The following is a 144,179-nucleotide window of genomic DNA, read 5'->3' as shown; positions in this document are numbered from 1 at the left end:
CTGTGTTTAAGCTACTGACATCCATTTTCGAGACTCTCTTCCTCTTTTTATCTCTGCGTCTTTCCTTTTGCTTCTTTCTTTGTCTCTTCCTCGGCATGCAAGGCAATCTTCTCCATCTGCATCTGTCTCCTCCTTCTGTTTTTTTTTCTCAGTGTCTCTCCCTGTCCCGATCTTTCTGCTCCATAACCTTCATTTCTTTTCTCCCCCTATCTCTGCTTCTATTTACATTCTAATTGTTGTCCCTCATTCTCTTTCTTTCCCTGAGCTTTGCCCGCACCTCGATCAGTTTTATACTAGATAATACTAAAAATACTCAGCTATATTTCTGCTCATCATTTAAATCAACAGCAATCACATTTCAATGGCATCTTTTTTTAAATTAGGATATGGAAATGTGTCAGGGAAACCTAGTTTCTTAACCTGTAGTATTTTAGTTGTATAATAAAATAAATGCAAAATACTGTGGATACTGGAAATCTCAAATAAAAACAGAAAGTTCGCGAAATACTCAGCAGGTCTTTATTGTTTGTGCAGTCAAACAAACAAACAAACAATGAAGCTGCTGCGTCTCATTCCAGTACTTTTCACAATAAAAACAATTTTTGCCCTAACAGGAATGAAAATATTTTAAAAGGGATGACGGGCTACAAGTGAATTTTCGGACAGGAAACAGGAAACGTTTTGTTAGCAATAGCTATCCAAGGAGTTTTTACAAGTGTCTTTAGCTCTTCCCTGAATTTAGTTTGTGTAGCAGCATAAATACACGTGTTTGTGCAGGAACTCAAATACATCAGCATGTATCCGGTTTCAACGGCGATGTATGCGGGAGCTGCAAGATTGCCTCGGTAATGCACGGTGCTTGTCAGTCTGGTAGTTATAAAGCTAACGACAGTTGTCAGCCACAGCAGTATAAAACTTCCCGATACACTGAATAATAAAATGATCGATTTCCTCCTGTTCTTCATCTCTGGATCACTTTGGTTCTTATGGCTGTGACCTCCGAGTCTCCGGCGTGTGATACTGGCCAGTATAATCCGTCTAACTGTCAAACAATTAAACAGCAATATCAAAGCAAAAGGAACCCATGTAATGAAAAGATACTGTAACCAGGACCACAATACACCTGCAGGCGATGAAAGGAATTCCGCTCTGGAGCGACAACCCCAGTGAACATTGTTCACCATTCGTTCAGGTTCATATGCAAACCAAAAAATGAGGCTGTGTGAACAGGTTAGGACAGAGACCATTGTTATAACCGCAGCCGCAGTTCTCACTGTGCAATATTTCTTTTTAAACTTCTCACAACAGATAGCCACAAATCGGTCAAATGTGAACAAGACTGTAAACCACATCGACACATACAGGGCGACACATTGTATGGACAGCACGAACTTACACACAATAGTATAGGACATGAATGGAGGTGGAAGGTGATAGCGTAAAATACGGTTCATTACTATATTGAAGATCATGACCATTAGATCTGCTGTTCCCATCGCCACCATGTAGATTGAGATACATTTGGAAAGGCCACAGTTTCCTCGAGAGAGAATCACGATTGTTAGAAGGTTTGCTGTATGAAAGAGAGAGATGGGATCAGTAACGGGGACACTTGGGTAAATCTCATTGCACAATGTTGAAAAATATTCAGATGTATTTCTATTTAGCGTTATACACACGGTTTCTTTATCATTAATAGAGGCGAGGGTTGACCACATTTTGTTTCAAAGAAATAAACCATTGAACAGGAAATAAAGGAATCAAAATCCGTATTTTTTCCAAAGTGCTTCAGACAGACATGGTCCAGTATTAAACATACTTTCCCAGCAGTTAATAGAAATGTTTAATTCCAAATAAACATTGAGTAGAGACAGAAAAGTTGAATTTTCGTCGAAACGCAGCCCAAACTGAAGGGAACAGCGTCTGGAAATATTTTTAAATATCCCCTGGATGGTGGAGCATCCCTGGATTGTCTGTAGCTCCAGAAACTATTAACTGAAAGTAGACAAGGAACAAGGTTGCAAATGAGTTCATTGCCATGGACACTGAACACCACATTCTTCAGTGATCTGTGTTCGGTTAGAAGGCAATAGGAAAGCAGATTCGCCCTCCTGCTCTTTCGGAATGAACACCGAGCACCCGATACAAATGATATCAGAACAGCTCCGAAACCAGCAAACAGCATTGTCGGATTCCCGCTGATATTCAGCAACTTATCCCGGGGCTGAATGGCTCTGAAATGATGACAATCTCAGAATCTGTCACATAATTATTGACTGAATGCATCGACTTACCGGGAATGCCAAAGACTGGAAGAACATGGTAATAAATGTAGCTTATCTGCTGAATTGTTGGCCCTACCATTTTGTGAAGAATTTCTTATTTCTATGTGTCTTCATGGATCCGACCACAGTTTATCTGAGAGCCGCAAATGTTTCCACTTTATAGAACAATTGGTTCCCCTGTGAACAAATCAGGTTACTCAATAATCGGCGTCAGTCACAGTAACTTTGCAAACAAGTTAAGATTTTTCCCTTCAGTGCTCCTGGAAAACAATGGGGAAATTGTAAAGCTCTGGCCATCAATCTCCCGCCATTAAAATCAATGAATTGAAAGTTAACACTGAGGAAATGCCCTGTGCGTATGCTCTGTGAATCAGAGAAGGAACATCCCTCCTAGACACTACTTTGGTTCTTGGTGATTCATTTTAATTCGATGAAATATACACTCATCCATTACATATCAGTTCGCATATTACCAGTAATGACCCGTTACCAAATTTACTAGTTGTGTCCTTTCTCCAACACTGCTGGTGGTAACCCCACTCTAACATTGTTTGGGATGATTCTGCTCAACGTTATCGACTGTGACGCGAACTTAACATTATTGGTGGTCAATCTGTTCCAATATTGCGAATGGACACCTTCCTGTAACATTACTGCTTGTGACTCTAGGATAACATTGCTCGTTATGGTTCAGTTTTAATATAACTGTACGGGGCCATATCTCACACTACTTGTGCTGATCAGTTCCAATATTTCTGGTAGTGACCTATTCTGACATTAATGATCGTGATTCTATTCTAGCACTACTTGTAGGGAAAACACTATAACATGATTTGTGGTGACCTTACTGACACTACTCTACAATTATACTCTTGTGCCATTACTTTAAAATCATTCTAACATTCCTGATGATTTACCTCACAAAACAGAGCCGACATGTTGATTACAAATCAGAGCCCTCATCCTGATCAGAACTCAATGTCCACAACTTCAGCATAAAGCAAAATCCACATCCCGATCACAAATCAGAACCCACACCCCGATCACAAATCAAAGCCCTCATTCTGATTGGAAATCAGTGTCCACAACTTGATCACAAATCAAAATCCACATCCCCATCACAAATCAAAGCCCTCATTCTGATTGGAAATCAGTCTCCACAACTTGATCACAAATCAAAGCCCTCATTCTGATTGGAAATCAGTCTCCACAACTTGATCACAAATCAAAGCCCTCATTCTGATTGGAAATCAGTCTCCACAACTTGATCACAAATCAAAGCCCTCATTCTGATTGGAAATCAGTCTCCACAACTTGATCACAAATCAAAGCCCTCATTCTGATTGGAAATCAGTCTCCACATCTTGATCACAAATCAAATCCCACATCCCAATCACAAATCAAAGCCCACATTCTGATTGGAACTCTGTGTCCACAACTTGATCACAAATCAAAGCCCACATTCTGATTGGAACTCTGTGTTCACAACTTGATCACAAATCAAAATCCACAAACCGATCACAAATCAAAGCCCTCATTCTGATTGGAAATCAGTGTCCACAACTTGATCACAAATCAAGATCCACATCCCGATCACAAATCAAAGCCCTCAATCTGATTGGAAAACTGTGTCCACAACTTGATCACAAATCAAAGCTCCCATTCTGATTGGAACTCTGTGTCCACAACTTGATCACAAATCAAAGCCCACATTCTGATTGGAACTCTGTGTTCACAACTTGATCACAAATCAAAATCCACATCCCGATCACAAATCAAAGCCCTCATTCTGATTGGAAATCAGTGTCCACAACTTGATCACAAATCAAGATCCACATCCCGATCACAAATCAAAGCCCTCAATCTGATTGGAAAACTGTGTCCACAACTTGATCACAAATCAAAGCTCCCATTCTGATTGGAACTCTGTGTCCACAACTTGATCACAAATCAAAATCCACATCCCAATCACAAATCAAAGCACTCATTCTGATTGGAAATCAGTGTCCACATCTTGATCACAAATCAAATCCCACATCCCAGTCACAAATCAAAGCCCTCATTCTGATTGGAAACATCGTCCACAACTTGATCACAAATCAAATCCCACATCCCAATCACAAATCAAAGCCCACATTCTGATTGGAACTCTGTGTCCACAACTTGATCACAAATCAAAATCCACATCCCAATCACAAATTAAAGCCTACATTCTGATTGGAAACATCGTCCACAACTTGATCACAAATCAAAATCCACATCCCAGTCACAAATCAAAGCCCTCATTCTGATTGGAAATCAGTGTCCACATCTTGATCACAAATCAAATCCCACATCCCAATCACAAATCAAAGCCCACATTCTGATTGGAACTCTGTGTCCACAACTTGATCACAAATCAAAATCCACATCCCGATCACAAATCAAAGCCCTCATTCTGATTGGAACTCCTTGTCCACAACTTGATCACAAATCAAAGCTCCCATTCTGATTGGAACTCTGTGTCCACAACTTGATCACAAATCAAAATCCACATCCCAATCACAAATCAAAGCCCTCATTCTGATTGGAAATCAGTGTCCACATCTTGATCACAAATCAAAATCCACATCCCGATCACAAATCAAAGCCCTCATTCTGATTGGAAATCAGTGTCCACATCTTGATCACAAATCAAAATCCACATCCCGATCACAAATCAAAGCTCTCATTCTGATTGGAACTCTGTGTCCACAACTTGATCACAAATCAAAATCCACATCCCAATCACAAATCAAAGCCCTCATTCTGATTGGAACTCCGTGTCCACAACTTGATCACAAATCAAAGCTCCCATTCTGATTGGAACTCTGTGTCCACAACTTGATCACAAATCAAAATCCACATCCCAATCACAAATCAAAGCCCTCATTCTGATTGGAAATCAGTGTCCACATCTTGATCACAAATCAAAATCCACATCCCGATCACAAATCAAAGCTCTCATTCTGATTGGAACTCTGTGTCCACAACTTGATCACAAATCAAAATCCACATCCCGATCACAAATCAAAGCCCTCATTCTGATTGGAAATCAGTGTCCACATCTTGATCACAAATCAAAATCCACATCCCGATCATAAATCAAAGCCCTCATTCTGATTGGATATCAGTGTCCACAACCTGATTTCAAATCAAAATCCACATCCCGATCACATATCAAAGCCCTCATTCTGATTGGAACTCCGTGTCCACAACTTGATCACAAATCAAAGCTCCCATTCTGATTGGAACTCTGTGTCCACAACTTGATCACAAATCAAAGCATCCATTCTGATTGGAACTCTGTGTCCACAACTTGATCACAAATCAAAGCCCACATTCTGATTGGAACTCTGTGTCCACAACTTGATCACAAACCAAATCCCACATTCTGATCACAAATCAAAGCTCACATTCTGATTGGAACTCTGTGTCCACAACTTGATCACAAATCAAAGCCCACATTCTGATTGGAACTCTGTGTCCACAACTTGATCACAAACCAAATCCCACATTCTGATCACAAATCAAAGCTCACATTCTGATTGGAAATCAGTGTCCACATCTTGATCACAAATCAAATCCCACATTCTGATCACAAATCAAAGCCCTCATTCTGATTGGAACTCTGTGTCCACAACTTGATCACAAATCAAAGCCCACATTCTGATTGGAACTCTGTGTCCACAACTTGATCACAAATCAAAGCTTCCATTCTGATTGGAACTCTGTGTCCACAACTTGATCACAAATCAAAGCATCCATTCTGATTGGAACTCTGTGTCCACAACTTGATCACAAATCAAATCCCACATTCTGATCACAAATCAAAGCTCCCATTCTGATTGGAACTCTGTGTCCACAACTTGATCACAAATCAAAAAACACATTCTGATCACAAATCAAAGCTCACATTCTGATTGGAACTCTGTGTCCACAACTTGATCACAAATCAAAGCTTCCATTCTGATTGGAACTCTGTGTCCACAACTTGATCACAAATCAAAGCTTCTATTCTGATTGGAACTCTGTGTCCACAACTTGATCACAAATCAAATCCCACATTCTGATTGGAACTCTGTGTCCACAACTTGATCACAAATCAAAGCCCACATTCTGATTGGAACTCTGTGTCCACAACTTGATCACAAATCAAAGCCCACATTCTGATTGGAACTCTGTGTCCACAACTTGATCACAAATCAAAATCCACATCCCAATCACAAATTAAAGCCTACATTCTGATTGGAAACATCGTCCACAACTTGATCACAAATCAAAATCCACATCCCAGTCACAAATCAAAGCCCTCATTCTGATTGGAAATCAGTGTCCACATCTTGATCACAAATCAAATCCCACATCCCAATCACAAATCAAAGCCCACATTCTGATTGGAACTCTGTGTCCACAACTTGATCACAAATCAAAATCCACATCCCGATCACAAATCAAAGCCCTCATTCTGATTGGAACTCCTTGTCCACAACTTGATCACAAATCAAAGCTCCCATTCTGATTGGAACTCTGTGTCCACAACTTGATCACAAATCAAAATCCACATCCCAATCACAAATCAAAGCCCTCATTCTGATTGGAAATCAGTGTCCACATCTTGATCACAAATCAAAATCCACATCCCGATCACAAATCAAAGCCCTCATTCTGATTGGAAATCAGTGTCCACATCTTGATCACAAATCAAAATCCACATCCCGATCACAAATCAAAGCTCTCATTCTGATTGGAACTCTGTGTCCACAACTTGATCACAAATCAAAATCCACATCCCAATCACAAATCAAAGCCCTCATTCTGATTGGAACTCCGTGTCCACAACTTGATCACAAATCAAAGCTCCCATTCTGATTGGAACTCTGTGTCCACAACTTGATCACAAATCAAAATCCACATCCCAATCACAAATCAAAGCCCTCATTCTGATTGGAAATCAGTGTCCACATCTTGATCACAAATCAAAATCCACATCCCGATCACAAATCAAAGCTCTCATTCTGATTGGAACTCTGTGTCCACAACTTGATCACAAATCAAAATCCACATCCCGATCACAAATCAAAGCCCTCATTCTGATTGGAAATCAGTGTCCACATCTTGATCACAAATCAAAATCCACATCCCGATCATAAATCAAAGCCCTCATTCTGATTGGATATCAGTGTCCACAACCTGATTTCAAATCAAAATCCACATCCCGATCACATATCAAAGCCCTCATTCTGATTGGAACTCCGTGTCCACAACTTGATCACAAATCAAAGCTCCCATTCTGATTGGAACTCTGTGTCCACAACTTGATCACAAATCAAAGCATCCATTCTGATTGGAACTCTGTGTCCACAACTTGATCACAAATCAAAGCCCACATTCTGATTGGAACTCTGTGTCCACAACTTGATCACAAACCAAATCCCACATTCTGATCACAAATCAAAGCTCACATTCTGATTGGAACTCTGTGTCCACAACTTGATCACAAATCAAAGCCCACATTCTGATTGGAACTCTGTGTCCACAACTTGATCACAAACCAAATCCCACATTCTGATCACAAATCAAAGCTCACATTCTGATTGGAAATCAGTGTCCACATCTTGATCACAAATCAAATCCCACATTCTGATCACAAATCAAAGCCCTCATTCTGATTGGAACTCTGTGTCCACAACTTGATCACAAATCAAAGCCCACATTCTGATTGGAACTCTGTGTCCACAACTTGATCACAAATCAAAGCTTCCATTCTGATTGGAACTCTGTGTCCACAACTTGATCACAAATCAAAGCATCCATTCTGATTGGAACTCTGTGTCCACAACTTGATCACAAATCAAATCCCACATTCTGATCACAAATCAAAGCTCCCATTCTGATTGGAACTCTGTGTCCACAACTTGATCACAAATCAAAAAACACATTCTGATCACAAATCAAAGCTCACATTCTGATTGGAACTCTGTGTCCACAACTTGATCACAAATCAAAGCTTCCATTCTGATTGGAACTCTGTGTCCACAACTTGATCACAAATCAAAGCTTCTATTCTGATTGGAACTCTGTGTCCACAACTTGATCACAAATCAAATCCCACATTCTGATTGGAACTCTGTGTCCACAACTTGATCACAAATCAAAGCCCACATTCTGATTGGAACTCTGTGTCCACAACTTGATCACAAATCAAAGCTTCCATTCTGATTGGAACTCTGTGTCCACAACTTGATCACAAATCAAAGCATCCATTCTGATTGGAACTCTGTGTCCACAACTTGATCACAAATCAAATCCCACATTCTGATCACAAATCAATGCTCCCATTCTGATTGGAACTCTGTGTCCACAACTTGATCACAAATCAAATCCCACATTCTGATCACAAATCAAAGCTCACATTCTGATTGGAACTCTGTGTCCACAACTTGATCACAAATCAAAGCTTCCATTCTGATTGGAACTCTGTGTCCACAACTTGATCACAAATCAAATCCCACATTCTGATCACAAATCAAAGCTCACATTCTGATTGGAACTCTGTGTCCACAACTTGATCACAAATCAAAGCTTCCATTCTGATTGGAACTCTGTGTCCACAACTTGATCACAAATCAAATCCCACATTCTGATCACAAATCAAAGCTCACATTCTGATTGGAACTCTGTGTCCACAACTTGATCACAAATCAAAGCTTCCATTCTGATTGGAACTCTGTGTCCACAACTTGATCACAAATCAAAGCTTCCATTCTGATTGGAACTCTGTGTCCACAACTTGATCACAAATCAAATCCCACATTCTGATCACAAATCAAAGCCCTCATTCTGATCACAAATCAAAGCTTCCATTCTGATTGGAACTCTGTGTCCACAACTTGATCACAAATCAAAGCTTCCATTCTGATTGGAACTCTGTGTCCACAACTTGATCACAAATCAAATCCCACATTCTGATCACAAATCAAAGCCCTCATTCTGATCACAAATCAAAGCTTCCATTCTGATTGGAACTCTGTGTCCACAACTTGATCACAAATCAAAGCCCACATTCTGATCACAAATCAAAGCTTCCATTCTGATTGGAACTCTGTGTCCACAACTTGATCACAAATCAAAGCCCACATTCTGATCACAAATCAAAGCTTCCATTCTGATTGGAACTCTGTGTCCACAACTTGATCACAAATCAAATCCCACATTCTGATCACAAATCAAAGCCCTCATTCTGATCACAAATCAAAGCTTCCATTCTGATTGGAACTCTGTGTCCACAACTTGATCACAAATCAAAGCTTCCATTCTGATTGGAACTCTGTGTCCACAACTTGATCACAAATCAAATCCCTCATTCTGATCACAAATCAAAGCTCACATTCTGATTGGAAATCAATGTCCACAACTTGATCACAAATCAAATTCCACATTCTAATCACAAATCAAAGCCCTCATTCTGATCACAAATCAAAGCTTCCATTCTGATTGGAACTCTGTGTCCACAACTTGATCACAAATCAAATCCCACATTCTGATCACAAATCAAAGCTCACATTCTGATTGGAAATCAGTGTCCACAACTTGATCACAAATCAAATTCCACATTCTAATCACAAATCAAAGCCCTCATTCTGATCACAAATCAAAGCTTCCATTCTGATTGGAACTCTGTGTCCACAACTTGATCACAAATCAAATTCCACATTCTAATCACAAATCAAATCCCACATTCTGATCACAAATCAAAGCTCACATTCTGATTGGAAATCAGTGTCCACAACTTGATCACAAATCAAACCCACATCCCAATCACAAATCAAAGCCCACACTCTGATTATAAATCAGAGTCCACATCCCGATCACAATTCAGAGCCCACACTTCCATCACAAATCAGAGCCCATATTCTGACCACAAATGACAGAGGACAAATTCTCATTCCAGATCAAATCTACATTCTGATCAAAAATCAGAACCACATTCTAATAACAAATCAGAGCCCACATTCTAATAATATATTGGAAAACTCAGTTCCATTTGGAAATCGCAGCTTAATTTCCCATCACAACTAAGAGCCCACATCCTAAAAAACATTAGAGCTCAAATCGGATCACAGATTATAAACAACATTCATATCATAATTCAGAACACACATTCTGATAGTAAATTATATTTCGCGTTTACATCACAATTCAGTGCCCACATTGTGATTGCTAATCAGAGCACACCTTCCGATCATAAATCAAAGCCACATTCTAACCACAAATCAGAGCCCACAGTCTTGACCACAAATCAGAGCCCACAGTTTTGATCACAAATCAGAGCCCACAGTTTTGACCACAAATCAGAGCCCACAGTTTTGATCACAAATCAGAGCCCACAGTTTTGATCACAAATCAGAGCCCACAGTTTTGATCACAAATTAGAGCCCACAGTTTTGATCATAAATCAGAGGCCACAGTTTTGATCACAAATCAGAGCCCACAGTTTTGATCACAAATCAGAGCCCACAGTTTTGATCACAAATCAGAGGCCACAGTTTTGATCACAAATTAGAGCCCACAGTTTTGATCATAAATCAGAGGCCACAGTTTTGATCACAAATCAGAGTCCACAGTTTCTGATCACAAATCACAGCCCAGTTTCTGATCACAAATCAGAACAAAGAATCTGATCACAGATCAAAGCCCACATTCGGACCAAAACTCAGAGACATCATTGTGATCACACACGATGACACGTCTTCTGATGAGACAGGAGTTCACATTCTAACACATACCCGAACTCATCACTACATCATTGATCACAGCCTAGTTACTGATCACACAGATCGCTGCATACATCTACATTTAAAACAATAGAGCCACATTCTGAACATGACTCAGAGATCACATATTGATCAGATAACGCCGTCCAAATTCTGATCACATGATCTCATATTAACACCCAAAATTCACGTCAATAATCACAGCCCACATTCACATTACCGATCAGAATCCACATTCATACCACAAATCAAAGCTCTCATTCTCATCGAAAATCAAAGCCCACATTCTGTTCATGAATCAGAGTCCCAATTCAAATCACTGATCAGAGGCAACATGCTGATCACAAATCACAAACCATATTGAAATAACAAATCAGTGGCAACATTCTGATCACAAAATAAAGTCCATATTCTGACCACTCCTCAGAGGCAGAATTCTGATTACAAATTATTTCCATATTCCCATCAAAAATCAGAGCCTGCATTCTAATCACAATTCAAGCCCACATTCACATCACAAATCAGAGCTCACACTCTGATTATAAATCAGAGTTCACATTCTGAAAACAAGTTTGAGTCCATATCTTATCTCACATTCTGACAAAAAGTAAGAGGACACATTCTGATAGCAAATCAAATTCCACATCTGGATCACAAATCACAGCCCACATTCTGATTACAAATCAAATCACTTTCTGATCGAAAACCAAACTCGCAATCTGATCAAACATCAAAACCCACATTCTGATGACAAATCTAATCCCACATTCTGATCATAGTATAACATACACATTCTGATCACAAATCAGAGGCAGGATTGGCATCACAATTCAGGCTCATATTCTGAACATAAATAAGAACCCACGCTCTGACAATATATCACAGCCAATATTCAGATCACAAATCACAGCCCCCATTCTGATAATATAACAAAGCTCACATCCATATCAGATCTCAGAGGCCAATTCACATCTCACATAAGAGCTCACTTTCTGATTACAAAAAAACATTTCTCATTCTGGAAGAACATGTAAACCAGGAACAGGGGAAAGTCATTCTGTCTATTAAGCCTGTTCTGCTTTAAAATTAGACCATGGCTGATCTGCAACCTAATGCCAAGTACGCACTTTTGCAATGAAACGTTTAATACCTTTGAGTAACTCGACCATTCGAACTTCTCGTTCTTGTTTTAACAGATTCATCAATAGGGTGACTTTTGTACTGCAAATAGGGGTACATTTCCTGTAGACCCCACTGTAATACTCCTTTCTTTTTATTGGGTAGAAGACAATCTATTATCGCCTGAACCTGGACCTGTCGTGGTAATGCTTGACCTTGACCCAAAATAAATTAGTGACTTTGGCTTGGCAGCTCGCTCTCTGCCAGGTTTATGATAGGGTTATCTTTACCAGCCTGTCAAATAGAGCTCTCAAATCTCTGACTTGATCAAACCAAGTGTCGTTGTACACCAAAAGAACATCGATGTACACAACACTATTACTCAATCTGGCAATGACTTGAAATGTAGCGGTGCATTTTTCATAACAAATGGCATGACTTTACATTGAAACAGAGCATGTGGTGTCACCAAAGCAGACATTTCTTCAGCTTGGTCGGTCAACGGGACTTGACCATATCTCTTCATCAAGTCAATCTTGCTAACAAAGGCCAAGTTCCCAACCCTATTAATGCAATTCTCAAGCCTCAGGTTCAGGTTGGAATTCATCTTAGTTATCACGTGAGAGGGGGGCAGTAACTGCAGTGATACAAGGGACACCAACAGATGGAGATGGTGAGAGGGAGCAGTAACTGCAGTGAGACAGGGACACCAGCAGATGGAGATCTGAGCCATTGCTGATGGGAGACTCTGGGTTGCTGAAAGCTTGAAATGTTCCAAAATTTTGAGGAATCTACTTTATGAAAACTTGAGATGCTTCATAAAAGAATTTCAATACAACTTGTGTCAAGTTGCTAATTGATAAAACTTGTAACATTAAACTAGTTCCTCTTCGGAAAATTATTTTCAGTGATTAACAGTAATGCATAAATAAAGCAACAGCATCAAATAATGTTCAAATAATCATTTACAAATTAAAACTCTCTGAATAGGTTGTGTTGAGTTCTTCATCACAAGAATGATGGTATCTCTCTCTCTCACTTCTCTTTCTGTGCTGGTATCTTCCGTACTATAAATAAGAAGAATTGAAGTTTTGATCCAGTTGTCTTTTAAAAGTTAATATTGAATCTGTTTTCACCAAGCTGCCAGACAGTAATTTCCAGACGATAATAACACCCTGTCTATTTGTTTCTCTACTCGTGTTGCCTGCAGTCCAGATATTGCCAATCACCTTCAATCTGTGCTTTCTGCTTCCTGATTCCCCCTCTGCTCCTGGAAATAGTCTCTCCTCATCTCTCCAAACTGAGGGAAAAATTTAATTGAAATTAATTTCTCTAGGACAGCAGCTGCAAAGTCGCTGGTAGTTCCTGAATTTAAACAAAAATCCCTTTGAATCCCCCAGGAGAGTAGCGGAATGAAACAGTCAAGAAGCAAAGGGAAACAAGTGACACTTTATTGCAGCAGCAAAAACTCTTTGCCAGAATTTCAAGGTACCTGCAGTGAGACATTTTCAGTCATTTCCTTAACTTTCTGTTAACTGGAGGTGAATAGAGAAAGACATTTAATACAATTTGGCTGGGGAGTCAAGAAACAGGGGTCACAGTCTCAGGATATGGAGTATGCCATTTAGAACCGAGATGAGGAGAAATTTCTGCACTCAGAGGGTGGTGAACCTGTGGAATTCTCCACCGCAGAAGGCAGTGGAGGCCAAATCATTAAATATATTCAAGAAGGAGATAAATATATTTCTTAATGCCAAAGGGATCAGGGGATATGGGGATAAAGCAGTAACAGGGTACTGAATTAGACGACTACTCATGATCTTTCTTGAATGGCGGAGAAGGTCTGAAGGGCCGAAGAGCCTACTCCTGCTCCTACTTTCTATGTTTCTGTGCAATTTATGCTAAATGGCCATTATCCAATCCGGCTAATTTCCATTCGTGTAAACACGTGTAACATTAAACTGGTTCCTGTTTGGAAAATAATTTTGTGTGATTAAAGGTAATGCATAAATTTAAAAAAAGCATCAAATAAAACTCAAACTATCAATTACAAATGAAAACTCTGACCTGTTGTTGTAATTGCTAGGCATATTACAACTATTATCTACTAATTATTAAGATCATGATTTACGCTAAAGTAATAGTTGTGATTTTGTACACGATAAACAATTTTTAGTGCATGATATGCTTTCTGACTTCTTTGATGATCGAGCAAGAAAATGGCAATTCAATCATTCAGTAGCTTGCAGGTATTCTGATTCAGGATCGTTGAGGCAACATACCATCCTGGAATCACATCTGCGACCACAGAAACACATATCTGTTCCACTAACTATAGAATCCTGTACCACTATTGCTCTCTTGTCTGTTCTCCTCCCTCCCTGCACAGCTGAGCCACCCATGGTGCTCTGATCATGACTTTCACTGCACTCTCCAGAAGAGATCAGCTCAAAGACGCCTCTCAACAGCTCAAGGTGGAATAAGCTCCACAGACATTTCTTACTGTCAATACAAAGATTCGAATCGAAATTCATTCTGGGCAATGGTACAAAATGGGCAACTGCGGATCGGCTCCCCACCGAACACACCGCCCGATTTCTACTTCCTTTGCACTCTCAGAAACGGACCTCTACTGCAATTTGATAATCATCTATCAAAACTAATACTGAAGTGCGATGAAACATTTTGGAAGGTCGAATTTGAATGCGGAATACAGGCTTAAAGACAGGATTCTTGGTAGTGTGGAGGAACAGAGTGATCTTGGGGTCCATGTCCATGGATCGCTCAAAGTTGCCACCCAAGTTGATAGGGTTGTTAAGAAGGCGTATGGTGTGTTGGCTTTCATTAACAGGGGGATTGAGTTTAAGAGCTGCGAGGTTATGCTGCAGCTCTATAAGGCCCTGGTTCGACCACACTTGGAATATTGTGTTCAGTTCTGGTCGCCTCATTATAGGAAGGATCTGAAAGCTTTAGAGAGGATGCAGAGGAGATTTACTAAGATGCTGCCTGGACTGGAGGGCATGTCCTACGAAGAAAGATTGAGGGAGCTAGGGCTTTTCTCATTGTAGCGAAGAAGGATGAGTGGTGACTTGATAGAGGGGTACAAGATGATGAGAGACATAGATAGAGTGGATAGTCAGAGACCTTTTCCCATGGTGGAAAGGGCTATCACCAGGGGACATAATTTTAAGGTGATTGGAGGAAGGTTTCGGGGAGATGTCAGAGGTCGGTTCTTTACACAGAGAGTGGTGAGTGCATGGAATGCGCTGCCAGCGGTGGTAGCAGAAGCAGATACATTAGGGGCATTTAAGCGACTCTTGGATAGGTATTTGGATGATAGTAGAATGAAGGGTAGGTAGTTAGTTTGATCTTAGAGTAGATTAAAGGTTCGGCACAACATCGTGGGCCGAAGGGCCTGTACTGTGCTGTACTGTTCTATGTTCTATGAACCCTCTCTTCAATCGGTACTTAGAAGTGAATACCGGTTAGAAAGTGGGATATTCCCTGGGGTCTCCTGCCTTGAAATTTCTGTTTGTCGGGCAGCACCAAGTCCCTCTCTCAGTGCAATCTCTTATGCTCTGGGGTGAATACCTGCTGAAATGCATTATCCACATTGTTCTCTGCCTCGCGGATGCAGCACAGTGACTCCAGCCACCGCTAGAGTTCTGAAACCCGGAGTTCAAGCTCTGCAGCCGGTGACACCTCCTGCAGATGTGTTTGTCAAGCACACTAGTAACGGAGGAGCTTGCATGTGTAGGGAACCATTAGTTACTTAGGAGCTTGCTCACAACCCATGTACGTGTAGGGACATCGCTCATACCAGAAGAGCACGATCACACCTGGTGTATGTGTATGGGCATTGCTCGCACCAGAAGAGCACTGTCAGATCTAGCATAGTTGATGTTGCAGCACTAGTAACAGAGGAGCATGAACATTTCTGGTGTAACTATGCATTACCAGTGGTACCGGTTGGACTCGATCATCTCTTGTATATGTGCAGTTTACCACTCGTACCAGAGGACGATTGTCATCGTTAGTGTAATTGTAGGGTACCACAGGTACTGAAGCATCATATATGTCTCCACTGTATGCCAGAGGAAAACTGTATTATCGAACCCAAGGATAGGGCACCACCAGTACCAGAGGAACATTTTTACTTCGAGTGTAAATATTGGGTTATCACTGGAACTGGAGGAAGAATGGTACCGTGAAAGTAAGTTTAGTATTGCACTCACATCGGGGTTGTAAGTCCATTTCCAATGTGAGTTGAGGTCACCACTTGTACTGGAGGAGTATGGTCTCCTCTAATTCATGTGTGGGTCAACCACTCATACTGGAGGAAGGTTTTTTAGTGTAAGTGCAGAGTGCCACTAGGACAGGAGAGGCACGATCACCTCCAGTGTAATTGTGTTTGCTGCACTTGTACTGGAGTAGCACATACAACTTTCGTTTGTGAGGAGGACACAAAAAGACTGCAAGAGATAGAGACAGGTTAAGTGAGTGGGCAAAGTGGTGGTAGATGGAGTATAATATAGGGAAGTGATAAGGTATTTACTTTGGCAGTAAGAAAAAAAAGCTGATCTTTTAAAGGTTGAGAAACTTCTAAATGTTGATGTTCAGACTGAGTTGGTTATGATCGTACAAGGAACGCCAACAAAATAGCATGCAGGAAGAGCAAGCAATTAGGAAGGCAAATGGGATGTTGGCCTTTACTGCAAGCAGATCGGAGTACTGTAATAAGGATGCCTTGCTACAATTGTACAGGGCTCTGGTGAGACCACTCCTAGCGTACTTTGCGTAGTTTCAGTCTCTATATCTAAAGGAAAATAGAATGGCTTTGGAAGCAGTTCACCAGATTGGTTTCTGGGATGAATGAGTTGTCCTATAATGAGAGGCTGAGTAAATTGGGCCTATACTCTCTGGAGTTTAGAAGAATGAGAGGCGATCTCATTGAAACAAATAAGAATCTGAAGGGGTTTGTTAGACTAAACGCTGTGAATTGTAATCCTGGGGAATCCAGAACATGTGGGGGCCACAGACTCAGGATAAGGGTTTAGAGCTAGGGTTAAGATTAGGACAGTGCTGAAGAGAGATTTCTTCACTCAAATGGTTGTGAATCATTGGAATTGTGTACTCCAGAGGAATGTGGATGCTCCATCCTTGAAAAAAATATATTTAATGCTGAGATAGACACATTCATAGCCTTTCATGGAATCGAACTATAGAGAGTGGACATAAAAGTGGCGTTGAGGAAAAGGGATCGCATTGAGTAGCAGAGCAGATTTGAGAGACATATGGCCTACTCCTTCTCACATTTCTTATGTTCTTTAGTTCTTATGTAAGTGTAGGGAACCATGAGTAACGGAGGAGCACTGTAACCTCCATTGCAATTATAGATAATCACATATCTTACGTAAGTGTAAGGTTACTACCATTGTACACCTCTACAGTAAATAAAGGGAATTACGAGTATCATACAATGGTTTTTACCTCCATAGTAAGTGTAGGGAACCACTAGTTTGGAGCAGGATGGTGACATTGCCTGCCAGTGTAGATGCTACTAGTTCAGAGGAAGATGGACAGGTTTACTGTAATCATAGGTGCCATTAGTATGAAAGGAACATGGTCACCTCTCGAGTAAGTGATGTCACACCACTATTACAGAGACATCCTGCTCATCTCAAGCATAATCGAAGGGTACCACTAGTTCTGGAGGTCTATGGCCACCTCTAGTGTGAATGTGGTGTAACTCTAACAAGGATAAGCATGTAGACCTCTGTTTACATGTACTGGTCCCACTAGTCTCAGAAAACTATACTCCCCTGTATTGCTTCAGGACCATTTTTATCACAAATATTACAGTAGTTCTTCTGCTGCCTGATCTACAGGTGTTGAATCAATAGGTTAGAGTGAAGGTCAGCGTCAGAACAATTCATGCAAAGCGAGCGACATTGGCTGGTCCTGTGGGAATAGGATCCACAGTCGTTCAATTTGTAAATAATGTTTTAATTCTGTGTTTTTAAAATTGCCTTAGTGTTAATCTTTTCCCTAATTCTGAAATGTCAGAAAACAACTTCCCGAGTTTATTTATGAAATGTTTGCCAACAATGTTAATTATGATTGAAGCTGATTAATTCCATGGAGGATTAAGGTGAATATAAATATAGGTTTCCTTGCACAACCTCAGAAGTGCACCAGTCTTTCAGCTCCTACAGATTCCATCCATTCTCACATAAAATGGGGAAACCAGTTATTCTGCTGATGAAAGACATTTACTACCCCATTCTCGCAGGCTTGGTTGTCCTTGGTGAGCCATTATAAACTATTAGATGAGATTAGATTAGAGATACAGCACTGAAACAGGCCCTTCGGCCCACCGAGTCTGTGCCGAACATCAACCACCCATTTATACTAATCCTACACTAATCCCATATTCCCCACCACATCCCCACCTGTCCCTATATTTCCCTACCACCTACCGATACTAGTGACAATTTATAATGGCCAATTTACCTATCAACCTGCAAGTCTTTTGGCTTGTGGGAGGAAACCCACGCAGACACAGGCAGTGTGCAAACTCCACACAGGCAGTACCCAGAATCGAACCCGGGTCGCTGGAGCTGTGAGGCTGCGGTGCTAACCACTGCGCCACTGTGCCGCCCTCATTGTTCGTAATCTGTGTCAACTATCACTTTGTTTATACTGCATGTTGAATAACATGGATGATCGTAGAATGAAGGGTAGGTAGTTAGTTTGATCTTCGAGTAGGTTAAAGGGTCGGCACAACATCGTGGACCGAAGGGCCTGTACTGCGCTGTACTTTTCTATGTTCTATTTTCTATGACCACTTAATTTGTTTAGTGCATGACGAAGTGTTTGGATTCTTCCTTCTCATTTGCGAGAAAGTCTCTCACTCAGAAGCTTGGGGATAAGTTAATCAATGGTTAATACATTGCATTCTTTTGATCCGAATTGAGTAAAATGCAACAGATATCATGAACTTAGTCAAACATTATTCATCCCTCCACCTACACTGGGAGGTAACCACACAACCCAACCGCCTCCCACCAATCGCAGACAATTCCTTACTCAGGAATTAAAGGAGGGAATGTAGGATGTGTCGGATTTTTCAGCTGTTATCTTTCAGGATACCAAAACTCAGCTTTCTTACAACAGGATCTCCACAACTGAGGATAATACTTGGATTCACAGTATAGGATATTCCATGCACCTGTTGCAATGTATGGGTTCGGTAAAAATAATACGTCAGAATTCTACTATTTGAACTTCATTAAAGTGCAACTAACTGAGTTGTCAGGGTTTTCTTTTTTGATATATTGAAGTAGGGACAGGTGCCACAGACTATCCCATTACAAACTGTCAGGATAATTTTTGCGAATTTCTGTAATACCGTTAAGCATTAGTATTCTCATTCTGTTCTTCTACACTGAGGTATATGTCCTGACAGGAGTATTCCTTTTCTAATTTCACATGTTGTCTCTCGTGGTGATTGAACTCTGTGTCACAGTGACGAATTCAATTCATTATCTGGGGCAAAACAGCTGAAATGTCACATTGATCAGTGTCGAGTTCTGACAGTTTCCTCCATTCGAAAACCTATCACGTTACAAGATCCTGGTTATATTTGTCAATGAGGAATGGTGCCTGACAGTGAGACCCACACTGGCAATATTCACACCAAGAGTCCGGAATGTTACCAATATCAACCATCGCAGAACCTGTTTCTGCACCAAGTGAAGCCCATCATTGTTATCTTTGAAACGTGAACTTGAAATATGCGGATTTGACAGGAATAAGTTATGTTTACTCAATGAATGAAGGGCGAAGAAGGAATGTAATGCTGACATCAAACGTGTGCGACAAAATGGAAGAACAGTGCGCAAAAGAGCTCATCATACCTTCGCATTTCCGAAAGGAAGGACCTTGTATGGTAGGAAATGAGTTGAAATTGAGCTTCAGATGTGAACAAGCTTTCTGTAATTTTATCCGCATTTTCTAACTAATCTCAAAAGTACTGGCCAGGGAGATTTCAACCCATTCTTCAGCTCTTCTCTGTACTTTCTCTGGGTCACGACATAAATACATGGGTTTTGAATGCAACTCAAAAATTTAAGGAAAGTTCCGGTTTCATTGGCGATATATCCAGGGGCTGTGCGGTCACCACGGTAATTATTGGTGTTTGGCAGTCTGGTCGCCACGAAACTCACAGCAACGGTCAACCACAACAGTACAAAACAGCCCGAGACAGTGAACAATAAAATAATGGATTTCCTGCGGTTCTCCATTTCTGAATCACTGTGATTCTCACTCCTGTTACCCCGGAGTTTCCTGCGGGTTCTATTGGCCATTAAAATACGTCCAATGGTTGAACAATTAAATGAGACAATTAAAGTAAAAGGAAGCCAAACGACCCAGGCGCTGTGAAACCAGACCCACGCTAGACCCAGTGTTGAGGAAAAAAAATCCACTCTTGCCCGACAGCCCCGCTGCGCCTTGTTAATTATTTGCTGAGGTTCCGCCTTGTTAATTATTTGCTGAGGTTCGAATGCAAATAAAAAGGGAATGTTCTTGAACAAACACAATAAACAGAACACTGTTATAACCACACCTGCAGTTCTTGCTGTGCAATATCTTGCTTTAAACTTCTGGAAGCAGACAGCTACAAAACGGTCAAATGTGAAGGAGACTGTGAACCAAACAGACAAATCAAAGGTGATAGTTGTCATGTATATAATAATCCTACACACAGGAGTGTAAGACAGGAATGAAAGTGGAAAGTGATAACTGAAAATACGATACACCATTACATTGATGATCATAACCAGGAGATCTGCTGTTGCCATGGCCACCATATAAACAGAAATACATTTGGAAAGGCCGCAGTTTTGTCGGGAGAGAATCACAATCGCCACCAAGTTCACTGTAAGAAAGGGAAACGAGATAAATAACGTTTTAGTGGCTGTTTGAAATATAAATGGTGATATCTCTTGACAGCATTTTACTCCATACAGTATGATTATATAAGATTAGTAGTGGAGTAAGTTCCTGGGAAACCTATATTTTAATGAGCTGCTGTCGCGCTCCCTCTGCACGGGTGACACTTGATTCTTTCTATGGGACCTTGTCGGAACATTATAACATCAGTAAGGCTGTCAGATTGAAGGAAACAGAGAAAGTGTGGGTACCCTGTTCACGAATTTCCTCCAGTAACCACCGGTTGTGTAATGCTGACATCGGAGAAACATGTTATCTTCTTCAACATGCAGTATAAACAAAGTGATAGTTAACACAGATTACGAACAAATAGTTAATAATGGCTCACCGAGGACACCCAGGGGTGCGAGAATTGGGTAGTAAAAGTCTTTCGTCAGCAGAATAGCTGGTTTCCCCATTTTATGTGAGAATGGATGGAATCTGTAGAAGTAGAAAGACTGGTGCACTTCTGAGCTTGTGCAAGGAAACCTATATTTATACACGCCTTAAACCTCCAAGGAGTTCATCAGCTTTAATCATAATTAACATTGGTGGCAGTCATTTCATAAATAAACTCGGTAAGTTGTTTTCTGACATTTCAGAATTAGGGAAAGGGTTAACACTAAGGCAATTTTAAAAACACAGAATTAAAACATTATTTACAAGTTGAATAACTGTGGATCCCATTCCCACAGGACCAGCCAATGTCGCTCGCTTTGCACGAATTGTCCTGACGCTGACCTTCACTCTAATCTATTGATTGAACACCTGCAGATCAGGCAGCAGAAGGACAACTGCAATATTTGTGATAAAAATGGTCCTGAAGCAATACAGGTGAGTATAGTTTTCTGAGACTAGTGGGACCACTACATGTAAACAGAGGTCTACATGCTTATCCTTGTTAGAGTTACACCACATTCACACTAGAGGTGGCCATAGACCTCCAGAACTAGTGGTACCCTTCGATTATGCTTGAGGTGAGCAGGATGTCCCTGTAATAGTGGTGTGACATCACTTACTCGAGAGGTGACCATGTTTCTTTCATACTAATGGCATCTATGATTACAGTAAACGTGTCCATCTTCCTCTATACTGGTAGCACCGACACTGACAGGAAATGTGACCATCCTGTTCCAATACTAGTGGTTCCCTACATTTACAATGGAGATAAAAACCATTGTATGATGCTCTTGATTCCCTTTATTTACTGTGGAGGTGGCCAATGGTGGTAACCCTACACTTATGTAAGGTATGTGATTGTCTAAAATTGCAATGGAGGTAACAGTGCTCCTCCATTACTAATGGTTCCCTGCACTTACACAAGAACTAAAGAACATAAGAGATATGATCAGGAGTAGGCCATATGTCTCTCAAATCTGCTCTGCTACTCAATGCGATCACTGCTGATCCTTTTCCTCAACTCCACTTTTATGTCCACTCCCTATAGTTCTATTCCATGAAAGGCTATGAATGTGTCTATCTCAGCATTAAATATATTTTTTTCAAGGATGGCGCATCCACATTCCTCTGGAGTACACGATTCCAACGATTCACAACCTTTTGAGTGAAGAAATGTCCCTTCAGCACAGTCCTAATCTTAACCCTAACCCTAAACATTTATACTGAGACTGTGGACCCACATGTTCTGGATTCCCCAGGATTACAATTCACAGTGTTTAGTCTAATAAACCCCTTCAGATTCTTATTTGTTTCAATGAGATCTCCTCTCATTCTTCTAAACACCAGAGAGTATAGGCCCAATTTACTCAGCCTCTCATCATAGGACAACTCATTCATCCCAGAAACCAATCTGGTGAACTGCTTCCATAGCAATTATATTTTCTCTTCGATATAGAGACTGAAACTGTGCAAAGTACGCTCGGTGTGGTCTCACCAGAGCCCTGTACAATTGTAGCAAGACATCCTTATTACAGTACCCCGATCTCCTTGCAGCCAAGGCCAACATCCCACTTGCCTCTCAATTGCTTGATCTTCCTGCATGCTATTTTGTCAGCGTTCCTTGTCCGAGCATACCCAACCCCGTCTGAACATCAACATTTAGAAGTTTCTCAACTTTTAAAAAATTACCTTTTTTTTCTTACTAACAAAGTGAATAACCTTACACTTCCCCACATTATACTCCATCTACCACCACTTTGCCCACTCACTTAACCTGTCTATATCTCCAGTAGTCTTTTTGTGTCCTCCTCACAAATGAAAGGTGTATTTGCTACTCCAGTACAAGTGCAGCAACCACAATTGCACTGGAGGTGATCTTGCCTCCCCTGTCTGTACACTTACACTAAAAAGTGTTCTTCCAGTATGAGTGGTTGACCTGCACATGAATTGAAGGAGACCATGTTCCTCCAGTACAAGTGTTGTCCTAACTCACACTGGAGACGGATTTCCATCCCCGATGTAAGTGCAAACCTAAACTTACCTTCGAGGTACCATTCTTCCTCCAGTGCCAGTGGTAATCCAACATTTACACGAGAGGTAAAAATGTTCCTCTGGTACTGATGGTGCCCTATCCTTGGGCGAGATAATACAGTTCTCCTATGGAATACAGTGGAGACATATATGCTGCTTCAGTACCTGTGGTACCCTACAATTACACTAACGATGACAATCGTCCTCTGGTACGAGTGGTAAACTGCACATATACAAGAGATGATCGAGTCCAACCGGTACCACTAGTAATGCATAGTCACACCAGAAATGTTCATGCTCCTCTGTTACTAGTGCTGCAACATCAACTACACTAGATCTGACCGTGCTCTTCTGGTCCTAGCAATGACCATACACATACACCAGGTGTGATCGTGCTCTTCTGGCACGAGTGCTGTTCCTGCACATGCACTGGTTGTGAGCAAGCTCCTTAGTAACTAGTGGTTCCCTGCACATGCATTATCAGTGACTGTGCTCCTCTGTTAATAGTGTGCTTGACAAACACATCTGCAGGAAGTGTCACTGGCTGCAGAAGCTTGAACTCCGGGTTTCAGAACTCTAGCGGTTGCTGGAGTCACTGTGGTGCATCCACGAGGCACAGAACGAGGTCTACCTAATCCCATTTGCCAGCACTTGGCCCATGGCCTTGAATGTTATGATGTGCCAAGTGCGCATCCAGGTACTTTTCAACGATGTGAGGCAACCTGCTTCTACAACCCTCCCAGGCAGTGCATTCCAGACCGTCGCCACCCTCTGGGTAAAAAAGCTATTCCTCAAATCCCCCTTAAACCTCCTGCCCCTCACCTTAAACATGTGTCCCCTCGTAACTGACCCTTCAACTGAAGGGACCAGCTGCTCCCTATCCACCCTGTCCTTGCCCCTCATAATCGTGTACACCTCGATCAGGTCACCCCTCAGTCTTCTCCGCTACATAACATTTAGATGCTTAATGAAAGAATTTAAATGCATCTTGTGTTAAATGGTAATTTTCCAACTATGTAAACGCTTGTGACATTAACCTGGTTTCTGTTTGAAAAATTATTTTGAGTGAGTAAGCGCTAATGCAGAAATAAAACAAGATCAAATAAAGTCCGAACATTCATTTACAATTGAAAATTTCCTGAATAAGTTGCATTGAATTCTTCATCACTGAAGTTATGACATCTCTGACTGTCCATTTTGTGCTGTTATCTTCTCTACCATTAGTGAGAGGAATTGAAGTATTGATGCAATTGTCTTTTGAAAATGGAGATTAAATCTGCTTTCACCAACCTGTCAGACAGTGCATTCCAAACCAGAATAACGTGTGGTTGATTATTTCCCCTGATTATCTCCTCGCATCGCTCTCCCATTTTTATTCACCTTCATTCTGTGCTCTCTGGTTCCTGACCCGTCTCTGCTACTGGAAACAAACTGTCCTCATTTATCCAAACTAAGTGAAACAATTTGAATGCTGTTTGCTTCTCCAGGGCAGCTGCAGATTAACTAGTAGCTCCTGAATTTGGACAGTGATGAACAAGTGACAAAAATCCCTCTGAATCCCCCAGGGAAGCAGTGGATAGAAACAGTCAAGATGGAAAGTGAAACAAGTGACACTTTAATGCAGCAGCAAAAACTCATTGCCACATTTTCGAGGTAGCTATTGCTGAACTTTAGGTAAACTGGAGGTGAAAAGTGAAAGACCTTTCATAAAATTTGTGCAAAACGTCTGTTTCTCAACTTTGTAAATCCTTGTGATTTTACAGTGGTAAATGTGGAGAAAATTATTTTGAATGCTTACTGGCTAATGCATAAATGCAACAACACCAAGAAACGAATCGTTTACAGATACAGGTGTAAATATGGGTCAGAATTGTTCTGTGAAATGTCACCAGTTGTAAATGTTTTCTTGGCTGCATCATTTACCTGGCTGTAATTTCAGGAATTGTCATCTAGAGGAACTGAGAAACCTAGGAAAAATTGGCTGTTCCTCAAACTGCAGCAAAAAAGCCTCGTCAGCAAAAACTCTTTGCCAGAATTTCAAGTTATTGCTGCACTTTCTGTAAAATGGAGGTGAATAGTGAAAGGCATTTCATAGAATTTGTCTAAAATGGCCATTTTCCAAACAGGCCACTCCAGGTTTTACATTGCAGCAGTTTTTCTACATTCAGTTGTTAATGAGGGCTTAGGTATGGTGGGTGTGGGGAGAGTGTGCAGGAGGAGAGGGAGAGAGAGATAGGGTCCTGAAATGATCAATTTTCAACATTCGCTGGAATATCCCTACCCCATTCCCACACCATTCCCATTGGAGCGCCCAAAATATCTCTTCGTTGAAGGTTTTTGTGTGCATATGTGTGTGAATGCCATTGCATCCTTCTGGTCTCTGTACAATGAGCTATGTCAACACAGATCCTGGAATTGGAACCTGGACGATTTCCCATCTCAGAGTAACCACGAATCAAGCTCCGTTAAATTCTTGACAATCCATCTATGATAACATTGTGCTTTTCCCGAAATGTTTACAATCTTCAAGCGGCAAGGCTGTGACAACAAACTCCACTGGAACACTCTTACATCATGGGTTTCAAACCCCTTGACGAAGGTTAATGGATTATGGTCAGTGTATATCAATGTTTTTTTGTAATCATGGTGGACATAAAGTTCAAGATGTTTAACAGCTAGCCATAAGCCTAACATTCTTTTATCACAGTGGAATACTTGTTTGGTGGTGCTTCAATTCTTTTGAAAAATTACCCTGCTGACTGTTCTGTGCCTGATTCGTCATCTTGTAATCGGACTGCACCGACCCCCAGGTCATTAGCATCAATCAATACTTTGAAGGGCTTTGTAAAATTTGAAGCAGCCAACACTGGTTCACTAGTCAAAACTACCTTTAGCTTTTCAAAAGATGCCTGGCATTCCCCTGACCACGCAACCTTGGTTTTCTTTTCCTGCAGCAAATCAATTAGTCGAGTGGCTGGCTACAGCACTGAAATTTGGTGCAAACTTTCTGCAGAAAACACATATCCCCAAAAACCTCATGATTTCACTCTTAGTATTAGGGATAGGAATCTCCACTAAGCCTTGTGCTTTTTCCATTTTTGGCAACACTTGCGCCACTGTATGCCCGAGTTAGGTCATGCCTGCTTTTGCGAATTCACTTTTTGCCAGATTTGCCAATGAATTAGCTTCCTTTTTATATACATAGCTTCTAGCTGTTTTAAATGTTCTTTCTGAGTGTTACTGCAGAACCATAACACCATCGGAAAGTTGCAGCACAGAAGGAGACCATTCAGCCCATCGTGTCTGTGCCAACAGAAAAAGAAAAAGACACTAGGATCTCTACTTAATTCTACCTTCCAGCACCCGGTCGATAACCTTGCAGGTTACAGCACTTCAGGTCCATGTCCAGCTAACTTTAAAATGAATTGAGGGTTTCTGATTCCACCACCGGTCGGGCAGTGCATTCCAGGCACCCTCTCGGTGAAAAAGATTTTCCTGATGTCCCCTCCAATCCTTCTACAAATCACCTTAAATCTATGCCCCCCTGGTAGTTGACCTCTACGCTGGGTGAAACGGATCCTTCCTGTCTGCTCTATCTGGGCCCCTGATAATTTGGTACACCTGAATTAAGTCGCCACCCAGCCTCCTCTGTTCAAGAAAACAACCCAAGCTGATCCAAAATTTCCTCATAGCTGCAACTTTCAAACGCTGGCAACATTCTTGTAAATCCCCTCTGTGGTGTCTCCACAGGAATTATGTCCTTCCTGTAATGTGATGACCAGAACTGTATGCAAAACTGCAGCTATCGCATAATCAGAGTTTTATACAGTTCCAGCATTACATCCCTGTGTTTGTATTCTATACCTCGGCCAATAAAGGAGAACATCCCATATGCCTCCTTCACCAATCTATCTACCTGTCCTGCCACCTTCAGGGACCTGTGGACATGCACTCCAAGGTCTCTCACTTCTTTTACCCCTCTCAATTTCCTGCCGTGTTTGTGTGTTCCCTTGCTTTGTTTGCTCTCCCTAAATGAATTAACTCACAATTTACCAGATTGAATTCCATTTGCCACTTTTCCACTCACTCAAACAAGCCATTGATATCATTCTGGAGTCTACAGCTATCAACTTCACTATCGACGACATGACCAATTTTTGTGACATGTGCAAATTTTCCAATAATGCCTCCGACATTGAAGTCCAAATCATTAATATATACCACAGACAGCAAGGGAGTCAACACTGAGCGCCGTTGAACGCTACTGGAAACCACTTTCCATTCGCAAACATATCCATCGGCCACTACACTTTGTTTCCTGTCACTGAGCTAATTTTGGATCCAGCTTGCCACATTCCACTGTATCCCATGGGCTTTCATTTTTCTGACCAGTCTGCCATGTGGGAGCTTGTCAAATGCCTGATTAAAATCCATGTAGACCACATCCACTGCACTACTCTCATCAATCTTTCCTGTTACTTCCTCAAAAAATTCAGTCGAGTTAGTAAGACATGACCTTTCCTTAACAAATTCATGCTGACTATACCTGATTAATCTGTGCCTTTCTCACTGGCAGTTTATCCTGTGTCTCAAAATTGAATCTAATAATTTATCCACCATCTAGGTCAGGCTGACCGACCTATAATTATTAGGCCTTTCCCTCACACCCTTTTTAACCAATGGTACAACTCTTGCAGACCTCCAATCCTGTAGTTTCTCATCTGTATCCAGTGAGGATTTGAAGATGATCCTCAGAGCATCTGTTATTTCCTCGCTGGCTTCCTTTGACAACCTCGGATACAATCCATTCGGCCCTGGTGATTTATCCACTTTCAAGGATGTTGGACCCTCTCGTACTTCCTCCCTCATTATGCTTATCATATCTAATATTTCACACTCCTCCTGGTTAACTACAATGTTTGTGTCATCCAACTCCTTTGTGAAGACAAAGACAAAATAACTCATTAAGAACACTGCCCACATCATCTGTGTCCATGCATAAGTTCCCTTGTACATCTCTGATAGGCCCTATCCTTTCCTGAGTTATCCTCTTGCACATAATGCACTGAAAGAACCTCTTTAGGTTTTCCTTGATTTTACCTGCCAATAATTGTTCATGTCCTTCCTTTGCTTTCCTAATTTCTTCTTTTACTTCACCCCTGCACTTTCATCACCCCTGTAGCTTTTCTACGATATTAAGTTTTTTTGCGACCTCCATAAGCTTTCTTTTGCTGCTTAATCTTATCCTATATTCTATATAGGGCTATATCCTATATAGGGCTACAGAGTTGACCGTACCAATCTTTATCTTGTTTGGGCCATGCCTATAGAATCTCGCTTTTGAATATCTCCCACTGATTTTCCTTCAAGTAGCTGTATCCAGTCCACTTTCGCCAGATCACCTCTCAGCTTTGTAAAAGGTCACCAGCTCCAAAACCATAACCCATTGCGATTTCATCCATTTGTCCAGCTTCATTATTGAAGACTAAATCTAGAATTGTGCCCCCTCTCGTTGGTCTTGTTACGTGCCAGTTAAAAGATTTCTCTTGAATGCACTTCAAGAATTTTGTGCCCTCTGTGCCCTTCACACTGTTTGCATTCTAGTCGACATTAGAGTAGTTGAAATCCCCAACTATTATTGCCCTCTTGTTTTTGCTCTCAAACCTGTGCCTACATATTTGTTCTTCTATCTCCCTCTCTCTATTTGGGGGGTCTATAGTACACTCCTAATAGTGTGGCTGCCACTTCAGTATTTCTGAGCTCAACCCATATGGCCTCATTGGACGTTTCATTTAGCATATCATCCGTCCTCACAGCTGTTATTGATTCCTTTAGCCATTAATGCTGCACCAATTCCAAGTTTCCTTCCAAAATCATTCACTGTTGCTGGGATAAAATACAAGAGCTCCCTTCCTAACAGCAGTGAACAGACCTTCGCAAATGGTCAGCAGCTGTTCAAAACGGGGCTCACTACCTGCTCTTCACCGACAATTAAACTGGACAACAAAAGCTGGGGTTTCCAGCCACACGCATATCTCGTGAATCAATATATAACGTCTCGCCAATTTATAACAGTAGTGTCTGGTTACTGTTCTGCTGAAAGCTTAGCATCCTTTGATGCTGATTTATAATAAGTTAATGGTCCGAACAACCTTCGCTACTGAAGTTTGTGAAGTAACTCTACCCATTAGTGTTTTGGTTCGGAATTGCTAGAAAAATCTTTTTATATGTGTTAATGCTTATTAAGCCCCTGTGTGCTAAACTTTAACTTGCAGCTCTGATTTGTGACCGCTTAATTTGTTTCGTGCATGACGTAGTGTTTGGATTCTTCCGTCTCATTTGCGAGAAATTCTCTCACTCAGGAGCTTGGGGATAACTTAATCGATGGTTAGTAAATTGCATTTTTTTAATCCCAATTGGTTAAAATGCAACAGAGATCATGAACTTAGTCAAACATCATTCATCCCTCCACCTACACTGGAACGAAACCACCCAACCGCCTCCCACCAATCCCAGACAATTCCTTACTCATGAGTTAAAGGAGGGAATGTAGGATGTTTCTGATGTTTCAGCTGTTATCTTTCAGGTTATCAAAATTCAGCTTTCTTCCAACAGGATCTCCACAACTGAGGATAATACTTGGATTCACAGTACAGGATATTCCATGCACCTGTTGCACTGTATGGGCTCGGTAAAAATAATACGTCAGAATTCAACTATTTCAACTTCATTAAAGTGTCGTTAACTGAATTGTCAGGGTTTCCTTTTTTGATATATTGAAGTAGTGACAGGTGCCACAGACTATCCCATTACAAACTGTCAGGATAATGTTTGCTAATTTCTGTAATACCGTTAAGCATTAGTATTCTCATTCTGTTCTTCTACACCGATGTATATATCCTGACAGGAGTATCCCTTTTCCAATTTCACATGTTGTCTCTCGTGGTGATTGAACTCCGTGTCACAGTGAAGAATTCAATTCAGTATCTGGGGCAAAAGAGCTGATTTGTCACATTGATCAGTGTCGAGTTCTGACAGTTTCCTCCATTCGAAAACTTATCATGTTACAAGATCCCGGTTACATTTGTCAATGAGGAATGACATCTGACAGTCAGACCCACACTGGCAATATTCACACCAAGCGTCCCGGAATGTTACCAAAATCAACCATCGTAGGACCTCTGTTTCTGCACCAAGTGAAATCCATCATTGTTATCTTTGAAACGTGAACTTGAAATGTGCTGATTTTGCAGGAATAAGTTATGTTAACTCAATGAATGAAGGGTGAAGAAAGAATGTAATTCTGACATCAAACGTGTGCTACAAAATGGAAGAACAGTTTGCAAAAGAGCTCATCTAATTTTCACATTTCCGAAAAGAAGGACCTTTACAGTAGGAAATGAGTTGAAGCTGAGCTTCAGATGTGAAAAAGCTTTCTGTAATTTTATCCGCATTTTCTAACTAATCTCAAATGTACTGGCCAGAGAGATTTCAACCCATTCTTCAGCTCTTCTCTGAAGTTTCTCTGCATCGCTACATAAATGCATGGGTTTTGAATACAACTCACAAACTTATGGAAAGTTCCGGTTTCATAGGCGATATATCCAGGGGCTGTGCGGTCACCTCGGTAATAATTGGTGTTTGTCAGTCTGGTCGCCACTAAACTCACGGCAACTGTCAACCACAACTGTATAAAACAGCCCGATACAGTGAACAATAAAATAATGGATTTCCTGCGGTTCTCCATTTCTGAATCACTGCGATTCTCACTCCTGTTACCCCGGAGTTTCCTGCGGGTTCTATTGGCCACTAAAATACGTCCGATGGTTGAACAATTAAATGAGACAATTAAAGTAAAAGGAAGCCAAACGACCCAGGCGCTGTGAAACCAGACACACGCTGCACCGAGTGGTGAGGAAACAAATTCCACTCTTGCCCGACAGCCCCACTGCACATTGTTAATTATTTGCTGAGGTTCATATGCAAATAAAAAGAGAATGTTCTTGAACAAACACAAAGACACGACGGGTGTTACACGGGGGTGTCTGTTCACGGAGGAGATGATACAGGGTGGGAATTAGTGGTGGGGAGGCTTTTACAGCACAGGGAGGGTATTTAGAAAGGGGGGAGTGTTTACAGTGGGGGCAGGGGGAGAATTAGAGGGTGATATTCACAGAGGGAATTAGATATGTTATAAATTGGAGGGGTGGGGCAGGATTCTCCAGGTTTAAAATGGGAGCGGGGAGGATTCTCCAGTCTGTTCCAGGGGGTTTAGATGTGAGACTGTTTACTGGGAGGGTGGAGGGCTAATTACATGGGGGCCTGTTGACAGGAAGGGTATTCGATTGGGGTCTGTTCCCGGGGATGGTATTTAGATGGGAGTCTGTTCCTGGGGGGTATTTAGATGTAGGCCCGTTCCCGGTGGGGGGGGGGGTGGTATTTTGATGGGGTGGCTTTGAACGGGGGTAGGGGATAATTAAATGGGGTCTGTTCAGAGTGAGGGTATTAGATTTTGGGGGGGTGGTTTGCTCATAGGGGGATATTTTCCGGGGGGGGGGGAAATAATTTCCATGGGTGGGAACCATTTCTGGGGGAAATAATTTGAGGGGGGAATTTTGCAGGGGGAGGAATATCTTGTGGGAGGGGGGTAACTTTTGCGCGTGGGGGTAATTTTTGCGGGGGGACAATCCAGAAAGAGAGAAAATGCCACAAAGTGAGAGAAATCCAGAGAGAGCCAGAGAAAGTAGAGAAAAGAGAAAAAAAGTCAGAAATCGTGAAAGGACAGAAAGAGACCGACAAAAAGAGAAGGGAAAAAAGTGGAGGGAAAGAACATAGACAGAAAGAAATTGCAGGGAGCAAAGAGGCAGACAGAAAGCCAGTGAGAGAAAGGCACACAGAATCGCAGAGAGAGAGAGAGAGATTGAGAGACAGAAGAACAGAGAAAGCCATTGAGACAGGAAGACACAATCACTCAGAGAAACAGAGAGAGAAACACAGTGAGGGAGAGAGAGAGAGATGAGGAAACAGAGAGAGAGAGAGAAACACACACAGAAACAGAGAGAGAGAGAGAAATAAGACACACACACACACAGAAACAGAGAGAGAGAGAGAGAAATACACGCACACACACACACACACAGAAACACACACACACACAGAGAAACAGAGAGAGGGAGAAACACACGGAGAGAGAGAGAGAAACATGAGAGAGCCAGAGAAACACAGAAAGAGAGAGAGAGATTCTCTCTTTTTCTCTCCCTCACTGTTTCTCTCTCTCTTTCTCTGTCATACACACACACACACTGTAATCAGCTTGCAATTCACCTGGGCACAGAGACACAGAAACTCACCTTCACAAACCAGCCACATGGAAAGAAAGAATGGAGCCTGATGTTGTCCTAATATATCCCAGAACCTGTCACTGAAAACAGCCAGTCCATCCAAAATACAGCTCATCCAACCAACTCTCAGCTTCCTCCATCTGGACACTCCCTCCCAGGTATGGGACAGTCCAAGCTGAGTTTCTGTGTAAACAGGGAATGGGGGAGAGAGGGATATTCCAGCCATATCCCAAATGGACCATTCCAGACAGAAACCTGTCTGTCTCTTCCCCCACCACCCCCCAAAAAAAAACCTCATTAACAGAGCAGAAAAGCTGCTGTAATTTAAAGCCTGGAGGGGCCACTTTGGATAATGACCATTTAACACTAATTGTATTAAATGTCTTTCACTATTCACCTCCAGTTAACAGGAAGTTCAGAAAATGACTGAGAATGTCTCACTGCAGTTCCCTTGAAATTCTGACTAAGAGTTTTTGCTGGAGAGACCGGTTTGACTGCAGTATAAACAGGCAGTTTTTATTCGGATTTTCAATTCCACTGTGTGACAAAGACTGAAACTGGAGACAGGTTAATGGTGCAGCCAAGAGAACTTTTACAACCAGTGACATTTCACACAACAATTCTCACCCATATTTACAGTTATATTTGTCAATGATTTCTTTGTACTGTATTTGCTGCTGTTTTTATGCATTAGCCTGTAATCAATCAAAAAAAACCTTCTTAACAATTACCAGTTTAATGTTACAAGGGTTTACAAAGCTGCAAAATTGCCATTTAACACAAATGGTATCAAAGATCTTCCACTTTTCACCTCCAGTTTATATAAAGTTCACTGATAAAGACCTCCACATTCTGACAAAGAGTTTTTGCTGCTGCAATAAAGTGCCCCTTGTTTCCAGGGTCCACACTAACCTATTACATTGGAACAAAGCCAACTGTAGCACAATATGTTTCCTTCTTCATCTTGTAAACGTGCATCAGCTCACCCTGAAATCTATCTTTCTCTGAAGTATAGAGTCCTGTCTCTTTCAGCATATCTTAAAACAAAGATGCATCAAAGTGGAAATCTGTTTCTTTTGCCTAGTTATTACACTACCCACTAAAGTTGCATTTTAATCACTCCTAGTTAATTTTAATCACTCTAAAATTGTTGGCCATTCCTTGAAACCTCTCCCCCTTTCTCTCTCACATACAAACACAGTCTTCCTTCGAGACTGGTAAACCTCCTCTGCACTCTCCCCTAGGCCTTGACATCCTTCCTAAAGTGTGGTGCCCAGGATCGAACACAATTATGCAGTTGAGGCCTAACCAGCAGTTTGAATGAGGCGATTGATTTTAATTCCTAGTCTTATTCATGTTAAAAAAAATCATCATCTGAAGTAACAGGCTTGCTGATGCTCTTTACTCTAATGCCAATGTACTTGCGCTGCTGCAAGTATGTCCTTCAGTCTGGAGAAGCTCACAGTTGTCTGGTGAGAACACTATGTGTCAATGGAAAGGAATGAGATATAATAAAATAAGGGAGCTCGGTTAGTGGTTACTCTGAGATGGGAAAGGGTCCAGGTTCCAATTCCAGGATCTGTGCTGACAGAGCTGATTGCACAGAGACCAGAAGGATGCAATGGCATTCACACACATATGCACACAAACACACAAAAACCTTCAAAGAAGAGATATTTCAGGCCCTCCAACGGGAATGGTGTGGGAATGGGGTAGGGATATTCCTGTGAACGTTGCAAATGGTTCATTTCAGGACCCTATCACTCTCTCCCTCTCCTCCAGCACAGCACCCACCACCCCCCACCCCCACCCCCAAGACCTCATTAACAACTGAATGTAGAAAAACTGCTGCAATGTAAAACCTGGAGTGGCCTGTTTGGAAAATGGCCATTTGATACAAATTGTATTAAATGCCTTTCACTATTCACCTCCATTTTACAGAAAGGGCAGCAATAACTTGAAATTCTGGCAAAGAGTTTTTGCTGGTGAGGCCTGTTTGCTGCAGTTTGAGAATAGCCAATTTTTCTTAGGCTTCTCAGTTACTCAGGGTGACAATTCCTGAAATTACAGCCAGGTAAATGATGCAGCCAAGAAATCGTTTACAACTGGTTACATTTCACAGAACAATTTTGACCCATATTTAAACTTGTATCTGTAAGTGATGTTGTTGCATTTTTGCATTAGCCGGTAAGCATTCAAAATAATTTTCTCAACATTTACCATTGTAAAATCACAAGGGTTTACAAAGTTGAAAAACAGCCATTTCGCACAAATGTTGTGAAAGGTCTTTCAGTTTTCACCTCCAGTTCACATAAAGTTCAGCAATAACTACCTCGAGAATCTGGCAATGAGTTTTTGCTGCTGCAATAAAGTGTCACTTGTTTCACTTTCCATCTTGACTGTTTCTATCCTCTGCTTTCCTGGGGGATTCAGAGGGATTTTTGTCACTTGTTCATCACTGTCCAAATTCAGGAGCTCCCAGTTAATCTGCAGCTGCGCTGGGGAAGCAAATAACATTCAAATTCTTTCATTCAGTTTGGATAAATGAGAACAGTTTGGTTCCAGTAGCAGAGAGGGATCAGGAGCCAGAGAGCACAGAATGAAGGTGAATAAAAATGGGAGAGCGATGGGAGGAGATAATCAGGGGAAATGGTCCACCACAAGTTGTTCTGGTCTGGAATGCACTGTCTGACAGGTTGGTGAAAGCAGATTTAATATCCATTTTCAAAAGACAATTGCATCAATACTTCAATTCCTCTCACTAATGTTAGAGAAGATAACGGCACAAAAAGGAAAGTGAGAGATGTGATAACTTTAGTGATGAGGAATTCAACGCAACTTATTCGAGAATTTTCAATTATAAATGAATGTTTGGACTTTATTTAATGTTCTTGTTTTATTTTTGCATTCGCGCTTACTCACTCAAAATAATTTTTCAAACAGAAATCAGGATAACGTTACAAGCATTTACGCAGTTGGAAAATTACCATTTAACACAAGATGCATTTAAATTCTTTCATTAAGCATCTAAATGTTGCATAAAGTTTCAGATTGACACAAACATACATTCCTCTAACTTGCAGCAAACGTTCAAACACTCATGAACAGAGAATCTCCCCATCAACAATGGCTCAGTACCTCCATCTGCTGGTGTCCCTCTCTCACTGCAGTTACTGCCCCTCTGACCATCTCCATCTGCTGGAGACCCTGTCTCACTGCAGTTACTGCCCCTCTCACCATCTCCATCTGCTGGTGTCCCTGTCTCACTGCCGTTACTGCCCCTCTCACCATCTCCATCTGCTGGTGTCCCTGTCTCACTGCAGTTACTGCTCCTCTCACCGTCTCCATCTGCTGGTGTCCCTGCCTCACTGCAGTTACTGCTCCTCTCACCATCTCCATCTGCTGGTGTCCCTGTCTCACTGCAGTTACTGTCCCCCTCTCACCATCTCCATCTGCTGGTGTCCCTGCCTCACTGCAGTTACTGCTCCTCTCACCATCTCCATCTGCTGGTGTCCCTGTCTCACTGCAGTTACTGTCCCCCTCTCACCATCTCCATCTGCTGGTGTCCCTGCCTCACTGCAGTTACTGCTCCTCTCACCATCTCCATCTGTTGGTGTCCCTGTCTCACTGCAGTTACTGTCCCCCTCTCACCATCTCCATCTGCTGGTGTCCCTGCCTCACTGCAGTTACTGCTCCTCTCACCATCTCCATCTGTTGGTGTCCCTGTCTCACTGCAGTTACTTGAAGCTGTCCAATGGACAAAACAGGCTCTTCAGCAGTTGGACAGTCAATAGTCTCGTCCAGTTGAAGTGATGCTCTTCTTCTCCCAGCGGTGATTTCAGCAATTACAGTTCAATAGTTAAAGTAATTGATTATTTTCTTTTCAGAAATTAACGTGGCTTGACTTATCAGAATTCAGAGAGTATAATAAATAGGGTTTAAATAAACCGGGGGAGAACTCTCTTTCCTTCAGTACATGCTGGCAGAACAGATGTCTGTGTGTCTGTTAACTGTGTCTGACAAAAGCCAGTTTTTTAAGCTAATTTTTCAAAAGGCAATCAGCAATCATTGTTTCTTTGTCCTTGTTCTCCAAATGGCTGTTTCTGGGGAACCAGGATGCTTTCTTTGAATCTGGTTGGTTCCCTTTCCGTATGGTTGTATCCAACGGCAACTAAAATGCATCTTCTTAGCAATTCCTGAAGCTTGTTTGTTCTTAAAGCAGGAATGATCCTTTTGCAGCCTTAAAGGCACATCGAATACTTCCCAGAAAAGACAAAATAAAACTGCAGGATCATAACAATGTAAACAGGTGGAGATGAGAAAAAAGGTAAAAATAAAAATTAAATATGGCTTAATTCGCTTCTTTATAATTAATTAAACAAACCCCAGTCAAAGGAAAGTAATGAGTGGTAGAATTTTTTGTTTATCTATAAGGCATAACGTTTTTCAGTATTAGAAGGATGTAAGTTAGTCACGTAAGTGGATGGTGAGTAGAGGTATTAATTAAAATAATTAAGAATATAATAAATTCATTAATTAATTAAGTAAAACACAATCGGGATGGCAGGGCTAGGGATATGTTGCAGCTCTAGTATGTGGGAGCTGCTGGACACGAGTGTCTGCTGCTCGAGGAACTTCACTCAGATTTGACGAGCTGGAGGCCAAGTGACAACACTGTGAAGCATCAGGAAGGGGAAAAATTCCTTGGACACTTTGTTCAAGAAGGCAGTCACACCACTTAGGCTAGGGTTTGGTGATTTGGTCAGTGGTCAGGAACAGGAGGGTGTGACTGCGAGTGGGGCAGGTAAGGGGATTGAGAAGTTTAATGTGGAGGAGCCTCAGCACATGCAATTGTTCAACAAGTTAGAGGTTCTTGCAGCTTGTATGGAAGAGAGTGGGGACAGTAGGGTGGATGAACAAACTGACATCAGCACCGTGGTGCAGGAGGCCACTCGAGTGCAAGGAGTACATAGGAATGCATTGGTCGTAGGGGACAGGACAGTCAGTGGGATCGACACTGTTCTCTGCACTCAAGTGTGTGACTCCAGATGGCTGTGTTGCTGGAGTTCGGAACATTTACTCAGGGCTGAAGAGGAACATGTAGCGGAAGGGGGAGGGTCCAGTTGTTGTGGTCCACCAGGGTACCAACGACGTAGATAGACTAAGATAGTGGTTCTGCTTATAGATTATGAGCAGCAAGGGGCTAAATTAAAAAGCAGAACCACAAAGGTTATCATCTCTAGATTACTATCAAAGGCACCTAAAAATTGGAATTGGATAAATAAGATGAGAGAGTTGAATGCGTGGCTCAAAACTTAGTGCTGGGGAAATGGGTATCGATTCATGGGACACTGGCAGAAGTACTGGGGAGAGACGGAGCTGTGTCTTTGGAATGAGCTTCCCTTGTGCCATGCTGGGATCGGTGTCCTGGCGAGTATTATAAATAGGGCATGAGAGGGCTTTATATAGGGGTGGGGCGGAGCGGGGTGGGGAGAAGAGAGATGTGGTACTGTAATATTCATGGGTGATTTTAATGTACATATAGATTGGACGAATCATATTTGCAAATGTAGTCTGGAAGTTAAGTTCATAGAGTATATTTAGTGCAATTTCTGAGAGCAGTAGGTTCTGGTGCCAATCAAGGAACTGGCCATTTTAGACCTGGTAATATGAAATGAGACGGGAGTATTGTCCTATCAGAAGCTGTCCCTCAGGTTCCGATCCACCTGCCAAAGTAGTTTAAACCATCCCCAACAGCACGATCAAACCTTCCTGCATGGATATTTGTCCCAACCCAATTCAGGTGTAGACCATCTTGTTTGCACAGGTTCCACTTTCCCCAGAACCAGCTCCAATATCTCAGAAATCTGAAGCCTCCCTCCTGCACCATCTCTCCAACCACACATTCATCTGGTGTATTCTCCTATTTCTATACTCACTAGTACGTGGCCTTGTGAACAATCCAGAGATGACGACCCTTGAAGTCCTGCTTGCTAATCTCTTTCCTAACTCTCTGTATTCAACCTGCAGGACCCCATCCCTCTTCCTATATCGTTGGTACCAAAGTGGAACACGACCTCTGTCTGTGCACCCTCGCCCTCCAGAATGCCCTGTAGCCGCTCAGTGATATCCATGACCCTTGCAGCAGGGAGGCAACATACCAGCCTGGAATCACGTCTGCGACCACAGAGACACCTATCTGTTCCACTAACTATAGAATCATCTACCACTATTGCTCTCTTGCCTGTTCTAATCGTTCTCTGCACAGCTGAGCCACCCATAATGCTCTGGTCATGACTCTTGCTGCACTCTCCAGTGGAACCCTCTCTTCAATCGGTACTCAGAACTGGTTAGAAAGTGGGATGTTCCCTGGGGTCTCCTGCCTTGACCTTCCTGTCTGCCTGGCAGCACCCAATCTCTCTCTCCCTGCAATCTCTTATGCTCTGGGCTGAATACTTCCTGAAATGCACTATCAACATCGTTCTCTGCCTCGTGGATGCACCACAGTGACTCCAGCCACCGCTCGAGTTCTGAAACCTGGCGTTCAAGCTTCTGCAGCCGGTGACACTTCCTGCAGATGTGTTTGTCAAGCACACTGTTAACGGAGGAGCACAGTCACTGATAATGCATGTGTAGGGAACCACTGGTTACTTAAGAGCTTGCTCACAACCAGTGCATGTGTAGGAACATCACTCGTACCAGAAGAGCACGATCACACCTGGTGTATGTGTATGGACATTGCTAGCACCAGAAGAGCACGGTCAGATCTAGCTTGGTTGATGTTGCAGCACTAGTAACAGAGGAGCATGAACATTTCATGTGTAACTGTGCGTTACTGGTGGTACCGGATGGACACTATCATCTCTTATGTAAGTGCAGTTTACCACTCGTACCAGAGGACAATTGTCATTGTTAGTGTAATTGTAGGGTACCACTGGTACTGAAGCAGCATATATGTCTCCACTGTATTCCAGAGGAAAACTGTATTATCTAGCCCAAGGATAGGGCACCACCAGTTCCAGAGGAACATTTCTACCTCTAGTGTAAATGTTGGATTACCACTGGCACTGGAGGAAGAATGGTACCTCGAAAGTAAGTTTAGGATTGCACTCACATCGGGGTTGGAAGTCCAACTCCAGTGTGAGTTTAGGTTAACACTTGTACTGGAGGAACATGGTCTCCTCTAATTCATGTGCGGGTCAACCACTCATACTGGAGGAAACTTTTGAGTGTAAGTGTAGAGTGTCACTAGGACAGGAGAGGCACGATCACCTCCAGTGCAATTGTGGTTGCTGCACTTGCACTGGAGTAGCAAATACACCTTTCATTTGTGATGAGGACACAAAAAGACTGCAAGAGATACAGACAGGTTAAGTGAGTGGGCAAAGAGGTGGTAGATGGAGTATAATGCAGGGAATGGTAAGGTTATTTACTTTGGTAGTAAGAAAAAAAAGCTTTTTTTTAAAGTTGAGAAACTTCTAAATGTTGATGTTCAGACTGAGTTGGGTATGCTCATACAAGGAATGCCAACAAAATAGCATGCAGGAAGATCAAGCAATTCGGAAGGCAAATGGGATGTTGGCCTTTACTGCAAGGAGATCGGAGTACTGTAATAAGGATGTCTTGCTACAATTGTACAGGGCTCTGGTGAGACCACTCCTAGCGTACTTTGAGCAGTTTCAGTCTCTATATCTGAGGGAAAATATAATTGCTATGGAAGCAGTTCACCAGATTGGTTTCTGGGATGAGTGAGTTGTCCTATGATGAGAGGCTGAGTAAATTGGGTTTGTACTTTCTGGAGTTTAGAAGAATGAGAGGAGATCTCATTGAAACAAATAAGAATCTGAAGGGGTTTATTAGACTAAACGCTGTGACTTGTAATCCTGGGCAATCCAGAACATGTGGGGCCACAGTCTCAGGATAAGGGTTTAGGGTTAGGGTTAAGATTAGGACTGCGCTGAAGGGACATTTCTTCACTCAAATGTTGTGAATCGTTGGAATTGTGAATCCCAGAGGAATGCGGATGCGCCATCCTTGAAAAAAATATTTTAATGCTGAGATAGACACATTCATAGCCTTTCATGGAATAGAATTGTAGGGAGTGGACATAAAAGTGGAGTTGAGGAAAAGGATCAGCAGTGATCACATTGAGTAGCAGAGCAGACTTGAGAGACATATGGCCTACTCCTGCTCATATTTCTACTGTTCGTTAGTTCTTATGTAAGTGCAGGGAACCATTGGTAACAGAGGAGCACTGTTACCTCCATTGCAATTATAGATAATCACATACCTTACATAAGTGTAGGGTTACCACCATTCACCACCTCTACAGTAAATAAAGGGAATCAAGAGTATCAGACAATGGTTTTTATCTCCATTGTAAATGTAGGGAACCACTAGTATTGGAGCAGGATGGTCACATTTCCTGTCAGTGTTGGTGCTACTAGTTCAGAGGAAGATGGACACGTTTACTTTAATCATAGGTGCCATTAGCCCGAAAGGAACTTGGTCACCTCTCGAGTAAGTGATGTCACACCACTATTACAGAGACATCCTGCTCACCTCAAGCATAATCGAAGGGTACCACTAGTTCTGGAGGTCTATGGCCACCTCCAGTGTGAATGTTGTGTAACTCTAACAAGGATAAGCATGTAGACCTCTGTTTACATGTACTGGTCCTACTAGTCTCAGAAAACTATACTCCCCTGTATTGCTGCAGGACCATTTTTATCACAAATATTTCAGTTGTCCTTCTGCTGCCTGATCTGCAGGTGTTGAATCAATAGGTTAGAGTGAAGGTCAGCGTCAGGACAATTCGTGCAAAGCGAGCGACATTGGCTGGTCCTGTGGGAATGGGATCCACAGTCATTCAATTTGTAAATAATGTTTTAATTCTGTGTTTTTAACATTACCTTAGTGTTAATCTTTCCCTAATTCTGAAATGTCAGAAAGCAACTTACCCAGTTTATTTATGAAATGACTGCCACCAATGTCTCCCCTCAAATCTTTCTACCAATCACTTTAAATCTATGCACCCTCATCACTGACCTCTTTGCTAAAGTAAATAGGCGCTTTACCTTCACTCTCTCCAAGCCCGTCACAACTTTGTACATTTCCATCGGATCTCCCTTCAGCTTTCTCTGTTCCAAGGAGACAATCCCAGCCTATCTAGTTCTTTCCTCATAGCTGCAATTTTCCAGTCCCGGCAACATCCTGATAAATCTCTAAACCCTCTCCAATGCAATTACATCCTTTCTATTGTGAGTGACCATAACTGCACACAGTACTCAAGTTGTGGCACAACCAATGATTTATGCAGTTCCAGCATAACTTCCATGCTCTTATATTCTATATCTCGGCTAATAAAGGAAAGGATTCCATATGCATTCTTAGCGATCTTATTGACCTGTCCTGCTACCTTCAGGGATCTGTGGACATTCACTTCAAGGTCCCTCACTTCCTCTACACTTTTCCCATTAATTATCTATTCCATTGCCTTGTTTGATATCCCCTTCTCCAGGTTGAATTTCATTTGCCGCTTTTCTGCCTATTTGACCAGAACATCAATATCTTCCTGCAGCCTACAGCTATCATCCTCACTATCTACCACACGGCCAACCTTTGTGTCATCTGAAAACTTCTTGATCGTGCCCCAACATTTTTGTCCAAATCATTAATATATACCACAAAAAGCAGGTGAACCATTACTGAGCCGTGTAGAACACGACTGGAAACAGCCCTCCAGTCGCTAGAACACCCGTCAACAATTACCCTTTGTTTCCTGCCACTGAGCCAATTTTACTGCTGAATTTCCCAGGATCCAATGGGATTTTATTTTTTTAACCAGTCTGCCATGTGGGACCTTGTCAAAAATCTTGCTAATATCCATGTAGACCACATGAACCACACTACCCTCATCTATCTTCCTTGTTACTTCTTCAAAAAAGTTGATCAAGTTACTCAGACAAGATCTTCCCTTAACAAATCCATGCTGACTGTCCTTGATTAATCTGTGCCTTTTTAATTGACAGTTCATCCCTGTCTTTCAGAACATATTCCAATAATTTGCCCACTACTGGCCTGTCACTGTTCAGTCTATCCCTCACTCCATTTTTAAACAGAGGCACAATGTTAGCAATCCTCCAATCCTCTGGCAGCACAACTGTATCCAGTGAGGCCTGGAAAATGATGGTCAGACCCTCCGCTATTTCCTCCCTTGCTTCTTTTAATAGCCTGGGGTACTACTCATCTGGCCCTGGTGATTTATCAACTTTCAAGGATGCTAATCCCATTAATACTTCCTCTTTCCCGATGTTTGTCACATCCAATACTTCACACCCCGCTTCCTTAACTACAATACCTGCATCATCCTCCTCTTTTGTGTAGACGCATAGTTTTCGTAAAGAACCATGCCAACATCTTCCGTCTCCATGCATAAGTTACATTTTTGGTCTTATATGGGCCCTACCCTTTCCTTAGTTATCCTCTTACTGTTAACGTGTTGAACATTTTTGGGTTCACATTGATTTTATTGCCAATATTCTTTCATGTTCTCTCTTTGCTTTCATAATTTGCTTTTTGATTTCACCCCTCCACTTTCTATAATCCTCTTGGCTTTCTGTAGTAACATTTAGACAACATTATAAGCCTCTTCCTTTTATCTAATAGTATATTTAACTCCTCTTCTTAGCCACAGTTTTTATGCCTTAGGAATGTATATTTCTAGCAAATTATCCATTAATTTTATTACATGCTACCCATTGCTTGCCCATCATCATATCTTTTAATGTAGTTTTCAATCTACCTTTACCAACTCGCCCTTCATACCTGTGTCATTTGCTTTGTTTAGATTTAAGATGCCAGTTTTGGACTTAACTAAATCACTTTCAAACCCAATATAAAATCCTTCTCAAGAAGCCTCTTTACTACAAGTTATCAATTAATTCTTCCTCATTGCACATTTATCGATCCAAAAAGCATGTTCCCTAATCAGTTCATCAACAGACTGATCAAGAAAACTACCTTGTATACATACCATGTACTCATGCTCCACATTATTACTGAATATGGTTTGCCCATTCTGTATGGAGTTTAGAATTCTCCATGATTATTGTATTAGCCCATTTATTATCCCATTCTCTCAGTCGTAGGAATTCCTGGTAATTTATTAAAACAATTATATGTTGAATCAGAACTTGCTGAAACTAAAACCTGCTGCTTGTGTCATTTTGAAGCATTTTTATCTGAATGTCTCCATTACGTAAGGTTAGTGTTTGATGTGGTTCAGTCAGATCTACTGATGGATGGTTGAACCAGTTGTGAACCAGATACATTTGAATCCCTAAGATGGAGGCCAGATCAGAAGGAATTTACTGGGATCCAGGTCATCACTGGGAGAGGGGTAGATCAACAGCAATAGAAATATCATGACAAATGCTGAGCCAATAGTTGGTAATTTAAAATTATGGTAGTAAATGACTCAGGGGTGAGTTTGGTGCAGTGACAGACACAAGAAGTGGTGTTGGAAGTGGGTTGTGAGGGATATGTGGAAGTGATTTTATTGTTTATTGTTGAGACAATAGTAGACAGGCCAGTGAGATGACCAGGTATAGAGGGAAGAAAAGTAACAGCAGGAGGTCATTTAGCCCCTTGAGCCTGTTCTGGAATTCAATGAGGTTGTAGAGGCATTTATGACACAGAAGGAGGCCATTCATCCAGCGAGTCCATGCCAGCTCTCCGCAGAGGGATCCAGTCAGTCTCACTTCCTGGCTCGATCCCTGTAGCCCTGGAAGTCTATCTAATTTAATTTTGAAATTATCTGCTTCCACCATCTTTGTGGGCAGCAGGTTCCAGGTCATTGTGTGAAAATGTTCTTCCTCACATTCCCTCAACATCTCTTGCCCCAAACCTTCAATCTGTATCCCCTAGTCATTGTACCATCAGTTAGTTGGAACAGCTTTTCCTTGTCTAACCTATCTAAGCCTGTCATAAGTACACCTCTATCAAATCTCCCCTCAAACTCCAAGGAGAACAGCCCCAGCTTTCCCAACCTAACCTTGTAACTCAAATCCCTGGAAACTTCTGGTAAATGGCTGATTTACAACCTAGCTCCATATGCCCGCCTTTGCTCATATCCCTTAATACCTTTGGATAACAAAAACATCTCAGTCTCAGTTTTTAAATGGACAACTGATTTGTCCATTTATCATCAATTGCTGTTTGTGGAATGAAGTTCCAAACTTCTGCCACCCTTTGTGTGTAGAAGTGTTCCTTAATTGTAGTCTTGAAAGGTCTGTCTCTAACTTTTAGACCAAGCTCCCTAATCCGAGACTCCCAAACAGCAGAAAAAGTTTTTATCAATCCTATGAGTTCCCCTTTATCTCTTGAAATCTTTGATCAAATCACCCCTTAATCTGCAAAATTCCAGGAAATGCAACCAGTTTGTGTAATCTCTCCTTGCAATTTAAACTTGGACCCAAGGTATAATTCTGGTAAATCTACCCTCCGCTCCCTTCAAGACAAATTTTTCTTTCCTAAGGTGTGGTGCCAGGAACTGCTCACAGTTCTCCAGGTGTCGTCTAATCAGGGCTTTGTATAGCTGAAGCATGATTTCAATCTCACTGTATTCTAGTCCTCATAATATAAAAGGTTAGCATTTGATTAGCTCTTTTCATTCTTTTCTGTACCTGTTTATGATATTTTAACGATCTTTGTCCATAGATCCCAAGTCTCTTTTGGCTTCAACCGTTTCTAGCTATTCTCAATTTATAAAGTATATGTTCTATCCTCTTTAGTCTAAAGTTGGTGACATTGAACACTCCCCTATATTGAAATCCACTTTCCAGAGTTTGTCCATATACTTAATCTATTAATAACTGTTGGTATTTTATAATACTAACAATGCTGATTACAATGCCACCTATCTTTGTGCCATCAACAACATTGGCTGTCGTCGGAATTTGGGGTAACAGTCAATTCACCCTTTAATCCCTCCCTAAATGACACAAACCTTATTGGTGACAGTGGTTATATTTTATTCAGGATAAGTAAGACTTGCTACATGCTAAAGTCTGAGCAGCAGTATCAAACCACAACAGCATTACCATTATGCCCTGTGTAGAAGCACAATGAGGCAGTGTTAATTAGTAATCTCATAGTAAAAGAACTGCTGGGGAAAAAGTGCTCACAATACAGTTGAATTCCATATTAAATTCCATATTCCCCCTGAAGTGAGTGGCTGAGGGAAGGCAGCGGTGAGGCGGGGGGAGCAGACGGGCGTAGCAGGGACCGGCGAAGAGAAGTGTGATGGCAGGAGGGAGTGGGGTAATGTTGGGAGTAAGATGGAAGCGGTAGTTGCAGTCATTGAGGGGGTTTGTGTTTAATTTATTTTTGTGACAAATTGAGCAGCGCCATCTTTTGTACTGGCAGCTGCCTGAGATGGCAGTGACGAGGCTGCATTTGCGCATGTGTCAGTACTGCACCACCTAGTGGTTGCGTTGTCGGCAAACGCAGCCTAAAAAAAATAGGCTGATCCCTTAGAGGCAGAAACAGGAGAAATTACCCTGGGGAATGAAGAAATGGCAGAGACATTGAACAAATATTTTGTGTCTGTCTTCAGAGTAGAAGACACAAGTTACATACCAGACATAGAGGATAACCAAGGGGCTAATAATAATGAGAATTTAAGGTAATATCAGCACAGAAGTAGTACTGGAGAAATAGAAGGGACTAAAATGTGACAAATCCCCCGGACCTGATGGTTTACATCCCAGGGTTCTAAAACAGGCAGCTCCAGAGATAGTGGATACAGTGGCTATGATCTTCCAAAATTCCTTCGAATTGCCGATGACACCAAGCTTGCAGGTTTAGCAAACAGTGAGGATGATATGGACTGCCTGCAATAGGACATAGATAGGCTGGCAGAATGGACAGAGAGGTGGCAGCTGGAATTTAATATTGGCAAGTGTGAGCTGATGCATTTTGGCAGAATGAATAAGGAGAGGTAATATATACTTAATGACACAGTTCTAAAGCGTGTGCAGGAACAGTGGGACGTGAGAGTGCATGTGCATAGATTTTTAAAGGTGGCAGGGCATATTGACAGCGTGGTTATTAAAGCATGTGGGATCTTGGGATTCATAAATGGATGCATTGAGTACAAAAGCAGAGAAGTTATGGTGAACCTTTATAAAGCTGGTTCGGCCCCAACTAGAGAACTGTGTCCAGTTCTAGTCACCACACTTTAGGCAGGATGCGAGGGTCCGTGAGAGGGTGCAGAGGAGATTTACTGGAATGGTTCCAGTGATGGAGAATTTTGTTACAAGGTTAAATGGGAAACGCTTGATTAGTTCCCCTTAGAACAAAGGAGATAGAAGGGAGATTTAATAGAAGCGTATAAGATTATCACAGTCTTAGATAAGTTAAATATGGAAAAGGTGTTCCCATCAACAAATGTTACAAGGACTTGGAGACACAGGTGTGGATCCAGATTTCCACTTTTCTTATTGGGGGAAGAGCTTCCTGACATCACCCTGATCAGCCTAGATCTGATTGTAACTTTATAACGTTGGTCAAAAGTAAACTTCAACAGAGATGCAGTAGAGTGTGAAAACAGGTGACCTTCTGTGTGAGAAGTAAAAGATAAACACCTTAGCAGAATCTCAGAGGCTCAGATATAGGTAGTGCCGAGGCAAATTAGCTGGATGTTAAGGCCACATCATTTCTACTTGCTTTTACCAGGCGTTCACATTCGAGCTGATAGGAGTCCGAGTGTGGGAAGTCAGAGATTTTGAGATTCTGACCTGGTTCGGGTGACAGATCGTTTCCTAATTGGACAATTCAAACAATAGTGAGGTCACGATTGAATGAACTCAGTCTCCAGAGGCTTTTCTATGACCAGAAAATATAAGAAGGGATTCCATGGTCAAAACTCTCTGAAAGTATTCTCAAATTTGAAGTTGGTAAGAAGTCCTGAGATGTACTTGTTAAGATAATGTATCATTTAATTCAACATCACACAATAACAATTCTCATCAGTACTGTTACATCATCCAGGAGGCAGTGATACAGAGGTGAAGTTTAATAAAACATTTCCAAGTGGAAGTCATTATACAAATCCAGGTGAGTACAGGTAACAAGTCCGTTCATCGACCCCTCAGTTTCCTCAGGATGTTTCACAGGGTCATTGCACCTTTTCACAATCTCATGGTTTACAGTCTCAGGTGATTCCGTTTGAAAATTCAGTCCACAGTAAGTACACAATGTTTAATTTCCATGGTAACACCAGTACCTGCTCCCATGCTGGTGCCAGAAACACTTTAAATTCAGGATCTTTAAACACTACAAATGCTCACGATCACCCAGACAGAACAGTGGGATTCCCGACTGACACTTTCCCCATTTCTCCTCTCGCAGTGCTGACCCATCCTGGGTACACCAGTTTCAGGAACCTCCCCAATAGGATACTCCCTCTGGGTGACCCCAGACACTGGGTATTGGTATCTATTGGACGGTGGGATCAATCCAAGCTGAACAGAGCCTGTCTCCATCCTGAACACACACAGGTTCACTTCCCAGCAGGGTCACTGGGTCCTGATACTGAGTGTGAACCCTGGATAACGTAATTCCCAAACCCAGGGATATTGTGTGTCCCACTGCAGCCCAGACTGAGCCCCACCCTGGACCCTTCCTGTCTGTACATTTCCCCAGTGCCCCATTGGGGAACATTCAGTCCCGGATATCCTGCAGAAACAGCGCTGTGGGGCCGGGCGGCTGAGTCACGTGACCCTGTTGCTGGGCCTCTGATGTCACAATGGGAGATGACACTCGCTCAGCTCGAGCTGGAAACAGTGAAACAGCCAATAGGATTTAAACCTGGAGCGCGGCCAATTAAAGGGGAAGGACAGAAAATTGGCCAAAAATGTTCAGAGAGAGAGAACAGTGATGATTACAAACTGAAATGTTCACACAACCACAAACAGTTTGGGTCTTCTACCCTGCAGTGACTTCAGCTGATTCTTTCCGGTTGAACTGAATTGGTTCCCCCACAACCTGAAACAGATTAAAGATTAAACATGAAATAAACAGATTGAACAATAGTGTAAATAACAGGGAGACTGGGATTAATATTTCAATAATAATTACCGAGATATTACTGATAAGAGTGACTGAATCCCATTTCTATTTTATTTATTACATTAAACATTAACACAAACACTCACTCGATCTGCTCCAGACGTTGACAATTCAGTATGAGGCGGCGGAGAGTGGGGACTGATCGGTCTGTGAAGGAATTTAATCCCAGGTGCAGTAACGTCAGTGACAGGTTTGTACTGAGAGCAGAGGCGAGATACTTGGCACACAAATCTGTGAGACCGACATCCCATAGACTGCAGATCAGTGAAAGAAATAACAGGTATCAGTATAAATCGCCTGGGTTCATTAATAACACTATTACTGATACTAATAATAATGTACAGTGTTCATTAATAACACTATTACTGATACTAATAATAATGTACAGTGTTCATTAATAACACTATTACTGATACTAATAATAATGTACAGTGTTCATTAATAACACTATTACTGATATTAATAATAATGTACAGTGTTCATTAATAACACTATTACTGATACTAATAATAATGTACAGTGTTCATTAATAACACTATTACTGATATTAATAATAATGTACAGTGTTCATTAATAACACTATTACTGATATTAATAATAATGTACAGTGTTCATTAATAACACTATTACTGATACTAATAATAATGTACAGTGTTCATTAATAACACTATTACTGATATTAATAATAATGTACAGTGTTCATTAATAACACTATTACTGATACTAATAATAATGTACAATGTTCATTAATAACACTATTACTGATACTAATAATAATGTACAGTGTTCATTAATAACACTATTACTGATATTAATAATAATGTACAGTGTTCATTAATAACACTATTACTGATACTAATAATAATGTACAATGTTCATTAATAACACTATTACTGATATTAATAATAATGTACAGTGTTCATTAATAACACTATTACTGATACTAATAATAATGTACAGTGTTCATTAATAACACTATTACTGATATTAATAATAATGTACAGTGTTCATTAATAACACTATTACTGATACTAATAATAATGTACAATGTTCATTAATAACACTATTACTGATATTAATAATAATGTACAGTGTTCATTAATAACACTATTACTGATACTAATAATAATGTACAGTGTTCATTAATAACACTATTACTGATATTAATAATAATGTACAGTGTTCATTAATAACACTATTACTGATACTAATAATAATGTACAATGTTCATTAATAACACTATTACTGATACTAATAATAATGTACAGTGTTCATTAATAACACTATTACTGATACCAATAATAATGTACAGTGTTCATTAATAACACTATTACTGATATTAATAATAATGTACAGTGTTCATTAATAACACTATTACTGATACTAATAATAATGTACAGTGTTCATTAATAACACTATTACTGATACCAATAATAATGTACAGTGTTCATTAATAACACTATTACTGATACTAATAATAATGTACAGTGTTCATTAATAACACTATTACTGATACTAATAATAATGTACAGTGTTCATTAATAACACTATTACTGATACTAATAATAATGTACAGTGTTCATTAATAACACTATTACTGATACCAATAATAATGTACAGTGTTCATTAATAACACTATTACTGATACTAATAATAATGTACAGTGTTCATTAATAACACTATTACTGATACCAATAATAATGTACAGTGTTCATTAATAACACTATTACTGATAATAATAATAATGTACAGTGTTCATTAATAACACTATTACTGATACCAATAATAATGTACAGTGTTCATTAATAACACTATTACTGATAATAATAATAATGTACAGTGTTCATTAATAACACTATTACTGATACCAATAATAATGTACAGTGTTCATTAATAACACTATTACTGATACTAATAATAATGTACAGTGTTCATTAATAACACTATTACTGATACCAATAATAATGCACAGTGTTCATTAATAACACTATTACTGATACTAATAATAATGTACAGTGTTCATTAATAACACTATTACTGATACCAATAATAATGTACAGTGTTCATTAATAACACTATTACTGATACTAATAATAATGTACAGTGTTCATTAATAACACTATTACTGATACCGATAATAATGTACAGTGTTCATTAATAACACTATTACTGATACTGATAATAATGTACAGTGTTCATTAATAACACTATTACTGATACCGATAATAATGTACACTGTTCATTAATAACACTATTACTGATACCGATAATAATGTACAGTGTTCATTAATAACACTATTACTGATACTGATAATAATGTACAGTGTTCATTAATAACACTATTACTGATACCGATAATAATGTACAGTGTTCATTAATAACACTATTACTGATACTAATAATAATGTACAATGTTCATTAATAACACTATTACTGATACTAATAATAATGTACAGTGTTCATTAATAACACTATTACTGATACTAATAATCATGTACAGTGTTCATTAATAACACTATTACTGATACTAATAATAATGTACAGTGTTCATTAATAACACTATTACTGATACCAATAATAATGTACAGTGTTCATTAATAACACTATTACTGATACTAATAATCATGTACAGTGTTCATTAATAACACTATTACTGATACCAATAATAATGTACAGTGTTCATTAATAACACTATTACTGATACCAATAATAATGTACAGTGTTCATTAATAACACTATTACTGATACTAATAATAATGTACAGTGTTCATTAATAACACTATTACTGATAATAATAATAATGTACAGTGTTCATTAATAACACTATTACTGATAATAATAATAATGTACAGTGTTCATTAATAACACTATTACTGATACTAATAATAATGTACAGTGTTCATTAATAACACTATTACTGATACTAATAATAATGTACAGTGTTCATTAATAACACTATTACTGATACTAATAATAATGTACAGTGTTCATTAATAACACTATTACTGATACTAATAATAATGTACAGTGTTCATTAATAACACTATTACTGATACCAATAATAATGTACAGTGTTCATTAATAACACTATTACTGATACTAAAAATAATGTACAGTGTTCATTAATAACACTATTACTGATACTAATAATAATGTACAGTGTTCATTAATAACACTATTACTGATACTAAAAATAATGTACAGTGTTCATTAATAACACTATTACTGATACTAATAATAATGTACAGTGTTCATTAATAACACTATTACTGATACCAATAATAATGTACAGTGTTCATTAATAACACTATTACTGATACTAATAATAATGTACAGTGTTCATTAATAACACTATTACTGATACTAATAATAATGTACAGTGTTCATTAATAACACTATTACTGATACTAATAATAATGTACAGTGTTCATTAATAACACTATTACTGATACTAATAATAATGTACAGCGTTCATTAATAACACTATTACTGATAATAATAATAATGTACAGTGTTCATTAATAACACTATTACTGATACTAATAATAATGTACAGCGTTCATTAATAACACTATTACTGATACTAATAATAATGTACAGCGTTCATTAATAACACTATTACTGATAATAATAATAATGTACAGTGTTCATTAATAACACTATTACTGATACTAATAATAATGTACAGTGTTCATTAATAACACTATTACTGATAATAATAATAATGTACAGCGTTCATTAATAACACTATTACTGATACTAATAATAATGTACAGTGTTCATTAATAACACTATTACTGATACTAATAATAATGTACAGCGTTCATTAATAACACTATTACTGATAATAATAATAATGTACAGTGTTCATTAATAACACTATTACTGATACTAATAATAATGTACAGTGTTCATTAATAACACTATTACTGATACTAATAATAATGTACAGCGTTCATTAATAACACTATTACTGATAATAATAATAATGTACAGTGTTCATTAATAACACTATTACTGATACTAATAATAATGTACAGTGTTCATTAATAACACTATTACTGATACTAATAATAATGTACAGTGTTCATTAATAACACTATTACTGATACTAATAATAATGTACAGCGTTCATTAATAACACTATTACTGATAATAATAGTATTGTTCATTGTCCTGTTATTATAAACGTGATCTCACACAGTCTGGTACTTACTGTTCTACTCTGTAAATACTAAGTCCCTGCATTACAAGTACTGTACAGGAGAACAATTATCAGCCCACTGGAGGCCAGTGTGCTGTGGACTTTGCCTACTTAATACCATAAATTTGTAACTGATAATGAAAACATATATAAACTGTGCTCATTTGGTGGAGAAGCACCTGGAATGTCCAGCGTTGGCTCCGCGCATGCATAATAAAGACACCTCTTGACTATTACAACTGGACTCCAGGTGTTGAAATTTTAAAGCAGAGTATTTCTCAGACCTTTCAATACCACACGCTGGAAACATCATTCAGGCCATACGTGCATTTGTTTAGTTTCCATAGTTTCCCTTCTGCATCCGCTGTCTCTTTGGGAAGTTTCAGAAACACACCTCTCTGAAATGTATCGCCCTGCAGAAATACAGCTTTCAGGTCAATTGATCCCCACTCCCATGAATATGTTACCAAAAAAGCGAAAATGATTTTCGGAATTATTGTCCCAGGAGTGTGGGAGCCCACTGCAACTTCTGTATTTCCCAGCCCTTCTACAAAAACCCAAGAAACCTGCCTTGCTTTAGCCTTGTAAGTCCCATCTGCAAGAACCTTTTTAGTACAATTCAACCTATGTGACAAGGCTGCTTGCCCCTTATCTGGTATCACAGAGTAAACTTCAACGGTCTCAAACTATCTAATTCTCTTTGTTCTGCTTCTTTTTTTTTTAGATTAGAGATACAGCACTGAAACAGGCCCTTCGGCCCACCGAGTCTGTGCCGACCATCAACCCCCCATTTATACTAATCCTACACTAATCCCATATTCCTGCCAAACATCCCCACCTGTCCCTATACTTCCCTACCACCTACCTATACTAGTGACAATTTATAATGGTCAATTTACCTATCAACCTGCAAGTCTTTTGGCTTGTGGGAGGAAACCGGAGCACCCAGAGAAAACCCACGCAGACACAGGGAGAACTTGCAAACTCCACACAGGCAGTACCCAGAATCAAACCCGGGTCCCTGGAGCTGTGAGGCTGCAGTGCTAACCACTGCAGGGTTTTTTAACCTCTGACAAGCAGGGTGAGCAAATTGTCTACATTACTTCAAGCCAATATGCTCCTCTACTCTAAAATTCTTATCAACTGATGCTATTGATACTTGTCTAACACTCTGATAAGAAAGAAACAGTTTTTTTTTGAGGGGGCACAATAGTGTTCTGACAGGGTAAACTGCAGATCCACTGACTGTCTGAAAGTAATTGACTTATCACACTCCATGTCAAGTTTCATTTGTGCTTCGCTAGAGACATCAGTACTGATAACATGGCTTGCTCCAGCTATTTTATATGAATTATGACTCTTTTTAGTGACCTCAATGCTCGTCAGCACTAAACCTGAAGCAAGTAGTACTTTTATACTCTTTAACATTGCATCATTTCTCACGAATTAGTGAGTCTGGATAACATTTTAACCAATCTGTTGTACATACTGTTGAAATGCAAGCACTACTAGCATGACACAGTTAAACAAGTCTACGAATAACATATACAGTATAAGACTAAAACTTCTTGTGACCTATACAATTTGCTCGGCTTCATCAAAGTCTTCATCGTCTGCCTCAGAATTCTCTGTCCCATGTGTCATTTTGAGGACTCTGTCTCTACACGTTGTGCAGTTCATGGCATAATGTTACTTGGAGCCACACCTGATGAACCTATTAACTGTTCCTTAACCTTTGCTGGGATTCAGTCTCCTATTATTGCTGTTCCAACTTTGTCTTCGCTATAATAGCCAGATCTACTAAAGGTGCTTTCATCCTCATTCTGATTGTCCATAACAATTCCATTGTACTGACACCTGCATCCAGTATCTGGTCCATTTCGAAATCTGGCAATTATTGTGTCTTCTATTCTTTCTGTAACTGCGAAATGTTCCATTTGCTCCACCAAGGCCCCAGGAATCTTTTCAAGACAGCAGACATCTGATCCAACAGGGAATCTCTCTCTCAGTCCGAGAACTGGAAACCAGTTAGAACCAGGAGCATGCCCCTAGGCTACACCTTGGCACAATCCAGAAATATAAGTGTTAGCACTGAACCAGGGATCTCTAAAGTGAATTTTGTCAATCTTTTAGACAATCTGTTAATGGATATGATATATTCTTCCTTTGAATAACCATCTGTTTTCCAAAATGTATCAAACTCTGACCATGCCTCAAAGGCATTTAATAGATCACCTTACTTGCACATTTCATCCAAGAACTCCAATAGAAGATTCAAACCATCATCAGTTTTTAACTGATGGGGATTCATCTCACAAAGCATTTTACTTCTTACTTTACTTCTGGTCCGAAGCAACGCCAAGGCCATACCTTGTTTCCTTTCTCATCGGGACACAACCCATGTCCACATCTCCACTTCATTCTTCCACTGGTCATTTTTTATACTTATTTGTTTCGTGGGATGGGGCGTCGCTGGCAAAGCCAATATTTGTTGGCCATCCCTAATTGCCCTTGGGAAGGTAGTGGTTAGCTGCCTTCCTGAACCTCTTCAGTCCATCTGGTGTAGGTACATCCACAGTGCCGTTGAAAGGGAATTCCAGTATTTTCACCAAGCAGCAGTGAAGGAACAGCGATATATTCCCAAGTGAGGATGGTGTGTGGCTTGGAGGGGAACTTGCAGATGGTGGCATTCCTACACGTCTGCTGCCCTTGTTCTTCTAGGTGGAAGAGGTCACAGATTTCAAAGGTGCTGTTGAAGGAGACATGGTGAGTTGCTGCAGTGCATCTTGCATCTGATACACTGCTGCCACTGTTCATCCCTGGCGGACGGAGTGAATGTTTAAAGTGGTAAATGGGGTGCTGATCAAGTGGGCTCCTTTATCCTGGATGGTGTCGAGCTCCCTGGCTGTTGTTGGCGCTGCACCCATCCAGGAAAGTAGAGAATATTCCATCACACTCTTGACTTGTGCCTTGTAGATGGTGGACAGGCTTTGCGGAGTCAGAAGGTGGACTACTTGCTGAAGAATTTCAAGCCTCTGACCTGCTCTTGTGGACACAGTATTTAAACTGCTCCTCCAGTTCAGTTGCTGGTTAATGGTAACCTTTAGGATGTTGATAGTGGGGGACCCAGAGATAGTAATGCAGTTGAATGTCAAGGGGTTATGGTTAAATTCTCTCTTGTTAAAGATGGTCACCGATTGGCAAATGTATTGCATGAATGTTTATTGGCATTTATCAGCCCAAGCTTGGATGTTATCCAGGTTTTGCCGCATGGGGACATGGACTACTTTCAGTTCCTGAGGAATTGAGAATGGCAGATAAACTATAATGTAGGGAAATGTGAAGTTGCTCTCTTTGGTAGTAAGAATAGAAAACAGAATAGTTTTTAAAAGGTATGAAACTTGCAAGCTGGCGGGCAGCCATAAAGACGGGGCTAAAGTGTGGTGAGTCGAAGAGACTTAGTAGTTGGCAGGAAAAAAGACAGAGGCGCAAGGGGAGAGCCAACTGTGTAACAGCCCTGAAAAACAAATTTCTCTGCAGCACCTGTGGAAGAGCCTGTCACTCTAGAATTGGCCTTTATAGCCACTCCAGGCGCTGCTTCACAAACCACTGACCACCTCCAGGCGCTTATCCATTGTCTCTCGAGATAAGGAGACCAAAGAAGAAGAAGAAGAATTTGCAAGTGTTGATGTTCAAAGAGACTTGGGTGTGCTTGAATGCAAAAAGTTAGCACGCAGGTACAGCAAGCAATTGGGAAAGCAATTGGCATGTTGGCATTTATTGCAAGGGGACTGGAGTACAGGAATAAAGAAGTCTTGTTACAATTGTACAAGGTTTTGGTGAGACCACATCTGGAGTACTGTGCACAATTTTTGTCTCCACATTTAAGAAAGGATATACTTGCACTGGAGGCAGTACAGCGAAGGTTCAATAGATTGTTTGCCTGGGATGATGGAGTTGTCCTATGATGAGAGGTTGAGTAAATTGGGCCCATACTTTCTGGCGTTTAGAAGAATGAGAGGCATCTCATGGAAAATTACGATTCTGAAGGGATTGGATAGAGTAGACACAGAGATTGTCTCCACTAGTTGGGGAATCGAAAACATGGGGGCACAGTGTCAGGATTAGCGGCCGATCATTTAGGACCGTGAAGAAAAAAAATAGTCGACTCAAATGGTTGAGAGTCTTTGGAATTCTGTACCCCAGAGGGTTGTGGATGCTCCATCGTTGAATACATTTAAGGCTGGGATAGACAGATTTTTGGTCTCTCAGGGAATCAAGGGAAATGGCGAGTGGGCAGGAAAGTGAAGTTGAAGTCTAAGATTAGCCATGATTGTACTGAATGGTAGAGCAGGCTCGATGGGTCATGTGGTCTACTCCTGCTCCAATTTCTTGTGTTCATGTGACACTGTACATTGTACAATCATCACCGAACATCCTCACTTCTGACTTTATGATGGAAGGAAGGTGACTGATGAAGCAGCTCAAGATGGTACAGCCTAAGACATTACTCTGAGGAGCTCCTGCAGTGATGTCCTGGAACTGAGATTATTGACCTCCAACAACCACAACCACCTTCCTTTGTGCTAAGTTTGACTTCAATGTTATGAAGGTGCTTCCAATTTTAAATATTTTTTGAGGGATGGTGTTCAAAGGACTGTGGAAATACCTGAGGAGATGCTGGACTTGTAATTTGTTTTTTGAAAGTAGGTCACTGGAACGACACTTGTGACTTTGTTTAATAACATTTACTGGAACTCACATGTCTCAAGCTAAGTAAACAACAGAGGCCTTGCTGACTATTGGAGTTGTTTACAGAGAAGTCACATGTCTAGATTTATGGTGGTCAGGAGTTGGTTTCATTTTGAACTGTTTGAATGGACAGTTGGGGTGTCAGCCTTCTAAGAGAGAGAGGTCACCAGTTCACCCTGTTCCACCTCTTTGAGAAATCTGAGAATCCAGTGTGAGAACTGGAGAAACTGATGCAGCATTTCTCCTGAGAAGTTTCTGCAAGACTTTTTCTTCACATCTCCTGAACGAACTGCTTCTGAAAAGATCCCAGTCAAAACTGCATGTGACGAGTGACTCCCGTCTACATGTATCCAGACACCAGTCTAACTGGAACATTCCATATCTTATACTTTTTCTCCAAGAATTAACAAACACTTGTCCAAAGTATTTTTTTTTGTTTTTCTTTTTGAAAAGTTGATCTCTGCAGAGAAAGCATCTTTATTTTTCCTTTAACTGGTGTGTGTGTGTGTCCATGTGTGTTGGGTTATTTCGATGGGAATATATTTGTACGTTCATATTTCAATGTGTGTGTGAAAAAGCTTTGCATCTTTATGAAATGAATCTTGTTTTATAATAAATTAATAATTTTCTTGATTATTAATGAAACTTTATTCAGAAACTAAAACAGATGAAGTTTCTAATTGGCTGTATCGGTAACTGGGTAAAACATTTAAATATATGTTGTGACCTGTGGAGAAGTGGAACTAGAGAAAGACCGTGCACTCCTCCATCCTCGCTCATAACACCAACCAGTGGAGAGTTTTCCCCTGATTTCCACTAACTTCAATTTGCCTGGGGCTCCTTGATGTCACACTCGGTCAAATGCTGTCTGGATATCAAGAACAATCACTTTCACCTCACCTGGTCATATGGTTCAGATTCCGAGAACATCGGAGGGTAACCAAAGTCCAACAATTACACTTGCTTTCGGCCATTTCTGATCATTGCTGCTAGGATTGTACTTTTTTTAATATCTTTTTTTCTGGAATATCTCCTGACAATGCAGAGCATGTGCAGAGCGATCGCCGACGTCATCACTGTGTCCCAACATTCTCCAGCTTGCCAGTATGGGTGTGTGCACGTGTGCGTGAACGTCACCATGTAACGGTGTCAGACGAAATAACGTCAGAGTGTTGCTTCACCCCTCAATGGCCGCAATTGCAATCTCTATCCCTCCAACAGTACCCCGCTCCCTCCCGCCATAGGCGCCTCAGTCACCTCTTTTCTTCCCAGCTCTCTCCCACTGTTCTCTCCTGCGCTCGCCTGCTCGGCGCTCCCGACTCTTTGCCACTCCATCCCGCCTTGCCACTAGCACCTCGCTGGCCCCCCTCCCCACCCCAACCCCCGCCAATTCTCTAGATGGCGAGGTGGGGATTGGGCAGGAGGGAATAGCGAGCAGACGCGTGCGGGAGAGAATAGTGAAATGGAGTGGTGAGCAGTCGGAAGCGGCAGGAAGGTGGGTGTGGGAGGGAGCGGGTAAGAGAAGCGGTGATTGCAGCGGGAGTGGGGTATGGGGGTGTGTGGAGGCGGTGATCACAGTCATTGAGGGGGGCGGAGGGTTTGGGTTAAATTTTTTTGTGTTAGATTGAATAGCCCCATTTTAATACTGATAGCTGCTTGAGAGTCATGGAGTTATACAGCACAGAAACAGACCTTTTGGCCCATCGTGTCTGTGCCAGCCATCAAGCACCTAATTATTCTAATCCCATTTTCCAGCACTTGGCTAGTAGCCTTGTATGCTATGGCGTTTCAAGTGCTCATCTAAATACTTCTTAAATGTTGTGAGGGTTCCTGCCTATAACACCTCGTCAGGCAGTGTGTTCCAGATTCCAACCACCCTCTGGGTGATTTATTTTTCATCATATCCCCGCTAAACATCCTACCCCTGACCTTAAATCTATGCCCCCTACAAAATGACCCCTCCGCTGAGAAAAAGTTTCTTCCTATCTAACCTATCAACGCCCCTCATAATTTTGTAACCTCAATCAGGTCCCCCCTCAGCCTTCTCTGCTCTAAGGAAAACAACCCTAGCCTTTTCAGTCTCTCTGAAATGCTCCAGCCCAGGCAACACCTGGTGAATCTCCTTTGCACCCTCTACAGTGCAATCACATCCTTCCTAGAGTGTGGTGCCACAGTACTCCAGCTGTGGCCTAACTAGTGTTTTATACAACTCCATCATAACCTCCCTGCTCTTATATTCTATGCCTCGGCTGGTAAAGGCAAGTATCCCATATGCCTTCCTAACCACCTTATCTACCTGTGCTGTTGCCTTCAGTGATCTATGGACAAGTACACCAAGGTCCCTCTTACCTTCTGTACTTCCTAGGGACTTACCGTCCATTGCATATTCCCTTGCCTTGTTAGTCCTCCCAAAATGCATCACCTCACATTTATCAGGAATAAATTCCATTTGCCATTGTTCTGCCCATCTTACCAGCCCATCTATATCGTCCTGTAATCTAAGACTTTCCTCCTCACTATTTACAATGCCACAAATTTTCCTGTCCTCTGCCAACTTGCTTATCATGCCTCCTATATTCATGTCTAAATCATTAATGTACACTACAAACAGGAAGGGTCCCAGCACCGATCCCTGTGGTACACCACTGTTCACAGATTCCACTCGCAAAAACAGCCCTTGACCATCACCCTCTGCTTCCTGCCACTAAGCCAATTTTGGATCCACTTTGCCAAATTGCCCTCAATCCCATGGGCTGTTAACATCTTAACCAATCTCCCATTTGGTACCTTATGAAAAGCCTTACTGAAGTCCATGTAGATTACATCAACTGCTTTACCCTCATCGACACATCTAGTGACCGCCTTGGAAAATTCAATAACGTTAGTTCGACATGATCGCCCCTGACAATGCCATGCTGACTATCCCTGATCAATCCCTGCCTCTCCAAGTGGAGATTAATCCTGTCCCTCAGAGGTTTTACCAATAGTTTCCCAACCACTGATGTTAGAATCCCTGACCTGTAATTACCTGGTTTATCCCTTCTACCCATCTTGAATAATGGCACCACATTCGCAGTCCTCCAGTCCTCTGGTACCTCTCCTGTGGCCAGAGAGGATTGTAAAATCTGTGAAAGAGCCCCTGCTATCTTCTCCGTTACGTCACATAACAGCCTGGGATATATCTCATCTGGGCCTGGAGATTTATCCACTTTTATGCCCACTAAAACAGATAACACTTCCTCCCTTTCAATGCTAATATGTTCAAGTATATGACAATCCCCCTCCCTGATCTCTACACCTAAATTGTCCTTCTCTATAGTGAACACAGATGCAAAGTAATCATTTGAAACCCCACTCATGTCCACCGGTTGCACACATACATTGCCACTTTGGTCCCTAATGGGACCTACTCTTTCCCTGGTTATCCTTTTGCCCTTAATATACTTATAAAATGCCTTAGGATTTTCCTTTATCATGTCCACCAGTGTTTTTTCATGTCCACTCTTCGCACTCCTAATTGCTTTTTTTTAGTACCCCCCCCCCCCCCCCTACACTTTCTATACTCCTCTAGTGCCTCCGCTATTATCAGCGCTCCGAACTGCCATAAGCCTTCTTTTATTCCCTGATCCAATCCTCTATATCCCTTGGCATCCAGGGTTCCCTGAACTTGTTGGTCCTACCCTTCATCTTAATGGGTACATGTTGGCTCTGAGCCCTCACTATTTCCTCTTTGCATGACTCCCACTGGTCTGATGTAGACTTTCCGACAAGTAGCTGCTCCCAGTCTCCCTTGGCCAGATCCTGTTTTATCATATTGAAATCGACCTTCCCCCAATTCAATACCTTTATTTCGGGCCTGTCTTTGTTCTTCTTCCTAACTACCTTAAATCTTACTGAGTTGTGGTCACTATCCCCGAAATGCACCCCCACTGACACTTCTAGCACATGGCCAGCTTCATTCCCGAGGGTTAGGTCCAGTACTGCCCCTTCACTTGTAGGACCTTCTAAGTACTGGCTCAAAAAGCTCTGCTCTATGCATTTTAAGAATTCTGTCCCCTTTAAGCCTTTTACACTAAGAATATCTCAGTTATTACCCTATTATTTTTACACCGCTCTGATATTTGCCTACATATCTGCTCCTCTATCGCTCCCTGACTGTTTGGAGGCCTTTAGGACACATCCAGCCAAGTGATTGCCCCCTTCTTGTTTTTCAATGTACCTATATGGCCTCATTTGAGGAACCTTCTAAAATATCATCCCTTCTTACTGCAGTAATTGACTCCTTGATCAACAGTGTAATGCCACCTCCTCTTTTATCCCCTCCCCTGTCACGCCTGAAGATTCTTTACCCTGGAATATTGAGCTGCCAGTCCAGCCCCTCCCTCAACATTGTCTCTGTGATAGCAACAATATCATAAACCCATGTGCTATTCAGCGCTCTCAATTCATCTGCCTTACTAGTAAGAATCCTTGCATTAAAATAGATGCAATCCAGCCTTGCAATTTTCACTTGTGCCTTAACAGGTCTATACTTGCTCTGCCTTCCAGACTGACACAGTTTCTCTGCACCTCCACTCTGTATCCCATTCTGCTGCCAAATTAGTTTCAACTCCCCCCCCGCTCCCCCCCCCCCCCCCCACCCCCGCCACAATAGCACTAGCAAACCTCCCAGCAAGGATGTTGGTTCCGTTCCGATTCAGGTGCAACCCGTCCAACTTGTACAGATCACACCTTTGCCAGAAACAGACCCAGTGATCCAGGAAACTAAAGCCCTCCCTCCTGCACCATCTCTTCAACCACGCATTCATCTCCTATTCCTATACTAACTAGCATGTGGCACCGGGAGTAATCCAGAGATTACAACCTTTGAAGTCCTGCTTTTTAATCTGCTACCTAGCTCCCTAAATTCTTATTTCAGGACCTCATCCCTCTTTCTACCTGTGTCGTCGGTACCAATGCGTACCACGAACTCTGACTGTTCACCCTCCCACTTCAGAATGCCCTGCAGCCACTCAATGATACCCTTGACCCTCGCACCAGGGAGGCAACATACCATCCTAGAGTCATGTTTGTGGCCACAGAGACGCCTATCTGTACCCCTTACGACAGAATACCCTATCACTATAATTCTTCCACTCCTTTTCCTATCTGCTGTGCGGACAGTGACGTTTCAGTCGCTGAGGCTACATTTGCAAATCTGCCCATACTGCGCCACCTAGTGGTTGCATTGACAGCAAACGCAGCCTTATTTTCATAGTCTTGGACCTTCACCTTGAGGCAACCATTTTCTGTTACCATATTCTACTCTGGAAAGGCAGTTGGTGAAGAATATTATTGGAGATAATCTTTACTCAGTCTTCTATTAATTTATAGAGTTAAGCATTACAAGCATACACCTTCCCACTCAATCACAGCACAATTTCAATAAGTGCCTCTTTATATGTGCTCATGTGAAACCCCAGTTAATGCGCTCTACCTGCTCACAATTAAACAAATCAATATACAATTAGCACTTACCGCAATTTCTGAATTTTACAGTCTGGGTTCTTCAGAGCTGCAGACATTAGTCTCAGTCCTGAGTCTCCCAGTGTATTATAACCCAGATCCATAAACGTGAGTGATTGGTTTGTGCTGAGAGCAGAGGCGAGATCATTCATACAAGAAGCTGTGAGGTCGTTATCTTCCAGTCTGGCATCAAAGATGGAGAAATATCAGGAGTCAGAGTAAATTTGCTGTGCTTATTAATAACACTATTACTGATAGTAATAATAATAATGGGCATTGTCAGACATTCAATTTTTATAAATACAATCTTACACAATCTGGTACTTACAGCAGTTCTTGTATTCTGCAGTGCGGGTTCCTCAAAGCTGCAGACAGTAGTTTCACTCCTGAATCTCCCAGTTTATTATCACTCAGGTTCAGAACCATCAGTGACCGGTTTATACTGAGAACAGAGGCAAGAACCTCAGCAGAAGAATCTGTGAGATTGTTTTCTTTCAGCCTGGTATAAAAGATGGAAAAATAACAGGAATCAGAGTAAATCCCGTGTGTTTATTTATAACACCATTACTGATACGAATAACGTGCAGTGCTTAGCAATAGCACTATTTCTGAAACTAATAATAATGCAGTGTTTATAAAAACATAGAAAAATACGGCATGTTTCTGTGCTGTATGAATCTATGACTCTATTAATAATCGTCTAACACTCTGATAAGAAAAAATGTGTTTTGCTAAGGGGATGCAATAATGTCCTGATTGGGCAAACTGTAGATCCACATATTTTCTAAGAGTAATTGCCTTATCACACTGTATGTCAAGTTCCATTTGTTCCTCTTTGATAGAAGGTTTATTCATCCGCACAGATATCTCACGAGAGACATCAGAACTGATAACATGGCTTGCTCCAGCTATTTCACATGGTATTCTGATTCTCCGTACTGTCCACAATGTGTTGTCATCACTAAACCTGAAGCAATTAGTCCTTTTATACACTTAAGCATTGCGTCAATTCTCACAACTTAGTAAACATGGATAACATTTTAACCGATCTGTTCTACACACTGTTGAAGTGCAAGCACTACTAGCACGACACAGTGAAACAGGCCTGTGAGCAACATTCAGTAAAGGACTAAAACTCCTTGTGACATGTACAATTTGTTCGGCTTCATCAAAGTCTTCATCTCAGAATCCTCTGTCCCATGTGTTATTGAGGACTTTGCCTCTACGCTTTGTGCAGATCATGGCATAATGGTATTTGGAGCCACACCAGATGCATCTATTAACTGCTCCTTTGCCATTGCTGGGATTCAGTCACATTTTATTGCTCTTCCAATTTTGTCTTTGCTATAATAGCCGGATCTGACTGTCCATAACCATTCCATTGTACTGACCCCTGTATCCAGTATCTGGTCCATTTCCAAATCTGCCAATCATTCATTCTTCTATTCTTTGTGTTACTGCGAATATCCCATTTGCTCCACCAAGGCCCCAGGAATCTTTTCAAGAGCAGACATCTGATCAAACAGGGAGTCTCTCTCTCTCCAAGAACTGAAGACCAGTTAGAACCAGGAACATGTCCCTATGCTACACCTTGGCACAAGCCAGCAATTTAAGTGCTAGCACTGAACCAGGGATCTCTAAAGTGAATTTTGCCAATCTTTTATACAATCTGTTAAAGTACATGATATATTCTTCCTTTGAATAAACATCTATTTTCCAAAACGTATCAAACTATGACAATGACATTTCATCCAAGAACTCTAATAGAAGATCCAAACCATCATCAGTTTTTAACTGACAGGGAGGCAGCTCACAAAGCATTTTACTTCTTATTTTACTTCTGGTCCGAAGCAACGCCAAGGCCATACCTTGTTTCCTTTCTCGTCGGAACACAACCCATGTCCACATCTCCACTTCATTCTTCCACTGGTCATTTTTTTATACTTATTTGTTTCGTAGATGTGGGCTTCGCTGCAAAGGCCAGCATTTGTTGGCCATCCCTAATTGCCCTTGGGAAGGTGCTGGTGAGCTACCTTCTTGAACCTCTGCAGTCTCTCTGGTGTAGGTACATCCACAATGCTGTTAGAGAGGAAATTCCAGTATTTTGACCCAGGAACAGTGAAGGAACGGCAATATATTCCCAAGTGAGGATGGTGTGTGGCCTGGAGGGGAATTTGCAGATGGCGGTGTTCCCACGCATCTGTTGCCATTGTCCTTCTAGGTGGGAGAGGTCGTGGGTTTGGAAGATGCTGTTGAAGGAGGCATAGTGACTTGCTTCAGTGCATCTCTACTCCAGAGGGTTGTGGATACTCCATCGTTGAATACATTTAAGGCTGGGATAGACAGATTTTTGGTCTCTCTGAGAATAAAGGGATATGACGGGTCCGTGGGAAAATGAAGTTGAAAATAGGTCACTGTATCAGTAACTGGGTAAAACATTTAAATACATGTTGTGACCTGTGGAGAAGTGGAACTAGAGAAAGACAGTGCACTCCTCCATCCTCGGTCATGACCCGAACCACTGGAGAGTTTTCCACTGATTCCAATAACTTCAATTTGCTTCGGGCTCCTTGATGCCACACCCGGTCAAATGCTGCCTCGATATCAAGGGCAATCACTTTCACCTCACCTGGTCATATGGTTCAGATTCTGAGAACATCAGAGGGTAATCAACGCCCAACAATTTACTCTTGCTTTCTAACATTTCTGATCATTGCTGCTGGGATTGTAGTTTTTTATGGGGGTTTTCCCGGAAAGGCTCCTGACAACGCAGAGCATGTGCAGATCAATCACCGACGTCATCACCAGCTTGCCAGGATGGGCCCCTGCAAGCGCTCGTCAACGTCAGCACGTAATGACGTCAGACGTAAAATTTCAGAGTGTTGCTTCAGCCCTCAATGATCGCGCGATTGCAATCTCCATCCCTCCAACTATACCCCGCTCCCTCCCGCGATCGGCGCCTCAGTCGCCGCTTCTCTTCCCTGTTCACTCCTGTTTTCGTTCCCGCGCCTGTGCACTCGCTGCTCCAAGCTCTTCACCGCAGCATCCCGCCTCGCCGCTGAAACCCCGCTCGCACACATCACGCGCACCGGCTCATCTGCTGCTCCATCCCGCCACACACTTCCTGCATCGTCGCTGGCACCTCGCTCGCATACCACACACCCCCTCCAGGCCGCTTCTCCTGGCAGCGACGCGGGGAGAGAGCAGCGGGAGGGAACAGCGAGCATACAGGTGTGGAAGCGGATGGTGAACTGGAGTGGCGAGAGGGGACTTACTCCAGTGTCTGTATTTTACAGTCTGGGCTCATGCCCACAATCTGCATACAATTAAAGATAATTAATATACATTTGGCACTTATCACAGTGCCTGTATTTTACAGTCTGAGTTCTTCAAAGCTGCAGACTGTAGTTTCACACCTGAATCTCCCAGTTTATTATCACTCAGGTACAGAGCTGTCAGTGACTGGTTTATACTGAGAGTGGAGGTGAGATGCTCAAGACAAGAATCTGAGACAGTGTTTACTTGCAGGCTGGGATCAAAGATGGAGAAATAACAGGAATCAGAGTAAATCCCCAGTATTTATTTATAACACCATTATTGGTATGAATAATGTTCAATGCTTAGCATTCACACTAATGATGATACTAATAATAATGTAAAGTGTTTATTAATAATACTGTTATTGATAATAATAATATACAGTGTCAGCTACCCAGTTATTATAAACACAATCTCACACAGTCTGGTACTTACCCCAGTTCTTGTATTTTACAGTCCGGGTTCCTCAAAGCCGCAGACAGTAGTTTCACTCCTGAATCTCCCAGATTATTGAAACCCAGTCTAAACGCAAACAGACAGAGAGTGAGAAACAAACTGAATCAAACCCTGGACCTGATATAATTCACTTTCTGTTGAATGTTACAGGAAGCACTGAAAAAGACTTGAGAAAATTAACAACCAGATTTTCCCATCACTGGCAATGAATCTCACACTGTAGAACTCCTCATATATTCAGGAGCTGTCAATAAACATCAAAGAGGGAAGTAACAGGACAGAAGGTAGGTGATTGGTTGTTGAGTATTACAGTGTGTTTTTGTCTCTCTAAGTGACAGCATCTGAATTAAACATTGCTTGGGGAAATAAATATACTACTTTATTAGATAAATGTAATACATAAAAGTAGCATTTTTTATTAATTGTTTTAAAAGACCTAATTACATTTATTCAGATTATCAATAAACAAATTAATTATAAAAGACTAGCGATGACAGGGCAGGCTACGTGTTGGGACTGTAGGATGTGGGAGTTTGAGGATAGTGAGACTGTCCCACATTCCCACACCAGCAGGAAATGTCTCCATCTTCAGTCATTCCAGCTCAGAGTCAATGGGCTGGAATGTGAGTTAGAGACATTCCCAAACATAAGGGAGGGGGTGGAATGTCTTCACAGTTTTATCCAGAACACAGTCACAGTTCAGAGAAAATCACAGGTTCAAGAAGAAGATGTAACCATTAGGGAGCAGCGTGGTGAGGACTGAGGAGAGATTGAGAAGGAGGTTCCTCAAACACAGGTCCTGTCCAAAAGGTACAATGTACTTGTTACCTGTGAGGACAAGAAGAAAGACTGTGGGGAGGACAGTCACAATGTAGACCAAGGTACTGTGGCTCAGAAGACTGTCCAAGGGGGAAAGAGCAGAATAGAATGTGGTAGTGATAAGGGTTTCTATAATTAGAGGGATGGATAGTGTCCTCTGCAGACATGAATGAGAATCCTGTCGGACGCGTTGTCTACAAGGTGCCAGGGTAAGGGATATCTTATGGTGGCAGGAGAGCAATTTGGAAGGGGAAGGAATAATCCAGTTGTCCTGGTCGATGTTGGAACAAACAACATATGTAGGAACCGGGAGGAGATCCTGCTGAGAGAATATCAGGTGTTAGGAGCTAAACTAAAAAAGCAGGACCTCAAGGGCAATAATCACTGGATTATTTCCCAATCCACATGCAAATTGGCAAAGAAACAGTCAGATCAGGAGATCAGTCAGATTCTGCCAGTTAATTTACATTTTTAAAGAACTCCCCCGCCCCAACACAATGCACCTAATCAAATTCTAATGTCCCTTTCCCACCCCCGAATAATAATTAAATATTTGCCCTTCCCCTCCCCACATAAGACTTACCTTGGGAATATGACCTTCCCCCTCCCGCAAACTGTACAAAATTTAAAGTTCACCCCTTCCCATCATCCTCTGCACCCATTATGTTTATTTGACCCCGACCCCCGCCCCACCCCCCTCACTAAAAATTTTAACTCCTCCCCTCCTCACCAGTGTCAGGCCTTCTTTCCCCAGATGGGGAAGTGACGACACGGTAATGCCAGCTGCTGCATTGAAGATCACGGTGGGCCGAAAAATCCCAGGTAAGTTTATTTAAATGTATTCATGATGTTCATTGCCAAGCCGTGCCCCGTTGCCCGGGGGAGGGGGGGGGCGCCATGGAGCCTCGCTGCCGCCAGGAAAATCAGGCCCAACCCTCCCGATGTGGTGGCCTCTGCCGGAACGATCTTCTGATTCTCCCCCACCAAGGAGCCTGACATCAGAAGCCCGGTAAAATCCAGTCCATGCATTCTGAACATGTCTTTGTATTATTCTCGATAGTTCTTCTTCATCAATTTCTGTAATCTCCTCCAGCCCCACACCTCTGCAAGTTACCTACACTCCTCTAATTCTGGCCTCTGGCACATCCACAGTTTTAATCGCTCCACCATTGATGGCTGTGCCTTCAGTTGTGTAGGCCCCGAGCTCTGGAAGACCCTCCCTGCACTGCTTTCCTCCTTTAAGACTTTTTTAAAAACCTACCTCTTTGACCAAGCTTTTGGTCACCTGATATAATATCCTTATGTAAATAAAAAGAAACACTTGCATTTCTAACGTGCTTTTCACGACCACCGGACGTCTCAAAACACTTTACAGCCAATAAAGTATTTTTGAAGTGTAGTCACTGTTGTAATGTAGGAAGTGTGACAGCTAATTTACACACAGTAAACTCCCACAAACAGCAATGTGATAATGAGCAGACAATCTGTTTCTGTGACATTGATTGAGGGTCAGGATTGGCCAGGACACCAGGGAAAATCCCCCTGCTCTTCTACAAAATAGTGCCATAGAATCTTTTACATCCACCCAAGCTGGTAGATGGGACCTCAGTTTAACATCTCATGTGAAAGACAGTACCTCTGACAATGCAGCGTTCCCTCAGTACTGCATTGCAATGTCAGTCTTGATTTTTGTGTTCAAGCCCTGGAGTAGAACTTGAATTCAGAACATTGTGAGTCAGAGGCGAGATTGCGACCAACTGAGCCAGAGCTGACACATGCACGTGGTTCACTGTCGTACTTTGTTTTATAATACTCCTGTGAAGTGCGTTGGGTCATTTTATTACATCAAAGGTGCTATATAAATATCAGCTGTTGTTGTTGTCTGCTCCTATCTAATATGGTACTAATTCCTTCTCTAGTACTATCCAATACACTCACTACTTTAGGTACCTTATTCCTCTATTCTACTTCTATATACTAGTGCCCACCCCCTGCCAATTTAGTTTAAACCCTCCACAACCACACTAGTGAACATCTTCACAAGGACATTGGTCCCAGTCCTGTTCGGGTGGAACCAGTCTCTTTTGAATAGGTGCCTCCTGACCCAGAACTGGTCCCAATGCCCCAAGACTCTGAAGAACTCCCTCCTGCACTATGCTTCAAGCCACATATTGATGCTCCCTATCTTCCAATTTCTACTGTCACTGGTGTGTGACACTGGGAGTAATCTAGAGATTATTACCTTCGAGGTCTGATTTTTTAACTTCCGTCCTAGTTCCTGAAAATCTGATCGTAATACCTCAATATCTGCTCTTTCTATGTCGTTGGTACTGATGTGCACCACAACTTCTGGCTCACTTCCTTACCCCTGCAAACTATTCTGCACCCACTCTTTTACCCAGGCCAGAAGGAGGCAACACGCCATGTGGGACTCACAATGAGGGTTACAGAAATGTCTGACTATGGAATCTCCTATAACCACTGCATTTCTACACTTTGCTGTTCCCCCCTGTGCAGTCCCTTGCTCATGGTCTGGACTGCTCTCTAATGTGTTGTCATTATCAGCAGTCTCCAATGGGAGGAGATGTTTCAGGTACAGGTTCAGTCCATTCCAACAAGGGTAAAAGTTAATGGAACCAAAGCCAGGACTCCTGGGATGATGAACGAGGTAGAGAATATACTGAAACAAGAAAAGGGTGTATGATGCATGTCAGCTGCATTCTTCGTGACAGAACCAGGACAAATACAATATGTTGAAAGGGGAAGTGAAGAGCAAAATAAGACTGGCAAAGAGAGAATGTGAGAATAGAATGGCAGTTAATATAAAAGGGAATCCAAAAATCTTCTACTAGCATGTAAATGGTAAGCGGGTAGTCAGAGGCAGGGTGGGGTCTATTAGTAACTAAAAAGGTGATATATGCTTAAAGACACAGGACAAGGTTAAAATACCTAATCAGTACTTTGTATTGGTGTCTGCTAAGGAAGATGATGCTGACAAAATAACAGTAGAAGTGGAGATGCTGGAGGTAATAGACGGGTGAAAATTGCTCGGCCGGATGGACTAGAAAGACTGCCTTTGATTGGAGTGGATAGGTCGTCTGGTCCGGATGGCTTAGATCCCAGGTTGCTCAGGGAAGCGGGATCGAGATTGCAGAAGGGCTTGTCATATTCTTCTAATCTTCCCTAGTGACAAGGGAGGTGCCAGAGGATTGGAAAGTGGCAAATATGACACACTGACTCAAGATAGGGTGCAAGGACATTCGTAGCAACTACCGGACGAACAGTTTCACATCAGTAAAAGCAAAACACTGTGGATGCTGGAAATCTGAAATAAAAACAGAAAGTAGTGGAAATACTCCGCTGATCCGGCAGCATCTGTGGTGAGAGAAACAGATTTAGCATTTCAGATCTGTGACCTTTCATCACAGAGTCACAGAATTGTTTCACTGCAGAAGGAGGCCATTAGGCCCATCATTACTGCACCTGCTCTCTGAAAGAGGAACTCCCTCAGTTCCATTCTCCCATCTTCTCCCCATAACCCTGCACATTCTTCCCTTTCATATAACTGTCCAATTCCCTTTTAAATGCTTCAGTTGAACCTGTCTGCACCACATTCTCAGGCAGTGCATTCCAGACCTTAACCACTCGCTGCATGAAAAAGTGTTTTGTCATGTCACTTTTGCTTCTCTTACCAAATACTTTAAATCTGTGCCCTCTCAGACTCGATCCTTTCACGAGTGGGAACATTTTCTCTCTATCTACACTGTCCAGACCCCTCATGATTTGGAAAACCGCTATCAAATCACCCTCAGCCTTTTTCGCTCCGAGGAAAACAGTTCTAACTTCTCCAGTCCATCTTCATAACTGAAATTCCTCATCCCTGGAATCAGAACTGGCAAAGACTAGAAATGTAATAGGTTTTAAGCAAACAAAGTGGTGTGGGGGTAAAGAGACCAAAAGGGAGATATTGATAGGACAGATGGTCAGAGAGATTATCTGACAAGGAGGTCATGGGCCAAAGGCAAATGTAAAGCAAGTGTGCTAATGATGTGGTGAAAGACAGCATTAGTGCAGACAGAGTGGTAATAACAAAATAATGAATAGCCCTAGTCAAAAGCACAAACATGAAAAAAAAACAGTGGACAGGCACATGATTAAAAAAAAAACATGATGAAACAAAATAAATTAAAAATAAAAAAGGGCCAGTCATACTCTGAAATTATTGAACTCGATGTTCAGTCCAGTAGGCTTTAGAGTGCTTAATCGGTAAATGAGATACTGTTCCTTGAGCTTGCGGTGATGTTCACTGGAACATTGCAGCAGGCCAAGGACAGAGATGTGGGGATGAGAGCAGGAGCGTGTGATGGAATGGCAAATGTGATGGAAGCTCAGGGTCATGTCTTTGGACTAAGTAGAGTTGTTCTGCAAAGCAGACACCCAATCTACGTTTGGTCTCCCCAATGTAGTGGAGACAGGAAAGTGGAATTGAGCCCGCGATCATCCATGATCATATTGAATGAATATCGATAGGCCATTTGGTTTACTTCTGCTCCTATTTCTTGTGTTCTTGTGCTCTTGAGACTGCATTCTGAGCAGTATACTAAATTGAAAGAAAAGTAAGTAAATCGCTGCATCACCTGAAAGGAGTGTTTGGGGTCTTGGATAGTGAGGAGTGAGGAGGTAAAAGGGCAGGTATGGGGACCTGCATGGGCACTAGTTAGGCCTGTCTTTTTGTCGGATATGTCGAACATTCCTTGTTCCAATCCAACTCAGGCCCCCTCCCCAACTCTTTTCTCCGGTACATTGCTGACGGTATTGGTGCAATTTCCTGCTCCCTCCCTAAACTAGAAAACTTCATCAACTTTGCTTTAAATTTCCACCCTTCACTCACCTTTACATGGTCCTTCTGCAACACTTCTCTTCCCTTCCTCAACTTCCCTGTCTCCATCTCTGGGGATAGGCTGTCCACTAACATTAATTATAAGCCCACCGACTCCCACAGCTATCTCGAATACACTTCGTCATACCCTGCCTCCTGTAAGGACTCCATTCCATTCTCCCAACTTCTCCATCACCAACGCATCTGTTCTGATGATCCAACCTTCCACAACATGACATGTCTTCCATTTTCCTCAATCAAGATTTCGCCCCCCACCAACCCCCGCCCCACTACCTCCCCTACTGTGGTTGACAGGTCCCTCAACCATGTTGGCCCATTTCCTGCACCTCTGCCCTCAACCCTTCCCCTCCCTACCAGAACCATTACAGGGTTCCCCTTGTCCTCACTTTCCACCCCACCAGCCTCCACATCCAAAAGATCATCCTCTGCCATTTCCGCCACGACTAGGGTGATGCCACGACCAAACGCATCTTTCCTCTCCCCTACCCTGTCAGCATTCCAAAGGGAACATTCCCTCTGCGACACCCTGGTCCACTCCTCCATTACCCCCGACACCTCGTCCCCGTCCCATGGCAATCGCAGGAGGTGTAATACCTGCCCTTTTACCTCCTCTCTCCTCACTATCCCAGGCCCCAAACACTCCTTTCAGGTGAAGCAGCGATTTACTTGTACTTCTTTCAATGTAGCATCCTGTATTCGCTGCTCACAATGTGGTCTCCTCTACACTGGAGAGACCAAACACTGATTGGGTGACCGCTTTGCAGAACGCCTCCGCTCAGTCCAAAAGCATGACCCCGAACTTCCAGTTGCTGGCCATTTCAACACACTCCCCCCTGTTCTCATGCTCACATCTCTGTCCTGGGATTGCTGCAGTGTGACAGTGAATATCAACACTAGCTCGAGGAACTGCACCTCATATACCAACGAGGCATCCTACAACCTACTGGACTGAACATTTTTATTTTATTTTGTTTCATTGATTTTTTTAACCATGTGCCTTCCCACTGTCTTTTCATGTTTGTTATTTTGGCTGGAGCTGTTCATCATTCTGTCATTTCACACCCTCTCTGCACTAATGCTTTGACTTTTATCACATCATTAACACTCTATTTGCCTTTGTCTTTGCCCCATGACCTCCTCGTCAGTTATTCTCTGTGACCCTCTGTCCTACCAACACCTCACCTTTGTTCCCTTTTCCCCCACCCCCACTTTATTTGCTCAAAATCTATTACATTTCTAACAATTGCCAGTTCTCTTGAAAGGTTACAGACCTGAAACGTTAAATGTACTTCTCTCTCCACAAATGCTGCCAGACCTGCTCTGTATTTCCAGAACTTTCTGTATTTGTTTCAGTTTAACATCAGTGGTGAGTAAGGTTTCAGAAACAATGATCATGGAGAAAAAATCGGGACTTGGAGAGGTTTGAGTCAATTAAGATAGCAAGCACGGATTTGTAAACAGCATATCATGTTTATCATTTTTTTAAAAATTGTGCATGTGTTGTGGGCGTCACTGAACTGGGCCAGCATCCTGAATTGCCCTCGAGAAGCTGGTGATGAGCTGCCGTTTTGAACAACGGCAGTCCATGTGGGGTGTAGGTGCACCAACAGTGCTATAAGGAAGGCAGTTACAGGATTTTGACCCAGCGACAGTGGAGGAACAGCTATATCGTTCCAAGTCAGGATGGTGTGTGGCTTGGAGGGCAATTTGCAGGTGGTGGGGTTCCTATGCATCTGCTGCCCTTGTCCTTCTAGGTGGTAGAGGCCACGGGTTTATGAGCTTTGGTGCATTGCAACTTGTAGATGGTACTCATTGCTGCCACTGTGCGTCGGTGACGGAGGGATGCCAATCAAGTGGGCTGCTTTGTCCTGGATGGTGTCAAGCTTCTTGAGTGTTGGAGCTGCACCCATCCAGGCAAGCGGAGAGTGTTCCATCACACACCTGACTTGTGCCTTGTTGATGGTGGACAGGCTTTGGGGAATCAGGAGATCAGATACTTGCTGCAGGATTCCAAGTCTCTGACCTGTTCTTATAGCCACGGTATATGTATGGCTACTCCAGTTCAGTTTCTGGTCAATGGTAACCCCCAGGATGTTGGTAGTGGGAGATTCAGCGATCGTAATGCAGTTGAATTTCAAGGGTAGATTGTTAGATTCTCTCTTCTTGGAGATGGCCATTGCCTGGAACTTATGTAGCTCGAACGTTACTTGCCACCTATCAGCCCAAGCCTGGATATTGTCCATGTCTTGCTGCACTTCTACACGGTCTGCTTCAGTATCTCAGGAGTCATGAATGGTGCTGAACATTGTGCAATCATCAGCGAACATTCCCACTTCTGATTAAAGGAAGGTCATTGATGAAGCGGCTGGAGATGGTTAGGCCTATGACGCTACTGTGAGGAACTCCTGCAGCAATGTCCTGGAACTGAGATGATTGACCTCCAACAAACACAACCATCTTCCATTACGTTTGGCATGACTCAAACCAGCAAAGAATTTTACCCCAATTCCCACTGACTCCAGTTTTGTTCAGGCTCCTTGATGCCATATTCGGTCAACTGCTGCCTTGATGTCAAGGGCAGTCACTCTCACCTCACCTCTTGAGTTCAGCTCTATTGTCCAATGTTTGAAACAAGGCTCTAATGAGGTCAGGAGTTGGGTGGCCCTGGTGGAACCCAAACTGAGTGGCACTGGGCACGTTTCTGCTTCGCAAGTGCCACTTGATAGCACTGTTGACGACACCTTCCATCACTTTACTGATGATTGTGAGTAGACTGATTGGGTAGTAATTGTCCGGCTAGGGCTTGTCCTGCTTTTTGTGTACAGGACATACCTGGGCAGTTTTCCACATTTCCAGACAGATGCCAGTATTGTAGCTGTACCGGATCAGCTTGGCTCAATGCACAGTATGTTCTGGAGCACAGGTCTTCAACACTATTGCCGGGATGTTGTCAGGGCCCATAGCCTTGGCAGCATCCAGTGCCTTCAGTCGTTTCTTGATATCACACGGAGTGAATTGAATTAGCTGAAGACTGGCATCTGTGATACTGGGGACTTCAGGAAGATGCAGAGATGGATTATCCACTCGGCACTTCTGACTGAAGATTGTTGCAAATGCTTCTGCCCTATCTTTTGCACTGATATGATGGGCTCCCCCATCATTGAGGATGGGGATATTTGTGGAGCCACCTCCTGCAGTTAGTTGTTTAATTGTCCACCACCATCCACGGCTGGATGTGGCAGGACTGCAGAGCTTAGATCTGATCCGTTGGTTGTGAGATCGCTTAGCTCTGTCTATCGCATGCTACTCACGCAGTTTGGCATGCAAGTAGTCCTGGGTTGTAGCTTCACCAGGTTGACACCTCATTTTAAGGTATGCCTGGTGCTGCTTCTGGCATGCCGCCTGCATTCCTCATTGAACCAGGGTTGGTCTCCCGGCTTGATGGTAATTATAGAGTGGGGGATATGCTGGGTCACGAGGGTTACAGATTGTGGTTGAATACAATTCTGCTGCTGACTCACAAAGCCTCATGGATGCCCAGTTTTGCATTGCAATGTTCGTTCTAAATCTATCCCATTTAGTACAGTGGGGGAGTGCCACACAACACGATGGAGGGTATCGTCAATGTGAAGATGGGAGTTTGTCTTCACAAGGATTGTGCAGTTGTCACTCCTACCAATACTGTCATGGATTGATGCGTTTGTGGTAGACAGATTGGTGAGGATGAGGTCAAGTATGCTTTTCCCTCTTGTTTGTTTCCTCACCACCTGCTGCAGACCTAATATAGCAGCTATGTCCTTTAGGACTCAGCCAGCTCTGGTGCTACCGAGCCCGCCTTGGTGATGGACATTGAAGTCCCCCAACCAGAGTACATTCTGCACTTTTACCACCTCTGTGCTTCCTCCAAGTTCTGTTCAACATGGAGGAGTACTGATTTACCAGCTTTGGGAGGGCAGTATGTGGTATTCAGCAGGGGGTTTCCTTGCCCATGTTTGAACTGATGCCATGAGACTTCATGGGGTCTGGAGCCGTTGTTGAGGACTCCCAGGGCATCTCCATCCCGACTGTATGCCAAAGTGCTGCCACCTCTGTTGGGTCTTTCTTGCCAATGGGACAGGACATACCTGGTGATGCTGGTGTCTGGGATATTGTCTGTAATGAATGATTTCATGAGTTTGAGTATGTCAGGTTGTTGCTTGACTAGCAAGTGGGGCAGCTCTCCCAACTTTTGGGAAAGCTCACAGAAGTTAGTAATGAGGCCTTTGCCAGGTCGACAGGGCTGGGTTTGGTTTGCTGTTGTCATTTCAGGTGCCTAGGTCGACTGTGCAGTTTCACTCCTTATTGACTTTGTAATCGTTGGATACAAATGAGTGGCTTGATGGGTCATTTAAAAACCTAGGCATTGCTGTAGGTCTGGAGTCACATGTAGACCAGACCAGATAAGGACAGTAGATTACCTTCCCTAAAGGACATTAGTGAAATAGATAGGTTTTAACAACAATCGACAATGGTCTCATGGTCACCACTAGACTAGCTTTTAATTCAAGGTTTAATTGAATTCAAACCCATGTTCCCAGAGCAATATCCTAGGTTTGTGTGTTCCTAGTCCAGTGACAATGCCACTACACCACCACCTCCCTTTACTCTAATCTAGTTGTTTTTTTTATGATGAAGTAACAGAGAAGGTTGTTGAAGGGAATTCAGTGGATGTTGTCTATATGGACTTTAAGGAAGCATTTGACAAAGTACCACATAAAAGGCTGGTTAAAAAGATGAATAAGATGGTCAGTGTCAGTTTAGAATGGAAAATAGTGAGAGGCGGTAAATGGTTGTTTCTCAGACTGGAGAATGGTAGACCGTAGTGTTCCTCAAGGGTCAATACTGGGACCTCTGCTTTATTTGATTATATCTAAATGACTTGGATATCGGAATACAGAGTAAAATTACAAAATTTGCCAAACTTGGAGCTGTAGTAAACAGCAAAAATCAAGAGGCAAAAGGGAAGGAGGAACTTAAAACAATCACGACCACGAGAGAAAAACTAATGGGAATTCTAATGGGACTAAAGTCTGATAAGTCCCCTGGTCCTGATAGCCTGCATCCAAAGGTCATAAAGTGGCTGCAGAGATAATGGATGCATTGGTTGTAATCTTTTGAAATTCATTAGGTTGTGGAAAGGTATCAGCAGGTTGTAAAACTGCAAATGTAAAACCTCTTTTCAAGAAAGGAGGGAGACAGAAAGCAGGAAACTATATGCCAGTTAGCCTTCCATTTGCTGTTGGGAAAATGCTAGAATCCATTATTAAAGTGGTATTGGCGGGAGATCGAGAAAATCACAATACAAGTAGGCAGAGTCAACATTGCTTTTGTGAAAGGGAAATCGTGTTTGACAAATTTAATAGAGTTCTTTGAGGAAGTAACAAGCAACGTGGATTGTGATCGGCGGTGAGTGGGAAAAAATGGCTGATGGAGTACGATGTTATCTTTCTTTGGGCCTCCTTATCTCGAGAGACAATGGATACGCGCCTGGAGGTGGTCAGTGGTTTGTGAAGCAGCGCCTGGAGTGGCTATAAAGGCCAATTCTGGAGTGACAGGCTCTTCCACAGGTGCTGCAGAGAAATTTGTTTGTTGGGGCTGTTGCACAGTTGGCTCTCCCCTTGCGCCTCTGTCTTTTTTCCTGCCAACTACTAAGTCTCTTTGACTCGCCACAATTTAGCCCTGTCTTTATGGCTGCCCGCCAGCTCTGGCGAATGCTGGCAACTGACTCCCACGACTTGTGATCAATGTCACACGATTTCATGTCACGTTTGCAGACGTCTTTATAACGGAGACATGGACGGCCGGTGGGTCTGATACCAGTGGCGAGCTCGCTGTACAATGTGTCTTTGGGGATCCTGCCATCTTCCATGCGGCTCACATGGCCAAGCCATCTCAAGCGCCGCTGACTCAGTAGTGTGTATAAGCTGGGGGTGTTGGCCGCTTCAAGGACTTCTGTGTTGGAGATATAGTCCTGCCACCTGATGCCAAGTATTCTCCGAAGGCAGCGAAGATGGAATGAATTGAGACGTCGCTCTTGGCTGGCATACGTTGTCCAGGCCTCGCTGCCGTAGAGCAAGGTACTGAGGACACAGGCCTGATACACTCGGACTTTTGTGTTCCGTGTCAGTGCGCCATTTTCCCACACTCTCTTGGCCAGTCTGGACATAGCAGTGGAAGCCTTACCCATGCGCTTGTTGATTTCTGCATCTAGAGACAGGTTACTGGTGATAGTTGAGCCAAGGTAGGTGAACTCTTGAACCATTATAACCTGTGAATTTTCCCACTTTGGTAGGAAAAATAAAAAAGCAGATTGTTGTTTAAATGGATAGAAACTACACTCTTATGCGGTACAGAGGTATCTGAGTGTCCTCGTACATGAAACTCAAAAAATTAGTCTTCAGGTACAGCAAGTAATCTGGAAGGCAAATAGAACGTTAACCTTTATTGCAAGGGGGTGGAGTATAAAAGTAGGAAAGTCTTGCTACAACCGTACAGGGCACTGTTGGACCACACCTAGAGTACTGTGTACAGTTTTGGTAACCTTATCCAAAGAAGGATATGCTTGTATTGGAGGCAGTTCAGAGAAGGCTAGGCTGATTCCTGGGATGAAGTGGTTGCCTTATGAGGAAAGTTTGAGCAGGTTGGGCCTATACACATCGGAGGTTAGAAGAATGACATGTGATCTTATTGAAACATATAAGATTTTGAGGGGGCTTGACAGTACAGGTGCTGAGAGGATATTTCCCCTCGTGGGGGAATCTAGAACCAGGGACCACAGTTTCATAATTAGGAATTGCCCATTTATGATGGAGATGAGAAGGAATTTCTTTTCTCAGAGGGTTGTAAATGTTTGCAATGATCTATCCCAGAGATCTGTGGAGGTTGAGTCATTGAATATATTGAAGGCTGAGATAGTTTCATGAACTATAGGGGATTAAGGGTCATGGAAGGGGGCGAGGAAACAATGCAGGAAAGTGGAATTAAGGCCACAATCAGATCAGCCATGATCTTATTGAATGGCAGAGCAGGCTGGAGGGGCCGAATGGCCTACACCACCTCCTATTCCTTATGAGGAATATACCAATTGACTACATCAGGACATAGATAGGCTCATAGAATGGGCAGAGAATGGAATTTAATCCAGAGAAGTGTGACATGATGGGATAGGGAGAGGCAGTATAGACCAGGATTGTCCAACCTTTTCACATGGGGGTCCACATTACAATTTTTGTCGCCGGTTTTTCAGCGGGCTTTTAATCATCTCCGAATCTGTCTGAAGTTCAGAAGCTGCTGTTCCCGATGTCAGGATCTGTCAGCTGTGAAACCGACTTGCGATCTTTTTTAGAAGTTGGTCTGACAAAGGGAAATTTCCCATCAGCAGTCACGGACCCCTGGTGAGGATACAGCCCCAATACAGTTTACACCAACCGGCCGGATGGGAACCTTCAGTGGGCCCGATACTGGCTGGTGCGCTGTACGTTGGACAACACTGGTATAGACTAATGGCACAGTTCTAGACTGTGCAGGAAATGTAGGATCTGGGTTCATGTACATGAGCATTTGGATGTGACAGGACATATTGAGAGAGTAGTTAGCAAAGTTTATGGAATGTTTTGCTTCATAAATACTGAATACAAAAGCAGGGAAGTTATATCGAACCTTTATAAAGCTCGAGTTAGGCAACAACTAGATTATTGCTTCCAGTTTTGGTCACCACACTTTTGGAAGGATGCGAAGGTCTTTGAGAGGGTGCAGAGGCAATTTATCAGAATGATTCCAGGGATGAGGGATTTTAGCTCCAAGGTTGAGTTGGAGAAGCTGGGGTTGTGGGGATGTTCTCCTTGCAGCAAAGAAGTTTTACAGGAGATCTGATAGAGGTGTACAAGATTATGGCAGGTTTAGTTAAGATAGACAAAGAAAATCTGTTCCCATTACCTAATGGTACAACGACTAGGACATGGTTGAAGATTTTGAGCAAGAGATACAGGGGGTAAGTGAGGAAGAATTTTTTTCCACAGCGAGTAGTAATGACTTGGAACTCACTGCCTATGAGGGTGGAGGAAGTGAAGACGATCAATGATTTCAAAAGGGAATTTGATACGTACTTGAGGGAAATAAACTAGCAGGGCTACGGGGATAGAGCATGGGAATGGAACTGACTGAATTGCTATACAGAGAGCTAGCATGGAATCAAGGACTCGAATGGCCTCCTTTTGTGGCATAATGACTCGATAATGAGAATGTGGAACCTGCTCTCACATTAGATGTTTGTGGCGAATAGTTTATATACGTAGAAAGGGAGGCTAGATAAACATATGAGAGAGAAGGCAATAGAGAGTTATTCTGATCGAATTAGAAGAGGAAAGATGGGAGGAGGCTCGAGTGGAGCATAAATGCCTGCACGGACTGGTTGGGCCGAATGGCCTGTTTCTGTGCTGGATATCCTATGTAATACAGTACTGTCTGTGTGAAGTCTTTAACTGTCCCTCAGTCTGGTCTCATTACCTGACGATCAGAATTACCCTCCTGGAGCTCAGTGACCAGCCTCGTCATGTTTGGGGAAAATGGTCTCATTTCTGTCACCTCTTAAATCCTGGATTTTATGGGAATGGGGTGATTTCCCCTGAATTAAATGATAAAACGGTGATTTATTGTACTTTTTACTCTGTACAGTATATCAATCTGTATAATACCTGGGGTGAGTTATATTGTGAAATGGTGCTAACTGCTGCTGTAAAGTCCATTCCCCCAGGATTTTATATAACAAGGAGAATTGATTCTGTCCCGTTGTAAGTTTTAAATGTGCCTGTGCTCCTATTTTACAGGGGAGGGGAGTCTCTCACTTTATTCCCCATTAAACTGGCGCTGCAGTTATTTCAAGTGTAACCAGTCCGACAGTTTTTGGGGAATTTTTGTGAGTTCCCTCCCGGATTGCAGCCTCACATACAGGAGATAGATTATGGAAAATTCCCGGGTTGAAGCCACATGTTTTCCCCAGGAGCTGCTGCTGTGCGGCCCCACCGCTGGCCGGTGTGTGTCTGTACTCCGGGGTTAATACCCCACAAATAAGACTATGCAAAACCTTTGTGTCCATTTTGACTCAGCAGTGAGCTTCAAACTCTCCATCATCTCCACCAACAAGCTCACATGTGTTTATATCATTTTTTGAACTTTTCGTCAAAGTTATGGTTGGCAGTGGGAGGAGTCCCATGGAATTTCAGCCCCATTATTAAACTTAAAATCTTCATCTTCAACTTCCAGTTTCATCCAACCTGTCTGAAACTTCTTGCAGCACCCTTCATTCCCCCGATTCTGGCCCCTTCCTTCACTCCACTATTAGTACAAGTGACATCGGGACCTAATTTCTGGAACTGCTTCCGAAATTCCCCATTGTCTATCCATCTTTAAAATACTGCTCAAAACTCATCTTCTTGACCAAAATTTATTAAACATTAGTATATACTGAATTATTTTGTTTTAGTCTAGTACTGGTTAGTCTAGTACTACCACAATCTGGAACCTCATGACCCAGCATATCCCTCACTCTACCAATACCATCAAGCCAAGAGATCAACCATGGTTCAATAAGGAGTGCAGGAGAGCCTGCTGGGAGCAGCACTAGGCATACCTAAAAATGAGGTGACGACCTGGTGAAGCTACAACGCAGGACTGATTGCATTCCAAACAGTGGAAGCAGCATGCAATAGAGAGAGCTAAGCGATCCCAGTAGATAAGATCCAAGCTCTGCTACCACCTCCAGTTGTGAATGGTGGTTGGACGATTATACAACAAATATCTCCATCCTCAATAATGGAGGAGCCCAGAACATCAGTGAAAATAACAAGGCTGAAACACTTGTGACCATCTTCAGCCAGACGTGCCAAGTGGATGATCCATCTCGGCCTTCTTCTGAGGTCCCCAGCATCACGGATGCCAGTCTTCAGTCAATTCGATTCACTCCACATGATATCAAGAAATGGCTGAAGGCACTGGATACAGCTATGGGTCTGTTTAGTTTAGAGATACAGCACTGAAACAGGCCCTTCGGCCCACCGAGTCTGTGCCGACCATCAACCATCCATTTTATATTAATCCTACACTAATCCCATATTCTTACCACATCCCCACCTGTCCCTATATTTCCCTACCACCTACCTATACTAGGGGCAATTTATAACAGCCAATTTGCCTATCAACCTGCAAGTCTTTTGGCGGTGGGAGGAAACCGGAGCACCCGGAGAAAGCCCACGCAGACACAGGAAGAACTTGCAAACTCCACACAGGCAGTACCCAGAATTGAACCCGGGTCGCTGGAGCTGTGAGGCTGCAGTGCTAACCACTGCACCACTGTGCCGCCTGACAACATCCTGGCTGTAGTACTGAAGACTTATGCTGCAGAACTATCCGTGCCCCTAGCCAAGCTGTTCCAGTACAGCTACAACACTGACATCTACCCGACAATGTGGAAAGTGGAAAATTGCCCAGGTATGTCCTGGCCACAAAAAGAAGGACAAATCTAATCCAGCCAAGAACCACCCCATCAGTTAATCGCGATTATCCACATAATGATGGAAGGTGTCGCCGACAGTGCTATCAAGCGCCACTTCACTTAAACTGCAACAGCCTGCTCACTGATGCTCAGTTTGGGTTTCGCCAGGGCCACTCGGCTCTTGACCTCATTACAACCTCGGTCCAAACATGAACAAAAGAACTGAACTCAAGACGTGAGGTCAGAGTGATTGCCATTGATATCAAGGCAGCATTTGACAGAGTGTGGCATCAAGGATCTCTAGCCATATTGAAGTCAATGGGAATCGGGGGTCGGGGGGGGGGGGGATCTCTCCACTGGTTGCAGACATACTTAGCAGAAAGGAAGCTGGTTGTGGTTGTTGGAGGCCAATCATCTCAATCTCAGGACATTGCTGCAGGAGTTATTCAGGGTAGTGTCCTAGGGACAACCATCTTCAGCTGCTTCATCAATGGCCTTCCCTCTATCATAAGGTCAGAAGTGGGGATTTTCGCTGATGGTTGTATGATGTTCAGTTCCATTCACAACTCCTCATATACTGAAGCAGTCTGTGTTCATATGCAGCAAGATCTCGACAACATTCAGGCATGGGCTGATAAGTGACAAGTAACATTCGAGCCAAACAAGTGCCAGGCAATGAAGATCTCTGTGATTTGGGCAGCACAGTGGCACAGTGGTTAGCACTGCAGCCTCACAGCTCCAGCGACCTGGGTTTGGTTCTGGGTTCTGCCTGTACATAGTTTGCAAGTTCTCCCTGTGACCGTGTGTGTTTTCACTGGGTGCTCCAGTTTCCTCCCACAGCCAAAGACTTACAGGTCAATAGGTAAATTGGCCATTGTAAATTGCTCCGAGGGTATGTGGTAGAAGAATTGTGGGGAATATGGGATTAATGTAGGATTAGTATAAATTAATGGTTGATGGTCAGCACAGACTCGGTGGGCCGAAGGGCCTGTTTCAGTGCTGTATCTCTCTATGACTCTGTAACACGTTGAATTGGAGCCTTTTTATCAGCAAGTGTACCCTCCCAAATGTCACTCTTTTCTTAATGTTCAGGACTGTGAATAATTCTAAACATTTACAGCGAAAATAATTCCTGTTCCCCAATACTCCCAATCCAGGAAACGTCTCCCTCGACATACACATCCTGCATGGGATTGCATTAAATATCTAACTGTTAATTATTTAAACTTGGGTTTCTGTCCTGTTTCTAGTTAAAATGCTGGATGTGGAAAATATCTGATATCAATTTTCTGTACTGCTGGTTTATATTTTATATTTGCATTCTGCTGCCCGGTCTTATTAATGATGATTTATTGTAATTAAATTATCAGACCCTTTCAGTGACCTGTATTTACTGATTCCATACAAATTGTAAAATCCCTGATGGTTCACAAGAATCCATTTTAGATTTTCCAGCCCTGATGGTAAAAATAAACAATCCTCTTATTATTTGTCATCGTTGTGTTGAATCTGTTTCTCTCTGGTTTAACTGAACTGTTTCTTTCCTTTCATTACAGAGCAACACAATCTGTGACTGTTCGACAATTCACCCAACAGTTAGAGACAAATAAACAGTTACCTCAACTCCTGGCATTTGTGCAGTACAGGTCCCAGCCGCTGGAGTCCTTCAAACTGAATGATGCACTGCTCGAGATCAATTTTTTTTATGTTATCACAGAGACTAATAACGTGAGACAGGACGGCATAGTCAACTGGGGTCAGTTTCAATCCATTGAATGTAAGCATTTCCATAGATCCCACTGTGTCCTGAACCAATACCTTATTCTGAGACTCAAACAGATAGTGCAATGTGTTCAGGAGGTTCCTTTTACCAGTTTCACTCCCTGTGTTTCCAATCTGTCCTTTAACCTTCTCCTTCACCCAGTCAATCACTCGACAGGTTGTTTGATGAGGAAATGGACCCAGAAATTCCTCCAGGGGTCGAGCTGCCTGTGGGGAGGAGAGACCAGCAACAAAACGCAGAAATATCTCAAATCTTCCATCTTCCTCACTGTGAGCATCACTGAGGAGATTCTGGATGTTCCCGGGAGCTGGAGTCAGGAATTGTGCGAGTGCGGCTGCAAACTCTTGGATGGTGAGGTGCGGGAATGTGTAAACGACATTCTGGACAGAATCATCTGTCTCCAAAGGTTCCATCAGGAATCCAGACAGGAACTGGGAAGGTTGCAGATTGTACTTGATCAAATCTCCATCTCTAAACACAATCTTCTTCCTGGAGACTCCTGTGAAGGCCATCTCACCGATCTTCAGTAACACATCACGGGGGTTTTCAATCTCTCGGCTATGGTTTTTCAGAATGTTGTAAATATAGTAGGAATATAGCTGGGTGATGGTCTTGGGAACTTGCTGCTGTTTCCTGTCTCTTTGTGTAAAGAAGGGACCCAGTGACAGACAGAGGATCCAGCAGTAGGAAGGGTTGTAGCACATGGTGTACAGGATCTCGTTCTCCTCCACGTGTTTGAAAACAGCTGCTGCCACCGTCTGATCTTCAAAAAACTTGTTGAAATATTCCTTCCGTTCATCACCAACAAATCCCAGGATTTCAGCCCAGACACTGATCTCAGCCTTTTCCAATAAATGTAATGCAGTGGGACGACTGGTCACTAACACTGAACATCCGGGGAGCAGCTTGTGTTGTATTAAACTGTACACAATGTCAGACACTTCACACCAGCATTCGGGATCTGTGCACATGTACTGAGGTTCTGTATTTCTCCGATTGTCAGTAAAATCGATCGTGTCCTTGAATTCATCCAAACCATCAAATATAAACAGCAATCCCTCTGGATTCTTCCAGAGCTCTCCCAGAACATTCCCAAAGTATGGATACAGATCCAGTATCAGATTCCTCAGATTTATTCTACAGTTAATAGTTTTCAAATCCCGTAATTTAAAACTGAAAACAAATTGAAAGTGTGGGTATATTTTCCCAATGGCCCAGTCATAAACAATCTTTTGTACCATTGTTGTTTTTCCCATCCCCGGGACTCCACTCACAGCTGCTGAATTCCCAGATTTGGATTTTCCCCAGGAAAAACTGCTCTGGAATAATTGATCAGTTCGGATTTTTTCCATTTCTTTCCGGAGATGTTTCTTTCTCCACTCATCATGGTCTCGGCCTCTTGCCAGCAGTTCATGTTCTACAAGTGACCGATCTCGAACAGTAGAAATGACCGTTAGCTCAGCGTATCGATCAACCAGCTGGAAAATCTTAACCTTCTCCTTTATTAGGATAGTGTTCACTCTCAGTGTTTCAGTTTGTACCCGGAGTGTTTCCTTGTGTTTCTGTTGAATATCTTCAATTAGAACAGACAGAAAGTGGTTTTCAATGTTAGTTGTATCAACACAACAATTTCTCAAAAAATAGGTAGTTTGTAAAGTTAAGGTATGTAAGGCAGCTCTGCCGAGTGGAATGTACAGCTTGTGGCATGTGGGAAGTCATGGATGCACCACATGTCCTAGACAAACACATCTGCAGGAAGTGTCACCTGCTCAAGACGCTTGAACTGCGGGTTTCGAAACTCGGGCAGCAGCTGGAGTCACTGTTGTGCATCCACGGGGTGGATGACGACATGGATATCATGTTTTGCGAGGTGGTCACACCGCAAGTTAGGAGCATGCAGGCATACAGGGAACGGGTGACCGCCAGGCAGTCTAAACGAACCTGACAGGTAATTCAGGAGTACCCTGATATGATCTCACTCGCTAATCGGTTTTCTATTTTGGATACTAATGAGGGTTATGGTTCTTCAGAGGAGCATCGTCAGAGCCAAGTTTGTGGCACCACAGGTGGTGAGGAAGAAGAATGGAAGAGCAATAGTGATAGGGGAACTCGTTAGTTCGGAGAACAGACAGTCTTTTCTGCAGCACTAAACGTGACTGTCTGTCGGATTGCTAAGCTAACAAGTTTTGACCTTTTTTTTTGGTTTTTCAGTAGATTTGTTGGGAATTTAGAATAGTGGGAATGGAGGTTAAGGCAGTTGAATGTTCCTCCTGCAGAATGTGGGAGGTAAGGGTCGCCAAGAGTGTCCCTGCTGACTGCATCTGCGGGAAGTGCACACAACTCCAGCTCCTCGAGAACCGCGTTCGGGAACTGGAGCTGGATGAACTTCAGATCATTCGGGAGGCGGAGGGGGTTATTGAGAGGAGTTATAGGGAGGCAGTCACACCTCAGGTAAAAGAAGTAGGTAGATGGGTTACCGTCAGGGGAAGGAGAGGGAACCAGCAGGCAGTGCAGGGATCCCCTGTGGTCGTTTCCCTCAACAACAGGTATACCGTTTTGGATACTGTTGCGGGGGACGACTTACCAGGGGGAAGCAATGGGGTACAGGTCTCTGGCACAGAGTCTGTCCCTGTTGCTCAGAAGGGAAGGGGGAAGAGGAGCAGAGCATTAGTCATTGGGGACTCCATAGTTAGGGGAACAGATAGGAGGTTCTGTGGGAACGAGAGAGACTCACGGTTGGTGTGTTGCCTCCCAGGTGCCAGGGTTCGTGATGTTTCGGATCGTGTTTTTGGGATCCTTAAGGGGGAGGGGGAGCAGACCCAAGTCGTGGTCCACATAGGCACCAACGACATAGGTAGGAAGAGAGATGGGGATTTAAGGCAGAAATTCAGGGAGCTAGGGTGGAAGCTTAGATGAGAACAAACAGAGTTGTTATCTCTGGATTGTTGCCCGTGCCACGTGCTAGCGAAGCGAGGAATAGGGAGAGAGAGGAGTTGAACATGTGGCTGCAGGGATGGTGTAGGAGGGAGGGTTTTGGTTTCCTGGATAATTGGGGCTCTTTCTGGGGTAGGTGGGACCTCTACAAACAGGATGGTCTTCACCTGAACCAGAGGGGTACCAATATCCTGGGGGGGAGATTTGCTCATGCTCTTCGGGGGGGTTTAAACTAATTCAGCAGGGGAATGGGAACCTAAATTGTAGTTCCAGTGTACAGGATGTTGAGAGTAGTGAGGTAGGGGATAAGGTTACAAGGACGCAAGAGGGCACTGGCAAGCAAGAACTTGGTTTAAAGTGTGTCTACTTCAACGCCAGAAGCATCCAGAATAAGGTGGGTGAGTTTGCAGCATGGGTTGGTACCTGGGATCTCGATGTTGTGGCCATTTCGGAGACATGGGTAGAGCAGGGGCAGGAATGGATGTTGCAGGTTCCGGGATTTAGATGTTTCAGTAAGAACAGAGAAGATGGTAAAAGAGGGGGGGGGGGTGTGGCATTGTTAATCAAGGAGGGTATTACAGCGGCAGAAAGGACGTTTGAGGACTCGTCTACTGAAGTAGTATGGGCCGAGGTTAGAAACAGGAGAGGAGAGGTCACCCTGTTGGGAGTTTTCTATAGACCTCCGAATAGTTCCAGAGATGTAGAGGAAAGGATAGCGAAGATGATTCTCGACAGGAGCGTGAGTAACAGGGTAGTTGTTATGGGGGACTTTAACTTTCCAAATATTGACTGGAAATACTATAGTTCGAGTACTTTAGATGGGTCAGTTTTTGTCCAGTGTGTGCAGGAGGGTTTTCTGACACAGTATGTGGACAGGCCAACCAGGGGCGATGCCACATTGGATTTGGTACTGGGTAATGAACCCGGCTAGGTGTTAGATTTAGATGTAGGTGAGCACTTTGGTGATAGTGATCACAATTCGGTTAGGTTTACCTTAGCGATGGGCAGGGACAGGTATATACCACAGGGCAAGAATTATAGCTGGGGGAAAGGAAATTATGATGCGATTAGGCAAGATTTAGGATGCGTAGGATGGGGAAGGAAACTGCAGGGGATGGGCACAATCGAAATGTGGAGCTTATTCAAGGAGCAGCTACTGCGTGTCCTTGATAAGTATGTACCTGTCAGGCAGGGAGGAAGTTGTCGAGCGAGGGAGCCGTGGTTTACTAAAGAAGCTAAAGCGCTTGTCAAGAGGAAGAAGAAGGCTTATGTTAGGATGAGACGTGAAGGCTCAGTTAGGGCGCTTGAGAGTTACAAGCTAGCCAGGAAAGATCTGAAGGGAGAGCTAAGAAGAGCGAGGAGAGGACACGAGAAGTCATTGGTGGATAGGATCAAGGAAAACCCTAAGGCTTTCTATAGGTATATCAGGAATAAAAGAATGACTAGAGTTAGATTAGGCCCAATCAAGGGTAGTAGTGGGATGTTGTGTGTGGAATCAGAGGAGATAGGGGAAGCGTTAAATGAATATTTTTCATCAGTATTTACAGTAGAGAAAGAAAATGTTGTCGAGGAGAATACTGAGATACAGACTACTAGGCTAGATGGGATTGAGGTTCACAAGGAGGAGGTGTTAGCAATTTTGGAAAGTGTGAAAATCGATAAGTCCCCTGGGCCAGATGGGATTTATCCTAGGATTCTCTGGGAAGCCAGGGAGGAGATTGCAGAGCCTTTGTCCTTGATCTTTATGTCGTCATTGTCGACAGGAATAGTGCCGGAAGACTGGAGGATAGCAAATGTTGTCCCCTTGTTCAAGAAGGGGAGTAGAGACAGCCCTGGTAATTATAGACCTGTGAGCCTTACTTCGGTTGTGGGTAAAATGTTGGAAAAGGTTATAAGAGATAGGATTTATAATCATCTTGAAAAGAATAAGTTCATTTGCGATAGTCAGCACGGTTTTGTGAAGGGTAGGTCGTGCCTCACAAACCTTATTGAGTTTTTCGAGAAGGTGACCAAACAGGTGGATGAGGGTAAAGCCGTAGATGTGGTGTATATGGATTTCAGTAAGGCGTTTGATAAGGTTCCCCACGATAGGCTATTGCAGCAAATACGGAAGTATGGTATTGAAGGTGATTTAGAGCTTTGGATTAGAAATTGGCTAGCTGAAAGAAGACAGAGGGTGGTGGTTGATGGCAAATGTTCATCCTGGAGTTTAGTTACTAGTGGTGTACCGCAAGGATCTATTTTGGGGCCACTGCTGTTTGTCATTTTTATAAATGACCTGGATGAGGGTGTAGAACGGTGGGTTAGTAAATTTGCGGATGACACTAAGGTCGGTGGAGTTGTGGATAGTGCCGAAGGATGTTGTAGGTTACAGAGGGACATAGATAGGCTGCAGAGCTGGGCTGAGAGATGGCAAATGGAGTTTAATGCGGAAAAGTGTGAGGTGATTCACTTTGGAAGGAGTAACAAGAATGCAGAGTACTGGGCTAATGGGAAGATTCTTGGTAGTGTAGATGAGCAGAGAGATCTTGGTGTCCAGGACCATAAATCCCTGAAAGTTGCCACCCAGGTTAATAGGGCTGTTAAGAAGGCATATGGTGTGTTAGCTTTTATCAGTAGGGAGATCGAGTTTCGGAGCCACGAGATCATGCTGCAGCTGTACAAAACTCTGGTGAGGCCGCACCTGGAGTATTGCGTGCAGTTCTGGTCACAGCATTATCGGAAGGATGTGGAAGCTTTGGAAAAGTTGCAGAGGAGATTTACTAGGATGTTGCCTGGTGTGGAGGGAAGGTCTTACGAGGAAAGGCTGAGGGACTTGAGGTTGTTTTCGTTGGAGAGAAGGAGGAGGAGAGGTGACTTAATAGAGACATATAAGATAATCAGAGGGTTAGATAGGGTGGATAGTGAGAGTCTTTTTCCCCGGATGGTGATGACAAACACGAGGGGACATAGCTTTAAGTTGAGGGGTGATAGATATAGGACAGATGTTAGAGGTAGTTTCTTTACTCAGAGAGTAGTAGGGGCGTGGAACGCCCTGCCTGCAACAGTAGTGGACTTGCCAACTTTAAGGGCATTTAAGTGGTCATTGGATAGACATATGGATGAAAATGGAATAGTGTAGGTCAGATGGTTTCACACGTCGGCGCAACATAGAGGGCCGAAGGGCCTGTACTGCGCTGTAATGTTCTATGTTCTATGTGACTCCAGGATGGTGTGTTGCCTCACTGGTGCCAGGGTAAGAGTGTCACGGAGAGGCTGCTGGACATTTTCCTGGGGGAGAGTGAACAGACAGAGGTTGTGGTCCACATTGGCTTCAATGACATTGGGAAGATGGAGGACGAGGTCCTGAAAGCATATCTTATGGAGTTAGGAAGGAAATTAAAAAGTAGGACCTCAACAACAGCAATATCAGGATTGCTCCCAGTCCCACGTGCAAGTGAACATAGGAATGGGAGAACTGAATGATTGAACACGTGGCTGGAGAACTGGGGTAGGAGTGAGGGTGTCAGATTTCTGAGGCATTGGGACCGGTTCTGGGGCAGGTGGGACCTGTGCAAGATGGACAGGTTGCACCGTAGCAGAACTGGGACGAATATCCCTGCAGGGCGATTTGCTAGTCTTGTTGTGCAGGGCTTAAACTAAATTGTCGGGGGGTGGGGGATGGGGGATGGTGGGAACCTGAGAGGGAGCTCGGAATGGAGGGAAGCAAAACTGTAACTTCTCTGGGGTGTCGGACCCAGGATCAAGTATTAGAGAGGAATACTAAGGTACACAGAATACTGGGGGAGATAGGTAGCACAAGAGTAGGGAATGGTATGTTATTAGGTGGGGTCAGAGTAAGGGAGAAAATAATAAAGCCTGAATCAGGGTTAATGTGCATATAGGTGAATGCACGGAGTTTGTTTCATAAGATTAGTGAGATACCGGTGCAGATTGCCATGTGGAAATACAATGTTATGGCTATAACAGAGACCTGGCTCAAACAAGGGCAAGACTGGGTGTTAAATATTCCTGGATGCAGGGTGTTCAGGAAAGATAAGAAAGGGAAAATAGGGGAGGGGTGGCGGTATTGATGAAGGAGACTATTGCAATGTTGGAGAAAAAGGATGTCCCAGAGGGGTCGAGGACAGCATCAGTTTAGCTCGAGCTCAGGAGCAAAGAAGGTGAAGTTACATTGCTCGGTGTTGTCTATCGGCCACCAGCCAGTGGGAAGGATATGGAAGGATTTGCAAGGAAATTACAGAAAAATGCAAAACTTTTAGAGTAGTTGTAATGGGGGACATTAATTATGCAAACAGAGACTGGGATAAAAGGCAGTGAAGGGCAAGAGTTCCTGGAGTTTGTTCAGGAAAGAAATCTGCAAAAGTATGTTGATAGTCCGACGAGAAAGGAGGCACTGCTAGATGTGCTTCTTGGGAATGAGATGGGCCAAGCGAATCAAGTATCAGTCGGAGAGCATTTAGGGGATAGTGATCATTGTGTCATAAGATTTAGGCTGACTATGGAAAAGGACAAAGAGTAATCCGGGGTAACAACTGGGGTTAGGCTAACTTCAATGGGGTAAGAATGGAGCTGGGGCAAATAAATTGGAGTCAAAAACTGGCAGGAAGACTGGTAGATGAACAAAAGGCTACCTTCAAAGAAGAGATAGTTCAGGTACAGCCAAGGTATGTTCCCTCGAAGGGGAAATGTAGACCAAACAAATCCAGAGGTCCTTGGATGACAAAAGAGGTCGAGGTTAAGATAAAGGTGTGCTTATGAGAGATGCCAGGTAGAAAATACTATGGAGAAGCAGGCTGAATATAGATGGTCCAGAAGAGAAGTGAAAAAGCAAATAAGAGAAGGAAGGAGAAAGCATGAAGAGACTGGCAACTAGCATTCAAGGAAATTCCAAAGCTTTCTAATCGGCACATAAATAGTACAATGGTGCGAAAAGGAGGAGTGGGGACAATTAGGTACCAGAAATGGAATTTTCACATGGAGGCAGAGGGCATAGCTGATGTATTAAATGCTTTTTTGAATCTATCCTTACCATGGAAGAAGATGCAACCCTTGCAGTGTTGAAAGAGGAGGTAGGTCAGACACTAGAGGGGTTTAAAATTGATAAAGAGGAAGTATTAGATAGGCTGTCTATACGTAAAGTGGATAAAGCTCCAGGGCTGGATGAGATGCATCCAAGGATACTAAGAGAAATGAGTGTGGAAATCGCAGAGGCACAGGCCATAATTTTTCAGTCTTCTTTAGAGTCAGGGATGGAACCAGAGGACTGGAGAATTGCAAACGTTACACTCTTGTTCAGAAAAGGGTGTGAAGCCAAGCCCAGCAACTACAGGATAGTCAGTTTAACTTCGGTGGTGGGAACATTTCTAGAAACAATAACGTGGGACAAAATTAATAGTCACATGGACAAATGCGAGTTACTTAAGGAAAGCTTGCTTGGATTTCTTAAGGGAAAAATATGTTTAACTAACTTGCTGGGGTTTTTTGAGGATGTAACAGAGAGGATTGATGAGGGAAATGCTGTTGATGTGGTGCACATGGACTTTAAAAAGGAGTGTGATACAGTGCCACACAACAGACATGTGAGCAAACTTGTAGCTCATGGAATAAAAGGGACGGTAGCAACATGGATACGAAATTAACTGACTGACAAGAAACAAAAGACTAGTGGTTAATGGATGTTTTTCGGCTGGAGGAAGGCTTGTAGTCGATGTCCCCAGGGATCAGTGTTGGGACCCTTGCTTTTCCTGATATATATTAATGACTTAGACCTTGGTGTACAGGGCACAATTTCAAAGTTTGCAAATGATACAAAGCTTGGAAGCATTGTGAACTGTGAGGAGAATGGTGCAGAACTTCAAAAGGACATAGACAAGTTGGTGGAATGGGCAGACAGGTGGCAGATGAAGTTCAATGCAGAGAAATGTAAAGTGATTCATTTTGGTAGGAAGAACACGGAGAGACAATGTAGAATAAAGGGTACAATTCTAAAGGGGTACAGTAGAAGAGCGACCTGGATGCATATATGCATAAGCCATTGAAGGTGGCAGAAGAGGTTGAGAGAGTGGTTAATAATGCATACAATATCCTGGGATTTATTAATAGGGGCATAGAGTACAAGAGCAAAGAGGTTATGTTGAACTTGTAGATGACGCTAGTTCGGCCTCAATTGGAGTATTGTCACACTTGAGGAAATACTTGAGGGCATTGGAGAGAGTACAGAAAAGATTCAGGAGAATGGTTCCAGTGATGAGGAATTTAAGTTATGAAGATAGATTGGAGAAGTTAGGACTGTTTTCCTTGGGGAAGAGAAGACTGTGAGGTGATTTGATAGAGGTATTCAGAATCATGGGGTCTGGACACAGTAGATAGAGAGAAAGTGTTCCCACTTGTGATAGGATTGAGAACGAGACGGCAAACGTGACATGAGGAAAACCTTTTCACACAACGAGTGGTTAAGGTCTGAAATGTGCTGCCTGACTATGTGGTGGAGGTAGGTTTAATTGAAGCAGTCAAAAGGGAATTAGACAGTTATATGCAAAGGAAGAATGCGCAAGGTTACAGCGAGAAGGCACGGGAATGGGACTGAAGGAGTTGCTTTTTGAGAGCCGGTGCGGACATGATTGGGCCAAATGGCCTCCTTCTGTGCTGTAACAATTCTGTGACTCTGTGATTCAATACCATTTTACTGAATAGATACATTTAATTCAAAGCTTCAATAGAGGTGTGTAGTAGAATGAAAACTTAGTTAATGAAACCTCGCTTGAAAGTGAATACTCTTGAAAAAATTGTCAGATTTATATTTCCTGAGCCTGAAGATTTCTCTGAAGGTGATATTTTCCCTCTGATAGTTAATACTATCTGACTTGCCCCAGACTGTAGACATCTCATTACAAATCCACACATGATCCTAGTTTACAACAGTAGATGTTCTAGTGGATCGATCTTCACAATGGTCAGTGGTGCTGATCTTCTGCAGCAATGGGAAATAGGACATTGGATATCAGTGGGAGAGGAACAGCCTGTGAGTGGTCAGCATTTCCACTGTTATTACAGTAGGCCTTGGACAGGTTATCTAGATTATTAACATCGGGTGATGAACAGACTGTGAATGGAGATAAGTTCCACTGGGCACCCTATCAGAACTCTAACTGAGCTTCTGATCCCATATCCTCACCATCACAATAAACACCTGTCCCCACTTCACTTCATTTGCTGCTGGATCCTTCATCAATGGTTTTGTTAACTCCAGACACGACTATTCCAATGATCTCCTGGTCAGCCTCCCACCTTGCATCATCTGAAACTGAGCACCCAGATTTGTATTTTCACTGGGAAAAACTGCTTCGGGACAATTGATAATTTTGGATTTTTGCAGTTCCCATCAGAGAAATTTCTCTTTCTTCTTTTTCCTACCATGCTTCTCGTGCAGTAACAGGGCCGCCCCTGCACGGGCAATTGTGGCTGCGGCAGAAAGAGGCCCTTAATTGGATGTTAATTACACAGTTAAGGGCCTCAATTGGCCGTGGGTATGGATGGCAATTCACAGTCCTTCCTGCTCGAGACTGAATTTTAGCAGAGCCGGGATGATGGCAGCAACCACACCGCGCCCTCCCCCACCATCACCACAACCCCGCCCTGCTCAACACCATCCCACTTCATTTTACGCTCTCCCACCTCTATACCCGCCACGGCGGAGAGCATGAAATTCCACCCAATGTTTAAGGTCAATTGCTGTTTGACAACTGGAAAAAGCTACAGATGTAACAGATATTATGCAAGTACAGAGGCAGGGAAAGGCGAGGGAGGAATAAGAACAAAATGGAAGGTCTGTGATAGGTTATGAGGGAAGGGAGATGAAATGACAAAATGGATGATGGTGCAGGCAAAATGAGATAATAATGGGACAAGAAGAAAAGATGAAAGGTCACAAACCTGAAACATTAACTGTGTTTCTCTCTTTGCAGATGCTGCTAGACCTGCTGAGTATTTAAAGCATTTTCTGCTTTTACTTCATATTTCCAGCAACTGCAGTGTATTGCTTTTGAGTGGGTCTAGAACAGGGATGTCCAACCTTTTCAGGCAGAGTGCAGCATTATGATTTTTTCTCGGCCCGGGGTGGCAGTGAGCAAATTTCGAAAGATAATGACTTTAAAAAATTGTTTACTAATGAAAACGACAACAAATGTGCATTTTTGTGAAGAAGCTTTAAATGAGAAGACTAATTTATTGACTTACTTTCTCGTCACTGTATTGAACACTGATTTCACAACATATCTGGCATGGTTTCTGCTTGCATATGTAGTCAATCTCTGCCCGCACACGTGATGTAGCGATGCAGCGTATTCTAGATAGATATCCATCTGCCAGGAGAAACCGTGATCTCTCTCCCACGTCTCCCCGTGCTGTGTGTGTCTCGTTCTCTCTTCCCACTAGCACCACCAACCACCCTCGCGCCACCCCGCTCACCACCCACAACCCCCCACCCTGCCCCCGCTGCCATCTGCAGGACTAGGCGACACAGAATGAAAGTTTTGCGCAAAAGATGCCGGGGGAATATGAGGAAGCACTTTTTTACACAGCAGGTGGTAATGACCTGAAACTCAATGCCCACAAGGGTGGTGGAAGTGGAGACGATCAATGACTTGAAGAGGAAGTTGGATGGCCACCTGAAAGAAATGGACTTGCATGGATACGGGAATTGAACTAGGCAGTGGGACTGGCTGCATAATTCCGTGGAGTGACGGCATGTACCCTATGGGCCAAATGGTCTCCTTTTGTGTCATAAGTAAATAACTCTTTCACTGTCTCTCCCCCGTTTCTCCTCTCTCTGTCTGTCTCTCTCTCTCTAGCTGCCTGTTTCCTTTGCTGTCTCCTTTTCCCCCCTCTATGCCTCCTTCCCCCCCCAACTCGACCCCACTCTCTCCACCCCCATGTCTCCAATGATCCCCACTCCCGACTCAATGTTCCCCGCTCAGTCTTCCCAGTTCCCCGACTAGTGTTCCCCCACTCTCTCTGTTTCCTCCGCCTCTCTCTGTCCCTCTCTCTCTCAGTCCCCCCTCTCTCTGTCTCTCCCCTGTTCTGCCTCTCGCCCTTTCTCTCTCTGTCCCTCTCTTAGATCTCACCTCTATCTCTCTGTTCCCCCACTCTCTCTGTTCCCCCCACCTTTCTTGTTCCCCCCACTCTCTCCCTCTCACACAGTTGCAGAGAGCAGAACACCGAGCAGATGGTTTCTTAGTTCTTTTAATAAAGATCGCTGTCAGTCTCATAGTTGACAGCTGCTGACATCAGGAACAGCCGTTTCCCAACAGACTTGGGGTTTTCCGGTGGGCTTTTCTCACAAAATGTCAGAACTCTCCAGAAAACCTTAAGTCTGTTGGGAAACTACGATTCCTGATGTCAGCAGCTGTCAGCTGTCATACTGACAGCGCAATGGTTTAAAAGGAGATCTGACAACGGAAATTTCACAACTCCAGTCACAGAACCCTGGTGAGGATGAGGAACGGCTCGGGCACAGTTTACATCCGCGGGCTGATGCAAACCTTTGGTGGGCCGGATCTTGGCTCCAGACCGTATGTTGGACAACCCTGATCTCGAGGATCTGTGAATGGGATCAGCAGCATCATTCCCAATAGCTGCTGTCCAGAAAAATGGTGGTGGAGACTTGGAGATGAAATTGTTAAAGTCAGTGTTAAGACTGGAAGGTTGTAAATGTGCCTAATCGAAAGCTGAGGTGCTGTCCCTTGAGCTTCAATTGAGTTTCATTGGAACAGCGTAGGAGCGAGACAGAAAGTTAAGAGTTGGAATGAGGGCGACCATTAAAATGGTAGGCGGCACAGAATTAAAATGATAGGCGACTGGAAGCTCACAGTTACTCTTGCAGCCTGATCAAAGGTGTCCCATAATATGGTCATGCAAACTGCGTTTGGTCTCCCCAGTGTAAAAGTGGCTGCATTGTGAGCAATTGGAAAAAGCACAAGTAAATCACTCTTTCACCTGGAAGGAGTGTTTGGGACGCTGGATGGTGGGAATGGAATCGGTAAAAGGGAAGGTGTTGCATCTCTTGTGCTTGAATGAACTGGTGTCGCAGGAAGGGAAAAGGTTGTTGGGGTGATTAAGGAGTGGATTAGGATGTCGCAGAGGGAATGGTCCCTTCGGAATGCTGAAAAATGGTTAATCTATTAGATGTTTAGTTGAGGAGAATGTGAGGGAGTTTAATATATTTTATTTAGGCAAGAGACTTTGGTATTGAAATGTTTTAATGGAATTCAGAACATTAGTTCAGGAAACAGGCTCACAATTCCCAAAGTAATCAATAACACAGAAAATTGAAAGTTAGAAGTAAGAAGGGAAATCAGGGTAATTTGTTCACCTAAAGGGTAATAGAGCAGGGGGTCAGTTACCAGGGAAGGACACTAAAGGGGCAGTGTAAGTGGGGTCTAGAGACAATTCACGGTCATTGTATGGATACACTGAGTGGAGGGACAGGTTTGTTCATCTCTGGAACAGGAACAGCTTATTTGGGCCAAGAGGCCTTTTCCTGTCTCTAACCATTTCCTGCTATATTGTGTTTCAGGAATCGTGAACACCTATTCAGCAGTTTTACACATACATTCATTGATTGCGGTTTTATAACAATCCTGTTATGTTCCTAATTCGAATTAGAAATGGAACTACTGCCAACCTCACACAGTGTAATGTTAGAGCAGAAAAGATTTGCAATTCACTTGAACTGCTCTACCAAAAATTATACCAATGTTTAATTTTGATCCGAATTTCCTATAATGCAGTTTTATGACATTTAAAAAATATGTTTCTGTTAGTCATTACATTGGGTTCACAAACAACTCCGGAGTTAAAGGATTATTCTTTGAGTAGAATGAGATTCTCTCTTTCACTGTCATTGGTAAGTTAGCCAAGAACTTACTTCCCAGACACCATGAACATTGTTTTTTCTTCACATTTCTCCACGGATTAATGTTCTATTGTGTGAACATCTACACATATTCTCAGATTGGATCAAATACTTTCTGACGTCTCATTCTGTGCTTTTAAATGACAACGTTTTAATGTTTCACATTTCTCCACCTCTTTCCTTACAGTTTGAAAGGAGACAAATCAGAGCCAAGGAACTATAGGCCGATGAGCCTGACAGCCCTTATTGGGAAGATGCGAGATGGGATATGAAGAGATGTCCTTTATTTTTACAGGGAAAGGGAGGGACCAATAGAAATTCATAATAGAGCTTCTGAAAAAATAAACAGCTTCTGCCCAACTAATTTTGCAGAGTTTTTCCTTTGAGGAAGTCACTAGCATGGTGGAGGAGGGAAATCCTGTGCACATTGTCCACTTGGACTTTTAGAAAGTCTTTGATAAGGTTCCTCACACTAGGTTACTTCAGAAGATGGAATCTTGATGTATCAGTAGAAATTTGAAACTTTGGATTAGGAATTGTCTTCAATCCTAAACCAAAATGTTGTAATTAACGGATGTGGTTCAGGTTGAAGACATGTTACAAGTGATCGGTCCTAGACCTGCTAATCTTCACAGTCTCTATTAATGACCTGGAATGGTGTTGAGAGTATGGTAAGTAGGTTTACAGATGACATCAACATCTGTGCAAGGGTTAAGATGGTCGAGGAGGGAAATCAGATCCAAAAACATTGTAGATGTGCTAGGAGAGTGAACTACGCATGGCAAATGGCATTCCATTTAGCTAAATGTAGTGCCACCCATGTTGGTCAGGCCAGCAGAGGACACGGGTATCATTTGCAGGGAGAAATACTGAGAGACCACGGGACAGAAGAAAAGATCTTGATGTTATTGCACACAGATCACTGAAGGTTCATGACCAATGCAAATAAATCATAGCTAAAACTACCAAAGTATTGGCCTGCATTCATAGAACCACTCAGTATAAAAGATAAGACACCACTTTGACACTGTACACATCACTGTTCAGAACACATCTGGACACAGTGACAAATGTTGGTCCTCCTGCACAATGGTTGATATAGTGCCATTCAAAAAGTCCTACAGGACAGCTTAGGGAATATGAGCTACTCAGGCAAGCTCAAGAACCTTGGACTACTTATTGTAGAGCAGCACAGACTGACAGGCTACCTGATATAGGTCAATTGAATAACTGAATGGCTGGATAGAATCTCTATTGATAGATTATTCTAGTTCATCAGATTGGGAGGATCAGCAAACACACATTTAAACTATGTAAGTGGTTTCATGACCCCTTCCTTAGTTATTTTCCTGGATGTTCGATGGTTCTTCTTTACCAAAGAATGATGAGGCTCTAGAATGTGCTACCAGCTGCTGTGGTGGCTGCTGACTCTCTGTATACCTTCAAGAGGGAGATGGACTGGTTCCTGACTGGGGCAGAGACCTCACAATATAGAAGGTAAGTGTCTTTACAGGTAAAATGTGGCCCGCATTATCACCTGGATTGGATTCGATAGGCTGGGGGTGGTGGGGGGTGTGGGCGTAGGTCAGAGAGAAATATTACCGAGCACTTTTTCCCATATTGGCTCTGGGTGTTTCCAGTTTTTTGCTTGGCTGTTGGGGTGGTGTCTTGTGGGGATAAGGGGTGAGGGAGGGATGAAGTGTTTAGCCAGAATGGTTGTTCTTTCGTGGCGTGAGGTAGTTTTGATGGACCATCTGATCTCTTCCTGTTCATCATTTCGGTGGGACATATTTCTCGGGAACCTTTAACATCTGGGTCAAGGCACTGCTCTTTACTGTGAGCCCAGAGCATCGTGCAGCACACAGGAGGTTTGTGTTAAGATTCACAGCTTATCAGGATCCTGCCAGATGTGTGTAAGACTTCAGAAATAATAATGATCAGCAGCTGGATTCAGTGAAATACAATGTTCACATATTTACAGGATATGACAGAAATCATATGAATTGTAACTTGAATCTATGCAAAATAATTGAGAATTGACAACAAATCCAAACAATCTTGTTTCTCCAGCCTTTGATTTTCTGATTCCCAGATTCTGTCAATCTCTTAAACAAATGGCTACAGTCAATCATTCTGATTCTCGGAAGTAAAATAAACAGTTTGAAATCTCCATGTCATCACTTACCTTTCAGGTCACTGGGTACTTCAGATAAACCTCGTGCGATATCCATAGAATCAAATGAATCATTACCTGTTAAAATCAATGAATTTACATGAAATCAGATTTCTGTAATATTATAGTAAATTCTGCAGTGTTTGAATCTGAAGTTGAATTCTGTGTGTGAGTTTACCGTACCGACTTTCTGTATGCCTTTCAGTATTTTATCCAACTTCACAAAGGATTCCGACATCAGCCTTCGGGCCCGAGAGCCTTTCTCCACCACCAGATTGAGGAGAAGTTTGGAACTGTCCGCCCAGTTTCCCTTCTCCACGAGCTCAGTGACTTTCTGTAAAGAATAATAATGAATCTATGAATTCTCAGTTTTGAGCACAGAAAGCAGTCACTGGGCCAGGTACTGCTCCATTCTGAACATGGGCTGAATATTCTGTAAACATCTTGATTCAGACATTAATGGCAAATAAATGTGATAAAACTAAATTCAAAATCAGAAGTATTGCTCTCGGAGAGTGAGGTATCACTGAGAATCGGCAATAGTTTTAATGTGATTAGTTTGACATGACATCAGATACTGATTGACAATATGATCCAATTGGTTCTCACACTTATTTCCTGCTGTCACACTTTGTGATTCACTCCGAAATAAAGCAGCAGCGATCAAAACTCAAGGCCAATTTTACTAAACTGAGGAGTGAATAAGCAAACATTTACTGGAAACAACTACTTGAAGGTAAATCAGTGTCAGAGCAGTGGGAGGCTTTCAAAGGGGAGATTCAAGGGTTCAGAGTAAACAAGTTCCCACAAAGAAAAAGGCTGAAATGGCCAAATCTAGAGCCCCATGGATGTCAAGGAACGGACAGGGTAAGATAAGGCAGAAAAGGAAAGCTTATGTCCAACACCGAGAATTCAAAACTATGGAAAGCCAAGAGGAGTACAGAAAGTGGAGGGGTGAAATCAAAAAGGAAATTAGAAAGCAAAGAGAAGCTATGAGAGAATAGTTGCAAGCAATATCAAGGGGAACCAAAAGATGTTTTATCAATACCTTAAGAATAAGAGGATAACTAAGGAGAGAGTAGGGCCCATAAAAGACCAAAAAGGTAACCTACGTGTCGGGGCAAAAGATATCGATATGGTTGCTAGTGAATGCTTTGTGTCTGTCTTCACTAAAGAGGGGGATGATGCAGCTATTGTAGTTAAGGAAGAAGCGTGTGAAGTATTGGATGTAATAAACATAGAGCGAGAGGAAGTATTAATGGGATTAGCATCCTTGAAAGTTGACAAATAACCAGAACCAGATGAAATGTATCCTAGGCTATTAAAAGAAGCAAGAGAAGACATAGCAGAGCGTCTGACCATCATTTTCCAGTCCTCAATGGATACAGCTGTGGTGCTGGAGGTTTGGAGAACTGCTAACATTGTACCTCTGTTTAAAATGGGAGTGAAGGATAGACCGAGTAATTACAGGTCAGTCAGTCTAACCTCAGCAGTGGGCAAATTATTGTAATATTTTCTGAGAGACAGGATAAACTGTCACTTAGAATGGCACAGGTTAATCAAGGATAGCCAGTGGATTTGTTAAGGGAAGATCTTGGTTGACCAACTTGATCGAAATCTTGGAAGAAGTAACAAGAAAGATAGATGAGGCTAGTACAGTTGATGCGGTCTACATGGATTTTCGCAAGGCTTTTGACAAGGTCAGAAATGACAGACTGGTTAAAAAAATCAAAATGTCATAGGATCCAGGAAAATGCAGCAAGGTGGATACAAAATTGTCTCAGTGGCAGGAAACAAAGGGTAATTGTTGACGGGTGCTTTAGCGACTGGAGGGCTGTTTCCAGTGGAGTTCCACAGGCCTCAGTACTGGGTCCCCTACTTTTTGTATGCATATTAATGATTTGAAGGTAAATGTTGCGGGCATGATCAAGAAGTTTGCAGACGACACAAAGATTGGTAGTATGGTAGATAGCGAGGAGGTTAGCTGTACGTGCAGGGAGATATTGATGGTCCGGGCAGAAAAGTGGAAAATGGAATACAACTTGGAAAGGTGTGAGGTGATGCATTTGGGGAGGTCAAACAAGGCAAATGAATACTCGGTAAATGGGAAAACAGTGAGAAATGTAGAGGAAGTGAGGGACCTTCAAATGAATGTCCACAGATCCCCGAAGGTAGCAGGACAAGTCAATAAGGTGGATAAAAATGCTTATTGAATCCTTTCCTTTATTATCTGAGGTATAGAATACAAGAGCAGGGAGGTTATGGTGGAACTGTACAACACATTGGTTAGGCCACAACTTGAGTACTGTGAGAGTCCCTTCACCTTAGCAGAGAGGTCAGTGACAAGGGGGAATAGATTTAAAGTGATTGGTAGGAAAATTAGAGGGGAGCTGAAGAAAAGATGTTTTCACACAAAGGGTGGTGGGGGTCTGGAACTCACTGCCTGAAAGGATAGTTGAGGCAGAAACCTTCAACTCATTTAAAAGGAGTCTGGATATGCGCCTCAGGTGCCATACTCTGCAGGGCTACGAATCAAATGCTGAAAGGCGGGATTCGAATAGGTGGAGCGTTTTTCAGATGGCACAGATGCAATGGGCTAAGTGGCCCCTTTATGTGCCTTAAACATTCTATGATTCTAAGTGATAGGGAAGGGACGTCTCTAAACTGAGGGAAGCAGCGAGAAAACTGTCTGAGAAATTACCACCAACCAATCGAAACAACCACTGTTGATTTATCAGTCAGGAGAATCGACCAATAATAATAATACTGAAAATCCAGTATTTTATCACCCTCCTGACTTGTGCCTTGTTGATGGTGGACTTTGAACAGTCATGAGGTGAGTCACTCACCGCAGAATTCCCAGCCTCTGACCTGACCATGTTGCCACAGTATTTATACGGTTTGTCCAGTTACATTTCTGGTCAATGGTAACTCCCAGGATGTTGATAGTGGGGGAATCAGCAATGGTAATGCAATTAAATGACAAGGGGAGACGATTAGATTATCTCCTGTTGGAGATGGCCATTGCTTGTCACTTGTGTGGCAGGAATGTTACCTGCCATTTATCAGCCCAAGCCTGAATGTTGTCCAGATCTTGTTGTATTTCTACACAGACTACATCAGTATCTGAGGAATTGCGGATGGTGCTGAACACTGTGCAATCATCAACGAACATCTCCACTTCTGACCTTATGATTGAAGGAAGGTCATCACTGAAGCAGCTGAAGATGTTTGGGCCGAGGACACTGCCCTGAGGAACTCCTGCAGTGATGTCCTGGAGCTCAGATGATTAGCCTCCAACAACCACAACCAATTTCCCTTGTGCTAGGTATGACTCCAAACAGCAGAGAGTCCCCCCCACCTCTCCGATTCCCATTGGCTTAAATTTTACTAGGGTTCTTTGGTGACATACTCGGTCAAATGTTGCCTTGATGTCAAGGGCAATCACTCTCACCTTTCTTCTGGAATTTAGTTCTTTTAGCCAAGGTTGAACCAAAGCCGTAATGAGGACTGGAGCCAAGTGCCCCTGGTGGATGAGCGTCGATGAGCAGGTTATTGGTAAGTTCCGCTTGAAAGCACTGTTGGCGCCCCCTTCCATCACTTTGCTGATTGTGAGTGGGCTAATGGGCAGTAACTGGCCAGATTGGATTTGTTCTGCGTTTTGCCGAGCCGGACAGTGGCGCAGTGGTTAGCACCGCTGCCTCACAGCTTCAGGGACCTGGGTTCAATTCTGGGTACTGCCTGTGCAGAGTTTGTAAGTTCTCACTGTGACTGTGTGGTTTTTCGCCGGGTGCTCTGGTTTTCTCCCACCGCCAAAGACTTGCAGGTGATAGGTAAATTGGCCATTGTAAATTGCCCCTAGTTGTAGGTAGGTGGCAGGGAATATGGGATTACCGTAGGATTAGTATAAATGGGTGGTTCTTGGTCAGCACAGACTCGAAGGGCCTGTTTCAGTGCTGTATCTCTAAATAAAATAAAATACCTGGGCAATTTTTTCCAATTTGTCAGGTATGATGCCAGTGTTGGGACAGATGCTTCGAGATGTGGTTAATTCTGCAGCACAAGTTTTCAGCAGTGCAGTCAGGATATTGTCGGGGCCCGTAGCCTTTGCTGTGTCCAGTGCGCTCAGCCATTCCTTTATCACGTAGGGTGACTCACATTGGCTGAAGACTGACATCTGTGAAGGTGTGGACCTCAGGAGGAGGCCGAGATCCACTCAGCACCTCTGGCTGAAAATGGCTGCAAATGCTTCAACCTTGTCTTTCATGCCCTGGTCTCCGCCATCATTGAGGATGGAAATGTTCGTGGAAGAACCTCTGCAGTTAGTTGTTTAATTGTCCATTACTATATGACTGGGAGTGGCAGTACTGTAAAGTTTTATGATCCGTTGGTTGTGGGATTATTTGACTCTATTTATAGCATGCTGCTTTCTCTGTTCAGCATACATGTATTGATGTAACTTCAGCAGGTTGGCACCTCATTTTTAGATATGCCTGGTGCTGCTCCTGACACTGTCTCCATAGTTGGTCCCCTGGCTTGATGCTAATGGCAGAGTGAGGAATACACCAGGCATGAGGTCACAGATTGTGGTGAAATACAATTATGCTGCTGTTTATGGTTCACAGCACCTCATGGATGCTCAGTTTTAGATGGTCGATCTATTCTGTATTATCACATTTAGAATGGTGATACTGCCACACGATATGATGGTGGTGTCTCCAATTCGAAAACGTGACTTCATCTCCATAAGGTGGGGTGATCACTCCTACTATTATGGTCATGGACAGATGCATCTGCAACAAGTAGATGGGTGAAGACAAGTAGATTCTTCCCTCGTGTTGACTCTCTTGACATCTGCTGCAATCCCAGTCTGGCAGACATGTCCTTCAGGATTGGCCAGCTCGGTCAGTAGTGGTTCTACTGAGCCACTCGATAATGGATATTGAAGTTCCCCAGCACTACCCTCTCCACCATCAACCCTCACAAGAGTAAATTCTGTGGCCTTGCTTCCTCCAGGTGACATGGTGGAATACAGATTCATCAACTGAGAGAGGACAATAATCAGCAAGAGGTTTCCTTGTCCATGTCTCACCTCATGCCATGAGATTTCACAAGGTCCAGAATCAAAGCTGGGGACTCTCAGGACCAACCCTGTTTACTGTATATCACTGGGCCACCATCTCCCGTCAGTCTATCTGGTGGGAAAGGACAGACCTGTGAATAGTAACGGAGGGATCTGGGATGTTTATTGATGGTCATATTCACAGAATCATGCCCATGTCAGCCTGTTGTTTGACTAAACTGTGGTACAAATTCTGTCAAATATTGTTACAACTCTTTAGGTGGTATTGAGGAATTTGCGGGGTCGACTGAGTCAATTACAGCACAGAAGGAGGCTGTTCAGCCCATCAAGTCCATGCGAGCTCTCCATGGAACAATGCAGTCAGTCCCACTCCCCCGCTCGATCTCTGTAGCCCTGCGAGTTTATTTCCTTCACCTGCCCGTCCAATTTCCTTCAGAAATCAGTTAACAACTCCATTATCAGTGCAGTATATGACTACCTGGATGTTAGAAGGTGAGTCAGACCTAGGTTATTTTTCAACCAGAATTTCCAATGTTCCCATGTTACTGTATTCCATCAGTTCTGTAATGTTAGAATAAATTAATCTCATTCTGTATCCCTCCCACTTACTTGATGCTCTTGTCCAGTGAAATGGTCCTCGCCTGTTAATATGAGACTGAGTCCCTCCACTCCTTCTTCAATCGCCTGTTCTAGTCTGTCCTGGTAGAATTTCATCAACCTGAACAGTTGGTAATCGTCGTACTTTGTCAGGAATTCAGTGATTGTGGAGTTCGAATCTGTGAACACAAATGGAGAAAGTTAAACACATTATTGGTATTCTATCCGGATGTTACATTTCCTCTGATACCAAACAGCTGAAACCTCCCGTGAGCCACATTAGCAAACAACTTCTGAAAACCCAGAAACACCACATGTATCACATTCCACCGACCCGTATAGTCACTTCTTAAAAACAGGAGTCAAGTTTGTCAAACATGACTGACCTTCAACTTATCAGCTCCAGCTTCCCAGATCTGCACCTGAACCCCACTCCCCAAGCCACCTCCTGTGTCTCTGAATGGTCACTAGTTCAAACTCGAAACAGACTCCAGGAGTTTTTCCACAATCCATGCCACCCCCTCCCCCTCCATCTCATCTCCATTCTTGATAGTCTGTAAAACCAACTGAAAAATGTGTTTTCTTCCTTTTCCGTTCGCAACTCCTCAGGTACTGAAACAGTCCGTGCCCGCAGGCAAGACCTGGACAAATTCAGGCTTGGCATGGGAAGTGGCAAGTAACATTTGCGCCACACAAGTGCCAGGCTATGATCAGCACCAAAGAGAGAACCTAATCATCTCCCTTTGATGATCAATTGCATTATCATCACTGAATCCCTCACCATCAACATCCAAGGGATTACCATTGACCAGAAACTTAACTGTACCTGACACATAAATACCATGGCTATAAAAACAAATTGCAGGCTGGGAATTCTGCAGCGAGTGACTCATCTCCTGATTCCCCAAAGCCTGTCCACCATCTAAATGGCACAATCAGAACTGTGATGGAATACTCTCCACTTGCCTGGATGGGTGCAGCTCCAACAATACTCAAGAAGCTTGATATCATCCAAGATAAAGCAGTCCACTTGAACGGCACCCCATCTACGATCTTAAATATTCACTCTCTCTACCATTGGCGTACAGTTGCAGTGGTCTGTACCATAACTCATAAAGGCTTCTTCGACATCGCCTTCCAAACACATAACCTCCACCACCAAGTACAAGGGCAGCAGCCACTTGCACACTTGGAAGTTCCCCTCCAAACCACACACTATGCTCACTTGGAACGATATCGCCATTCTTCCACTGTCACTGGATCAAAATCCTGGAACTCCCTCCCTAACAACAGTGTGGGTGTACACGCACCAGATGGACTGCAAGGTTCAAGGAGGTGGCTCAACAACACCTTCCCAAGGCCAATAAAGTTGATCTTGACATCCATGAACAAATATAAAAGAGGACAGTTGGATGGATACATAAAAATGTGAAAGACTTGAAACAAGAACTTTAAACAGTGAGATGTTGCACAGCAATTTGTTTTTAGAAATATCTTCAGGAATTTACAATCTCACATAATGCCATGAAGATATAGGTGACAGATTTAACGGTTATTTCACAATGTATCCGCTGTTATCACCCCCTCCTCAAAAAGTCCATCTTGACCCCTATTGTCCTTGTAAACTTTTGCCCCATCTCCAGCCTCCCTTTGCTCTCCAAAGTCCTTGAACATGTTGTTGCCTCCCAAATCCATGCCCATCTTTCCCGGAAGTCCATGTTCGAATCCCTCCCATTAAATTTCCAACAGTGCCACAGTACTGAAAGAGCTTTTATCACAATCACAAATAACATCCTCTGTGACTCTGACAGTGGTATATGATTTACTGTAATCCTTCTCAACCTGTCTGCAGCCTTTGACACGGTTGGCCACACCATCATCCTCCATCGGCCAGGCTGGGTGGAACTGTGTCAGTGGTTTCTGGTTTAATTCTTATCTATCAAATCATAGTCAGAGAATCACTGGCATTGGCTTTTCTTCCTGTTCCTACACCATTACCTCTGGAGTCCCCAATGATCTATCATTAGCTCCCTTCCATTTTTCATCAACTTGCTGCCCCTTGGCGACATCATCCGAAAACATAGGATTAGGTTTCACATATACATCGAGAAGTAAGTGTTTGGCTAAGACAAATGTGGGTCCATTACAGGCAGAGTCAGGAGAATTTATCATGGGGAATAGAGAAATGGCATAGAAGCTAAATGATTACTTTCTGTCTGTCTTCACTGAGGAAGATACAAGAAATCTCCCAGAATTAGAGATCCAAGGGATTAGGGGGAATGAGGAATCAAAGGCAATTAGTCTTCATATTAATAAGAAGGTTTCATTGGAGAACTTAATGGGGCTGAAGGGTGATAAGTTCCCAGGACCTGATATTCTACATCCAAGAGTGTTGAAAGAGGTAGCTATGGAGATAGTGGATGCATTGGTGATCATCTTCCAAAATTCTATAGATTCCGGAGCGGTTCCTGCAGATTTGAAAGTCGCAAATGTCATCCCACTATTTAAGGAGGGAGGGAAATAGCAAACAGGGTATTACAGACCTGTTAACCTTACATCAACCATTGGGAAAATGCTAGTATCTATTCTAAATGATGTCAATAGTTGTGTAATAATGATCTGATTGGGCATAGTCAACATGGATTAATGAATGGAAAATCATGTTTGACGAACATGTTGGAGTTTTTTGAGTATGTTGCTAACAGAATAGATAAATGGAGTCGGTGGATGTGGTATACTTGGATTTTCAGAAGGCTTTCGATAAAGTTCCCCACAAGAGATTGGTTAGCAAAATTAAAGCACATGGAATAAGAGGGAATATGGTGGCACGGATTAAACTGGCATAACGCAGAAAGTAGGAATACACGGGTCATTCTCGCATTGGCAGGCCGTGATTAGTGGGGAACCGCAGGGATTAGTGCTTGGGCCCCAGCTGTTCACAATATATATCAATGATTTGGATGTGGGGACCAAATGTAATATTTCCAAGTTCACGGATGACACAAAACTAGGTCGGAATGTGTGGTGAGGAATGTGCAAAGCGGCTTCAAGGGAATTTGGACAGACTTAGTGAGTGGGCAAGAATGTGGCAGATGGAATATAATGTGGAAACATGTGAGATTATCCACTTTAATAGGAAGAATGGACGTGCAGAGTATTTCTTAAATGGTAAAAGATTAGAAAGTGTAGATGTACAAAAGGACCTGGGTGTCCTTGTCAATAAGTCACCGAAAGCTAACATGCAGGTGCAACAAGCAATTAAGAAGGCTAATGGTATGTTATCCTTTATCGCAAGAGGATTTGAGAACAGGAGTAGTGAAGTATTGCTTCAATTGTATCGAACCTTGGTTAGACCGCACTTGGAGTACTGTGTGCAGTTTTGGTCCCCTTACCTTAGGAAGGATATTACTGCCATAGAGGGAGGGCAACAAAGATTAACCAGACTACTTCCCAGGATGGCAGGACTGTCCTATGAAGAGAGATTGGGGAAACTGGGCCTTTAATTGAAGAAGTGTTTCGAAGAATGAGAGGTATGTAATTGAAACCTACAAAACACTTAAAGGGATAGACAGGGTAGATGCAGCTAAGATCTTTCCCCGGTTGGGGAGTCTAGAACCAGGGGACACAATTTCAAAATAAGGGGGAAGCCACTTAGGACAGAGATGAGGAAAAATGTCTTCATTCAGAGGGTTGTAAATCTTTGGAATTCTCTGTCCCAGAGGGATGTGGAAGCTCAGTCATTGAGTATGTTTAAAGCAGAGATTGACAGATTTTTAAATACAAATGACATATGGGATATGGGGAAAATGTGGGAAAGGGGCATTGAAGTGGATAAGTAGCCATGATCATATTGAATGGTGGGGCAGGCTTGATGAGCTGAATAGCTACTCCTATGTTCCTGTGCTCCTGTCAATGACACGCAGCTTTACCTTACTAATGTTCCTAAACTCTGTTGCTCCTATCCTAACTTGCACCAAGTCTCATTTCCCCATCACCTGTGGCTGCTGATGTACATTGCCTCCCAGTCTGACAACACCTCAATTTTAAAATCCACATCCTTGCTTTTCCAATCCCTCCACAACCTCCCCCTTCCTATCTCTGTAACCTCCTCTAGTTTACAAGCCTTTGACATCTCTGCACTTCTCCAAATCTGGCACATTGTGCATCCTGATTTTAAATGCTCCATCATGGGAGGATGTGCCTTCAGCTACCAAGGCCTTAAACTGTGGAATTCTCTTCCTAATCCTCTCCACCTCGTTAACACTCTCTCCTCCTTTAAGATTCTCCTTAAAACCGACCTCTTTGACCAGGCTTTGGTCCTGTGCTCTGATATCTCATTCTGTGTCTCAGTGTCATTTTTTGCATTGATAATGCTCTTGTTAAGCAGACTGGAGTGTTTTGCTCAGTGATTCCGTCTCAGATCAATAATATCACCAAACTACAGTTCAAGTTATTCTCCAGCAGTAATTTATAACCAGGTTTGAGACAAAGTAAAAATCACTTCCCTGCTGTTTCACTCGTGCTGACACTGGTATAATAAAAACTCAACAACTTACATTTCCACAGCATTTTAAACATTGAAACACATCCCAAGGCACTTCACAGAAGCTGAATCAGACAAAAGATAGACTCTGAATAAAGGGAGGTAGAACCAGCAGTGGACAATATATTGGACAAAGATCTGAATTATAGGAGAGTCCAGATTGAGAAGAAGGAGGTTGAGAGGTTTAAGGACGGCAATGCCGAGCAGAGAGCTGGGACAACTCAAAGTACAACCAACACAGATGGGTGAGGAGAGGGTGAAATGTAAAAGTGGTCAGAGTTGGAGTAAGAGCGGGGTTCAGTGATTGGAGGGGATTGCAGAGCTGGAGGAGGTTACAGATGGTGGAGGGATTGCAGAGCTGGAGGAGGTTACAGATGGTGGGGGGATTGCAGGGCTAGAGGAGGTTACAGATGGTGGGGGGATTGCAGGGCTGGAGGAGGTTACAGATGGTGGGGGATTGCAGGGCTGGAGGAGGTTACAGATGGTGGGGGATTGCAGGGCTAGAGGAGGTTACAGATGGTGGGGCGATTGCAGGGCTGGAGGAGGTTACAGATGGTGGGGGATTGCAGGGCTAGAGGAGGTTACAGATGGTGGGGCGATTGCAGGGCTGGAGGAGGTTACAGATGGTGGAGGGATTGCAGGGCTGGAGGAGGTTACAGAGACAGGGAGAGATGAGACCATAAAGACGATTAAATGAGGTTGAGAGGTTTAATTTGCAGGTCCTTGGGAACCGGGATTCAATACAGGTTCAGAATGGCAGGGTGATCAGCGAGCAGGGATTTTGATTCACTTGCATTTACGAAAGATGAAAGGAGAACAGTTACTCAGGAAATCGAGGCTACCGGTGATAAAAGTATGGATTCGGGGATCTGCAGCAGATGGGCTGAAGCAGGGTGAAGATGGACAATGTTACAGAGGTGGAAAGAAGCGGTCATTATGATGGAGAGAATATCGTCTCGGAAGCTCAGCCAGGCCTCAAACAGAACAGTCTGGTCCAATCCGAGACATTGTCTGGGACGGGGATAGAGTCACTGACGATGGTACAGAATTCAGAGCGGTGGGTGAAGACCATGTCCTCAGTCTTCACAATGTTTAATGCAGGCTGCAGAATGAGAACAAAGCTTCTGATATCAACATAAACATCTCCACCCCAACCAGCCTTCAACATCTCTGCACTTCTCCAAATCTGACCCCGCACCCAGACGCCACTCACACAGCCTCGCGCCTGTACCCCACTCACCCAGCCCCGCAACCTCACCCGACTCACTGAGCTCCACACCTTAACCCACTCACCCAGCCCCACACCCTCACCCCACTCACAGAGCTCCGCACCCATCCCACTCACCCAGCCCCGCACCCCACTCACCCAGCCCCGCACCCCACTCACCTTGCCCTGCACCTTAACCCACTCACCCAGTCCCGCAACCTCACCCGAGTCACCGAGCTCCACACCCTAACCCACTCACCCAGCCCCGCACCCTCACCCCACTCACCGAGCTCCGCACCCTAACCCACTCACCCAGCCCCGCAACCTCACCCCACTCACCTTGCCCTGCACCTTAACCCACTCACCCACCCCGCAACCTCACCCCACTCACCTAGCTCCGCACCCTAACCCACTCACCTTGCCCTGCACCTTAACCCACTCACCTAGCTCCGCACCCTAACCCACTCACCCAGCCCCGCAACCTCACCCCACTCACCTAGCTCCGCACCCTAACCCACTCACCCAGCCCCGCACCCCACTCACCTTGCCTGCACCTTAACCCACTCACCCAGCCCCGCGCTGCACCCCACTGGGCTTGATTTAAACCCCTTTCGGGGCTGGGATTGGATGTGGATGGGAGGGTGCTAAAATAGCCCCTCCATCTGGCACACTGGTTCCTCAGCTCCATCCTGGCTTCAGGCCATTTTCGTGGCGATGGGATGGGGGTGAGGGAGGGGGCAGCAGGACTACCCCACCATATGTGACGGTTAGCTGACTAGTTCACGAAGAGCCTATTGCGGGCAATTAAAGGAGGTCAATTGGGATTTTCCATTTGGCCTTCAGATCCTTGCAGGCAGCAGGAGCCAGTTTAACTGCCTGGAGGCAGCCTCCCAGCGGCAGACCGGGAAGGCCAGTACTCCAGGAATGTCTAGAGGCCCACCCTGCCTGCTTGGGTGAAGCAACAGCCACACTCTGCCCAGTAGAGGGGTTCCCCCACTAACAGTGGTGGCTTGGCTGCAAGATCCATTATTTTTAAATTTAAGTTTGGAAAAGTTGAGGATAGAGAGAGTGCCTCCATTTTGAAGCATCATCACCCTCTATTACAGCCTGCTACTCCTTTCAAGCTCGACGGTCTCTGACAGACCCTCCAGCTTCGACAGTCTGTCTGCTGTCATTAATTAGACGGTGAGCCTGCCCTCTCTGGCCATTAACTGTCTGGCACAAACTAGGGCTTGTGACTCCTTCCCCCGTGGGCGGGTTTGGCACACGGAAACAATCCCAACCACTGTTTCCTTCCCCCGGATGGAAAATCCTGCCTATTTCTTTATCCCCCTTACAGTCCCAATACCAGGTATCTACTGGACAGTTCCAGTGCTCAGGGGCTCCGTCCACCTTTCAATATGATGCCCCTCTAGATGATCACTCACTCAGTCCCTGTCCTGTTCCCTCTTCCTATGTGAGCTGCAGCTTCCTGCTCAAGACCTGGATACCTTTATCAGGACAGAAATTATATTTAAAGTATTTTGTGAACCTACCTGTGTCCATTCTCATTCTTGTTGAAGATGTTGGATCTTCTCCCCTGTTTGAACCTTCAGCCATGGTGGTGACAGGCGTTCCCAGATTCTGATATTCTGTAATAAATACAATATTAATAGGAAGGTTACACAGAAAAATGAAAATGAGAGGTGGAACGTTGCCTTGTTAAACATGATATCAGTCCCTCCTCCCCCATTAGTACAATAGCTGTTAGCTCTGGGACCGAATAATTCTCGAGCGTTATGATCAACTCTCCACATCAGACATAACACAAACAGCTGCCCAGTGAATTATAGAATTATTTACGACACAGAAGGAGGTAATTCAACCCAATTAGTTCCTGCCAGTTCTCCACGGAACTACCCAGTCAGTCCCACTCCCCTACTTGATCCCCATAGCTCTCAAAGTTTATTTCCCAGAAGTGGCCATTCAATTTCCTCTTGAAGTCATTGGTTGTCTCCGCTTCCACCTCCTCTATTGTGAGCAACGAGTTCCAGGTCATTACCACTCACTGTGTAAAAAAGTTCTTCTTCATATTCCCCTGCATGTCTTGCCCAAAACCTTCAATCTGTGTCCGCCAGTCCTTGTACCATCAGTTAATGGAAACAAATGTTACTTGTCTAACTTATCTAAGCCTATCATAACCTTGGACACTTCTATTAAATCTCCTATCAATCTCCTTTGTTCTAACGAGAACAAACCCAGCTTTTCCAAAATAACCTTGTAACTAAAATCCCTCATCCCTAGGACCATTCTGGTAAATCTCCTCTGCACCCTCACAAGAACCCTCACCTCAGCCAACTCTGCCCACATCCCATGAAAGAAGAAAAAAAAGGTAACACAAGGATAAGGAAAGAGTAATGGTGTAGTGAGTTATTATGCTTACATTAGGTATCAATGTGAGGACACGGAACTTCTTCCTCTATTGCAGCAGTGGACCAGATTTCTACCACCTGAACCCATTCACAATTTGCCTGGATATCTTGTTGCAGCTTTGTGGATTGAAGATGTTTCCATGCAGACACTGGGTGACTCTTGAGGGGTCCACTATGTCTGTAATTGCCCACAAACTTCATCGAGTCATACAGCACTGTAACAGATCCTTTGGCCCACCAAGACTGCGCTGACCATCAACCACCCATTTAGCCTAAGCCTCCATTAAACCCATTTTCCCTCTTAACTCCCCACCTTCCCTCAAATCTCCTACAGCCTACCTACACTGGGGGTAATTTCTACAATGGCCAATTTACTTATCAACCCACAAGTCTTTGTCATGTGGGAAGATACCAAAGCACCCAGAAGAAACCTACAAAGCCACTGGGCGAACTGACAAACTCCGCACAGGCAGCACACAGAACTGAACCCGGGTTCCTGGAGCTGTGAGGTTGTGGTGCTAACCGCTGTGCCACTGGGGTTCACTTGCAGTTGCTCTTAGTCAAAGTGCTCCTCCACATTTAGAGGTCCTGGATGTTATTATTTAGCATTAGCAATGGTGAAGTTGATTTCTATCATTCTGCGAACCTCCAATGAGCAGCACAGGTGATGCTGATAATCTGCTTATTTCATTTTAATGAAAGGGATGGGCACAGTTCTGGCTTTCTTTGTAGCCACATGATTGGGTTGCCATTTAGATCGTGGTGTCGATTCTGTGTAATAAAAGCAATTACTCCACCATTAGGACTTTTATCTGAAAACCGTGCAGTAATATAAGACAGGGATAGAAAACAAGATATACCACACGGAATTAATATTTTTATCGGTGCTATTTCTTTACTGGTCAATAAGTGAATAGGTTAACTTATGCTGTAATAGTGGAAACGTTCGGAATTGTTTTATTTGAAATGATTTTTATTTCATTAAACTGTTTCTTGGTCAAGCCTTGGATGATTCTCATTTCTTAAATCTCTGGAAGGAGTCGCTACACTTGGACCAGTTCCTGCAGTGGGATCACCAACACTGGTACAAGTTCCTCTGTCCTGATCACCTTCCCTTGCAGCAGGTCCTTGAATCTGACTTTATTCCCTGGTACTGGTTCCTGTGTCCTGATCACCTTCCCTTGTAGCAGGGTGTTGAATCTGACTTTGTTCCCTGGTACTGGTTCCCGTGTCCTGATCACCTTCCCTTGTAGCAGGGTGTTGAATCTGAGTTTGTTCACTGGTACTGGTTCCTGTGTCCTGATCACCTTCCCTTGTAGCAGGGTGTTGAATCTGACTTTGTTCACTGGTACTGGTTCCTGTGTCCTGATCACCTTCCCTTGCAGCAGGGTGTTGAATCTGACTTTGTTCACTGGTACTGGTTCCTGTGTTCTGATCACCTTCCCTTGTAGCAGGGTGTTGAATCTGACTTTTTCACTGGTACTGGTTCCCGTGTCCTGATCACTTTCCCTTGTAGCAGGGTGTTGAATCTGACTTTTTCACTGGTACTGGTTCCTGTGTCCTGATCACCTTCCCTTGTAGCAGGGTGTTGAATCTGACTTTGTTCACTGGTACTGGTTCCTGTGTTCTGATCACCTTCCCTTGAGGCAGGGTGTTGAATCTGACTTTGTTCACTGGTACTGGTTCCTGTGTTCTGATCACCTTCCCTTGTAGCAGGGTGTTGAATCTGACTTTGTTCACTGGTACTGGTTCCTGTGTTCTGATCACCTTCCCTTGAGCCAGGGTGTTGAATCTGACTTTGTTCACTGGTACCGGTTCCTGTGTCCTGATCACCTTCCCTTGTAGCAGGGTGTTGAATCTGACTTTGTTCACTGGTACTGGTTCCTGTGTCCTGATCACCTTCCCTTGTAGCAGGGTGTTGAATCTGACTTTGTTCACTGGTACTGGTTCCTGTGTTCTGATCACCTTCCCTTGCAGCAGGGTGTTGAATCTGACTTTGTTCACTGGTACTGGTTCCTGTGTCCTGATCACCTTCCCTTGAGGCAGGGTGTTGAATCTGACTTTGTTCACTGGTATCGGTTCCTGTGTCCTGATCACCTTCCCTTGTAGCAGGGTGTTGAATCTGACTTTGTTCACTGGTACTGGTTCCTGTGTCCTGATCACCTTCCCTTGAGGCAGGGTGTTGAATCTGACTTTGTTCACTGGTATCGGTTCCTGTGTCCTGATCTGCACTGGACTGCTGACTGGGGTTGCATTAGAGTGCTAAAGTGGGAGTTCTGTGACTGAGGAAAACTAAAGGTTAGTTTTATCTTCAGTCTAGTCTTTCTTTTATTTAGCAGATTAACTTAACAGTGGCAGTTTGGGTTGGAGAAGGTGAGGTTTAGACTAGATTTAAATGGAGGTCACTCAGGCTCTGCTTGCAGCTGCACCTTGTTAATTCGATAATTGGATTAAACCAGTTTTCAGGGGTGAGGTTCAGACAGTATAAAAGTGGGCCAATTTACAGTGCTGACCTTGTTTGCACTGGAGTGCTAACTGGGGCTGTATTAGAGTGCTAAAGTGGGAGTTTGTGACAGAGAGAGTCTGGTGAGGAGGGAGCGAGGAGCTCCTTTCGTTTCCTACCTGTCCTCAAAGAGCGTGAGGGGAGCCGAGAGTTTCCAAAGAGCACAGCTGACTGGTGAGTAAGTCCGGATGGGTATTTTTCAAACTGGATTGAATTGTAAGTCATTGTTTTAGCAAGACTTAGTTGATTTTTTATTATAATAGTCTTCTAAAGTTTTACATTTAAAGGGTTTAGTCATTCCAGGAGAGCTTAAAGCCGTGGCTTGCTCCTCTTCCTGCACGTGGGAATCTGGGAACATTTCCAATGCCCGGGTCCAGCATGTGTGCAGGAAGCGTATCCAGCTGCAGCTCCTGGAAGCTCGGATTTCGAGCTGGAACGATGGCTGGAAACACTGTGGAGCATCCGCGAGTCTGAGAGCATTGTGGATAGCACGTATAGAGAGGTGGTCACACCGCAGCTGAAGGGACTTGAGGAAGGAAGGGAATGGGTGACCACCAGGCAGTCCAAGTGAAACAGGCAGGTAGTTCAGGAGTCCCCTGGGGTCTCGCTTGAAAATCGGTATTCCATTTTGGAGGCTGCTGAGGCTGGTTCCTCCAGGGAGTGCGGACAGAGCCAAGCTTCTGATACCACAAGCAGCCTGTCTGCACAGAAAGGAGGAAAGAGAGGAAGAGCAATAATAATAGGGGATTCTATAGTCAGGGGAACAGAAAGGCGCTACTGTGGCCGTCAACGTGACTCCAGGATGGTGTGTTGCCTCCCTGGTGCCAGGGTTTGGGATGTCACTGAATGGCTGCAGGGCATCCTGAAGGGGGAGGGTGATAAGGCAGAGGTCATGGTACATGTTGGCACCAATGACATAGGCAGAAAGAGGGATGAGGTCTTGCATCAAGAATTCAGGGAGTTAGGCAGTAGACTAAAATGCAGGACCTCTTGGGTTGTAATCTCTGGATTACTATCAGTGCCACGTGCCAGCGAGTATAGAAATAGGAGAATAGCACAGATGAACGCATGGCTTAAGAGTTGGTGCAGGAGGGAGGGTTTTAGATTCCTAGACCACTGGGACCGTTTCTGGGGAAGGTGGGAACTGTATAAGCGGGAGGGTCTACATCTGAACCAGAGGGGGACCAAGTTCCATGCTGGCGGGTTTGCTAATGCTGTTGGGAGGGGTTTAAAGTATTTTGGCAGGGGTAGGCGATGCAGACTCCCAGCAGAATAGGGATACAGCTAAACACAGGTAAGCAAACAAGTCAGAGGGAATACAGCAGAAGTAAGTTTCAAGGGAGTAAGACCAGGATGGATGGTCTTTACTTTAATACCAGGAGTATTACAGGTAAAACGGATGAGTTAAGGGCAAGGATTGACACGTGGAATTATGATACAGTAGCCATCACGGAGAGATGGTTGAGGGAGGGGCAGGATTGGCAGCTCAGTATCCCGTGATATAGAATCTTCAGGCTAAACAGAGGAGGGGGAAAAAGGGGAGGGGGCAAAAGGGGAGGGGGAATTGCAATATTAGTTAAGGAGTCAGTTACTGCAGTAAGGAGAGATGATATCTTGGAGGGGGCATCAAATGAAGCTTTATGGGTAGAGTTTCGGAATAAAAAAGGGACAGCCACATTGCGAGGTGTTTATTATAGACTCCCAGATAGTCAGTGGGAAATTGAGGAGCAAATATGTGTGCAATTCGCAGAGGTGTGTAAAAATAATAATAGGGTAATTATATTAGATGATTTCAAATTTCCCAACATTAATTGGGATAGTCATCGTGTTAAGGGCTTAGGTGGAGTGGAGTTCTTAAAATGTATACAGGATAACTTTTTAGCTCAACATCTAGAGGATCCAGCAGGTGAGGCTGCAGTGTTGGACATACTTCTGGGGAATGAAGCCTGACAGGTGGTTGATGAGTTGATGGGGGAGCATTTTGGTGATAGCGACCACAACATGGTACAATTTAAGCTTGTTATGGAGAAAGAAATAGACAAGTTGCAAAAAAAAAAAAGATTTCGGATCTGGGGAGAGCGAGTTTTAGTGAAATAAGGCAGGATCTGGCCAAGGTAGACTGGAAAGAGTTACTTGTTGGGAAATATACAGAAGAGCAGTGGTAAGCATTCAAAAAGGAAATGGGGAGGGTACAGGCCCAACATGTTCCCTGTAGGATAATAGGTAGGAGCAACAAGCCCAGAGAACCATGGATGACCAGAAACATTCAGGGTACGATGAGAAGGAAAAGAGAGGCATTTAGCAAATACAAGGAGAGCAAATCAACGGAAGCATTAGTGGAGCACAGAAAGTGTAGCTTAAGGAGCTTAAGAAAGCAACTAGGAGAGCAAAGAGGGGATATGAGAAAGCTCTGGCTGGTAAAAGTAGGGAAAATCCCAAGATATTCTTTAAGTATATCAAAGGGAAGAGGATAACCAGGGAAAGAGTAGGACCCATTCGGGACCAAGGGGCAAATCTGTGGGTGGAGCCAGAGGACATTGGTTACGTGTTGAACAAATACTTCACATCTGTCTTCACTCAAGAGAATGTGGATGTAGATATGGAACTCAGAGACTGAAGTTCTTGAGCAAATTGTCATAGGAAGTGACAAGGTATTGGAGGTTTTGGCAGGCTTAAAAGTGGACAAATCTCCAGGTCTGGACGATTTGTGTCCCAGAATGCTGTGGGAGGTGAGCGTGGAGATTGCAGGGGCTCTGAACTAAATTTTTAATTCCTCTCTGGCCACAGGGGAGGTGACAGAGTCCTGGAGAACAGCTAATCTGGTCCCACTATTTAAGAAAGGTTGCAGAGATAAGCCAGGGAACTACAGACCAGTGAGTCTCACATCAGTGGTAGGGAAACTATTGGAGAAAATTCTGAAAAAGAGGATCTATCTCCGCTTGGAGAGGCAACATTTGATTAGGAATAGTCAGCATGGCTTTGTCAGAGGGAGGTCATGCCTAACAAATTTGATTGAATTTTTTGAGCATGTGACCAGGTGTGTAGATGAGGGTAGTGCAGTTGATGTAGTTTATATGGATTTCAGCAAAGCCTTTGATAAGCTCCCACATGGGAGACTTATTGAGAAAGCAAATGCACATGGGATACAGGGTAACTTGATCCGGTGGAATCAAAATTGGCTTAGCTGTAGGAAACAGAGAGTGATGACGGATGGCTGTTTTAGTGACTGGAAGCCAGTGTCCAGTGGTGTACCACAGGGATCTGTGCTGGGTCCCCTATTGTTTGCCATTTATATAAGCGACATAGATGACTATGTCGGGGGTAGGATCAGTAAGTTTCTGGATGACACAAAGATTGGCCGAGTGGTTAACAGTGAGGTTGAGTGTCTTGGGTTACAGGAAGATATCGACGGGATGGTCAAATGGGCAGAAAGTGGCAGATGGAATTTAACCCTGAGAATTTTGAGGTGATACACTTTGGAAGGAGTAATGTGACACGAAAGTATTCAATGAATGGCCTGACACTAGGAAGTTCTGAGGAACAAAGGGACCTTGGCGTGTTTGTCCATAAATCTCTGAAGGCAGAAGGGCAGGTTAATAGTGTGGTGAAAAAGGCATATGGGACACTTGCCTTTATCAATCGAGGCATAGATTACAAAAGCAGGGGGGTTATGTTGGAGTTGTACAGAACTTTGGTAAGGCCACAGGTGGAGTACTGTGTGCAATTCTGGTCGCCCCATTATAGGAAGGATGTGATTGCACTGGAGGGGGTGCAGAGATGATTCACCAGGATGTTGCCTGGGATGGAATATTTAGCTATGAAGAGACGTTGGATAGGCTTATGTTGTTTATGCTGGAGCAGAGAAGACTGAGGGGTGACTTGATCGAGGTGTCCAAGATTATGAGGAGCATGGACAGGTGGATAGGGAGCAACTGTTCCCCTGAGATGAAGGGTCAGTTACGAGGGGACACAAGTTTAAGGTGAGGGGCGGGAGGTTTAAGGGGGATTTGAGGAAAAACCTTTTTACCTAGAGGGTGGTGACGGTCTGGAATGCCTTGCCTGGGAGTGTGGTAGAGGCCGGTTGCCTCACATCCTTTAAAAAATACCTGGATGATCACTTGGCACGTCCTAACATTCAAGGCTATGGACCAAGTGCTGGCAAATGGGATGAGGCAGACAGGTCAGGTGTCTTTAATGCATCGGTGCCGACTCGATGGGCCGAAGGGCCTCTTCTGCCCTGTATTATTCTGTGATTTCCTTCCCTTGTAGCAGAGTGTTGAATCTGACTTTGTTCACTGGTACTGGTTCCTGTGTCCTGATCACCTTCCCTTGTAGCAGGGTGTTGAATCTGATTTTGTTCCCTGGTACTGGTTCCTGTGTCCTGATCACCTTCCCTTGTAGCAGGGTGTTGAATCTGACTTTGTTCACTGGTACTGGTTCCTGTGTCCTGATCACCTTCCCTTGTAGCAGGGTGTTGAATCTGACTTTGTTCACTGGTACTGGTTCCTGTGTCCTGATCACCTTCCCTTGTAGCAGGGTGTTGAATCTGACTTTGTTCACTGGTACTGGTTCCTGTGTCCTGATCACCTTCCCTTGTAGCAGGGTGTTGAATCTGACTTTGTTCACTGGTACTGGTTCCTGTGTCATGATCACATTCCCTGGTAGCAGGGTAGAACATAGAACATAGAACAGTACAGCACAGTGCAGGCCCTTCTGCCCACGAAGCTGTGCCGAACATTTAACCTACTCTAAGATCAAACTACCTACATACCCTTCATTCTACTATCATCCGTGTACCTATCCAAGAGTCGCTTAAATGTCCCTAATGTATCTGCTTCTACTACCACCGCTGGCAATGCATTCCACGCACCCACCACTCTCTGTGTAAAGAAACTACCTCTGACATCTCCCCTAAACCTTCCTCCAATCACCTTAAAATTATGCCCCCTGGTGATAGCCCTTTCCTCCCTGGGAAAAAGTCTCTGGCTATCCACTCTATCTATGCCTCTCATCATCTTGTACCCCTCTATCAAGTCACCTCTCATCCTTCTTCGCTCCAATGAGAAAAGCCCTAGCTCCCTCAACCTTTCTTCATAAGACATGCCCTCCAGTCCAGGCAGCATCCTGGAAAATCTCCTCTGCATCCTCTCTAAAGCTTCCACATCCTTCCCATAATGAGGCGACCAGAACTGAACACAATATTCCAAGTGTGGTCTAACCAGGGCTTTAGAGAGCTGCAGCATAACCTCACGGCTTTTAAACTCAATCCCCCTGTTAATGAAAGCCAACACCCCATATGCCTTCTTAACAACCCTATCAACTTGGGTGGCAACTTTGAGCGATCTATGGACGTGGACCCCAAGATCCCTCTGTTCCTCCACACTCCCAAGAATCCTGTTTTTAAGCCTGTATTCTGCATTCAAATTCGACCTTCCAAAATGAATCACTTCACACTTTTCCAAGTTGAACTCCATCTGCCATTTCTCAGCCCAGCTCTGCATTCTGTCACTGTCCTGTTGCAACCTACAACAGCCCTCCACACTATCCACAGCTCCAGCAACCTTTGTTTCATCGGCAAACTTACTAACCCAGCCTTCCACTTCCTCATCCAAGTCATTTATAAAAATCATAAAGAGCAGAGGTCCCAGAACATTTCCCTGTGGAACACCACTGGTCACCGAGCTGCAGGCTGAATACTTTCCATCTACTACCACTCTCTGTCTTCTATGGGCCAGCCAATTCTGTATCCAGACAGACAAATTTCCCTGTATCCCATGCCTCCTTACTTTCTGAATGAGCCTACCATGGGAAACCTTATCAAACGCCTTGCTAAAATCCATATACACCACATCCACTGCTCTTCCTTCATCAATGTGTTTTGTCACATCCTCAAAGAATTCAATAAGGCATGTGAGGCATGACCTGCCCCTCACAAAGTCATGCTGAATGTCTCTAATCAAACCATGCTTTTCCAAATAATCATAAATCCTGTCTCTCAGAATCCTCTCCAATAATTTGCCCACCACCGACGTAAGACTAACTGGTCTGTAATTCCCAAGGTTATCCCTATTCCCTTTCTTGAACAAGGGAATAACATTTGCCACCCTCCAATCATCTGGTGCTACTCCAGTGGACAGTGAGGATGCAAAGATCATCGCCAAAGGCGCGGCAATCTCTTCCCTCGTTTCCCGTAAAAACCTTGGGTATATCCCGTCTGGCCCCGGGGACTTATCTATCCTCATGTCTTTCAAAATTTCCAGCACATCCTCCTTCTGAACATCAACCTGTTCGAGCATATCAGCCTGTTTCACGCTGTCCTCACAAACGACAAGGTCCCTCTCACTGGTAAATACTGAAGCAAAGTATTCATTAAGGTCCATCTATACAACATCAACCCACTACCCTCATTAACCCACTCCATTACTTCATTGAAGAAGTTGATGAATTTAGGCAAGCTCATTTTGCCTTTAACAGATCCGGACTGACTTTCATTTATTGGCCCATATGTTTCCAAGCGCCAATTAATGTTATTCCAGATTATTGTTTCCAAAAGTTTCCCCATCATTGACATTCGGCTGGTTGGCCTGTTGTTGGCAGGTGTATCCCTCTTCCCTTTTTTGAACAGGGATGTAACATCTGCAATTGTCCAGTCCTCTGGCACCACCCCTCATCCGAGGAGGATTGGAATATTGTGGCCACAGGGTCCACAATTTCCACCCTTCCTTCCCTCAGTAATTCAGAATACATCCCAATGAGGCCTGATGAATTTTCTACTTTAAAGGACTGCCAACCTTTTAAGTACATTCCCTTTGTCTATTTTCATCTTATTCAATATCACTACGAACAAGACCAGGACAACATCCAGGCTTGGGCTGATAAGTGGCAAGTAACATTCGCGCCACCCAAGTGCCAGGCAATGACCATCTCCAACAAGAGAGAATCTAACCATCTCCCCTTGACATTCAACGGCATTACTATCGCTGAATCCCACACTATCAACATCCTAGGGGCTACCATTGACCAGAAACTGAACTGGAGTAGCCATATAAATACCATGGCTACAAGAGCAGGCCAGAGGCTAGGAATCCTGAGGCGGGTAACTCACCTCCTGACTCCCCAAAGCCTGTCCACCAGGCACAAGTCAGGAGTGTGATGGAATACTCTCCACTTGCCTGGATGGGTGCAGCTCCAACAACACTCAAGAAGCTCGACACCATCCAGGACAAAGCAGCCTGCTTGATTGGCACCCCATCTACAAACATTCACTCCATTCACCACCGATGCACAGTGGCAGCAGTGTGTACCATCTACAAGATGCACTGCAGCAACGCATCAAGGCTCCTTAGACAGCACCTTCCAAACCCGTGACCTCTACCAACTAGAAGGACAAGAGCAGCAAATGCATGGGAACACCACCACCTGCAACTTCCCCTCCAAGTCACACACCATCCTGACTTGGAACTATATCACTGTTCCTTCACTGTCGCTGGATCAAAATCCTAGAATTCCCTTCCTAACAGCACTGTGGGCGTACCTACCCCAAATAGACTGCAGCGGTTCAAGAAGGCAGCTCACCACCACCTTCTGAACGGCAATTAGGGATGGGCAATAGATGCTGGCCTGGCCAGTGACGCCCACATCCCATGAATGAATAATCAAAAAAACTGCTGCCTCCTCCTTCCATGCTGCATTGACAGCATCCTCTTCTCTAGTAAAAGCACATGTAAATTACTCATTTAGTATCTCATCCATGCCCTCTGCCTCCATAAATTCTCATTTTTTGGTCCCTAATCAGGCCCACTATTCCTTTTGACTACCCTTTCATTATTATGTATTTATAAAACAATTTTGGATTCCCTTTTATGTTAGCCGCTAATCTATTCTCATACGCTGTCTTGGCCCTTCATATTCCCTTTAAGATCTGCTTTGCATTTTCTACATTTAGGTTTGTTCTCGACTGTAGTACGAACTTTACAATTCCCATGTACTGTATTTTTCCATCTCATTTTAACCTGTATATCGTTTATCACCCAGGCTGCTCTCGGTGTGAATGCCGTTCCTTCCTTCCTTCCTGCACTCCAATAGGAATGTGTCTCTTCTGGATGAAGCATCTCCTATTTGACGTCCTCCCATTTTTCATTATTGTTTTGACGACCACTTTTTGATTCCAATCCATCTGAGCCAGATCCCTTTTCAACTCAATAAAGTGAGTCCTCCTGTACTGAAGTATTTTTATGCTTGATTGTACCTTGTCCTTTTCCATTACTATTATTATTCGAAGCTGGATGAGATTATGATCATGGTTCCACAAATGCTCTCCCACTAAAACATGCTACAGTTCTCCACTTTATTCCCCAGAGGGAATCTTGAAATTTCTCTATCCCAGAGGGTTGTGGATGTTTCCTCATTAAGAATATTTAAATCCGAGATAGATTTTTGATCTCTCAGGGAATCGAGGGATATGGGGAGTGGGCGGGAAAGTGGAGTTGAGGCAGAAGATCAGCCATGATCGTACTGAATACTGGAGCAGACTCAAGGAGCCTCCTGTTCCTATTTCTTATGTTCTTACCTTAATCAAGCTAGATTCAACAATACGTTCTTCCTTGTTGGGCTGGAAACACTGATAAAGGAAGTTCTCTTGTATACATGTCAGGAATTTCTCCCACTCTTTGTAGGTTACACTGTTACTATCCCAGTTTATATTAGGATGATTGAAATTTCCCTTCACAACTACACTGCAGTTCTTTCATTTTCCTATAACTTACCTGCAATTTGCTCCTCAATCACTTTTCCATTATTTGGTGGCCTATATTACTCAGTAATGCAATAGCTCCTCTATTGTTGCTTAATTGTAATCAAATTCATTATCGTCATAGAGTTATACAGCACAGAAACAGGCCCTTCGGCCCATCGTGTCCATGCCAGCCATCAAGCACCTAACTATTCTAATCCCATTTTCCAGCACTTGGCCCGTAGCATTGCAGGCTATGGTATTTCACGTGCTCATCTAAATACTTCTTAAATGTTGAGGGTTCCTGCCTCTACCACCCCTTCAGGCAGTGTGTTCCAGATTCCAACCCCTTGCGTGAAAAACGTTTTACTCAAATCCCTCTAAACCTCCTGCCCCTTACCTTAAATCTATGCCCCCTGGTTATTGACCCCTCTGCTAAGGGAAAAAGTTTCTTCCTATCTACCCTATCAATGCCCCTCATAATTTTGCATACCTTTATCATGTCCCCCCTCAGCCTTCTCTGCTCTAAGGAAAACAACCCTCGCCTTTTCAGTCTCTCTTCATAGCTGAAATGCTCCAGCCCAGGCAACATCGTGGTGAATCTCCTCTGCACCCTCTCCAGTGTAATCACATCGTTCCTATAGTGTGACGAGCAGAACTGTACACAGTATTCCAACTGTGGCCAAACTTGCGTTTTATACAGTTCCATCATAACCTGCCTGCCCTTATATTCTATGCCTCAGCTAATAAAGGCAAGTATTCCATATGGCTTCCTAACCACCTTATCTATCTGTGCTGCTGCCTTCAGTGATCTATGGACAAGTTCACCAAGCTCCACACACAAATTGCCACTAATTGGTCCCTAATAGGCCCTACTCTGTCCCTGGTTATCCTCTTGCCCTTAATATCCTTCATCTTGCCTGCCAGTGTTTTCTCATGCTCGCTCTTCGCTCTCCAAATTGCCTTATTAAGTACTCCCTACACTTTCTATACTCCTCTCAGGCCTATGCTGTTTTCAGCCCTCTGATCTGCCATAAGGTTCCTATTTTTCTTTATCCAATCCTCCATATCCCTTGACATCCAGGGTTCCCTGGACTTGTTGGCCCTACCCTTCACCTTTACCAGAACATGTTGGATCTGACCTCTCATTCATTCCTCTTTGAATGACTGTCATTGGTCTGATGTCGACTTTCCGATTAGTAGCTGCTCCCTGTTCACTTTCGCCAGATCCTGTTTTATCATATTGAAATCCGCCTTCTCCCAATTCAGTACTTTTATTTCTAGTCCATCTTTGTCCCTTTCCATAACTACTTTATATCTTGCAGATTTACGGTCACTATCCCCGAAATGCTCCCCCACCGACACTTCTACCACTTGTCCAGCTTCATTTCCTAAGATTAGGTCCAGTACCGCCCCTTCTCTTGCAGGACTTCTTATATCTTTATTACTTTTTTGCTCTTCTCAACTCAACAATATCAACCCTCTCCAGAGCTACAATAGACTTTTTTTAAATTAATGCTGCAAATACATCCCTTCTTCTTAATTTTCCCGAATACCTTGCAGTCAGGAATATTAAGTTCCAAATTGCTCCTTTATGGAGTATCGGAGATTGCCATTGGATCATTCTTCCATGTGGTGACTTGCACTTGCAGCTCACCGACCTTATTTACCATGCCACATGTATTCAGGTATCTGCACTCCAAACACATCCCAGACTGCTTCACATTCGGCTGCTGTCCAATCCCTTGTATTATTGCACGATTCTTAACATTAGTGCTATTTGCCTTTCCCAGTCCTCTGTGCATTAGTTTCCCCTCACAACATTTTGTTCTGGTGCCCACCCCATTGCCTAAATAATTTAAATCCTCCCCCAAAGTACCAGTGAACTATACAGTGAGGACATTGATGCCAGCTCTCTTCAGGTGTAACCGCTCCATCTTCTACAAGTCTATTCTGCATCAGACGTATCCCATTACCTCCAGAATCTAAAACTCTCTCGTGCACCATTTCGCCGGACACACATTAACCTGTAGTACTGTGGTCAGTTCTGGGAACCACTTTTTAGGAAGGATATATTGGAGGGAGTGCAGTGCAGATTCACTACAGTGATACATGAAATTCAAGGGTTAAAGTTCAAGGAGAGATTCCAGAGTTCGGGTTGCATTCCCTGGGATTAAGAAGGTGATTTGAGTGAAGCTTTCAACACATTGTGGGATCGGTTAGGGTAAATAGAAATAAGCCATTTCTGCTGGTTGGAGAATTTGGGGTGAGGGGAGATAGTCTACAAATTAGAGAATCAGGTGTGGAAACATTTGTAAGTGTGAAGGGCGGTAGAAAATTCGAACTCTCCGCTGCAAGCACCAATTGATGCTGGGCCAAATGCTAAATTTACACCTCACGTTAATAGATTTCTCTTCTCTAAACATTTAAAGGGATATCAGGAAAAGGTGGCTATATGGATTGAGGTGAAAGATTAGCTGAAACTGACATCCCAATAAAGATTTTTTTAAATCACCGGGTTACACACTGTCTGATCTCACTGGGTCCATCTTCCCCGGGTTACACACTGTCTGATCTCACTGGGCCCATCCTCCCCAGGTTACACACTGTCTGATCTCACTGGGCCCATCCTCCCCAGGTTACACACTGTCTGATCTCACTGGGTCCATCCTCCCCGGGTTATTCACTGTCTGATCTCACTGGGCCCATCATCTCCAGGTTACACACTGTCTGATCTCACTGGGTCCACCCTCCCCGGGTTACACACTGTCTGATCTCACTGGGTCCATCCTCCCCGGGTTATACACTGTCTGATCTCACTGGGTCCATCCTCCCCGGGTTATTCACTGTCTGATCTCACTGGGCCCATCATCTCCAGGTTACACACTGTCTGATCTCACTGGGTCCATCCTCCCCGGGTTACACACTGTCTGATCTCACTGGGTCCATCCTCCCCGGGTTACACACTGTCTGATCTCACTGGGTCCATCCTCCCCGGGTTACACACTGTCTGATCTCACTGGGTCCATCCTCCCTGGGTTACACACTGTCTGATCTCACTGAATCCATCCTTCCTGGGTTACACACTGTCTGATCTCACTGGGTCCATCCTCTCCAGGTTACACACTGTCTGATCTCACTGGGTCCATCCTCCCCGGGTTACACGCTGTCTGATCACACTGGGTCCATCCTCCCCGGGTTACACACTGTCTGATCACACTGGGTCCATCCTCCCCGGGTTACACACTGTCTGATCACACTGGGTTCATCCTCCCCGGGTTACACACTGTCTGATCTCACTGGGTCCATCCTCTCCGGGTTACTCAATGTCTGGTCACACTGGGTCCATCCTCCCCAGGTTACACGCTGTCTGATCTCACTGGGTCCATCCTCCCCGGGTTACACACTGTCTGATCACACTGGGTCCATCCTCCCCGGGTTATTCACTGTCTGATCTCACTGGGCCCATCCTCCCCAGGTTACACACTGTCTGATCTCACTGGGTCCACCCTCCCCGGGTTACACACTGTCTGATCTCACTGGGTCCATCCTCCCCGGGTTACGCACTGTCTGATCACACTGGGTCCATCCTCCCCGGGTTATTCACTGTCTGATCTCACTGGGCCCATCATCTCCAGGTTACACACTGTCTGATCTCACTGGGTCCACCCTCCCCGGGTTACACACTGTCTGATCTCACTAGCTCCATCCTCCCTGGGTTACACACTGTCTGATCTCACTGGGCCCATCCTCCCCAGGTTACACACTGTCTGATCTCACTGGGTCCATCCTCCCCGGGTTACACACTGTCTGATCTCACTGGGTCCATCCTCCCCGGGTTACACACTGTCTGATCTCACTGGGTCCATCCTCCCTGGGTTACACACTGTCTGATCTCACTGAATCCATCCTTCCTGGGTTACACACTGTCTGATCTCACTGGGTCCATCCTCTCCAGGTTACACACTGTCTGATCTCACTGGGTCCATCCTCCCCGGGTTACACGCTGTCTGATCACACTGGGTCCATCCTCCCCGGGTTACACACTGTCTGATCACACTGGGTCCATCCTCCCCGGGTTACACACTGTCTGATCACACTGGGTTCATCCTCCCCGGGTTACACACTGTCTGATCTCACTGGGTCCATCCTCTCCGGGTTACTCAATGTCTGGTCACACTGGGTCCATCCTCCCCGGGTTACACACTGTCTGATCACACTGGGTCTATCTTCCCCGGGTTACACACTGTCTGATCTCACTGGGTCCATCCTCCCAGGGTTACACACTGTCTGATCTCACTAGGTCCATCCTCCCCGGGTTATTCACTGTCTGATCACACTGGGTCCATCCTCCCCAGGTTATACACTGTCTGATACCACTGGGTCAATCCTCCCTGGGTTACACACTGTCTGATCACACTGGGTCAATCCTCCCTGGGTTACACGCTGTCTGATCACACTGGGTCCATCCTCCAAGGGTTACATACTGTCTGATCTCAGTGGGTCCATCCTCCCTGGGTGACACGTTGTGTGATCACACTGGGTCCATTCTCCCCGGGTTACACACTATCTGATCACACTGGGTCAATCCTCCCTGGGTTACACACTGTCTGATCACACTGGGTCAATCCTCCCTGGGTTACACGCTGTCTGATCTCAGTGGGTCCATCCTCCCCGGGTTACACGCTATCTGATCTCACTGGGTCAATCCTCCCTGGGTTACACACTGTCTGATCACACTGGGTCCATCCTCCACGGGTTACATACTGTCTGATCTCAGTGGGTCCATCCTCCCTGGGTTACACGTTGTGTGATCTCACTGGGTCCATCCTCCCCGGGTTACACGCTGTTTGATCTCAGTGGGTCCATCCTCCCCGGGTTACACGCTATCTGATCTCACTGGGTCAATCCTCCCTGGGTTACACGCTATCTGATCACACTGGGTCCATTCTCCCTGGGTTACACACTGTCTCATCTCAGTCGGTCCATCATCCCCTTTACACAGTTGACTCTGCTGAAAACCAGACTTCTGTAATTTCTGTATTTGAAAAGGAGAATCTACCGTTGATGTTAGGTTCCCATTAAATTTTATTGATTTTGTGATGGATCACCAAGAATCAACTTATTCAGAGATGTCTTGCTCGGCGAAGTAATCAAAGAGGAAATTTATATTGTGGAGGTCTGAGAGATCCATCCCTTTGCAGCTGAAAAGAGTTTGAGACTTTTAATAACAAATATTTTGCCATTAAAGAGAAATGTGTAATGTCAAAGTGTGGTGTGAGGTTTTCAATATTTTAATATACAAATAAAATACCATGCTTGGTAATCTGCGGTATCAGCGACTGACAAAGTACTACTTCGTTAATGGGGATTACTTTTAATTTAGTTGTTACAAAAAGTCTTAGAACGTGAAATTCTGTCATTTAATTCTTTAAATTGGTCTGGGTGCTTAAATGTCGTATTTTTAACATTAAAAGTCTCACTAAGGTTGTAATTGTCACTTTTTAAACAGTGAGGTGATGCAAAGCGTTGAAATGTGGAATATCTTAAATGGTTTTGCAATCTCTGAAAACACAAATAATGTGTAAGTGTACATCGACAATTGTATACAATCATAATTCTCCAACTACATGTGTGTCACACTGTGTGTCTTCCCTCACCCGTGTGTTCAATTAAAACTATCAGTCAGCGTGCTTTTCTTTACCCACTGTGGAAAGGTAAAAATGATTCTGTCACATCAGTAATTTCTCCAAACTATAGCTGAAGTTATCTTCCAGCAATAATTTATAAGCAAATTTGGCACCTTGTAAAATTCAGTTACCTACTTTTTCATTCACTCACAATGGGATAATAAACACACAACAACAAATTATATTTTCACAGCACTTTAAACATCGGAAAGCATCCCAAAGCACTTCACAGAAACCAAATCCGACAAAAGATGGGCGCTGAATAAAGGATGTAGAACGAGGTGTGGACAAAAGATTGGTCAAGTTAGTCGCTATTAAGAAGTGTCCAAATCGAGGAGAGGGGGGTGTAGAGGTTTAGGTGGGAATTGGAGAGCAGAGATCCAGGCCAGCAGAAGGTGTGAGCACCATAGTTGGGGCGAAGAGAGGGTGAAATGCACAAGAGACCAGACTTAGAGGAATGGAGTGTTCTCAGAGGGTGTCTTGTTGGGCTGGAGGAGGAAGGAGACCATTAATGCAGTTAAACAGAAGGATTGAAACTTGTTATGTAACTACTAATGCAAAAGCAAAATAGTGCAGATGCTGGAAATCTGAAATAAAAGCAGTTTCTGTTTTTGTATATAAAGATTAGTGATGAGACCTCCTACCTAGTAATTTGGGCATGTTAATTATTTGAAGTTTAATCATCAGGATCCGACTATCTGTGTGAAAAGTGGTTTTCAGCCCTGAAACGCTTGGCATCTAAACATTCCTGAAGTTTGTTTATCTCTGACATCTGTTTTTATTCAGTAAGTTTGACAAATGATCTCATTAACATGAACTTATTTCAGTAAAAACACAAGTCCCTGCTCCATTCTCAGCTCATTCACATCCATTCCTAACTGTCTGAAACTGACAAACATTGCTGTGTTAAACAATAATTCATTGTAATAATGAATCGGGAACAAGTTCTCTCTCGGAAGTTACTCCTATTCTGTGACTGGATTGTGTTCATTCCGGCCTCAAGTAACTATAGGCTGATTTTCCAGTGCTTGGCAGAGAGGGATAATTTGTCAGTGCAAATGTGTTAATAGTTTACTGAGCTGAACTTTGTGTTTGGTCTGAACTTCTGATCCCGCCTTTGATCAGTTAAATTAAAATGTACCGGGTAAGGAACAGTTCAGTGAGTCAAAAAGATAAAAGAAAATGTACCAAGTTGGAAGGACAAGGTTCCCAACACTGTCTGTCTGAACTGTGAACGACAACAGTAGGAAGGAGGTGCCTCTGGACCAGAATGGGGTAAATCCCCAGAGCTTTTTTTTCCCACTTTCTGATTCACAACCATTTTTCAAATGTGCCTGTGAAGAGACTTCTGGAGCCCAGGAGGGTTTAACCCTGATATCCCTTGTTTAAAATGTGCTGCCTCAGTCACAGTGTAAGCCCACAGCTGCAGAGTAACTGGAGCCCCGACAGCCGGGCAACATAACAGGTTTTACAGAGGAAGAAACAAGAGAGAAATGAAAGAGTAAAGACACAAATGAGGCTTTGCTGCTACATAAACCTCACCTTGATGAAGCAGGGAGTTTTTATCTCTTTATTTACATGTGGATGTTGAAAGCTCTATCCTAGTTATATTGAAATAACCAATCAGGCAGAAGTTCCTTGTTTGATTTTAACAAATTACAAGTTGGGAATTTGATCTGATCCTTATTCTGTGAGATTCCGAGTTCCAGCCTCGGTGTGAAAGATGCTTCCTGCCCTCAGGATGGATTTCAACTCAACTATTCCTCATTTGGTTCAGAACAGGGAAAGGTCTTTCTAGTGAAACCGAATTCAATCAGTCAGACAACTTGTGGCCAATTCAGCTGTGAACAACCTCAGTTATAATTTATTTTATCTCTTCTTCCAGGGAAATGCAATGAAACAGACAAATGGTGAGAAATAAATTGTTACATTTCCATCTGGAAGATTGTTTGCTAAAATTCCTATTGAATTCCTGAGGTTTGCAGTTTGAGCCAGGGACTAGTGTCTTGTCTGTGAGCCAGTCCTCCATAACTTGTCGATCAAGAATCAGTCCAACTCGGCCATGAATATATTCAATGACCCAGCCTCCATTGCTCTCTGGGGTCGTGAATTCTAAAGATGAACAACCCTCTGAGAGAAGAAATTGCTTCTCATCTCCGTCTTCAATGGGAAACCCCTTATTTTTAAACTGTGCCACCTAGTTCTAGATACCACAAGACGGGAAACATCTGAAATCTAAAATACACACAAGATTCACTCAATCCTGTGTGTTTTGAGACAGAAACTGATCTCACTTCATAATTGATTGCTCGGCCTCATGCTGGATAATTGTATCGGTGGTCAGGCTCTGCCAGTCTCATTCTCACCATTTCCTGCCTTACTTGTAACCTTTGTGTACTGCCTACAGGACCAGTGTTTCTCAGAGTAAATTGGACTTTCTCTTACCTTTCTCTCCAGTTGATCTAGGACAGCTCTTTGAATGGGAAGGGTTCTCTCTGGTTGGTGCTCTCACAATCCTGTGCTGGTTCACCTGCTGTTGTTCCTCAGTCTAAAATCCCTGTTTACCTCCAGCTGTGGACCTTTCTCATCACTCCGTCATTCACCAGGAGATCTAATTATGGCAGGGCTGAAAATTAGAATAACATTGTTTCCTTCAAGATAAATGCAATATTCATTTGTTCTCTAATGTTTAATAATAAAGGTAACAAACTTAAATACAATAAATATTTCATTGAATAAACAACCTCAAGTAGCTGTGCTCCAACAATCCAGGTCTCAACAAAGCCGCAGCCACAAGATGTGAGAAATTAATTCTTCAGTCCCTGGTTCGATGGATCGTGCATTCCACGTGTTTCAATAGTCACTCCCTGGGTAGAGGCAGCTCATTCTCCATGTCTCGATTTTCAGTCCCCAGTTACTAACAGTTCAGCCCCCATGTCTCAAGGTTCAGTCCCCAGTTAGTAACAGTTCATTCCCCATGTCTCAAGGTTCAGTCCCCAGTTATAGACAATGCTTGCAGTGAATAAGTAAAATTGGAAGCCATCAGTAATGAACTTGCTTTTCTTTTACGATGAATGGTAATTTACATGCACAACTGGACAATATACGTATACATGTCTGGAATAAAATATCTATGAGTGAAAATTAGAATCAGTAACTGAATGATTTAAAGTAGATTGTGTAATTAAATACAGCCTACTCTTAGTCTGAAGAGAAATCAAATCACTACCTTTAGAAATATGAACAGTCCTTGGGGAATTGGAGTTTGTGGATTTATCGGGATCACTCTTGAGATACAATAGATGTGATTGGGGAATTGGAGTTTGAGGATTTATCGGAATCACTCTCGAGATAAAATAGATGTGATTGGGGAATTGGAGTTTGAGGATTTATCGGAATCACTCTCGAGATAAAATAGATGTGATTGGGGAATTGGAGTTTGAGGATTTATCGGAATCACTCTCGAGATAAAATAGATGTGATTGGGGAATTGGAGTTTGAGGATTTATCGGAATCACTCTCGAGATAAAATAGATGTGATTGGGGAATTGGAGTTTGAGGATTTATCGGGATCACTCTCGAGATACAATAGATGTGATTGGGGAATTGGAGTTTGAGGATTTATTGGAATCACTCTCGGGATACAATAGATGTGATTGGGGAATTGGAGCTTGAGGATTTATCGGGATCACTCTCGGGATACAATAGATGTGATTGGGGAATTGGAGCTTGAGGATTTATCAGGATCACTCTCGGGATACAATAGATGTGATTGGGCAATTGGAGTTTGAGGATTTATCGGGATCACTCTCGGGATACAATAGTTGTGATTGGGGAATTGGAGTTTGAGGATTTATCGGGATCACTGTCGAGATACAATAGATGTGATTGGGGAATTGGAGTTTGAGGATTTATTGGGATCACTCTCGAGATACAATAGATGTGATTGGGGAATTGGAGTTTGAGGATTTATCGGGATCACTCTCGAGATACAATAGATGTGATTGGGGAATTGGAGTTTGAGGATTTATCGGGATCACTGTCGAGATACAATAGATGTGATTGAGCAATTGGAGTTTGAAGATTAAATGGAGTAATAAATTCTTTATGAAGGATAGAATCCCTTCAATCTTTGGGTGCTTGTACAAATGGGTCAGTATAGATCAATAGGTTACTGACCGACTTCATCTACAGAAACCTTCTTTACTGATCCATGATGAATTATTTGGAGATAAATTCCGGGACATTTAATTTACCTAAACAGATATTTAACTGAAGCTGTATACAATTGGTGACTGAGGTGGAGCATGCTCACTGCCAATACTGAGCCAGAACTCTGCATCAATTAATGATCCTCAGTTAGTCCGCTCCTCCTATTGCCTACAGATTGACAGCTCCTCCCATCAATCCGCAATCCGCGGAGCCCAAAGCCCCGCTCACACCTTTGATCAGCACTGTGTTACGTAGCTCTTATTTTATCCTTTCTTGGGATGTGGTCATTGTGGTCATGGCCAGCATTTATTTCACATCCCTAATTGCCCTTGCGAATGTGGTGGTGAGCCGTCTTCATAAACTGCTGCAGTCCATGTGGTGTAGGTACATCCACAGTGCTGTGAGGCAGGGAGTTCCAGGATGTTGACCCAGTGACAGTGAAGGAATGGCGATAGAATTCCAAGTCATAATGATGTGTGACACTTGCAGATGGCAGTGTTCTCATGCATCTGCAGCCCTAGTCCTTGTAGGTGGTAGAAGTAATGGGTCTGGAAGGTACTGTCAAAGGAGCCTTGGCAAGTTGCTGTACTGCATCTTGCAGATGGTACACACTGCTACTATTGTGTGCTGGTGGTGGAGGGAGTGAATGCTTAAGGTGGTGGATGGGGTGCTGATGATTCAGGCTGCTTTATCCTGTATAGTGTTGAGTTTCTTGGGTGTTGTTGGGAGCTTCACTCAGCTGAGAATAACATCTGTCATAGGGCAAATGTTTGAAGCTATTATTAAAAATGTTATAGCAGGTCATTTCGAAAAATTCAACGTAATCAGGCAGAGTCAACATGGTTTTGTGAAAGGGAAATCATGTTTAACCAATTTACTGGAGTTCTTTGAAGAAGTAACATGTGTTGTGGATAAAGGGGAACCGGTGGATATACTGTACTTAGATTTCCAGAAGGCATTTAATAAGGTGCTACATCAAAGGTTATTGTGGAAAATAAAAGCTCACTGTGTGGAGGAGTGGGGTGGGGGTGGCGGTGGGTAACATATTGGCATGGATAGAAGATTGGCTTGCTAACAGGAAACAGAGAGTAGGCAGAAATTGGTCATTTTCTGGTTGGCAAGATGTAATGAGCATGTGCCACAGGGATCAGTGCTGGGGCCTCAACTTTTTGCAATTTGTATAATTGACTTGGCTGAATGGACCGAAGGTGTGGTTATCAAATTTGCTGTTGACATAAAGAAAGGTAGGAAAATAAGTTGTGAAGAGAACATAAGGAGGCTACAAAGGGATATCGATAAGTTACGTGAGTGGCTAAAGATCTGACAAATGGAGTATAATGTGGAAAAATGTGAAATTGCCATTTTGACAGGAAGAATAAAAAAGAAGCATATTATCTAGATGGTGAGAGATTGCAGAGCTCTGAGGTGCAGTGGGATCTGGGTGTCCTAGTGCATGAATCACTAAAGGTTAGTATGAGGGAAAACACGTAATTAGGAAAGCTAATAGAACGTTATCATTTATTGTGAGGGGAATTGAATACATAAGTAGGGAGGTTATGCTTCAGTTATACAGGGCATTGTTGAGACCACATCTGGAGTAATGTGTACAGTATTGGTCTCCTTATTTCAGTAAGGATGGAAATGCATTGGAAGCAGTTCAGAGAAGGTTTACTAGACTAATACCTGGAATGAGCGGGTTGTCTTATGAGAAAAGGGTGAACAGGCCAGGCTGGAGTTTAGAAGAATAAAGGGCGACTTGATTGAAACATATAAGATTCTGAGGGGTCTTGACAGCGTGGATGTAGGAAGGATGTTTCCTCTTGTGGAAGAATCTAGAACTAAGGGTCACTGTTTAGAAATAAGAGGTCACCCATTTAAGACAGAGATGAGGAGAGGGTTGTGAAATTTTGGAACTCTCTTCCTCAAAAGGCAGTGGAAGGAATGTCTTTGAATATTTTTAAGACAGAGGTAGATAGATTCTTGATAAGCAAAGGAGTGAAATGTTATCGGGGGTAGACGGGAATGTGGAGTTGAGGTTACAATCAGATCAGCCATGATCTTGTTGAATGACAGAGCAGGTTCGAGGGGCCGAGTGACCTACTCCTGCTCTTATTTCATATGTTTGTACGTTTATCCCCGTGGGGGATGCAGCAATGGTAATGTCAGTAAATGCCATGGGGAGATGGTTAGTTTCTCCCTTCCTGGAGATGCTCTTTGCCCAGCACTTGTGTGGCGTGAATGTTACTTGCCACTAGAGCATGGCTTCCCGACCCAAAACAGACAGGACCCGATGACGTGTCGGGGTTGGGTCGGGTCGGGTTGCTCTTCCGGGTCTGACATTCGGGCTCGGGTCGGTTCGCACCAGGTCGGACACACACTAACACTGTCACAGCCTTGTGTTACAATTGTGAGTGAAACATTGGAAACCGCAGATCTTTTGAAGTGTGCTTCCTACTCTGCTTGGTATTTCAACTTACTGTGTACTAATCAATAAACGGTTCTTGCGTACATTGTAGCAGAACTCAGCCCAGGCTCATAATTATCCGGTTAGCCCTTTCTTGCCCTTTCCTGATTTTAGGGGTGTTGAAAGTCCTGGCCGTTTTAATCTTAATGAAATATTTACAATGTAATCAGTTGCTGCAGTGTTATGTAATAAGATGTTTTTAATGAGTTCTATTTTTCATTGACACAAATTTAACCTTTTTGTGTTTTGGTTTATCTCTTGGTTTTCCTTCGTGCTTCGAATACTTGGTGACAAAAGCAGTTTAACAGCTTCAATCTGCATTAATAGGAACTTGGCCCTTTTCTTTAATTGCACAGTTTGCAAATGAATTGACTGCGTCCTGTTAGGGGTTGGTAAGACTTCTCGTGCCTGCCTCAAAACATATTGTACTGAATAAAGAAAGTAAAGGAGGCTTGTGAGGTAAATTAAGAGATTTAAAGCGGAAAGACAACAAATTAGGCTTTGAATTTGGAATATATTTAATTAATTGTCAGACCTGATAAATCGCTGTTTTTAGTTTAATGTGGCCTCAGTGTTTATGAAATTAAGAGGCATTTTTCATATAAAAATCTGGGCATTGGTGCTTAACAGTTGATATAATTCTGAACATATTTTAATTTCTTAATTCATTAGATGCCGCTAAATAAGAAGCAGTCGTAAATCAGTTAATTTTTTTTTGCAAAATCTGACCTACTGGATTAAAATATTAAATCAAGAAGAGTCATTTCAAAGATTACTAGACTAGTAATCCAGAGGCCTGGACTCGATCCAGTGACAGCCAGAACGTCAAGGCAGGAAACACTCTGCACTAGTCTGCAGTGAGTGATTCTATCGAAGGTATAATATAGGAATGTATATTTTATAATAATTAATCTCTCAGTACCTTCCTGGTCTCTGCATCTCAGCTGCTCACTGGATAAACTTACAGCAACTATTTCAACCTGTAAAGCAGGAGTCTAGGTAATGTATAATGATATTTTCTGAGCCTTCGGGCAATGCTGTGTTTATTTTAAGCAATACAGATACTGGTACAGTGTGGGACAACCTGTCTGGACACAACTCCATGGGTTTCTGTTTAACTAGTGACCAAACAATCACTAACTTCTATGGTAACAATCTTCGGCTCACCTCCTCCAGCACGTGGCTCCAATCTTAATGTACTTTTTAAACAACCTTTCATGTCCAGTTACGGTTTTTGTTGCTTATCTGCAAAAGTTTTTTGGAGCAATATGTTGCGGAACCAACCAGAGAGCAAGCTATTCTAGATTTGGTGTTGTGTAATGAGGTGGGATTAATTAATGATCTCATTGTTATGGATCCTCCACGGAAAAGTGATCATAGCATGCTAGAATTTCAAATTCAGTTTGAGGGCGAGAAGCTGGAGTCCCACACGAGCGTTCTGGAGTTAAACAAAGGTAATTATAAAGGTATGAGGACAGATTTGGCCCTAGTGGACTGGACAGGAAGACTACAAGGTAGGACAGTTGGCGAGCAGCGGCAGATGTTTAAGGAGATATTCAATTTATCCCAAGTAAAATATATTCCAGAGAGGAAGTAAGATTCTAAGAGAGGGAAAAACATCCATGGCTAAGCAAGGAAGTTAAGGATAACATAAAGACAAAAACTGAGGCATACCATATTGCAAAGGCCAGTGGCAGGCTGGGAGATTGGGAAATTTTTAAAGATCAACAAAGGGTTCCCAAAAATGTAATAAAAAGAGCAAAGGTAAATTATGAAAGAAAACTAGCGCAAAATATAAAAACGGATAACAAAAGCTTCTATAAGCATATAAAAGGGAAGAGAGTAGCTAAAGTGAATGTTGGTCCTTTGGAGGATGAGACTGGGGAGTTAATAGAAGGGAACACAGAAATGGCAGAGACACTAAATCAATATTTTGCTTCTGTTTTCACGGTGGAGGACACTAGTACCATCCCAATGGTACAGGTAATGTAGAGGTTTTAGAAAAGGAGGAACTTAGAACAATCATCATCACTAGAGAAAAAGTACTGAGCAAACTATTGGGGTTGAAGGCAGACAAGTCCCCAGGGCCTGATAGCCTACATCCTAGGGTCTTAAAGGAAGTGGCAATGGAGATAGTGGATCCATTGGTTATAATATTCCGAAATTCTTTGGATACGGGAAAGATTCCAGTGGATTGGAAAAAATCTAATGTAACTCCTTTATTCAAAAAGGGAGGGAGGCAGAAAGTAGGAAACTATAGACCAGTTAAACATCTTTCGTTGGGAAATTGTTAGAATCCATTATGAAGGAAGTAATGACAGGATATTTAGAAAGTCAAAACGCAATCCATCAGAGTCAGCATGAAAGACCTGGACATCATTCAGGCTTGGTCTTTATGAAGGGTATATCGCGTTTGACCAATTTGCTAGAGTTCTTCAAAGCTGTAACAAGCAAAGTTGATAATGGGGATCCTGTAGATGTAGTTTATCTGGACTTCCAGAAGGCATTTGATAAGGTGCCGCACAAAAGGTTAATACACAAGGTAAGATCAGATGGGGTTGGGGCAATTTATTAGCTTGGATAAAGGATTAGCTAACCAACAGAAAACAGAAGTCAGGATAAATGGGTCTTTTTCTGGTTGGCAAGATGTAACTAGTGGGGTGCACAGGGTTCGGTCCTCGGGCCCCAAATATTCACGGTCTATATAAATGACTTGGATGAGAGAAGGTACTATAGCCAAATTTGCAGATGACACTAAAATAGGTGGGTCAGTAAGTTGCAATAAAGAAATAAGAAATCTACAAATGGATATGGATAGATTAGATAAATGGGCCAAAATTTGGCAGATGGATTTTAACGTGGATAAGTGTGATGCTATCCATTTTGGTCGGAAGAATAGAAAGGCAAATTATTATCTAAATGGAGAGAAACTTCAGAGTACTTCAGTGCAGAGGGATCTGGGTGCCCTCATGCATGAATCGCAGAAAACTAGTTTGCAGGTACAGCAGGTGATAAGGAAGGCAAATGGAATTTTGGCATTTATTGCTTAAGGAATAGAGTATAAAAGTAGGGAAGTGTTACTACAATGGTACAAGGCATTAGTGAGATCGCACCTGGAGTATTGCATACAGTTTTGGTCCCCTTACTTGAGAAAGGATGCAGTTGCATTGGAGGCAGTTCAGAGGAGGTTCACTAGATTGATTCCAGAGATGGGGGGTTTGTCGTATGAAAAGAGATTGAGCAGTTTAGGCCTTTACTCTCTGGAGTTTAGAAGAATGAGAGGAGATCTAATTGAGGTATATAGGATGATTAAGGGGATTGACAAAGGATACGTAGAGAGGATGTTTCCTCTGGTGGGGCAATCTAGAACGAGAGGTCATAGTTTTAGGATAAGGGGTAGCAGATTTAGAACAGAGATGAGAAATTACTTCTCTCAATGGGCTGTGAGTCTGTGGGATTCACGACCCCAGAGTGCGGTGGATGCCGGGACATTGAGTAAATTTAAGGAGGAGATAGACAGATTTTTAATTAGTAAAGGGTTGAAGGGTTACGGAGAACGGGCAGGAAAGTGGAGTTAAGGCCGAGATCAGATCAGCCATGATCGTATTGGATGGCCGAGCAGGCTCGAGGAGCTGAATTGCCAACTCCTGCTCCGAGTTCTTATGTTCTTAAAAAGTGAAAAACGGAAGCTAGGTTAACTGAACATTCCGGTGATCGGGTCGGGTCCAACGCGGGAAAGAATGAAAGGACTCAGGCCGGGTCGGGCTCAGGTCGGATGTGGTTCTGTCGGGCTCGGGTTGGGTTTCATTTGCAGACCCGAGCAGGCCTTTACTTTCCACTTACCAGCCCAAGCCTGAATGATGTCCAGGTCTTTCTGTCGTGGAGAGAGATGCAGCTGCTGACAGAACACCTGCGCAGGTTCAACCATTATGGCCCACAGTGCAACTCGAGGGTCACAATACTGAGCTGTTAACTCTGTTTCACTCTACATAGATGCTGCAGGACCTGCTGAGTCTTTCCAACATTTTCTGGTTATTATTTTGTTTACAATCACTAGCAGAGCGGCCAGGCTCAAACACAGTCTGGCTTCCTCGAACACTCTGGACTTCCTGCACACGCACACTATTCCTCCCTGCTGGTAATCCAAGCATTTCCAGTGACATAACCAAAAACAGAAAATGTTGGAAATTCTCAGCAGGTCAGACAGCATCTGTGGAGAGAACAGCAGAGTTAACGTTTCAGGTCAATGATCTTTCATCAGAATCCAATTCACAGGAAGTATTAATAAACAAAATCTCACTAAGTCTTGATAAAAGATGTAGGTGTTAAGGAGCGTCTACAGGGAGGAGAGAGGTAGAGAGGAGGAAAGATTTTGGGAGGGAATTCCAGAGTTTAGGACCTAGGCATCTGAAGACACTGCCCCAATGGTGAAAATCTGGTATGCAACATAATTTGAGGAGTGCAGGCATCTCAGAGGATTGTAGGGCTGGGGTAGGTGGGACCTCTACAAACAGGATGGTCTTCACCTGAACCAGAGGGGTACCAATATCCTGGGGGGGAGATTTGCTAGTGCTCTTCAGGAGGGTTTAAACTAATTCAGCAGGGGAATGGGAACCGAAATTGTAGTTCCAGTGTACAGGATGTTGAGAGTAGTGAGGTCAGGGATAAGGTTACAAGGACGCAAGAGGGCACTGGCAAGCAAGAACTTGGTTTAAAGTGTGTCTACTTCAACGCCAGGAGCATCCGGAATAAGGAAGGCGAGCTTGCAGCATGGGTTGGCACCTGGGATCTCGATGTTGTGGCCATTTCGGAGACATGGGTAGAGCAGGGGCAGGAATGGATGTTGCATGTTCCGGGATTTAGATGTTTCAGTAAGAACAGAGAAGATGGTAAAAGAAGGGGGGGTGGTGTGGCATTGTTAATCAAGGAGAGTATTGTAGCGGCAGAAAGGACGTTTGAGGACTCGTCTACTGAGGTAGTATGGGCCGAGGTTAGAAACAAGAGAGGAGAGGTCACCCGGTTGGGAGTCTTCTATAGACCTCCGAATAGTTCCAGAGATGTAGAGGAAAGGATAGCGAAGATGATTCTCGACAGGAGCGAGAGTAACAGGGTAGTTGTTATGGGGGACTTTAACTTTCCAAATATCGACTGGAAATACTATAGTTCGAGTATTTTAGATGGGTCAGTTTTTGTCCATTGTGTGCAGGAGGGTTTTCTGACACAGTATGTAGACAGGCCAACCAGGGGCGATGCCACATTGGATTTGGTACTGGGTAATGACCCCGGCCAGGTGTTAGATTTAGATGTAGGTGAGCACTTTGGTGATAGTGATCACAATTCGGTTAGGTTTACC

General features: G+C 43.2%; 2 protein-coding genes across 2 annotated transcripts; both read right to left on the bottom strand.

Annotated features, from left to right (window-relative positions):
* Positions 1–644: 644 nt before the first annotated feature.
* LOC137345135 (probable G-protein coupled receptor 139) lies at positions 645–12,806 on the bottom strand. The gene is made up of 3 exons (XM_068008605.1): positions 12,644–12,806; positions 2,295–2,309; positions 645–1,573 (listed from the first exon to the last, which is right to left on the bottom strand). The coding sequence occupies exons 1-3, from the start codon at positions 12,804–12,806 to the stop codon at positions 645–647; spliced, it is 1,107 nt and encodes a 368-aa protein (XP_067864706.1).
* Positions 12,807–48,019: 35,213 nt separating this feature from the next.
* LOC137345134 (NACHT, LRR and PYD domains-containing protein 3-like) lies at positions 48,020–125,735 on the bottom strand. The gene is made up of 13 exons (XM_068008603.1): positions 125,619–125,735; positions 118,009–118,180; positions 115,976–116,038; positions 114,351–114,446; positions 107,078–107,244; positions 101,569–101,719; positions 101,398–101,463; positions 85,199–86,936; positions 67,313–67,399; positions 63,888–64,058; positions 63,572–63,742; positions 49,185–49,352; positions 48,020–49,014 (listed from the first exon to the last, which is right to left on the bottom strand). Exons 1-13 carry the CDS (start codon positions 125,733–125,735, stop codon positions 48,927–48,929), a joined length of 3,255 nt encoding a protein of 1,084 aa, XP_067864704.1. The 3' UTR covers positions 48,020–48,926.
* Between the last annotated feature and the right edge of the window lie 18,444 nt (positions 125,736–144,179).

The sequence above is a fragment of the Heterodontus francisci genome, chromosome 28 (assembly GCF_036365525.1).
Source record: "Heterodontus francisci isolate sHetFra1 chromosome 28, sHetFra1.hap1, whole genome shotgun sequence".
Lineage (NCBI taxonomy): Eukaryota > Metazoa > Chordata > Chondrichthyes > Heterodontiformes > Heterodontidae > Heterodontus > Heterodontus francisci.
Note: the sequence above shows the minus strand (reverse complement) of the source record. Positions and strands in the feature narration are given on the sequence as shown.

Excerpts from the sequence above, each read along its gene's own strand:
- LOC137345135 (XM_068008605.1), bottom strand. The coding sequence starts at position 12,806 with ATGAATTCCAACCTGAACCTGAGGCTTGAGAATTGCATTAATAGGGTT.
- LOC137345134 (XM_068008603.1), bottom strand. The coding sequence starts at position 125,735 with ATGAGATGGAAAAATACAGTACATGGGAATTGTAAAGTTCGTACTACA. Across the intron at positions 67,400-85,198 it reads CACAAATGCCAGGAGTTGAG|ACTGGGTTTCAATAATCTGG; the intron begins GTAACTGTTTAT and ends GTTTGCGTTTAG. Across the intron at positions 49,353-63,571 it reads TGTAAAATTCAGAAATTGCG|TCTATGGGATGTCGGTCTCA; the intron begins GTAAGTGCTAAT and ends ACTGATCTGCAG.